We start from the raw sequence: 141,648 nt of genomic DNA on the forward strand, positions 1-141,648 counted from the left end.
GTCTTCCCGAGAATCCCGGTTGCACGTCAATTTGTTGGAGCTGCGTGCCATCCGTCTTGCTCTGTCTTCATTCACAGGGCACCTGGACAGATAGCACATTCAGATCGCCACAGACAGCTCTACCGCCCAGTTCTATATAAACAAGCAGGGCGGCACAGGGTCCGTTTCGCTCTCCAAGGAAACCAGCGACATCTGGGAATGGGCCATAGCTCACCGTGCTACTCTCGTAGTGATTCACATTGCAGGGAAGAACAATACACTAGCGGATGCTCTGAGTCGCCTTCCCAATCAAGCGCACGAGCTCACCCTGAACAGCGATTGTCTCCACCAAATATTCCGCCTGTGGGGTTATCCGCAAATAGACCTTTTTGCCTCACACCTCAACTCAGTGTGTCCCAAGTTCTATTCGAGGGCGGGAGCCAGCCCGGGCTCAATGGGAGATGCCTTTCAGGCAGTTTGGAACGGGGCTCTGTTTTATCTCTTTCCCCCATTCCCTCTACTTCACAAGGCCCTAGCCAAGGTGAACCACGACAAGACAGATGCCATCATTGTCACTCCATTTTGGCCCAGGAGGTCGTGGTTCGCAGTGCTCATGTCGCTTGCACAAGGGAATTACATTCTTCTTCCGAAGAATCCCTCCCACTCCCCCCCGGATCTGCAACTTGCGGCTTGGAGGGTGAAACCCCAGGGCAGTGGTCTGACAGGGTAGCTAAGGTTCTGCTGCATTCGTTAAAGTCTTCCACACGGTGGTCCTACGACGCTAAATGGAGACGTTTTTCTGATTGGGCTAAGGTTATAAATATTTCACCAATCAATTGCCCACTGTCTGTTGTGTTTGATTACCTTCTATCTCTCAAAGGTGATGGGTTATCTAATTCTTCCATTAAAGTTTATTTAGCCGCAATATCTGCTTTTCACCTGGATATTGACTCCTTCTCAGTTTTTTCTCACACCCTTTCCAAAAAGTTTTTGAAGGGTCTCAATAACTTGTACCCTCCTGTCACTCCACCAGTTCCCCAGTGGAGTCTCTCCTTAGTCCTTTCACAGCTCATGAGACTTCTGTTTGAGCCGTTAGCTACTTGTGAATTGGCCCTACTATCCTTCAAGGTGGCCTTTTTAGTTGCCATTACCTCGGCAAGGAGGGTGAGCGACATCTCAGCACTGTCACATTCCCCTCCTTATACTAAGTTCCACTCGGATAGAATAGTATTGAAGCCTAAGATTTCCTTTTTACCTAAGGTCGTTTCAGCCTTCCACCTTACACAGGACATTGTCCTTCCCGTTTTTTCCCCTCACCCATCCTCAGATGCTGAAAGGGCATTACATTCCCTAGATGTCCGCAGAGCCCTTCTTTTTTACATTAAAAGGTCTCAGTGCTTCCGTAGATGACAACCTTTTCATTTGCTTCGGCGGGCATCGCAAGGGTCGTCGTGCTTCTCCTCAGACCCTCTCGAGGTGGATCACGTCAACCATCAAGATGGCTTATGAGCTTGCTCACCAGGAGTGCCCTCCTATGATCAAAGCGCATTCTACCAGAGCGTATGCGGCTTCCATCGCCTTCTCCTCTAAGATAGATATCCGGGACATCTGTAAGGCTGCTACCTGTTCCACGCCCTCTACGTTTATGAAACACTACGCTATGGATGTGGACTCGGCAAGAGATGCCGCCGTGGGACGTGCCGTGCTGCAGTCTTTATTTTGGTGACTGTCCCACACCCACCGTCCTGGTAAGCGAGCTCGCTACTCTCCCAATGTGGGACTGCATAGAAGACACGCAGATGAAAAGCAGAGTTTCACTTACCTGTAACTGTTGTTCATCTGGTGGATCTTCTATGCAGGCACACATCCCTCCCTCCTTCCCCGCTGTGGGACCTCTCCGCTAGACCCGTGGTTGGTTCCGTGGCGGCAGGTTGGGGAACTGGAGGGAAGAGTGTTCCCTCCCCCTTGGGTCATGTGACCATGGGCGGGAAGATTGCATGCCCCTAAGGGAGGGGGAGCACTCTCTTTTAGATTTTGCTAGAAGCTGACAAATCTTATCCGTGGCTGGCCTGCGCCTGCACAGTCCCCAATGTGTGCCTGCATAGAAGATCCACCAGATGAACAACACAGGTAAGTGAAACTCTGCTTTTCTAGCCCCTTTTGTTGCAAAGATATAAAGGGAAAGGCATGTCTACACAACGGAAGGGGACAGAGCCTTTTTGTTTTTTTGCTGTCAAGTCACAGCTGACTTATGGCGACCCCTGGTAGGCTTGGAGGTCTCCCATCCAAATACTTACCAGGGTCGATCCTGCTTAGCTTCAGAGAGCTGACAGGATCAGGCTAGCCAGGTGTCCCCTGGCTATCTACACAAGTAAAGCTGGGAATTTCAAGACTCTTATGCATATTGTTGTATTGTTATATCAATACAATGATATTCAGTTACTGATTTTTAATAAAAATTGAAAAAGCCTCAGTGGCCCAGGGGAGGAGGGGACATCTGCTGCCAAGGGAGTGGGGCAGGGAAACCTGCCATGCGCACGCCCCACTGTTGCTTCGTTGTACTGGCAGCCGCACCAACAACGGGGAAATCACCACACAAGCCTGTCCCCAAGGGGAAACCGCCATAGCCAGGTGTGTGTCAACTGGCCATGCTGAAAGCCAGCGTGGTGTAGTGCTTAAGAGCGGAGGTTTGGAGCGGTGGACTCTATCTGCTTCTTTAAATTATGCAGTCTTTGGACATTTTCTGAATTCTTTTATACATTCAAAATGTGTGTATATGTTGCGTATTTATGGTGCAGGTGTTGAGCTGACAGTATGCTGGGCTGGGGGTCAACCCTTGCATTTTCTGGGAAAGCTGCAGCGGCTCCTGCCGTGGCAGGCCGAGGGATTCTGTGCTCCAACTGTGAGGAGCAGCAAATGGTTTGGTGAAGACCCCTCCCCTTTTTTGCTTTGTTTTGTGGAGTCTCCACGTCCCCCCCCCCACACAAATACAAACAAAAGACCTACATTTGTTACCTCCAATAGCTTCTCTTGGATAATAGGATTTATCTGGATGTTTTTTGTATCTAATGGACAGCCTTTCCCCTTATGATCCCATGCACCCACATATGATCCCATCAGTCGCCTCTTTTCAGCAGGTCTGCTAATCCACAGCCTGCGCACCCTCATTTTCAGTGGCTGGAATACCCTGCCAGACATGGGACAGAGTCTCCCACGTGCACTGTCTCTTCCACAAAAGTTGCAAAGCGGAATTATTTCAATGCACTTTTGGCAGAAGTAACTAATGAATGTCTCCAACAGTGATGTTTGTTGCAGGAGTCATAGCATTAACTTGGATGTATGTTAATTTATGTGTGTTAACTATGTCTTGAATTGTGTGTGTATATATTTTGTAAGCCTCATTGAGCATCGTGGAAAGGTGGGATAGACATACTACAGATAAATGCATCTGCCCAGATTCTGTCTTCTGCAGGCTGCCCTCCTGGAGAACAGGTTTCGAGCATCAAAGGTCACAGGTTTGTTCTCCCCCACTGAAAAAAACAAGCTGTTCACCTCTGCCTGAGGCCCTGGAGAGCTGCTGCCAGCCAGTGCAGGCAATGCTGACCTTGATAGACCGAAGGCAGCTTGGTGTGCATTCTTATTTTGGGTTGGGTGGCTTTGACTTTTGGTTTTTTAATGCTGCAGCCCGTTCAGAGTACCTGAGGCCAAGCACAGGACCTCTTGTGTTTTTCCACTTTTGGGAGGACAAGGCAGGGTTTCCGGTGTCGAACTGGAAAGACGTGCTCTCGGTTGTTGACACCTTGACTATCTGTTATGCTTAAAATGTTCAGTTAATTAGTGATTAACTTGGCAAGTATTTGTAAGCCAATTTTGAGAGCTTCCCTGTGCCCTCCCATTGCAAACTCAAGGAATAGGCTTGGGGACTTGGGTGTGGCTTTGTCCCATCGCCTGCTCTGCACAAGCTGCTTCCAGCTGCCCACCCGAACTTGTTGGTGGAGCATCCAACTCCCCTCCCCGCGCCCGCCCACCCCAGCAGTTTAATGGAGGAGGTGGACAGGAACGGGCCTGAAGAACTGCTGGCACAGCTGCTTTACCAGCACGGAGTCAGAGGTGAGCGGGGCCTCCTTTTGCAAAAGCGTCAGTTCCATCACTTGATTGTTGTGTTGGGGAGAACTTCTTCAAGCCTCCGGGCACCCCCTTTCCTGGGATGGCGGGGGGAGGGGGAAGAGAAGGCAGGATAAAAACATTCAGATAAATTTGACAAAGGGAGCTTTCACTCTTGAAAGCTCATACCCTGAAAATTTTCTTGTGGTCTCTAAGGTGCTCCTGGGTTCAAATGCCGCTGTTCTACTGCAGACCAACATGGCTCTACCCTCTGAAAGATCAATGCAATGAGTCGCATTTGCTCTGTGCTCAGCTGGCATTTCTTTCCCCTCAGGTCCGAAGTTCTGGATTTTATGGAGCTGGCCCAGCGCAGGGTCCCTGCTGCGGAGGCGAGAGGGAATTCTGGCAGGTGCCGTTTTGTCAGACTTCAGTACCTCGTTGCATCTCAGTAATAGTAAACTTCACTCCAGACGTTGCTGAGAGTTTAAAGTTTTATTAAGAAAGCAAACGGGTCAGTAGGTCTATACAAACTTAAGGTCAGAATACCGAATGGGAAAATACAGGCTATCTTTATAGGGGACACACACTAGAATTGATTACACGTAATCTTTGAAATGCAAAACATCAGCGTTCTTTCAAACTTCTAGAGGTGCCCGGTTTCTGGCAGAATTGACACCTTGAGAAGAGATAGTTGATTTACAATAGGAAGGCTTTGAAGTGGAAGTGTTACAGCCTCCAGCCTTAGCTCCTTCCTCTCAAACTGAAGAGACTTTTCCCACGAGACCGGGGGGGGAGAACATGGAGCTTGCTTATCCGGGGCCCGACTGGATGCCCTCGCTGACACTCCGCCTCCCCAAAGACCCCTCCCCGGGTTTTCTTGGTTTGGAGGGGTAGTGCCGATGAAATTCCGCTACCAGGGTGGGGGCCTTTACGTGCATAGCGGACACCCATTCATCGTGCCTGGAGTTCAGGTGTCTCCAATGTACGAGATACTCCAGCTGGCCCCTTCACGCCCAAGAATCTAACACCTTGGAGATCTCAAAGTGCTGTTTCCCTTGCACCATAATTGGGGTCGCAGCTGCGGGTTCAGGGTGCCATTCAGGTGCCGGTATAAAGGGTTTTAACAGACTGACATGGAATACCGGGTGCACCCCCTGTAAGGTTTTCAGAAGTTCCAACTCCACAGTAACCTCATTGATAACCCGGGAGATTGGGAACGGCCCCACAAATTTTTGACTCAGTTTCTTGCACGGACATAAAGACCTCTCTTGGTGGAGAGGTAAACCTTCCCTCCGACCTTTAATTCCCATTGGGGCGCCATGTGTTTGTCTGCCTGCGCCTTGTATCTCTCCTTTGCCTGCTCCAAATATTTTATAAGCCTGGGCCAAGTGTTCCTCACTGTGTTGGCCCACACTGACACCTCGGGGGGGGGGGGGTCGCCGCCTGGTGGGAGGGGTACTGCCCCCAAGGGTCCAAATTCCATTCCGTAGACCGCTTTGAAAGGGCTTATACCAGTAGCAGAGTGTACCGAGTTATTATAGGCGTATTCCGCCAAAGGCAGCAGGTCGACCCAATTGTCCTGGTAGTAATTCACAAAACAGCGCATGTAACATTCAACTACAGCATTAACCCTTTCGGTCTGCCCATCTGTCTGTGGGTGATAGGCCGAAGACAAACCCTGTTGTACACCCACAAGTCCTAAAAACGCTTTCCAAAACTTTGACACGAAAATGGACCCTCTGTCACTCACGACCTTCCATGGGAAGCTGTGTTATCTGAAGACCTGGTGCACAAACAAGCAAGCCAGTTTGTGTGCAGAGGGCATTCCCTCGCACGGAACGAGATGAATCTGTTTCGAGAAGAGATCTGTGATCACCCACAGAACCGTCTTTCCCTGGCTAGTTGGGAGGTCGGTTATGAAATCCATCCCAATTACCCGCCAGGGTGCCTCCGGAGTCTCTAGCGGCTTTAACAAACCAGGAGATTTCCCCATCAAGCGCTTGCTCGTTGCACACACGGGACAAGATTTAATGAACGTATCGATGTCCTGGTGCATTCCCTGCCACCAGAACTGCCTTCTTACTAGGTGCAAGGTCTTTACAAACCCGAAATGTCCCCCTGTTTTGGAACTGTGGCTCCATTCCAACACCTCCCGCCGCAGCTCCAGAGGGACGTAGTGTTTATCCTTGTGGGCACCATTCTCATCCATTACTTTGGGATGGGAGAGACTTATGCCCCCGCTCCCGCTGAAGAGCCTCCCCCCACCTTCGTTTGACAGCCTCCGGGAGGTCCTCCAGGACTGCCAAGGATCGGGGGGTAGAGGCAGCCGACTCCCAAGGGGAGACTGGGACCGGCTCCTCCGCCCTGTCTCCCCGCTCTCGCTGGGAGGACTCCCCCTCTTCCCCTGTGACTGTGCCCGGACGATCCCCGGGGACTGCCGGGGATGGAGGGGCAGGGGTAGCCCCCACTTGAGAGGAGTCTGGGACTGACTCTCTCGCCGCTGTGCAGGTTTGGGCTCTGGTTAGAACTCTTGCGCTACTCCCCTCCGGAGGCAAGCCCAGGTGTTCTCGGGTAAAGAGGGATCCCACCAGCCGTTCGACTCTACATTCATATTGCGGCATCCGGGACAGCCTGTCGGCCAGGCAGTTTTCCTTCCCGGGCATGTGTTTAATAGTGAAACGGAACTTGGAAAAAAAGTCTGCCCAGCGCACCTGTTTAGCCGATAGCTTCCTCTGACCCAATATAGCCTTGAGATTCCGATGGTCGGTCCAGACCTCAAAAGGTTCAGCCGCCCCCTCCTCTCCTGCTTGCTGAAATCCTTTCCTCCGGCTGGCAGGGGCTACTGGGCCTTGTTGGGAGCCTGGGTGTGAGTTTGCGCCTGCTGCCTCGCCGTTCAGAGGAGGCCTGATCCGCAGCAGGGCTGCTTCCCAAGCTTTGCTCCCTTCCCTGCCCTGAGAAGGCGCAGGAGCCCGTCAGCTTCGCAGCCGTGCAGCTCCTCTTTCCTGTTGTATTTAGCTGCCGTCCAGAGGGGGTTGCAGGAACCATGGCCAGTTTTTGTTACATGGAACTGCCTGATGAAAACGTCCCTCCTATTTGAGCAAGGAGGGGTGGGGAGGGGCAGGTGGGGGTGAAGCCAGCCTGGAGGAGGGGCAGCAGCTTTGCAAGAGGGAGATTGCAGGAGAGCAAAAAAGACCCCCACCGAGAGAGTGCAGCGCCCCCTCCCCCCCACTCAACTCAGGTGCAGTATCGCTCTCTCCCCTTACTCCCTGAATGGCACAGCTTGGATTCAAGGGGAGGGGGGAGTGGAAAACCCTACAGGTTCCTGGGATAGACCTTTTATTTCTAATGTTTTGAATGGTAAACATAAATATTCTTTAATACAATGCAAAGGGCATTCCGCCTAAGTCTCAGTGAGAGAGGCGGACTGTAAATAAATATGTTTAAGTGGGTGTTACAATCGCACTCCTTGCAAACGAAAAAGGAGTTTGGTGGCACCTTAAATGCTAACAGGTTTATGGCAGTGTGGTGTACTAGTAGTTAAGGTGTTGGACTAGGACAGTTCAAATCAAATCCCCACTCACACAATGGAAGCTTGCTGGGTGACCGTGGGCCAGACACACTTTCTCAGCCCTAACCCTGGCTAGCATTTGGTTGGGAGACCCCCCAGGAACTCCAGGGTCCTGACGCAGAGGCAGGCAATAGCAAACCACCTCTGAACGTCTCTTTCCCCGAAAACCCTACGGGATTGTTTTAAATGAGCTATGAGTTGACCCCCCTCCCAAACAAAAGATGTGCTGTCTAGGGTTGCAGTGTAGATAATGCAGAGAGCCGGGCATGGTGTAGTGGTTGAGGTGTCGGACTGGGATGGTTCATATCCCCGCTCGTGCCATGGAAGCTTGCTGGGTGAACTTGGGCCAGTCACACTCTCTCAGCCCCGACCCTGGCAAGTATTTGGATGGAAGACCTCCAAGGAATACCAGGGGCATGACGCGGAGGCAGGCAACGGCAAAACACTTCCAAACGTTTCTTGCCTTGAAAACCCTACAGGATTGCCATAAGTCAGCTGTGATTTGATGGCAAAAAAAATAAAAGGTAATCGCTGAGCTGGAATTCAACAACTTATTTAATTGTATTAGGCTGAACTGCCACACTATTTCCCCTCCCCAAGGATGTTAAATTAGCTAAACACAATTAAGGACACTGTGTTCTCATGTGTTTTGCTGTTGTGAAGGCTCACTGTGCGTGTCTTGTACACTTTTGTGTTTTGCCTCTTACGCTTGCCTTTTCCTCTCTGTTGTTCATCCTCACCCAGGCCACACTGACAAGGGTGTAGCTGTGCCTGCTGGCTGAGGACTCACTTCATGCTTCTGATGAAGGAAGCTTAGGCGACAATAAATCTGTTAGCCTTTAAGATGACACAGATGGTGGAATTAATCCAGTGCCTAGCCAGGAGTTTCTTGTCAACATTTTCCTGGAAGAAAAATACTTCTGAGCATGCGCAGATTGCATTGCCCTCACCCACAGAAGAATTCCTGCCTCCTTGCTCATTTAAGTATTCAGGAGTAGGCTGGCTCCCATCTTGGGTTTTAGGTAAGATTTTCAATAAGGCCTGAGCCCCCCAACCTCTTTCCTGCAGGAAAAAAGTCACTTCTGGTTTTCTCTTCCCCACCCTTTGCCAGCGTCATGTATTGTACACTGCTTGCCTGCCAAGCACCCCAATAACTTCTGCCTGCTTAAAAAAGAGATGTATTTTTAAAAAAAGAACTCACCTGACCAGTGAAGGAAAGCAATTTTGTCTTCTAGCAGACCCCCCCCCCCCAACCCTGGTTTAAAAGGGCTTAGGACAGGATTGCCAACTCTCGCTTGGGAAACATCTAGAGATTTGGGGGGTGGAGCCTGGGGAGGGTGGGGTTTAGGAAGGGGAGGGACCTCAGCAGGGTCTAACGCCATAGAGTCCACCTTCCGAATTTTCTCCAGAGGAACTGATCTCTGTCGTCTGGAGATCAGTTGTAATTCTGGAAGATAACCCGGCCCCACCTGAAGGTTGGCAACCCTAGCGTAGGAAGATGTCGAAGCTGCCACATCTCAGACTTTGGAGCATCTTGAAGATGCACCAGCATGAGCACTGTGCTGGCGAAGGTGCGGGCAGCATCAGGAGTGTGCTGTGGGTAGAGCAGGATTTAGTCGGCTTCCTAACCCCCAATTAGGGTTGCCAACCTCCAGGTAATAGCTGGAGATCTGCTATTACAACTGATCTCCAGCCGACAGAGATCAGTTCACCTGGAGAAAGTGGCCGCTTTGGCAATTGGACTCTATGGCATTGAGTCCCTCCCCAAACCCCATCCTGCTCAGGCTCCACCCCAAAAACCTCCTGCCTGTAGCGAAGAGGGACCTGGCAACCCTGCCCCCAAAGCCAGTGTGCTGTTACACTGCTAAAACCCTGCCGTAGCTCAGAGAGACCCCGGGAAACAAAGGGTCTCCAGCCACTCATGCAGCCTGAGAGGCCAGAGGTGATCGGCTGCGGTCCTCACCCTCCTCAGCACCCTGTTGGACCCCCACACAGCCCTCTTGGCACTGTAGAAACCCCAGAACAGGCCCAGCTGCCGGGGTGTGTGGCCTTGGTCTGCGTCCCTCTGGGCCACGCTGGGCCAGCTGAGAGGATGGGACCTTGCAGGAATGACCCCCGTGTTTTTGCTGCTGCCTCTGCCATGCCTTGAGCCAAGCCGGGCACACAGGAACCCAGGCACGCCCCAAGCCGCAGGGCTAGGGTTGCCAGCTCCGGGTTGGGAAATACCTGGAGATTTGGGGGTTGGAGTCCGAGGGGGGCAGGGTTTGGGGAGGGACGTCAGCAGGGTATAATGCCATAGAGTCCACCTTTGAAAATAGGGGAATGGATCTCTGTCATCTAGAGACCATTCAGAATGCAGGGAGATCTCCAGCCACCACCTGGAGGTTGGCAGCCCTATTCACCGAGGTGTCGGCGGCAAACTGCTTGATTGAGGGGGATGTTGTTGGTGTTGCCAGGGGCTCCGGTGCGCTCAGTACAGCACCTGAGCCTTGATATGGGGCCCGATATGGGAGATCTCTGTGGAATGGCTGTAGGATGCCGACCAGGGATGTCCCCAGGGTCCTCAGGATGAGTCTGCCCATGTTGATATGGAGCCTGTGAGCAAGAGTGGTGTTCTGGGTTCACACTGTTACTTAATATTTTTGAAGTGGCTTCGTTGGTTTTTATTTATTCCCTTGTAAGAACTAAACATGCCTTAATCTGCCTGGGGGTGGGGGGTTAGTTGAAAGGTGGTCTATAAAAATGCCAAGTTTGATAGAAGAGGATCCCCTTGCCCGCTTCCATTTCTGCCTTTGGCTGTTGACTCGATTTGGCCAGGAGGGAGAAGGAATGAGCCAACAGGAAATGCCTCCGGTTTCCTTTTAACATGGATGTTTTTGGGAGAAAAGTCCGGAGGGGGCAAATTTTGCCAGTTTTTCTGCCTTCCTCAGTACTGTAATTTCCATCACCCATAGTTACAGGGTTGGGGGGAATGTGGTGTTTTCCACATGGGGACAGGCTTGTGTGGTTTCCCTGTTGCTGTTGATACTGCGCATGCACATAGCAGTGGGGCTTCCCCATAGCAGGTCTCCCTGCCCCAACCTCCTGGCAGTGGTGACCCCCCCCCCCCGCAAATATCACCAGGGCTTTTCCAGTTTCATTGTTTTTCATTATATCATTATAACATAATAATGTGTGTATCAGGTTCTCTGAATTCATAGCATTCTCTCTTTTTTTAAAAGTAAGTGTTCAGCCCCTTTTGTTACAGTGATATATGGGAAAAGAATCTGCAACAAAACCAAAACAAGTCCCGTCCCCCCCCCCCCACCGCCCTGGTAGCGAGCAGGGAGAGTGGCTGCCAGGTGGGTGGGACTGGAAAACCCAAACGTTCCCATTCACCTGGCAAACCTCCCTACTTGGCTGCACCCTTCCCCAAAACTTCACAGCAAAGCAGATTTGGGAAAGGCTGGAGACAAGATGGGGAAAAGCCCCGGAGGTGCATAAATGCACGACAAGACTGTGGGAAAGTGGGCGGGGGAGGGAATCCTGCTTCCCAACACCATTGAACCCAGGACAAATAACCTCTGTGGGGAAGAACTGTGCCTCCGGGGGCCTGTATGGTTTCAAATTAGAGATGAAAAAATAGGGTTTCCAGCCCAAGGCTGCCAACGGGTGGGAGACTCGCCTGACCAGGGGAGGGCGAGCTTCCTGGCACCATCCTCATCACGTAGGGATGGTGCTCCAGCATTTGCCCCAAACTATGGTTTAACCCAGGCATTCCCAACATGGGGCCCCTGGGCGCCATGGTGCCCGCCAAGTGTGTTCAGAAACTCGACGGTGGTAGCTAGGGGCTCCCAGTTGGCCAGGGAAGATCTGATCAGTGGTGAAGATTGAAATCTTGCCGCTTCATCAGCTGCCACCACAAGGTTGCTTTTATTCTGTCCCTCGCTCCTCTTTCCCGGTGTACTGTTTTACATTAGCCCCAGACCCACAGAAGAGGGGGCTACTCGTCTGGGGAGAGGGGGCACGTGTGGAGCAGAGAGCACAAGGAACAGTGGGAAGTCTTTTGTCAGGGGGGGTCCTTTGCTCTTTCCCTCCAAGTATCCCAAAGCAAGCCTTGCCGCTGACCTTTGCCAGGCTTCCCTGGAAGCAAGGGCTGCTTCAGCCCATGGTTGTTCCTTCATGGTCCACAGCCTACCTCGTGGTGTGTATGAGTGTGTGTGGGGTGTGTGTGTGTGGATTTGGGTGCATCCAGCTCTCCGGGGCTCGTTTTGTGGTCGGCCAACCTCAAGTGAGTCCACTTTGGACTGCAAGCGCCGTTTTCGTTCCTTTGCGAGGGGTTTCCAGGTGAAGCGTCTCTCTTAGAATAAACTAAGGGCGATTGTTTTAACTGGGAACAAAGGTGAGGTTTTCGGCTGGGCCTGGGCTGTCTCTCCTGGTTTCATGATGTTTGATTTCATGCTTTTCCTGTCTTGCAACTTGCTAAAAGTTTGTAAAAAAACTAAGTCAGTTGGCGACGGTCCAGAGAGAGCAGCCCTCCGCCTGATCCAACGTGTGCCGTCAGTTTCGGTAGAGTCGGAAAGATGGACACCTTGGGAGCTCTGCACAGGGGGCAGTGAACGTCTCTGAGCAGCGATGTGGCCCCCACAGCCCTTCCTGGCATCCAGGGGGTCTGCTGGTGTCCCTTGAGGAGGGGGCGCGGAGAGAGACGTCTTTGTTTTATGCATCAGGATTCCAGTGCGGTTGGCTCTTGGGGGCTGTTCACAGGAGGCGAGGAGGGGCAAAGGAGCCCTGCAACGCTGAACCTGTTCCTGCCGGCCTTCTGAGGCACAGTTGGGATGAGCTCTGCCGAGGGAGGCCGGGGGGTGGGTGGTGGGTGGGGGTCCCTTCCGGAATCTCTGTGGTGCCGCCTTTGGCCTTCTAGGGAGGGGAAAGGTGGGGGTCAAATCATCTGAGAAGCGGAAAGCCATTTCTGAAGACAAAATGCTTGCAGCGTCCCAAAACCCTGTTGGCGTGGTCTTTGCTTTCCGCCCTCTTCAAGACAAACGAGGCTGGGAGCAATTTCAGGCCACCTCTCCTGGTGTACCCCTAGGGTTGCCAACTCCAGGTACTAGCTGGAGATCTCCTGCTATTACCACTGATCTGCAGCTGATAGAGATCTCTTGCCATGGAGAAAATGGGCACTTTGGCAATTGGACTCTATGGCATTCAAGTCCCTGCCCACCCCAAACCCCGCCCTCATAGAATCCTAGAGTTGGAAGGGACCACCAGGGTCATTTAGTCCAACCCCCTGCACAATGCAGGAAATTCCCAACTACCTCTCCCCCACACCCCAGGTGACTAGGGTTGCCAACCTCCAGGTAGTAACTGGAGATCTCCTGCTATTACAATTTATCTCCAGCCAATAGAGATCAGTTCACCTGGATAAAATGGCCGCTTTGGCCATTGGACTCTATGGCGTTGAAGTCCCTCCCCTCCCCAAACCCCACCCTCAGGCTCCGGCCCAAAAACCTCCCGCCGGTGGCAAAGAGGGACCTGGCAGCCTTGTGTACCCCCACCCCCGGAGGACATTACATTCTGCTAATAACAACTCTTTGGTGTTCCCCGGCCCCAGGAGTGTGGGGCTGTGCTCGACGAGAGCCAGGGCTTTCTCGGCCCTGGCCCCGGCCTGGCGGGATGCTCTGCCTGGTGACATCAGGGCCCCACGGGACCTTAAAGAGTTCCGGCAGGGCCTGCAAGACAGAGCTTTTCCGCCAGACCCACAGTTGAGGGCAGCCAAGGGTAGGGTTGCCAGGTCCCTCTTTTCCTCCGGCGGGAGGCTTTGGCGTTTAAGCATGTGCACATGCCGACGCACGCGCGGCACTTTCGGTTTAGAAGCGGAAGTTCCACCTTGCAAAGGGCCTTTACCTCTTAGTTTGAGTGGTAAAGCGGCCCTTTACCACTCAAACTAAAAGGTAAAGGCCCCTCGCAAGGAGGAACTTCCGGTTCTAAACCGAAAGTGCCGTGCGCGGTATGCATGCGGGCACGTTTGCCCACCAACCCTCAGGTGGTCGGCGGGGGCAATTGCCAGGGGTTTGCCCACCACCAGCGGGTACCTGGCAACCTTAGCCACGAGTGTGATCAGTGCTGGCTCCCTACTCCTCCCCCTCCCCAATTTCTACAACCGATGCCGCAGGGGGTGGGCTGCCAACTTGGTTCGATCTGGTTTCAGCACCTATTGTGTCACAGCGGGCTTGGTGTTCATTGGTGTTCATCGGTTTTAATAATCTAAGATTGTATTTATGGTTTGAGATGTTTTATTATATGGTTGTTTGTGGTTTTAATGTTGTTACCTGCCCTGAGTCTGGCCTCAGCCGGGGAGGGTGGGTTAGCAATTTAAGAAAATAAATACATAAATAAATAAGAGGAAGGGGGTTCAACCTGCAGCTGGTGCTCAACCTACTTGTCGTTGTCTTCTGGCAATGCACAGCACTAGCAGCTTTGCAACAATCAGAAATTCAACAGGTCAGGTTTCTGTTCACCACTGCCTGTTGGTGCAGGGAAAAGCTACACTGCCTGGGTTTCTGCCGCTCTGGAAATGTGCAGTTAAATGCACGGCATCCCTGCCAGAAAGGGCCAGGGCTGCGCTGACTTGTTCGAGTAAGCCCCACACAGGACTAAAGCCGCTCCCCACCCCAAGCTTCCTCTGCAAGGGAAGGCGTGATCCTGTTCCTTCCAACCTAAAAGTGTGGGAGGGCACATTTTACTGCGGGGCTCAAAGAAAACATTTCTGCAGGGTGCGGCCAAGTGCGGCCTCTCGGCCGTTGTTGACCTTGTGGAGCGACGGTTATGTAAGCCCTGCTGCTTAGTTGGGCAGAAGCCCTTCGAGTCCCTCTAGCCAAGGACGGTGAGCGTCCTGCTGTCCCGTTGCTGTGGACGGGGCCGCCGGCTGTGCCGCGGTTCTGCTTCTTGGGTTCCACTTTGCTTGGTTAGCAGGGGAGTAGCAAGCAAAGCGGTGCCTTTTCCTGGCTCCTTTGGCTATCTGGCAATAACCCCCAAGGAGGGAGATGGCTAAACATCCGGAGTTATGAAAAGAGTGGTTGGTTTCATTGTGTAATTTTGGCCAAAGGGTTTCCGCAATGCAAGCTGTGTAGAAACTTACGGTAATCCTTACAAGACAGAGAGAGGCAGGGTTGCCAGGTCCCTCTTTGCAACCGGCGGGAGATTTTTGGGGTGGAGCCTGAGGAGAGCGGGGTTTGGGGAGGGACTTCAATGCCATAGAGTCCAATTGCCAAAGCGGCCATTTTCTCAAGGGGAACCGATCTCTATCAGCTGGAGATCAATTGTAATAGCAGGAGATCTCCAGCTAGTACCTGGGGGTTGGCAACCGTAGAGAGAGGGCCTCTGGGTTAATAGAAAGGCAGGACGGGGATTTCAGACCTCTTCTGATTTTCCTGAGCAGCCTGCAACGGGCTGATGGCGGGAGTGCAAGTCGAGGGAAAACTCAAAGAAAATGCGGCGAAATGTGGACGAGAGCGCGTTATCATGCCTGCACGTGCTCAGGAGCATTTCGATCTTTTTTGCTCCTGGGGCAGAGTCATAGTACTCAAAACAGCTTCTTTGGGTTCTGGCCAAGGGGGGAGGGGAGGGGTTCTGTGCATGCAGCATTTTGTGGGGAAGGAAACCAGGAGTTATAAGTTTCAGGAGGGAAGTACAGGGAACTGCTGAATGTGGGCCTGAGGAACAGCCCCGGCCCCCTGCTGCCAATAGGTCACCAAAGGACAGGGACCAGATTCTTTGACCCCTGGCACTTCAACAAACGCAGTGTAGGTAGATGTCCGCAGGGGACAGTTCTACTGCGCTCAGTTGCCAGCTGGCCCGAGTATCTGCAGTCCAGCCAGAGCTTCACCCGGGTGTCTCCGTGCCAAAACAGAAGAATGAAAAGACAGCAAAAAGGTGACCGTCCAACTTCCCTTGAAGCAGCAAAAATTAGCCTCCTTCAGAGGGTCCACCTGCCCTCCATGGCAACATACGGCACGTGTTCAAAATGCTGCTTTTGTTATGTTCCCTACTGACCTACCTCAAAGGGTGGTTGTACCATTATTGTCCCCATATTGCAGAAGGGAAGCTAAGAGCGGGTGCTTGCCTGTGGCACTCCATCTGCAAGAAGGGGGCCGTCGCGGCGGATCTTCAGAAGTGCCCATCCTGACCTGCTGCTATTTTTGAAAGCCGGCAACTCAGTTCTCGGCCGAGCCCCGCAGAGAGAATAATGTGCACGCAGGATTGTTGGAACTCGGCAGCCTTTCCTCCATAGACGAGGTCGGTGAAATGAGTACCCAGCTTGCTGGGGGTAAAGGGAAGATGACTGGGGAAGGCACTGGCAAACCACCCCGCAAACAAAGTCTGCTTTGGAAACGTCAGGATGTGACGTCACCCCATGGGTCAGGAGTGACCCAGTGCTTGCACAGGGGACCTTTACCTTTATAAACTGCTCCTAGGTTTAAACATTAAAAGCCCTCTCGCTCACGGGGAGCCGTTGTCAACTCCTGGATGACTCTGCCACTGTTTGTCAAGTGCCGCCTGGCCCCTTGGATGCCTGCCATGGAAATTCTGACCTTGCTTCGTTCCCCGGGGCAACCTCTTGTTGTGTGCCTGCAAACCTCAGCCCTGGTTACTCACAGCCCAACTACCTTGGCTGGGCTTGTTTGTGCAATACCTCCTCCCCATCCCAAGGTGTATTCTGCAGCACCTTCAAGGCTTGGGGGGAGCCAGGGCTTGACATAACCATGAGTAGCCAGAGGTTGCCCCCATGTTCAGAGGCAGTCTACCTCTGGACACCGGATGCTGACAGATGAATGCCGGGGAAAGGCTTTCTGGTCTTCCTGGAAGCATCTGGCTGGCTACAGGTAGACGCAGGCTCTGCTCGACTCGATGGGCCCACCTTGGTCTGCCCCTGAGAAGTTCTCAAGGTGTTTTGCAGCGGTAACCACATCCCACAGCCAGCGAAGATGACCCTCCTCCCCTCTCTGCTGTCCGGCTTGCTTTAAAACCAGGGCCACAAGAGGCACAAAGCCCTACGGGGCTTCCTACATTCGTGATATGACTCCTCTTTCAAGAGTTCAGCCACTATAGGGCTGGCAACGGAAAACCAAAAACGGTGGCCAAACCTTTGTGAGAGGGAATCTCGCAAGAGTTCAGGAAGCCCCATCGGGCGTGTGCAGGATGAAGAGGCCTGGGGGAGTGAGTCTGTAGGCCCGAGGGGAGGTTGCGCCCCTCTCCGTCATCCCAGAGCCAGCCCCGGTTCTCCTGTGCAAGAGCCCCGCGTATTTTGTCCCCGTCACCTCTCATGCCCTGCAGGGCTCATTGCACACTGTGGCATGGCTCGGGCCCAGCCTTCCGTGCCGCCCAGCCTTCCGTGCCGTACGGGCAAATAGTAAAAAGTTATTCATTAAACAGCGGCAATATCTGCCCAGAGTTTGGAGTCTTTCTGCAGGTGCTGTATGTGAATTGCTCTGCCAGGGATGCCCGAGTGCCCACTTCCCCTCTGGAGGACAGGCGGGGCTCTCCTGCCTGGTGTCCTCAGCAGAAAGGTTCTCTTTAGAAAATAAGAACTTGTTGCTGCAGAGGCGGGTGTGGTCCCGGCGTGCTGTGGCTCCAGTACATTCCCACCCCTCTCGGCAAGGGCTCGCATGCACACTGGTGTCTGGAGATAAGCACCTGAGAAGCCAGCGCGAGGAGATTTGCAGAAGCAGGTCTGCCACGAAAGCCCAGAGAGAGAGAGAGATGCCCCACTGGGGGTCCTCTTGCTGACCGGGACGGGGCAGGTATGTGGCAACCCTGCCTGCATTCAGGGGACGAGGGGAGGGAGGCCAGAGAGGGGCTGATGCCAGGGACCACGGAGCATGATGCGGAAGGACGAGCAGCTGAGCATCTGGGCTGGGAGTTGGGAAAGTTCCAGCTTCAGCCTGGAAAGTGAGGCCGGCCACACTTCTCTCAGCTGCAGGCTGATGGGGGGAGATTAATTATGCCTGCCTTCTATGCGCTGCTGATGTGCCTTGACGGGAGCTACCTCAATGTTGAGTTTCAGCACGGCTGGCAGCCCTGGGAGCCAACCTCCCCGTCCCCCGGGGAAATAAGCCTTTGTTGCAAGGAGTGGTGGTGCAGGCCAGGATGACAGGCGAGAAGGGGGCTGTTTTGAAGAAGCGGGTGGAGGATAGTTGTGGGGTGAGGGAAGGTGGGGTGGTGCAGGTTCTCCCGTGGCGTAGGGATTCTTTCTGGGGTGAACTGATGCCTCCCTTCAAAGTCCGGGTTCTGCCAGATGCTTGGGGACTGCACGTGCCCAGCAGAATCCTGCTGAAGCTCGGGTGATCCACAGGGAAGAACCACCCAAAAAGGCATGAGAGTAGGTGGCCTGGGGAACAAAGGCGGCAGGGCTGGTTGACGGGACTCCGCAGTTCACTCAGTCCCAAGGAGCTGGAGTCGGTCAGAGGGCTGTGCAGGATTTTCAGCAATTTATTTTGGTTCTTGTAGGTTATCCGGGCTGTGTGACCGTGGTCTTGGTATTTTCTTTCCTGACGTTTCGCCAGCAGCTCTGGCTGGCATCTTCAGAGGAGTAAAAATCTTCAGAATTTATTTATTTATTTGTGGCATTTCTATCCCACCCTTCTTCCCGGCAAGCCGGGCTCAGAGCGGGTCACAACAAGACAAAACATAGGTTAAAACATACCGTATATTAAAACATACTGTAAAATCATTCTTCATTATACGCTAAAATAGAAGAAGATGGCATTCTCTTTCGTTTTCAGCCACTAGACACTAAAGAGGCCTGGAGAACAGTGGACCCCCAAATCTGGTTGGGGGAGGATGGGGAGGCCAGCAAATGATGAAAATGGAGAATATGGTGAATATGGATGAATAGGGTGCCCATGGGTGCCCTGACGTCTGCTGACACCTTTCCTGGTGCCCAGCAGGTGTGTTTAGAAAGAGGGTGGGGGAAGAAAGGAGGGGAGTTGGGGGACGGCATGCCAGGAGCCCCTCCTTGCTGAACCTGTCATCTATGTATTGCTGCTTTCCTGATGTGGACGTTTGGTGTCATGGACCCTCCCTGGCAGAAAGAAAAAGGATTCTTCCCAAAGGGATCCTGACCCTCGGGGACCTCAGAGTCCCTACAAGGCTGCTGTGTTTTTGCCAATGAAGCTGAGACGTTGCCTCGGTCCTAGGAAGCAGCAGCCAAGTAAACTCTCTCATTAACATTCAACAACTGCTTCATTCTCCAACTCCAGGCCAAACCAGTTCTTGTCAGTCCTGCCTGGGCTTCGCTGGGTCCGGGGCCCGGCTGTGGTGGCCGCCAATGCGCTTGTGCCGTGCAACTTGCCACACGGGAGGTTCACGGAGACAGGGCACGGGGGGCGCTTGGGGGGAGATGCAAAGGAGGAGGTGGTCCAATGGGAGAAATGCTTTCTCAAAATATTGTATTTATTCATGACGTTTTAAAATGCTCTCTAACAGAAGACTCAAGGTGGGTTACAGTGGGTTATAACAATACAATAAGAACACCAGCGGCAAACAGCGTAACTCAGATACCAACATCAGACCAGGCCGAGAATTCATGCGTGCCCTCTGGATCAAACCTTCTATGGCAGCCATCAGTAAAATGCACAGTGAAATAAATCAGCCTAAGTTGTTGACTAAAACTTGGAAATACCGTTGGATTTCTCATTGGCAATCTAAAATGTTTTTCTGCACGGGCTTTTTAGCAAATGAGCTGGGCTGCGAAGGATTTGAATCCTTGGGGGGGGGGGAAACCTGTCCCTTTTCCAGCCATCTTTTGGTATGCATAAAACGACAGAATCAAGCGGCACAGACCTGGCCAACTGGATTGCCCAGGTCCCCTCTCTACGCCACACGAGCCGTCACTTGTTTGCGTGTCCAGGAAAGTCTTAAAGCGCTCCCGTACGGGTTCAGTTCATTACAGGGAGGCTTTACACGAGAGAGCTTCCTGGTGGGTTGTGCTCCTTGCTGAGTGGTGTGTGGGTGAGGGAAGAGAGTTTCTGCCTCGAGCACCAAACCTTTGGCTAGACGTCTCCTGTGCCGAGCAGGAGTGAGCCTGTCTCTGGATGGTTTTCATTCCTGTCGCAACCTTGCTGACACGTGTTCCTTCATTGTCTTTCTCTCTCCCTCAGCAAACACCCTGGGGCCTCAGCAGTAAGAGATGAGGGAAGGCACCCCAAGGGGTACAGAAGGCCAAATCTAAGCTAAGGGACCGGGGGAGACTGACCCCAAGCCTGTCACCGGCAGCCACGACGGGCCCTGCTGAATTCCTGACCATGCTAAGCCTGAAGCTTCCCCGACTCCTCAGCATTAATCAAGTTCCCAAAGTAAGTAAGGGTGGGGTCTCTTGAATATGTGGCTTCTGCACGTAAAATACCACCTGGGTGTTCATTTTTTTATTTCCATCTATGCCGCTCCGATGGCAATTATTGCATCAGAGCCCCAAACGGAAGCTGGTTGCAATTGCGTTTTGCTGCCAGCTCTCAGGCAAGGAGGGACCTCTGCAAGAGATCCGCTCTGCAGCTGGGCCTCTAAGGAAGCAACTGGGTCACGCAGAGGAGAGTCTCCTCAGTCAAACACAAGCATTGCACATGGAAGTTGCAGCACAGAGGAAAAGAGTGGAGGAGCCTTCCAGTCTCCCATGACAATCTGGACCAAAGTCACCATGCTCCAAGAATAGGGTTGCCAACTGCCAGGTAGTAGCAGGAGATCTTCTGCTAATTCAACTGATCTCCAGCCGAGAAAAATGGCCGCTTTGGCAATTGACCTCTATGGCATTGAAGTCCCTCCCCTCCCCAAACCTCACCCTCTTCAGGCTCCGCCCCCAAAATTTCCCACCGGTTGAGAAGAGGGACCTGGCAACCCTATCCAAGAACAGCTTCAAAGGCAGACTTCAGCATGAAGCTGCTGAATGGGAATTCATTAGCACATCTGGAACTGGAGATTGGGCATGGCTGCTGGTTTTTCGGCGGACAGTAACAGTCTCTCCTCGGGTGTGAACAAGTGGAGCCCACCCAGGGCTGGCCCACTGACCCATCCAGGGGCAGGACTAGTGAGGCCAAGGGGTGGAGCTCATGTGCCAAGGACAGAGCTAAGAAGTCAAGAGGTTGAGCCAACAGAAAATACAAATCTGTTTAAAGTGCACAGAGTGCATGTTTTTTTCTGTCTGTAGCTAAGGAAATAAGAGGAAGGAAAGGAACACAGAAAAGGCAGCAGGCAAGGACAGCTACGCTGTTTACAGAAGTTGCTTTTGAGACACAGAATAACCTGGGCTGAAAATGAAAGTTGAATTGGTTGCAAGCCTAATGCTGTAAAGGCCTTAGAGGTACAGGTCAGCAAATTCCTTTGCCTTAAAAGGAACTAAATGGCTAAAAGCTTGTCCCACTTCTGGTCCCTCTATTATATTTTTAAAAAGTCACCTGGCAACATGCCAAACAGGGAGGAAAAGTCCTGCCACTGAGTGCATCTGGCAAAGTGAGTTCTGGGCCACAACAATGTCTTGTTACACTTTAAGATGCCAGAAAATTCTGTGTTGGATGTGCTGGACTGACCGAGTGGCGCTTGCGTAAGTGATCCACTTAGATTCACGGGGCCAAAGAGTAGCCTTAAGCGAGGGGGACTCCAGCCAAGAAAACAGAAAGGTTTTGTTACCTGCTTGCGTGACATTAAAGCCATCGTGTGCCATTGTCAGCTTGGTGTTTGAATTCAAAATGTGCCTTTCAGACGAGTGGGGATCTTCTCCATCCCAGGTGTCGTTTTGTTTTTGAATACTGAGCAGCACACCCAAGTGCCTTGTGATCACACTCTGCTGTTATCGGCTCTCTGGATTGGTGGGGTGGTGGAGACATCTGGTGGGTGGATGCTCAGAAAGCAAGGGGGCTTAGAGTCTTGGCACATCTGGCTGGCCATTTTTTTCTTGAAAACCTTTAACCAGCTCTAGAGGTGGCCTCTCCGTGATGTTCTGTTCCTCACCTCCCCAATCCCTGTTCAGCTCTCCTATCACAGCATCGTGAGAGAGATTTGGGTCAGTCTAAACTCATCAGGAATTCTTGGTTCTTCTCTTGCAGGTTTTCCGCGAGCGGGACATCCTGTTTGGGTATCGTCACCCGTGGAGTTCTGCAAGGGACTGCATCTTCAGTGTCTTCCAAATGACAAATGAAACTGTCAATATATGGACACACTTGCTCCCTTCTGGGTCTGTTTATAAGACATCTAACCCACCCCCAATCTTTCTTGCTATTGGCCTTGAGGCCTCCCTGGGCTTTGGACATGGGGCTGTGCCATCATTACGCAGGGCCTCTGGGTTGTAGCTGTGTGCGTTGCAGGCCGCAGAACCTCCATTGGGGCTTTACAGGGCCCTGGTCCTCCCCCGCCAATTATACTGTTAGCGCCACCCCAATCTCAGTGTTTGAGTCTGTCATTATAATGTGACGCCCAGAAGAGGTGCGAGTAACTTGGCTGCAGGAGAGAGAGAGAGGATAACTTTTCTGTTGCTTCCCCACTCCAAAAGTAAATCTTTGATGCCACTGAAGGTAGGTGAAATGGTGAGGTGTTGTTGCGGACAGAGAGGGCAGGTTTGCTGGCTCTTGACAGGACAGTGGTTGTGCTTTTCAGTCACATGAATACTCCTGTTTGTGTGTACAGGAGTGAGTTGTATGAGATGGGGAATTATTCAAACTCTGAAGAAGTTAATACTTCTTCTGAGGGCAACGGTACACACACGTTGTAAAGATCACCAACTGGAATGGGCATGGAGTTCAAGATGTCCTTTGTCAGAGCTGCGACACGCACACAAATGCCATCCACTGGCGCTCACAAGTGGGCTAAGGAAGCTCACAGGTCCGGATCCTCCCCCCACCAACCTTGAAGATGTCACTGATCCAAAGTCCTCTGGTGTAGTTATTCCTTGTATCGGGGCCATGTCAGTATAACTTCTCCAAATAGCCAGACTCACTGGGCACCCAGAGTGGCTTACATCAATCTTCACTCTTCCGTTTTACCCTCACAACAATCCTGTTAGGTAGGCTAGGCTGAGAGACTGGCCCAAGCTCACCCAGTGAGCTTCCATGGCAGAGCAGGAATTTGAACACAGGTCTCCCAGATCCTAGGCAGAGACTGTAGCCTCTACATCCCGCTGGCTGGCTGTCCCCTAAGAAACGTGCCCCCGTTCATTGGGAGAGAAGTTGTCCATGAACAAGGCTGACTTGGGCTGTTCTGCATTTCAGGTACTTCCTATGGAAGCTCTTCGTCTTGCTCTTTGCCTGGGATGTCTGGAACGACCCCTTCGCCTGGCCCTTTCTCACCTACATGCTCACGTGCTGCCTTTATCCGCTGGCATCCAGCTTCGCTCACACCTTCAGCACCATGTCCTGCCAAGCGAGGCACATCTGCTATTTCTTTGATTACGGCGCTCTCAGCTTATACAGCCTAGGTGAGGGGGCCGTGAACATGCTCAGGTGTCCTCAAGCCCATTTTCCTAACCCTAAAGTTGCAAAATGTAGGGAACGTGTTTTTCTCCACAACTGGGATGCTGCCTGAGATGGAGTGGCATGTAAGTCACAAACATATTTGGCATAATGTCCATGACAACATCCTCAGAAGAAGAATCGTTTCCTGTGCTGCTTCCTCCCTTGATGTTTTGTACTGAGCGAGCAAAATACAAAGTGGTGCGCAAACACCTCCTCAGCCTTGAAGGGTGTGTCGCCTTGGCCGTTTAAGTCCACAGCTCCCTTTTAATTTGAAGGGAAAGATGCTTCCCTGTAGGAACCGTTGTAACCTTTGGCATCTGGGTGTTTGCTCTTCCCCTTCCTTTGGCTGAGATGCCCCTTGGCATCTTTGGAAGCAGCCGGAGCATCGGAGGAGTTGGCGCTTCCCAGGAATGGCACCCGGCTGCTTTCATTGAGCAGGAATGCTGGCCTCCACCCCAAGTTTGGCCTCCTTTTCAAACAGCCACGCCGGCTGTTCAGTGTTTCTATGAGAGGAACGTTTGGTGTCAGTGGCCTCAAAAACCTAAATGAAAAGCATATTTGCCCAGAGCCGTTTGTTGATTGTGTTGGTTGGCTGCGAACCATAGACATGAAATTGGGGTGGAAGGCGGTGCCATCTGACCAGGGCTCGCCTTTTGTGTTTCTGCAGGCTCTGCGATCGCTTACTCCGCGTATGTTTTCCCAGAAGAGTGGGTCGGCAGCACCTTCCACCAGTGCTACATCTTCATTGCTGTGCTTAACACTGTTTTGAGCACGAGTCTTTCCTGCTATTCCAGGTTAGGGTTGCCAAGTCCCTCCTCGCCACTGGTGGGAGATTTTTGGGGCGGAGCCTGAGGAGGGTGGGGTTTGGGGAGGGGAGGGACTTCAATGCCATAGAGTCCAATTGCCAAAGCGGCTGTTTTCTCCAGGTGAACTGATCTTGATCGGCTGGAGATCAGTTGTAATAGCGGGAGATCTCCAGCTAGTACCTTGAGGTTGGCAGCTCTATTCCAGGTAGGGTTGCCAGGTCCCTCTTCACAACTGGTGGGAGGTTTTGGGGGCGGAGCCTGAGGAGGGAGGGGAGGGACTTCAATGCCATAGAGTCCAATGGCTAAAGCAGCTATTTTCTCCAGGTGAACTGATCTGGATCGGCTGGAGATCAGTTGTAATAGCAGGGGATCTCCAGCTAGTACCTGGAGGTTGGCAAAACTATTCCAGGTATTGTGGACTTTCTTGTTGACATGTGATGGGGACCTCTGGGACTTGTGGAAGCAGGTTGGGGGAAATAGTTCATCCAGAACTCAGCCAATCACAGTACAGCAGTGTCCCCAGCGTGGTACCCGTGGGGGCCATCGTGCCTGCTGACACCTTGTTGGGCACCTGCCAAGTCTTTTTAGAAACTGGGAGGGTCCAGACAGGGCTTTTGCCCAGCAGAGCTTTGATTGGCCACTGGAGATTGGATTGGCTGTGCAATTTTTTTTTTAATCTTGCTTTGGCAGCAGCTGCCACCACAGCTTCGCTTTAAAACAATATGCTTCTGCCTGAAATGTTGAAAAGTTACTGTTAAAGTTATGCATGACTTCCCTGACGTGTTGTGGTTGGCTCCACCACTTGCAGCATCCATTTTGTGACTTTGCCCACCAGTGTCAGGATTGCAAAGGTTCCCCCAGGCTCAAAAAGGTCGGGGACCCTGCGCTAGAGATAGTGATCCCCCCCCAAATGAAGTGCATGAAATAGTTCAACAGTTGTCGGATGCTGTTTGTTGTGTTGAAACACATCCAGGCATTTGGTGGTTTACAGAGTAGAATAATAGAATCATAGCATCGTAGAGTTGGAAGGGGCCATACAGGCCATCTAGTCCAACCCCTGCTTAATGCAGGACCAGCCTAGAGCAACCCTGACAAGTGCTTGTCCAACCTCTGCTTAAAGACTGCCAGTGAGGGGGAGCTCACCACCTCCCCAGGCAGTTGATTCCATTGTCGAACAACTCTTACTGTAAATCCCCCCCCAATATCCAGCCAGTACCTCTCCGCCTGCAATATAAACCTATTATTTCAAGTCCTATCCTCTGCTGTCAACAGAAACAGCCCTCCTCTAAATGACAGCCCTTCAAATACTTAAAGAGAGCAAGGGGAGAAAGAAAGCATTTTCTTTACGCCTAAAGTGAGGGAATGAATCTTGGTGTGTAACCATCATCAGGGGGTAAAGCTGATGTTATTACGGGAAAAGAATTGGGAATTTAGAAAAGAATCTGTGCATGCAGCAAAATTTCTGCAGCCTGATCATTGCTTTCAGAGCACTGAGTTAACCTTAGACAGCAAGGGGGAGAAAATGCACTTTAAAAAACACCAGGTCTTTAAAGAGATTTATGTATCTCTTTTGTATTAACTGGATGTCTGTAACCAACCAGCTCAGCCTGCCCTATGGCCATTATCACAGCATTATCCATGCGCCCTCTTCCAGCAGCGCATCCTGGCAGATGTGCATATTGCCGAGCAGGCTGCACCAACTAAACACTGAAGCAATGTTCCGATTTAATGTATGACTTTTGGTGGCCACAGTATGACTTGTTGGGAACAAATTTATCTTGCATTGTTGCCGTACTAAGAGATGTAATCACAGGAGCAGAGGGAAAAGCAGATCTGTAACGTTTTAATAGCTGCTTGAAAGCCTCCTTAAGGCAAGAGGAAAGGTTTCAGAGGGTGGGCATGTTGGTCTGTGTTAGAGCAGCTAGATTCGTGTCTGGGAGCAACTTAGAGGGCAACACGTTTTTTGGGATATGAGCTTTCCGGAGTTGTTGGTTCTTGTATGTTATCCGGGCTGTGTGACCGTGGTCACACAGCCCGGATAACCTACAAGAACCAATGAACTCTGACTTTGAAAGCCTTCGACTATATTTCCGGAGTTGTATCTGACGAAGGGAGCTTTGCCTCTCGAAAGCTCATTCCCTCAAAATCTCGTTGACTTCCAAGGTGCTGTTGGACTCGAAACTAGCTGTTTTAGTTGAAAAAGACTCCCGTTTTGTCCTAGGTTGAGTCTAGGTTGGGGTCTCTTCATGTTACAGTTCTTCACATTTTGGCTGGCCCCTGATTAATTTAACGACAGCTCAGGTGGGTTGTGCCTGCGCAGTGCGTGTGCTGGGCGGTTCCAAAGAGGGGCATCAAGAGCTAACACGGGACGCTCTTTGATTTGCAGTCAGTATGGAGAATCTTACAGTGCATGAGTTTTTTTGGACTGCCTTGAAGATGGTCCCAGCATATAACAAGTCATCTTATTTGTGGGCTTCCTAGAGGCACCTGATTGGCCACTGTGCGAACAGACACATGAAAGCTGCCTTCTACTGAGTCAGACCCTTGGTCCATCAAAGTCAGTATTGTCTACTCAGACCGGCAGCGGCTCTCCAGGGTCTCCGGCAGGGGTCTTTCACATCACCTACTTGCCTAGTCCCTTTAGCTGGAGATGCCAGGGATTGAACCTGGGACCTTCTGCATGCCTACGAGAGGTTTTACCACTGAGCCACGGCCCCTCCCAAAGACTGCTGGACTTGATGGGCCTTGGCCTGATCCAGCATGGTTTTTCTTATGTTCTAACCCATCTGGACAATTAATCTGTTGAGGAACTCCTTAATATATTGTGTGGTGGAAAAGTGGAGGAAGGGGGGGAAACGATGACAACAAACACCAACAGTTTTGGAATATTTATTCTCGTTCCAAATATTTTGATTGGCTACTGCTGCTCTTGTTCTCCGACTGTATAAACTCAGCTTGGATGTACAAAGATTTCAGAGCCGTCTCAGCAAAAAAGTGAAGCTTTGGTGGGTCCAAACAGGGACTGGGGCAAACCGAGGCAGTGTGGGTACATTGTTTCGTTTAAAGGACAGGGTGCCAAGGCCCACAGACAAGCTCTGGAGGGGCATCCTGGGCCCGCCTTAGCAGTGTGTTACTCTGAGCATGGACAATGGCTGTCACTCTTAATTTAGCTGTTCCCATCTGTTTTGCATGTTTCAGCTCAACCACAGGATAGGCTTGGTGTTCAAAATACAAACCGGTGGAACTGCTCCCCCTTCCGTAGTAGCCGGTTATTTTGCTAACGTGAGGCACGGCCAGTGACCCACAGAAGAACCACCAGGCGTTTTGCAAGCAAGTCTTGTTCTTTGTCAGTTCACTTGGATTTATTATGTTTTTTATTCAGGTTCACTGAAGCAGAGAGGCCTAAATTCACCAAAGTGATTCGCACTGTAGCCTTTGCATATCCCTACGTATTTGACAGCCTGCCACTCTTCTACAGGGTATGGATTTAGAGTGATTCCCACCCCACCCCCTGGACTGTTGTTTTACATATTGGTGTATGGGTTACTGTAATGCAAGTTTTGAAAGACTGGAACTTTGGGCATGGAATGGGCAAGACATGCAGATCTAAATATTTGCAAGACACACTTGAAGGGAGAAGTCACCTGTAGCTCACGGCTGCAGACTTGGTGGAGGTGGAAAGTGCCATCAAGTCGCAGCCAACTTATTGAGCCCCCATAGAGTTTTCAAGGCAAGAGGCACTGAGAGGTGGTTTGCCATTGCCTGCATCTGCATACTTGGTCTCCCATACAAGTACTCACCAGGGCCAACCCAGTTTAGCTTCTGAGATCCTGACGAGAAAGGGCTAGCCTGAGCCAGTATGGAGACCATGGGTGCAAACTTACTAAGGAGTAATTTCCACTGACCTTAAACATATGTAGAGCGATGCTGAAAATCTCTCCCTCAAAATATAGTATGTACTCCTATGTGCACAATGATCTTGTGCACATGGGTTTATTCCAATGGAAGAAGCTGAAGGATTGCTGGTGTGTCCTGCCCCAAGATTAGTTTTATGAATCTATTGGGACATCGTTATTCTGTTGTAGTTTCAAGGCAGCCCGGGTGTTTATCCCTTTTCCATTTTTTACCCTCACAACAAGCCTGTGGTGTATGTTGGGCTGAGAGAACGTGGCTGGCTCAAAATGATCTTACAAGCTTCATGGCATGTCGCATATCATAGTCGTCCACTCTAACCACTGCGCTGGCTCTCTGCACCCATCAGTTCCTGCTTCCATGTTCTTTTCCTTTCCACAGCTCTACCTGTGTGCAGCAAGGGGCTGCTCAGAGATTGTCATCCCATCCCACTATAGGCATGTGGCCTTTGCCTTCCTCACCTGCTTCATTTATGCTACGCACTTGCCAGAGCGGCTGGTCCCGGGACTCTTTGACTACATTGGTGAGAGCAAGAAAGAGGATACGGCTCCCCCTGCGAGTGCCGCTGAAGCCAGTGCAAGTTGTGCATTGTTTTGGTCTCTTTCATTGGGAGCTGTTTGGACAAGTGTTATGACCAGTGGGAATAATACAGTGACACTTGGGATAGGAAATTGTGCTGGATGTTGCATCTAAAGATTGCCTTTTACTAGGCTTTCATTGTAATTTGGAAATCTATGATTGTTTTTGTACTTCAAACTGTTTTATTTATTTATTTTCTGCATTTCTAACCCACCCTCCCCGGCCAAAGCCAGGCTCAGGGTGGGTAACATTAAAACACAAATATAACAATAAAACTTTAAAACATTTAAACCATAATACTATTCCTAGATATTAAAAGATTAAAGATGGTTGCCATATTAGCAAGAATGCCGAACCAGATGGGCTATCCCCCCCCCCAAAAAAATCAGTTGTATAGTAAAGAAGGGGGAACAGGGAGGCCAGCATTGATATCACCTGCGGCTGCACTGTAGGAATAGCTCTGTCTTACAGGCCCTGCGGAACTCTTTCAGGTCCCTTATGCCACCAGGCAGAGCATTCCCCCAGGCCGGAGCCAGGGCATTTTGTGAGCCACCTTGGCTAATGCTGGGTAGAAGGAAAGCAAATAAATGCTGTGATGCTGAAGTTGGTTAGCTTATTTTGGGATGAGAGACAGAATATCTTGAAATATTAAAAATGGCTTCGCTATGGGTAACCTATCATGTACTGATGCATGCAAATATGCAACAAAAGAGCTCAGATCAAGTAAATGAATATGCAAGCTTTTCCATCCTTTTTTTCTTTCAAAGTGTTCAGCAATTTTAACCATTGCATTTCCAAAATATCTCTGCATTCATAATGGCCAGAAACTCAGTTTTCATTTAAAAATAAAAATAAAAGCTATTTATGCTATAGTTTGCACCATACCCCTAAAAGGTTGTTGATCTCATCTTATGTCCCTGAGCACCGGCTACTCTCTGTACAAGCCAAGACCGCATATGCAAGAGCTATGGAACACCATGTTCTCGCACAGTTCAGTTCAAAATGGCTTGGATGGGAAATGTTCCTGGTGAATGTTTCCCAAGAGTCCAAAGACCTGCTGAATGTGGTAGTTTTTCTTTCTCTTCCAGGGCACAGCCACCAGCTTTTCCACATCTGTGCAGTCATGGGGACACACTTCCAAATGGAATCACTCCTTATAGACATGACAGACCGTCGTGACTGGCTACTGGCATCCTCACCGATTCCTTCCATCTCTCAGACCGTCGGACCAGTGGTGGCTTCCCTCACCATCAGTCTGCTTATCATTGCTGCTTTCTCAACAACGCTCTATTCAGTGCCAAAGTTCTCCAGGAGAGAAAAACACAGGGACTAATTTTTTTTAATAACTACACTTTTTGTTAATATGTATAGAAGTTATCAGGTGCTACTAATTACGCTGTGAATATGATGTTGAAACTATTCTTTGAGGAATTTCTGAATCAAAGGCTTCTTATTAGTGAGATTTTTTTATTGCAATTTTTCTATCACTTGAGCTTGAATTAAGAAACAATTTGGGAAGTGGCCTTTTAAATGCCTATATATGGTTTGGCAGTTCATAATGCCTTAAGAATTGCTAGCCGGAGAACTCCAAAGAAATCCAAGCACTGACATTTGCAACAGCCTTAAGTACTCTAGTAGTGGCCATTGATCAAGAGGAACCCGTTTCTATTGGCCAAGTATGAAGCCTAGTTCATATCAGGACCCAGGATCTTTTCAAGTATCTTCACTCCGTTTTATATGCTTGGGGAAAGCACAGTGCTACCAAGCACACCTGGATGTAATATTTCTATAGCATAATTAGTAATGGACATGTTTTTCTAATACACAACTACAAGGAAATGTTATCAAGCTTCTTGAAAACTGTTTGTATACATTCATATTTTTGTAAATAGCCTCTGATGAGGTATAGCACAGTACCTTTTCAGTAACAATGAAAAAATAAAGTCCATTTAGGGATAAATAGTACTTAGAAATATGCATTTTTTGCATCATTCAGTGTGCCATGTTAATACTTATGCTTTGCTTCAGTTCTGTTTTAGATTCCTGATTGGTTCAACACCCATAGTTCTATTGTTGTGCCTGAGTAATCATACCTGCTTCAGATATACACGCAAGCTACATGCATAAGCTGCTTACAAACAGAACCACAGAAGCCGCTTCCCAGTGGCCCCCTTTCCTTTAGCACCAAGCACGTAGGCACGTACACATTCCAAAGGCTGGAATCTTTCCTCTCACCTAAGGAAACGCTCCAACAGCCTCCCTCCCACCTATTCCTCCTTTTTGATACTTTTGCTTCAACCTGCAAGGGAACATTCTGAACTGCTCAATAAGATAGGCTCCATTCATTAATGCAGCGAGGCTCACGCAGGTGCTGTAGAAACTAATGACGTTGCATTGACCAGCTAACATTGGGTGCTGTAGAAACTAATGACGTTGCATTGACCAGCTAACATTGGATGTTAAGAAAATGTATCATTGTTGTATTGGAATGTCAAACGTCTATAAAACCTCTTGCATTAACCCTGCCTCGGTGTAACAGGATCGCGGAGCTGTTTGTCTGGATTCTGGCTCATCTGGTTATGACTCCTTGTCCAATAAAGCAAGCCGTAAGCTCAAACCAACCTCCTTGCCCTCATTGCTCATTGGACTCTACAACAATGGGGGGAGCACTTCACTATTCTATTGTTTACTGAATGTCTTATCCTGTCAACTGCATTGACTCACTCTGTGTAATCTGCTTTGAGTCCCAGTGAGAAAGGCACACTATAAATCACATTAATAAGTATCCACCCTAGTTTACCACAAATGAGTTAATATTGTGGTGAACTAGGGTGGATACTTACTTATTAATGTGATGTATAGTCTGCCTTTCTCACTGGGACTCAAGGTGGATTAAAGAACCACATCTTTATGTAAAACTGCTTGCCTGGCTGGTGTCTCTTTGGTTTCCTGGACCTATCCTCCAACTCACCCATCTGAGGGCTGGCAGCTGCTTCTCTTTCAACCTGTCAGCCCAAGACTTGCAGGGCTCCACAGAGGAGGCTGGCAGAGGGGGCAGAGACAGATGGGTGACACGGCTTCTGCTGGCACTGTGTTTAGAAGCCTACATCTGTAGCCAGAGAGAAAGATAGATTGTTCTTGTGTGGATTCAGGATCGGCACAGGAGGAGAGAGAAGAGAAAGTCTTTGGTCCTTCAACCAACCTGCTCTCGGTTGGTTGTGTCTCCTCCAGCACCCAGCTGCACATTGATGTAAGAAAGGTGCTGGATCAGACTGAAGTGCACCTTGTCCATCCCCTCATTTCCAATCAGGGCCACACAGGTGCCTCCGTGGAAGTCCACACATGGAGCCCAAGTCAGCTGTTTGGCTCCATCCCTGAGGCCTTGCCAGCAAGTTGGGAATGGACAGCATAAGGTTGGCAACTCCGGGTTGAGAGATTCCTGGAGAGGGACTTCAGCAGGGTATAATGCCAGAGACCACTCTCCAAAGCAGCCATTTTCTCTAGGAGACCGGAGCGCTGCAGTTTGAAATTCCTGGAGGCTGGCACCCCTACCACGTCTTCTAGAGCAGCAAGAGGGATAGAGGGTGCCTTCTAACCCCCTTTCATCCTGTCATTCCTCCACGTGACTCAAGGTGGTATTTATGGATCTCCACTCACAACCCTGTGAGGTAGGCTAGGCAAAGATAGGATTGCCAACATCGGGGGTGGGGTGGGGATCTCCTGGGGTTACAACTGATTGTCAGACTATAGAGATCAATTCCCCTGGAGGAAATGGCAGCTTTGAAGAGTGGACTGTATGTAGGGTTGCCAACACCAAATTTGGAAATGCCTGGAGGTCTGAGGGTGTGGCCCAGGAGGGTGGGGTTTAGGGAGGGGAGGGACCTTGGTGGGGTATAATGCCATGCAGCCCACCTTCCAAAGCACCCATTTGTTTCAGGAGAAGTGGAATGTATGTTTTAATTAATAAATAAGTGATTAATGCAGTCTAGAGATCAGTTGTAATTCCGGGCACCCCTAAATGTACGGCATTATACCCCCCCATTGAGGTCACTACTCAGGCTCCACCCCCAAACCCCCAGGATTTTCCCAACCCGGAGTTGGCAAGCCCTGGCGGAGAGCAAATGGCGGGGCGGAATTTGATCCCGGCGCCCACCTTGTCCCTCCTCCGGCTTTATCCCCTCCAGCCTGGCCCACCCGCTGCTCCTTTCCATTCCCTTAGCTCCCACTTTCCCCGCCTCGGGCCGGGGCCTCCTCCGCCTCAGCGCTAGCGGGTTGCCATGACAACGGCGCGACGCTTCCGCCCCCGGTTCCCCCCCTCCCGCGCGCTTTTATAACGTAACCGTGACGCCACAGACCTACCAGGCGAAGAGAAAAGGCGCGCCGGGCCCGCCCCTCCATCCTGATTGGTCGGATTTGAATAATAGCAGGCCGCGCGGTGGATGCCGGGAAGCAGGAGGGAACGTTCAAAAAACGACTGTCTCCGGCGTGAGGAGCCCAGCCGGACCCGCGGTGGCGGCATCAGCATGAAGGCGGCGGTGGCGTGAGTGGCGGGGTGGGGGCGGCGGTCGAGGGCAGGGTCCTGGGCAAGCGCCGGAGCTGCGGCCGCTTTCCCCTCCGTGAAGCCGTCGGCCGCGGGCTGTGGGCGGCCCGCGTCTTCATTCCAACGCGCCCCTCCCTCTCAGCGGGTCGGCCGGCCGGCAGATGGAGGCTTTGTGCTTTGGCTTGGGGCTGCCGGCCTCCAGGTGGGGCCTGGAGATCTCCCGGGATTCCGAGGGATCGCCGGACTGCAGAGAATACGGCTGCTTTCGAGGGAGGGGATCCATGACGTTATTCCCCGCTGTGGTCCCGCCCTCCACGAACCCCACCCCCGAGCCTCCAGGAATTTGCCAGCCTGGAGATGGCAACCACACTCTGGCTGGGTTTTAATGCTGGACTTACGTAACTTTTGAGGGTGTTTTTAAAATGATGTTTCATGTTGTGAGCGGCCTAGAGCGGTTCCCTAGAGAGGCTGCATTAAAAATAAATAAGTACATGTAGTGAAGCTTTGAAATTTTTTGGAAGGGAAGAGAGGCTTGTCAGCCATGGCTTTGTTTACCTGGGAGACCTGGGTTCAAATCTCTGCTCTGGCATGGAAGCTCTCTGGGTGGCCTTTCTCAGCCTAACCTACCTCACAGGTATGTTGTGAGGATTAAAATGGTGAACTATGTAAGCTACTTTGGATCCCCATTAGAGAGAAAGATAAAGTATAAATAATGTAAACAAATGTATTCATTAAAATGGTGCTATACCACCTTTCCTTCCTTCAAGCGAACCCAGGGTGGTATATACAATGAGATCAGACCACGCCATCAAAACTCTAGTTATCTAAAAACTGCTGCTCTAAAACCAAGGAAATCGTCACCCTGGATCCACAGCCGCTTGTGAATTTGAATTAAACCAGAATGCTCTGCGTATGAGGGGGGAGGACAGGAGAGGGTGTTGCTTCAGCTTCCACCAGAAGCTTGTTCCAGACCACTGAAAAAACTGAATGGGTGGCTGCAGTCTTGACTGTGCTTTGAGAAGGGCTGGTAAGGAGAAGCTGGCAGCTCAATGTGAGTGGCATATCCCCTTTGAGTAGGTGGGTTGCAGGCCGTATGAGGCTTTACAGGAGAAAGCCAGCACCGTACGTTGTGCCCTAAAAGAAAAAAGGAAGCCTGTGCAGCTGTTCTAAAACCCATGTAATGCTTGCAGTGCTGTGTTTTAGTCCAAAAGCCGGCAGTTCTGTTCTTCACCAACTGTAATCTGGGGAGTGTTTCAGGATGGCTCCGTTGATAGCACACTGCAGTAATCTAGCCTCATGGTTGCAGTACTAAATCCAAGTACGGAGGCAACAAGGACAGAGGGGAAGTTGTTTTCAGCAATAAAATGGATTCCTCAATGCAGCTGGTTCCATCAATACCCCCAAGTACTTTGTACAATATGTCAGGAATTAGAGTTATCCCAACCAGTGTGCCAGGAGCCGCTCTTCTTACATAATCAGTGATTCCCACCAGCATCCCCTCCTTATCTGGATTCAGTTTTGGTGGGTTCCACCAGTTCCCCCCTGCGTCCAGGGCAGAGGCAGCAGCTGCTGTTTGCCCGGTCAGTTAATGAATCCTCACTCCACCCAAAGGTCCAGCATAGATATTAAGCAACATAAGTGAGTGGATCACCCTGGGGCCTTCCACAGTCAGCTTCCAGGTAGCCAAGTCAGCATCTTTCGATGTACGATAAGAAAGGAGCGTTACCAACCTCAGCCCACTTTCATGCTCCAGACAGCTCAACAGAATTGAATAGCTGCTATAGCTGAAGTCTCTGTCCCAACGTTTAGTCTAAAGCTAGATTTAAATGGGTTACGAACAGATGTCACTTCAGAAATTTGGACTTGCTCTGCCACCCTTCTTCATTACTTTATCTCTTAGGTTAGACCATTCTTAGGTTTGGACCATTCTCAGGCAGAGGGCTTCCGCCCAACTGTCTGATGTTAGCGGCCTGTTTCAGTATGGTCAGAAAGGTGACCTTTGACAAAAGACCAATTTATTATTGCAACCAGTGGGGCCCTAACTGTCTCCCAAAAACTTTTGATATCTATGAGAGCCAACGTGACGTAGTGGTTAAGAGCAGTGGACTCTAATCAGGGTTCGATTCCCCACTCCTCCACATGAACCCTGCTGGGTGACCTTGGGCCAGTCACAGTTCTCTCCGAACTCTCTCCGCCCCACCGACCTCACAAGGTGCCTGTTGTGGGTTAGGGGAAGGGAAAGGGATTGTAAGCCGCTTGGAGACTCCTTAAAGGTGGAGAAAAAATGGGGTATAAAATCCAACTCTTCTTCAGGAAGAGCAAAGATCTAAATCAAAGCTTCTTAAACTGTGGGTCATGACCCCACATGGGGTTGCGTAACTGAATGGGGACACGAAAAAATTGGCAATATAAAATAGGTATTCAAGTCAAACATTTACTGATATAGATATACCTATAATACCCAGGGTCACATAAAAATTTCTCGGGTGAAAAGAGGTCTTGAGTGGAAAACGTTTAAGAAGCCCTGATCTAAAACACAGGTGGTGGGCCTTTGTAAGAACCTTCCAGCAGCTGTCTGCAAAACATATAGCAGCCTAACAAGACTAGCTGTTCACACCTCTGCTGTCCGAATTGCTTTTATGTCAGAGCGATTTTGTGTGTAAAGGATCTTGCCCATCTGTAGCTGACTGTCCTAGGAGTTGTTGAGCCGCATGCTACCTTAAATACATTACCTAGATGAGGTTTGGGAAATGTGGTTGTTTCTATCACTCCCACTTTATAGGCCCCGTGATGAGCTGTATGACATGTCCTGTCTGATTCAGCCCTTGTTTTACACCAGAACATGGTGGGCACATCTCTACCTTCATTAATTCTTTCAGCTCCTTGGTAAATCAGGGAAGGAGGGCCCAATTAGAAAGTGTGAGGGGAGCAGCTTTGTGTACTTTTTCCTGTTGTTCTGTGCCTGTATCAGGACCTCTGTGCGCTCAGTACTCAGGTTCTCAGAACACCAAGAATGTTTTGGATGGCAGTGGAACCTATTCGTTTTCCAAAGCAGCCCATCCTAATTTAGTCCCAGCCCTTGTGGAGTGGAGGGGGCACCACAAGCAGTACCTGTCTTAGGCAGTGATCTGACCATGATAATGGCCTTAATCTGAACCTCCCCACATCCACACAGTAGATCGCAGGAAGACTGCTCTTTAAAAAAAAAAAAAAAGATTCTGGATATGACAGTTTTCATGTACTGAGCCCATAACAAGCTGGGTTGGTTCCATAGTCTCCATGGCAACCAGGAAATTCTGAACTTGGCCTTTCAGTGGATGCTGAAATCCCCCAGGACAATCATCTTGGGGATCCTCAACACTAAGCCCAGATACCAAGTGTGCCAGGGCACATGCAGTTAAGCTCGGTAGGTGGGAAAGCAGCAGCAGCTCTAATCTGTTCCCGGTGCCCAATGCAAAGTACATGCCATTGTTGCCAGCCACCATTTGTGCTGGTAACTTGCTGAAAGAGACAGACTGGCAGAGGATAATTGGCAGATGGAATTTCCATGTTCAAAGGCCATGTACTTATTAGTAACAGTGATGGGAAGCAGCAATATGGGGAGGTTTTGACTTTTTTGCCCCAGTTGTGGGATATGTGATGGAGGAGATACTGGACTAGATGGACCCTTGGTCCGATCCAGCAGGGCTCCTCTTACATTCTTAACCTTGGGGGATAGCATGTGAGATGTTATTTATGTTTTAAAACTGACACTCCTAGTATATATCGGCATATATCGGGTAATGTCTGTCTGAGTCTTGATTCTTTATGCCCAGTAGAATTAAGACCCCCAGAAGGAACATGCTGAAGAAAGTATACGGCAGCAGTCTGAAGGACCCTGTTGGGGTAAGTGGGTTGTGAACTAACTTCCTTCACTTCTTGCACGTATCTCTCTCCCGGTTAATATTTGTCCACTGAACAGAAGGACAAACTTAATGTTTTACACAATTTCAATACCTTTATTGACATACCATCAAGCAGTCTATCAAATAAAACCAACCCTCTAAACATCATTTAACCTCTGCCTCTTAACAATTTCATCAAAAGATTTAGCCACAGATTCAATAGTCTCAGAATCTCGGGAGGATAACAACCATTTGATTAATGTTTTACACAACATGTCTTCCTGCATGCATGACAAGACTTCTCTGACAGCAACCACAAGCTGAGCTTGATAAAGCAAATAGTGCTCCCCAAGAAGACTTTCATCCTGCTTCTGTGAAAACAAAAGCTGGATTTCGGTAGGTCTTCCCAGCCTCTTAGGCCAACTTGGCTTTCTGAGCAGTTTGGATTTGTGTTTCTCCATATCCAATTAAAGGTCTGAACCACTAATTTTGTGAAAATTATTCTTACTAGTCAAGTAATTTCAGAGACTTCAGAAGGATCTATAAAGATAAGACCCCATAAGGGGTCAACTTTATCTACAGTAGTACAATATTTACAAGCAAATTCTAACCATGTGACAGCAAACTAGACAAACTTTCAGTGAGTTAATGATCTTTTATTGGAAAAAGAGAAATAACTTTTTATTAGGCAAGATGATAAAAAATAGAGACAACAACAAGTTTACCCTAAAAATACTGAAAGCCCCCATGCTAGGAAAAGTACTCTCCTAACATTTCTCAAAAATAGTTGAGCTTCAAAACGAATCAAATGTCAAATAACTATCTTAGAAAGCTTTGAAAGCCCAACATGCCAGCACTTCTGACAGGTCCCTTCACAGAAAACCTGAGTAACTCTGGCTGTTACCGCACTATGTATTCCCAGCGATGTATCAAGAGTTTGGAAATGTTATAAAAAACATCGCTTTAAAAGGGTTTTTGGATATTACGGCTAAAAAATGGTTGGAAAACGTCTTCACAGCTAAAGGGGCCAAACAAAGTGTGAACAGTATTTTTATAACAGTTTCAAGCTCTTAATACACCGGTGGGAATACATAGAAAGTGCAAACAGTATTTTTTATAACATTTTCAAACTCTTAATACATCACTGGGAATACCTAGTGCGGTAACAGCCTCTGTGTGATGTTTTTTATAGAGAAGTGACAGCCGCTACCTTAATCATTTTAACATTATCACGGGATGATTCTTTAGATAAGCAATTGGTTCTCAAAATAGTTTTAGGAGATCATAGGCAGATATATCTGATAATGCTTGTTAACTACTCAAGCAAGATTAAAAAGGCTGTATTTAGCACTTTACTGGTAATTAAAAAGCAGTAATTCTACTTTTTTCTTCAGTTTCATTAACTGGTTGTCAAAGATTTACAAAATCCTGTATGTTTTCTGACCGGCTGGTGAACTTTCTACAACAGCTATGAAGTACGTAAGAACGTTCAGGTTTAGCACACACATCATGACAGGTTTTTACCCCGCAGGTGTACTGTCGGGTGCGCCCAGTACCAGATGCAGAGTGCTGCATTGATGTGATCAGCCGCACCACTGTCCAGGTTCACCCGCCCGACGGATACCGCAGCATCCGCAACGGGGAGTATAAAGAGGTGAGGTATGCTGAGAAAACCTAGAGTGAGGCGTTAAGATCTGACTCTGCTGTTGGAAAAGGCAGGTGATATATCTTGGGCAGGTCCCCAGGCCCGCAGGCGAAGGGCCAGGTGTGTATGTTTTGCCAAAGCAATGGGAGAAGGCCCAGAGCTGGATGTTGCTGAAGCTGAGCTCACTGACCATGAGAAAGTGCCCTCCTGCAGGTAGTGATGGCCCGTGGCAGGGGTGGCAAGGGCTACATGGGAAGGGCGACGACTGTTTTCATGACCTGGCCTAGGAAGAGCAGCTGGACAGACAACTCTGCTGTAGAACAGCATCAGATTTGTGGCTCAGAGCGCCTGACTAGCTGAAGCAATGCCAGCCTCACTCAGGCTGAGGCCAGCGGCAGTCTGTAGCTGCACGCCTGTGCCCTCCTGCCTCCATAACAGCTTGTTGACTTTCTCCATAGGTGCAATATTCATTTAAAGAAGTGTTTGGCCCCAACATCTCTCAAAGATGGGTTTTTGATACAGTCGCTAAACCTCTCGTAGAGGACCTCATCCATGGAAAAAATGGTATGCCCAGATGAATGGAATTATTTGATGCTTTAAGTCGTGCTCAACTGCCACCCACCCTCTTTTTTTCCTGGCACGTGCTGCATTTTCTGCCACGCTGGCTGCCAGGACTGTGGAGGGTCTGTTTTGTTTGGTGGCAATTGCTGGAACGTTTGAATAGAAATGCTGTTGTGGCAGGCTGCGGTTTTTCTTTTTAAAAAATCAACATGTCTAGTTGGAATGAAATACGTTGTTGTGTGGTTGCTCATCTTGAAAGGAATGCACATAAGCTGTACTACTGAGTTGATTATTCCGTTTGTAACTTGGCTTTCCCCACCCAGCAAGGCAAAAGCATTCCAGTGAATTGATCAGCCCAGTTCAGTGGTCGGCAAACTGCGGCTCGTGAGCCGCATGCGGCTCTCTGGCCCCTTGAGTGCGGCTCTGGAAAGCACCCTCCTCCTCCTCCCCCCTTTCTCTCCCCTCACAGCGCGGCCGGGTTTTGCATGCAGCGCTCGAGGGCCGGCGGCGCCAAGGTGGCCGGCGGCAGCCAATCAGCGGGCTGGATTTTTTGCGCTGGTTTTGGCTGGCGGAGGCGGCCGAGGCGCTGAGGGCGGACGGCACGCCGGCCGGGGAGGGAAGGAAGGAGCCCAGGCGGCGAGGAGGAGGACGTCGGGGCCTGGGGGGCGAAGCCATGTTTGATTCATTTGTCCTCTCTTTTTGGGATTTGTATTCTACATGCACATTTTCCATCCAGATACTCAAAACTCTGCATGGGGGGTTATTGGCCATTTATGAATGGGAGGTTTTGCCTTGGATTTGCCACTCAGATGCACATTTTCCCCATCCAGATTCTCAAAACTCAACAATAAGCCCCCCTGAAGAGTTTTGAGAATGCAGATGGGGGAAATGTGCATCTAGAGAGCGGCAAATCCAAGGCAAAACCTCCCGTGCATGAATGGTTGTTAAAAGGCGTTTTGGTTCTCAAAAGAAATCTCAATCGTTGTACTGTTGATATTTGGCTCTGTTGACTAATGAGTTTGCCGACCACTGGCCCAGTTCAAAGCACAGCCCCAGATGCTGGGTGTCATCTTTCCTAAAGCACTGCTGTTTGGAATCTTCAGAATAAAGCACACTCCCTTTTTTCAGTTTGGCTGTTCCTCATGGGGGTGATCCATTGGGTTCACCTTCTCCCCCCAGTCTTATGGGCGTTCTTTATGATTTTCTAAGCCTGCTTCATGCCTGCACAGGTTTGCCCTGAGGTATTTTATTGTTGCATTTGTACCTTGCCAATCCACAGTATGGTCCTGTACCTGATGATACAGCCAGCAAGGGTGGTGGCAGTGGTGGAAAGTGCCCAAGTCACAGCTGACTTATGGGGAGATCCCATGTAGCGTTTTCAAGGAAAGAGATGTTCAGCGGTGGTTTTGCCATGTCCTGCCTCCCCATGGGCTGAGAGAGCTCTGAGAGAACTGTGACTGGCCCAAGGTCACCCAGCAGGCTTCATGTGAAGGAGTGGGGGAATCGAACCTGGTTCTCCAGTTTAGAGTCTGCTATACCACGCTGGCTCTCAAGTTAGAAGGTGCAGGTAGAAAATGCTTGCAGGGAAGGTAAAAGAGAACTCCTTTTTTTAACTGTAGTGTGCATGTGAAGTTCTCTTAAATACTGGCGTTGACTTTCTCTTTAACTCCTAGGTCTCCTTTTTACATATGGTGTTACGGGGAGCGGGAAAACGCACACAATGACAGGCTCCCCGGGCGACGGTGGGCTCCTTCCCCGGTGTTTAGACATGATCTTCAACAGCATAGGGCCACTCCAGGCCAAACGATATGTAAGTTTCTTGCTACCCAGACTTGATATTTGGCAGCTGGCCGTTGATCTGACTAGCAGGCTTGTGTTGTGCGAGGCATGTGCAATGCAGGCAGAAGAATGATTCTTAGAAACAGGCTTAGCACTCTGCAAGTCTTTTATATGGAGTCGGTCAGATCTTACCACAGACCGTTCTTCCTTAGGATGCTGCAATTTTGCCTTCAGATCTTCCCGTTCAGTCTTCCTTTGGTGCCATGCTGTGAGTCAAAGCTCTTGGGAACTCCTGCCCTTACTGTGTGATGTGGTTGCTTTCAGGTTTTTAAGCTTGATGAAAAGAATGGGGTTGAGGTTCAGTGTGAGGTTGATGCGTTGCTCGAACGGCAGAAGAGGGAAGCTCTGCCGGTTCCAAAAACTCCATCTGGCAAGTAAGTGGCTGTTCAAGTGGAGAAGGGGGCAATGTTGTAGATGCTTCATCTTGACGTGTGTGTTTTTTACAGGCGGCAAATAGACCCTGAAATTGCTGATATGATCAATGTTCAGGATAACTGCAAGCTGGAAGATGTCGATGAAGATAACGTTTACAGCATCTTTGTCTCTTACATTGAGATTTATAACAACTATATCTATGATCTACTGGATGAAGCTCCTTTTGATCCCATCAAACCAAAGTGAGTCAGCCTCCTTCAGCGGGACACTTTTGTTAATTCCATCAGAGTAGAGCTGCAAAAGTCTGGGATCTTAGCAGCAAGTCTGGCTTTAGTCTAGCCTTCCTCGGCACCCAGCTGACCCAGCTGTTTCAGAATGCTTGGGGATCTGTTTTCCCCAGGATCATGCAGAAAGATTGAATGCTACTTGCTGTAGAGGTTGGCATAGCTTAAGACAGTGGTCCGCAAACTCATTAGTCAACAAAGCCAAATATCAACAGAACAACGATTGAGATTTCTTTTGAGAGCCAAATTATTTAACTATATAGGTAGCGACGAGCACTGCCCCAATGGCTCAGCTGCAGAATGTCCCTGGACCGCAGGGGGAAGGCGGGGGGGGGGGGGGCGACATAACTTCCTTCCCACCCAATTCCCTGGACTCAATGGCGGGGGTGGGGAAGCCTGGCCTCTCATCTGCGCACAACCCTCGCAGCCTGATCCCCCCCTTACGCAAGAGTACTGTGGGGGGGGGAGAGGGAAGAAGCCCGGTACGAGCCGATGGAGGAGGATCCAGTCCCAAACAGGGGAGGGATGATAGGCTTCCCGGCTACTCAAGCCTCCTCCCCGGCTCAACCAGGCTTTTTCTTCTCCGTGCTGGCCCGTCTCCTCTTCCGTAGTCTCGAATAATGGTGGCGGTGGAGGAAGAGCTCGGGACGCCTCCTACTCCCGAGTAAAAAAGGGGAAGGCAGCCCGGAAGTAACACCACCCCCCGCATCCAGGCCTCTTTCTCTCCCCCACCCCCAATTCGGCCTGTCTAACTCCCCTCCCCCAACCCGGCCTCCCTTCCCGCGGCCTGAATGCGAGGAAAAGAAGTTGTCTTTCTCTCTCTCTCTCCGTCCCTCCCTCCGCCGCGGCCAGGGGAGGCCGGCGAGGCCTTCGCCTCGGTCTCTCTCAGGACTCACCTCAGCAAGGCCCAGGGAGGGGAGCAGGCGTGCAAGAAAAACAAGAGAGACAGAGCCTCTGCCGGGATAGTCTCGCGTGTCACCCTTCGAATCCCTAACCGCCGCCCGGCCGACTGTCGCTCTGGCTGACCGACTGACTGAGCGCCCACTTCGCTCCTGTCCGCCTCGCTCGGGTCTCTTCGGGCGACGCCCCGGCAGATCCCTTCCCGGCCTCCTCGCCGGGGCTTGAAGCGCCGCCGCCTCGTCCTCCGCCGCCGCTTCCTAGGTGCCGGGACGAGTGCGACTACTGTGGCTGCTCTGAGAACAGAGCCTTGGACCATCTCTCCGCCATTTGCCCCCCCGCACCTTCCGTCACTGCGCCTCATACGACTCGGCCTCCCCTCCGTGGCCAATCGCCGCCCGCCTTGCTCAGAGGACCAGGCCGGGCGGGTGCCACACATGTGCTGGCTCTGGTGTGGCGGTAGGGCGCATGCGCGGGGGAGAGGCTGTTAGGATTTGTAGTTGGCTTAAGCCCTTCGGGGAGCCCCTTTCGGAGCCTCTGGAGGGTTGGGGTTGCGCCGCGCTGACTCAGCACGCCAGCGGTTTTCTTGATTGCAACCTCGGGAGCCGCACTCAAGGGCCCAAAGAGCCGACCACTGGCTTAAGAGAACCAAATCTTCTCCACCTGGTAGTTTGCTGGCTGACAGTACATAGGGAAGTAGTTCCTAAATAGGGGGGATGAATAAGCTCGACCAAAAATTATTTAGCAAAATGCAGTAACAGCTTCTCAAAGGGCAATCATGGTCATTGGGTTTGGGGTGTTCTTCAGAAAATTGTCTCCCATTTGGAATGCTAAGTCGGAGGGGAAAAGGGGCCAGTGTAACGCTTTAATTGTGTTCCTTTAGTAGGTGGAACAGCTGTGGCACTCCGGTGCGAAACGTTGACTTTATGTATGTGCACCAAGTCTTTCCCTCTTACTAGCAGTAGAGATAATTAGTGGAGCTGCTATTTTTCTGTTGTGAATGTTGCTGTCTGCTTCTCTCATGCTGAGGCCTGCTATTGACCGTTTGTGCATGGCAGAGTGAATGCCCCCCTCCTGTATGTGAAACGTGACTTGCGGCTAACCTTCCTCGAGCTCTTGCAGTTTGCCTGAATGTTACTGCTGTCTGGTAGCTTGCACTGTATAGCTGTCTCAAAATAAAGTGTGGTGCTGGCCACAGCGTACATGGAGCTCCTCCCCGTTGCAGGCCTCCACAGTCCAGAATACTCCGGGAGGATCAGAACCACAACATGTATGTTGCGGGATGCACCGAAGTAGAAGTGAAATCCACAGAGGAAGCTTTTGAAGTCTTCTGGAGAGGTAAGAACTCTCCTGCCGTGCATTTAGCAGACTGAAGTGGTGACTTCAGGAGAGCAGTGTGAAGATGCTCTCATTCCTGGTAGATGAAAGCCCTTGTAGCTCACCATTTGTGCTTTCACAAAGCCATACTTGGATCTGTTAATAGCTCGGTGCCACTAAAGGACCATACATTTCTCTTTTAAAGCTGTCTAGGCCCGTGGGTTTCTGCACATTTTGTGTTAGCCCATTCTGTCAGTTACGCTTTGTCTTGAGGGAATCAGTGTGTTGCAGTAATTAGTGTTGGGCTGGGGAGGTGGGTTCAAATGCTCACCCTGGGCCAATCAGTTTTCTCAGCCGAGCAGATCTCACAGGATTGATGGGACGGTGTGATGGAGGAAGGGCAGAATAATTAAGTGACGCGTCTGCCTTGAATCTCCTGCTGATCAGTTTCTCTGGGTGACCCTGAGTTCTAGTACTGGTTGAGAAGGTGAAAATAATCAATTTCTTTACTCCGTTGATTCTAACCTCCACTTAGCTGGCGTTTTGAAACATCAGTCACAAATTCTTCAGCCTTTGTGTGCCACCTTCTGGATCCTTTTGGTTGCTCTGTTCTGTGGTTTTTCCGCTCTGGACTATGCACTGCTCCATGGGTGACCATACCATAGATGTGTGTGGGGCACAAAGACACTGGGTGGCTCTGTCTTCAGGCTCTTCATGGCCACTTTAAACTTCTTTGTTAACAGGCCAAAAGAAGCGACGCATTGCCAACACTCAGCTGAATCGTGAATCCAGCCGTTCGCACAGCGTGTTTCTAATTAAATTAGCCCAGGCTCCACTGGATGCAGGCGGAGACAATGTTTTGCAGGTGAACTGAAGAAGGAATCATGAGCACTCATGCTCGTTCCCTGCATGCATACCCCTTGACCTCTCCCCGTCCCCCACCCCGTGTGGCAGACTTTGACATCGGCTGGGGTGCCAGATGCAGCCCAGTGTGTCCGCTCACCCATCATTGGACAAGTTGCTAATATTTCCAACTTGTGGATAGAGATCTGTTGTAGTGCAGAGGGTTGAAGAGTGGTGATTAGTCAAAAACATGAATTTGACCTCTTTCGTCTCACAGGAGAGGGACCTGATAACCTTGAGCCAGCTTTCTTTGGTCGACCTGGCAGGCAGCGAAAGGACAAACAGAACCAAAGCAGAAGGCAGCCGATTACGTGAAGCAGGTAGGTGCTGTGCATGGCTGACTGGTTGCTTCCAGTTCCACCACTCTTGCCTGGAGCAAAAGCCAAGGGGCAGCCATCTGACTGGGGTGGCCCAGGCGAGCCCAGTCTCATCAGATCTCGGAAACTAAGCAAGGTTGTCACTGGTTAGTCCTTGGATGGGAGACCACCAAGGAAGTCTAGGGTCGCTATGCAGAGGAAGGCACTGGCTAACCACCCCTGCTTATCTCTGGCCTTGAAAATCCCTTGGGGAGTCGGTATAAGTTGGCCGCAACTTGCCAGCCCTTTCCCTGACCATCCGGCCCCAGAGTCAGAGTGCTCTGCTGTGGAGTCCCTGAAGTGCACAAGTGGAAAGCAGTGCCCTCGGGGCGTGTTTGCGGGGGTCAAGGCACGGTCCTTGATTCTGAGAGTAACTTTCTTGCAGGGAATATTAATCAGTCATTAATGACGCTAAGAACCTGTATAGAAGCTCTGCGAGAGAACCAAACCTACGGGACCAACAAGGTGTGTGACGTGGCTTTTCTTTGGCTTTTCTGTGGCCCTTTAGTCTCACAGGTTTGGCACTTACTAAAAAAAATGTTTTTTAGATGGTCCCCTATCGAGACTCCAAACTGACCCACCTTTTCAAGAACTACTTTGATGGAGAAGGAAAAGTGCGGATGATTGTCTGTGTGAACCCGAAGGCCGAAGACTATGATGAGAGTTTGGTAATTGAGTTCTAACTGTAACCTGGAGAGTTAAAATTCCTATGATTGGCAGTGGGTTGGTGCTTTCGATATCGAAGAACACTTCAAAGTTGTGCTACATGCGGGGTTAGTGTGGTTTTTGTGTGAAGATTGTAACCAGTACAGGGTCCTGAAGTCTTGCATGTAAAACTCTGTATGCGTCAGTGTTGTTGTGTAAGCTTGGCAGCAAATGCTCAGTTGCGCTGGAAGAAAGCCTCCCTCTTCAGGACCCAGAATTTTTGATGTGGCTCGACGAGGGTCTGCCCCATTAGCAGAGCCTTTTGCCAGCTCCCTGTAACCTTTTAAACCTGGACAATTCTTTTGCAGCAAGTGATGAGGTTTGCGGAGATCACCCAAGAAGTGGAGGTGGCAAGGCCTTTTGACAAGCCGCTGTGTGGGTTAACCCCTGGGCGCCGGTTTAAGAATCAGGCCTTCAGGGAGGAGCTTTCACGGCAGCTGGAAATCCGAGGTGGCCCAATCTATGGGGGTAAGTCCCAGCCAGCTTTCTGTGCCTTGAATGCTGACTGAGGCCCTTCTCAGTTGGTTGTCAGGCTGTCCTGGGACACGGCGGCAGCACAATCTGCAGTTTAGCCCAGGGCAATGTCAGCAATGTAGCTTGGTAGCTGTTGCCTCCTTGTAGATGTGCGGTCAGACAGGAGTGACATATTCTATCGAGAGCCATCCCAAGTTCAGAAGTTGAGCGGCTCTACACAGACCCTGCTTCTTCCTGCCCCGTATTATTCTCAGAGCGGTGCAGTGTCACTTCTGCATGGGCGGGTGTTTGGGACAAAATGTGTGTGGCCGGCAGGGGCAGCAAGCACATGAGTGGCACTGGCAGCTCTGCTTTGTGGCCAGGGCAGGAAGGAAACCCACGCAGCCACCTGCTTTTCCTCTTGCAGATCAAGAGCAGTCTCTCACAGAGAGGCTCTTGCAGAGCTTTCCTGCGATGCCTTCCTGTGAGCTTCTAGACATCAATGATGACCAGACCCTTCCTCGGCTTATTGAAGTGCTCGAGAAGCGCCACAGCATCCGGCAGAGGCTAACAGAAGAGTTCACCAAAAATGGTAAGCCTTCGCAGGCTGTGTTCAAGCGATGGCCTGGCTGCTCTCCTAGGAGGGGCACAGCTGGTGTGCTTTTCAGAGAATCTGTACTGTACTGCGGGGACCGGATTCTCCTCTTGCTGGTGGCCATTGGGGCAGGGATCTCTTGCCTTCTGGCCAGAAGGCACAATCTCTGTTTTGTTTCACAGCTTGGATCTAGCATTTGGAGGGAATTTCTCCAACCGGTACTCTCCGTATGTTTCTGGTAGTTCCCTAACTGGCCAAGAATTGTACATTTCAGTTCCCCATGACCTTTGGGGAAAGCATGAAGCATGTCCCAGTGATGAAGCTGATGACACTGAAGCTCTCTAGACGCGGATTGGATTGTGGTCACTCGTCCCTGCCAACAGAAGCTCTTTGACATTTTTATCTGGCTTGTAAAATCCACGTTAGGTTTCCACACTGACCCCATTTTACAGGTGTGGGTACAGGCCAGAGGGCTGCAGCTGGCCCGAGCTGGGGTACTTCTGGCTAAACTGGCCCCTCCAGCCCCCTTGGTGGCCAGGCTGCCACTGTCTCCTTGTGTTGCAGTGCGTTTTGTGAAGGGCCTGCTGCAGGACCTGGACGCCAGCCTCCTCTCCAAGGAGAACCATGCCCAGGCAAAAATGGCTGAAAAAGACAAAACGATCGGAGGGCAAAAAACCGAGATCGAGCGGCTGGAGAAGAAAGCGAAAACTCTGGAATATAAGGTTTGCCTTCAGTGGCTGTTGAAGCTGCACGTGCGTGTGACACCGACCCCCCCCCCCCCGTCCTCCTTGCCTAGGCCCCCTCTGTGGCCTGAATGCTCCACTTTCCATCCTAGAAACTGGGCTCGCTTGAATCGCTTCTCTGTCTTATACTTAAGTGGCGATGGCTGCTGCCCATAGAGGGCGGTCTGGTGCTTCGTCCACTGGTTGCTCCCTCAAAGCCCCTTGTTGCTCGTTGTGTCGGGTAAGGGCATGTCAAAGCAGCTGCCGTTTGCTCTGGCAGATCAACATCTTGGAGAAAACGACGGCCATTTATGAAGAGGAGAAGCGCAACCTGCAGCAGGAGCTGGATGCCAAGGGCCAGAAGCTGCAGCGCCAGGCTTCCGAGAAGCGGCGGCTGGAAACGCGGCTGCAGGGCATGGTGACGGAGACCACGATGAAATGGGAGAAGGAATGCGTAAGTGTGTATATGTGTGTGTGTGCATGTGCAGGCTGGGAGTCCAGCTTTTCGAAGCCTGGTGGAAATGAACCCATGAAGTAGCTTTTCTAATGGGTGAGGGAGCCCCCCCACTATAAGGCTTTATTTAATAGGGAGTTCCTATGCTGCTTTTCTCCACAAAGGGACCCAAAACAACTTACAGAAACCTTCAAAATACAACACAGTCCATCTAAATATGAGTGTTGATAACTGCTTGGCGAGAGTGTCATCTGCATTCTGGTGGCACTTTGCTCCAGACCCTAGACAGTCCCAGTCTTCAGCATGGTTGGCCTGCCTTTTTGAGTAAGAGGAATTAACTCTGTAGACGGGACCTTCACTGTAAGCCTGACTTGCCCATTCTGCCATGGCAGCTCTTTTGCCTTCGGCGCGCTTGAGCAATTCTTCGTTTTCTGCATGGCACTCGTGGCTGGCAGACGTTCATCTCTCTCAAAGGCTAGCTGATCATCGTCCATTGTCCTTCGCAGGAGCGGCGGGTGGCAGCCAAGCAGCTCGAGATGCAGAACAAGCTCTGGGTGAAAGACGAGAAGCTGAAGCAGCTGAAGGCGATCGTCACTGAGCCCAAGAGTGGCAAGCCAGAGAGGCCTTCTCGGGAGAAGGACCGGGAGAAATTCCTGCCGCGTTCGTTGTCGCCTCCGCCGGTCCCTGTAAGGAGCCTTTAACCCCCCTGGGCAAAATGAGCCTGAGGTGCTCTTTCATTGTGCGAGGGTGTGTGTGTGTGCTGAGGCTGGGCATTGTCCTTGGCCATGCGTCTGCAGAGAACCTGTCCTGCGTGTGGGTCTCCGTCTTGCCAGCCTGCTCCCCATCCCTATGTGCCTGGGAGCAGGGTCCCGTACTCCCCTCCCTCCCATGTGCCTTCTGTGTCCAGGTTGGAAGAACGGGGGATCTGCAGCCCGCTTCTGCCTCCCAAGAGTCCTGTGCTGTGCTGGCTTTGTGTGGCTGGTTGGCTGGCTGGCTGCCTGCCTGCCTCTATGTCGTGTTCACTAACTTCGCCTCTCTTCAGTTTTCTAGTAACTGTGTCGTCACTCAGCTCCCTGCCCACCCGCCTGCCACAAGTGAGCCACAGCTGCACAGGCGCTCTAACTCGTGCAGCAGCATTTCCGTGGCCTCCTGCATCTCGGAATGGGAGCAGAAACGGCCTGCCCATGGCAGCAAGTACCCCAGTGGCGGCGGCATGCCCACGGCCAGGAGTAGGCTGCAGGAGCAAGAGCCAGCTAGGCCCTGTGCCATGGCAGAGAGGAGGCGGGGCATGCACTGGACCGGAGCCCTTGAGGTCCCCAGCGGTAGAGAGGTGCTAGAGGTAGGGTCAGAGCTACTCCCAGCCGTGAGTGGGGGGCAGAGTTTGGCCACGGTGCCTCTGAGGCTGAATGGTCTTCTCATCGCTTGAGAACGGCTGTTCTGCAGAGGCTTTAGGAGTTCCAGAGAGATCCTTCACTCCAGCACCCAGGCAGGCATTTGAAGCTGAGGTGCGGGTGAGGGTTTCTTGGGCCATGGTTGGTTGAGCTGCCTCCAGATTTGGCCTGTGTGTTCATCAGAAGTCAAGCCCTTCACTTACACGCTCAATCAGTCTGTCTCTAGTCCTGGCTGTTCTCTGGCAGCTGACCTCTCTCCAGGCTTCAAGGACCCCTCCTTTTGCTCTTGTTTTGTCGCCTGGCAACCAGCAAGTTGTGGCTGGTCCCCTTTGGACAGGTGCCGTGGGTCTGAGAACAGGGTCTGAGAAGCATAGCTGTGAATTTTGCAGTAGGAAAAACAGGCTTTCCCATATGCCATCTTTGTCTAGCTGTTGCCACAATGAGCCGGTCATTGGGCTCAGTGACAAAGAAGCTCAGTGGCCCTTTGTGTGGCTGCCTAGTTGAGGACAGCTCTGATAGCACGGTAGTCTTTTTCTTCCTTTCTCTCGCCACCATCCTTGTGCTAGTCACACACACACACATCACTCCTCCACAGCACAGTCCCCCAGACTGGCACTTTACCTGGATTCTGGGTCCTTTGACCTTAGAGGGTTTTTATAGCCGGGGCGAAGGGTGGAGCAGGTAAGATCTGTGAAGTCTGATTTCAGCCCTCTTAAGGAAGCTGTCTTCCTTGCTGCCCTGAGAGGGTAGGTCGTGGGGGGTTGCGTGCCTGCTGAGTCTTAAGGGGTGGCCTGTCCCAGTGGTGCCCTGGCTGTGGCTTTCATGATTGGCTCGTCAGAGCTTAAAATCGAAGCAGTTGTTTGCCCAAATCCAGACAAGTCTTTAAAAGAACAATCTGTCTTGCTATGTCTTAGCAGCTGTGTAAGGAATCCAGGGACTAGAGAGATCAGGCAGCGAGAGACTGGGGGCATTTTGATCTCCTGGGACCAACTATTGTGAAGAGTACTAACAGCCATGGCGCTTGTGACCTTAAACAAGGAATGAATTGCAAAAAGAAAATGTCATGCCAAAAAGGAGGCAGTGGTGGGGTCAAAAGGCTTTGGCACGTGAGCTGGATGGTTCTGCATGAAGCTCTGTTGCACAGCAGGTGAGCCCAGAGATGAGCACCAGCCTTACCTGTTACTGCTCTTCCTTGTGCTCACCTGGTATACAGCAGCGCTTTGCTCAGAAATGTCAGGTGGGACCTCTTGCATGTCATGGCACACCTATTTCCAATTTTTTCCCTTTTCCTTTTCCTGTGTCTGCCTGCCAGTGGAGGGGCATATACCCTGCCTCTGGTTCAGTCCATGGAAACGGCTGCCTTGAGAAATCTGTTAGGTTTAGTGGCCCTCTAAAGACAATTCTGCGTTGGTTGATTAGACTTCTTTGGAATAAGAGTCCATGTAACCCAAAATTTTGCCCATGGAAGCTGCCACATCCTCCCTCCCCAGGACCTGGTATGAGGCACTCTCTGCAAACCCAGTTTTGTTTTTATGTCTTTCTCCCCCTCCCCATGCCAGAAATACCACCTGTGTTAGAAAGACTGGCCCTGATTTGACTTCCAAGTTTGTGCTGCGAATTAAAGGGCAGTTATTACCTTTATTACCCATGAATTTTAGTAACTTGGTGATGTGAGTTAGGGAGGCCCCAAAAGACACGTCTTTGAGCTTGGGAGACCCCTGCAGCTGCTCACTCGTGGCTCTGCCGATTCTTTTTGTGATCCGATCTAGAACGCTCCGCCAGTCCATCTCCGGCACCGGCGCTCTCGCTCGGCTGGGGAGAGGTGGGTGGACCACAAGCCATCCTCCAACATCCAGACAGAAACGGTCATGCAGCCCCATGTGCCCCACGCCATCACCGTGGCGGCTGCCAACGAGAAAGCCCTGGCAAAGTGTGACAAGTACATGCTGACCCACCAGGAGCTGGCTTCCGACGGGGAGATTGAGACGAGGTTGATCAAGGTAAAAAAAAAAGGGGGAGTCGAGCAGGGTTCCAAGGGTCAAAAGGCTTTGGGGGGTGGGAAGGCATGAGCTCTGTCGGATGGGGAAATGAAAGAATGCAAATGTTTGTCCTGTATGTAGAAGTGCAGTCTCTCGCAAGCAGACTTTGATGGTGGTGATGGGTTAATCTGACCCCAAAGCAGCAGACGTTCTTGTCCAATTAATCTTTTGTCGAAAAGTTGTCTTTGGAGAAGGGGATGGTGGTAGCTGTGTTAGAGCTGTACTAAACAGTATTGTGTGTCGTCTCCCTGCGGGCGAGAGATGAAGGAAACAGGCCGTGGTGAGAGTCTGCAGACTTGCCTTTTGGCTTAACTCCCTTCTCCAAGGCCCATCACAACTTAGCAGGGTGTCGGGAGAAGATAACATTTCCCTCAGGCCTGGCCTGCAAGAGCAAAGCAGGGCTAGTTAAAGCCAGACTCCAAGCACTGAAACTACGTCCTGCTTAAAGACTCACTGCAGTGAGAAGCTGAACTTTGTTTTGCTTCCAGGGTGACGTTTTTAAGACCAGAGGCGGTGGCCAGGCAGTCCAGTTCACAGAGATTGAGACCCTGAAACAGGAATCGCCAACTGGGTGAGTCTGGCCCTAGCATTAGGGAGACCCAGAGACTACTGTAGCTACTTTCAAAGGCCAGGGTGGCCATCTCCCAATGGTGTGCAGCCTGTTCATTCGGGGATAAGTATTTTTCTTTTCCAAATAAGGAATAAAAAATCTCATAAAGGGATCAGAGACATGGTGAGAAACAGCCAAATTCGGTCCTAAACAGCTGGCTGTGTTGATGGGCCTTCTGTTTGCCCCTTGTCAGCTGGCTGCTTTTAGGCAGAAGGCTGGCACGGGAGTCCTCACCCTGGAGTCTTTGGACCATTTAAGCCCCAGATAGAGGCTCGTCCATCAGACACAGATTCTAACTGTTCTCTGCTGGTTTCAGTCGAAAGCGGCGATCATCTCCCTCAAATCCTGCTCCACCAAATGATGCTACCGAGTCAGGATGGACGGATATAGAAACACGAGTAAGTTTGAGGAAAGGGGAGCTCAAGCTTCTTCAGGGAGTTCAGAGTTGGCTCTTTACTCCAGGGTGTGTGTGTGTGTGTGTGTGTGTCTATCTGTCCCTACAGTGTTCTGTTGCAGTGGAGATGAAAGCCGGCTCAACCCTCGGACCCGGGTACCAACATCATGCTCAGCCCAAGTAAGTCTCTTCTTCAGACAAGGCAAAATGTCCTGGCTCGTTGTCCCTTGTTTGTGAGAAGGCACGTTGCAGGTTTCCCACAGCTCAGTCTGGGCCTCAGCAGTTGATCCAGGCCAATCTCCTGCCGGGGCCCAGGGCACTCCCAAGTTCTGTGGACTCATTTTCCGTTGGTGAGGCCTGATGAAGTGGTCAGGCTGCTGGCCACCTTAAAGGGGCAGCTGTGAGGCCTCTCCTTAAGATGGCATCCCTGGACTCCACAACCTCAATAATTACCGTCCAGTGGCCGGCCTTCCATTCCTAGAGAAGGTGCTGGAGCTTGTGGTCGCTGCGTGTTCAGGAGATCTTGGAGGAGATGGGCATCTAGACTGAGTTCTGTCCAAGATCAGGCTTGGGTTTGGGGTGGGATTTATTGCCTTCATTTATTTCCTTTTCTTGCTGGGACTCAAGGCGGATTGTGGGAAGATAGCCAATGCAATAGGACTTAGAATTACAGAATTAGAGAGCAATGTAAACAGCAAGCAATAAAAGTTGATGGTTCCCGGCCTTTTAGAGTATGAGGACCTCTTTTTAATATAAAAAAGTTTTCGAAGTCTGCGAAAACTTTTTAGTATTAAAAATTGAGAAAATACACAATAACAAAAGCATCAAAATGACCATGCTTAGGGCATATGTATGGTTTGGCAGACCCCCCTCCCCGCAGGTTGGGGAACTACTGATCTAAGGCCAAGAGGAATTGCAAGGCAAGGACGGTGCAGTCAAAGCAGGTGATTCCTTCCGTGGTCATTGCTGCGGGGCGGCCTTCCAGCTCCCTCCTGGGCTGCTGCTTTCAGCTGCAGCTCTAATAACTTAACCAGAGTGCCCTCCTGAACATTTCTGTTTTGCACATTCTGTGAAATGCCAGGCCTCCGGGAGCCCACCAGGCCTTCTCAGGCAGGCTGTCCCCCCAAGCTGGGAGTCCTCACTGAGAGTGCACATGACCAGGCGGCTGCTGATCTTTGCCCCCCCCCCCCCCTTGGCAGGGTGGCACCTTTAGAAGGCTGCACTTGGCCTTCCAAGGCCACGAAGGGCCTTGGAGTGTGTCTGCAGAACGGGCACGACTCGTGTGCCCTGCCTGGTGCCCAGTAGTAACTGGGCCACAGTGTTCTGCCCTTTGAAGTTTCCAAGTTGTCTTTAAGGGGCGGACCCATGTGGAGTGCATTACAGTAGCCTAGGCGCAACGTGCCCATAGCATGGATCTACATGGCCAGGGAGGCTGGCTGTGCTGGGCTCAGGTGGTTTTCCTCCTGCTTAGCCGGCTGCTTTCAGAAGGTGGTGCTGGCGGGCTGCGGCATTTGTGCCAGGGATCTCATTGAACCCGTGGGTAGTTTGAGAATTTGCAGAATGGGTACTGGGTGCCAAAACACAAAATAGCAGTTGTGTGGGTGGGACCAGTTACTAAACGCCTGTGACGGGGGCTCTCTTCAATTGCAATAAAGTTGGGCATTTCCACAAACTGTTAGGCCCCCCTAACTGGCATGACGGAGGCAGGGTCTCCAAAAGGGTGCTCCCTGTACGCACAAAGATGACGCCTCCTGGGTTCTTCCTATTTATAATTACATTATTTCATTGTTTTCTTAATAAGACATGCCCCCACCTTTCCTCTTGGCTCAAGGCAACTTGAAGCACTTAATCACTGAGGCAGAGGAGAGCCCTCGTCTGGGTCTTTGCTTTGGGGAAGAAGCAGGTGGGCACCAAGTGACACAGCAGTGGGCACATGTTGCCCACCGTCATAGTGTTAGGGAACACTGCCCCATGTTCGTTAATGTCACTGTGTGACACAGTTTGGAGCGATTGTGGGTTTGGAGCCAGGCTCAGTTCAGGGTGCTGGTCCTGGTTCCAAATAGGCAGAGAGAGTTTCAGGGCTCCTTGCAGAACAGCCGCCTCCTGTCCAGCTCACTAGTTCAGACCCTCCTCCCAAGCCTGCTTTCTGTCTCCATACCTGCAGAGGTGAGGCAAGGGGCAAGTAGAGACAGGGCTTCCTTGGTGATGGCACCCTGTCTTTGGAATGCCCTCCATCTTGAGGTCCAGATGGCACCCACATTACCGGCTTGTGCCTGCCAAGGCAAAACATTTTTGCTCACACCAGCTTTTAACTTGAGTTTTATCTCCTTGCCCTGTTTTCTCTCGTAATCGTGCCGGTTCTATGGATTTGGGGGGTTAAATAATTTGAGTGGTTTTTAATTGTTATGTTTTTATTCTTAAAATGTGCTTTAATACCTCTTGGGCAGATTTTGGCGAATGCAGGATAGAAATCTTCTAAAGATAGATAAGTGAATATCAAGGTTTGGCCTCTTGCAGATAGGTGCCGGCCACACTGTGGAAGCAATCTGGAAAACTGGCAGTTTTACAAGGCATGTTTAACAGGCAGGAAGGGGCATCTGAGGTAAAAAGAAAAAAGTTACTGAAAGGTATATCTGGTTGTTGTTGTTGTTGTTGCTTAAGGCAGGAGTATGGCTCTGCAATCTAGGGGAGGGGCCGTAAAGCCTCTGCTTGGCATGCAGAAGGTCTCAGGTTCAATCCCTGGCATCTCCACTTAAAGGATCTGGCAGTAGGTGATGGAAAAAGACCTCTGCCCGAGACCCTGGAGAGCCACTACCAGTCTGAGCAGACAAGACTGATTTTGATGGACTAAGGCCCCTTTCAGATTACCATTCCAAACCAGATGTCACCCATTGTTGGCCTGTATCCAAGTGAAGCGACATTTCATACAGTGGTTTTCATTCCTTTTATGAGCATCTCTAAATCGCTCTGAAGCTCTCTGGCCATTTCAAGCAGTGCTGCTCTCCCCCCCCCCCCCCCCCCGAGCAAATTAGCAGTCCTGTGCTGCAGTGGCCCCATGGAAAGGCTTGTGGCTGTCGGCTACCCTTAGGTGGAAACAGGAGAAGAAAAGCAGATCATGGGGTGGCACAGAGGACCTGCGTAACACAGTGCAGCGATCGTTGAATGGGGGTGGGGTGTGTGGAGTTTACTGAACTTTTGAAACTCCCTTCTTTCATGAAACCCAGCAGACTCAAGTGAGTGTGTGTGCGCGCATGCTCCCCCAGTGGCCCCTATGTATAAACAAGTGAATAAATAAAGAAGCAATCCTAAATGGGCCTACTCATAAATCAGGCCCATATTACTCAGAGACCTTACTCCCTGGAAAATGTCCTTAATGTCTACCCCATCCATCGATTGGTGCTTCCATTCCCCCTCTAACATACTTTTGGGGTGCACAATCGGATCTGGCTTAAATAATGTTTGGTACATTTTCTTTCATGCTTGTTGCTGTTATACAAATCCTGAGATGCTTGCCATCATATACAAGGTGTGAGCTGTGGGCCATGTTTTAATGCACATGGAATAAACATTCCAACATAAAGCCACTCATAATAAAAGGGTTTTACATATTTTTCCCCTTGTATTATGTTAATAGAGATGTCAGGATGTGTATTATATTATAATTTTATGCATGACCACTGAGGGAGGCCTGGATAAGGCCAAAACGCGTTTGGTCATTGTGTAGATATACATCAACTGTGAATGTGTTGAATGTAAATGTTGTTTTTAGTTAGCCTACATTGTAGGCCCTGGGTTTTTAACATAATTGTTCGCCATAATAATAAAACAGATACCGTATATACTCGCGTATAAGCCGAGTTTTTCAGCCAAAAAAAAGGGCTGAAAAAGCCGAACTCGGCTTATACGCGGGTCAATACGGTGGAGGAGGGAGGGGGGAACTTACCTCCATCACTGCCGCCGCCGGGCCCAGGCGCCTTCCTCTGGCCGGGAGGGGCCTGCCTGCGCAGGCAGGAGGCCCCCGCCGGCCGCGCGCCTGGCCGCCTCCCTCTGGCCGGGAGGGGCCTTGCGAAGGCCCCCGCCGGCCGCGCGCCTGGCCGCCTTCCTCTGGCCGGGAGGGGCCTGCCTACGCAGGCAGGAGGACCCCGCCGGCCGCGCCGCCGCCAACCACGCGCCTGGGCGCCTTCCTCCGGCCGGCAGGGGCCTCCTGCCAGCCCAGGAAGGCCGCACCACTGCCGCCGATTCGCCGCCTCTTCAGGTAAGTAGGGGGTTCAGGGGCTCTTCCCCCTCCCCCCCTTGGATGGCACTGGGGTCGGGGTGGGTTGGGGTGGGTTGGGAGGGCCTGGAGGCCGGCGGGAGGGCGACCTGGGGCAGGGGCCCTGCGCTCTAAAATGGCGGCCGCCATTTTAGAGCGCAGCATTGCCGGTAAAGGGAATTTCTTATTGACCCTCGGCTTATACGCGGGTCAATAAGAAATTTCCTTTTCTGGCCTCAAATTTGGGGGGTCGGCTTATACTCGGGTCGGCTTATACCCGAGTATATACGGTATATTTGTTAATATTTTAATAGTATTTCGCTCACCCCTTTGGTTTCATGGTACATAAGGGTCCAATGAGGGTGTGCATGCGTGCGCGCACACACTTTATTCTGCAGGGTTTGATGAAAGACATGCAGGAGTTTCATAAGTTTAGCAACCTCCCCCCACCCCATTCATCAGTTGCTGCTTCCATTCCTCCTCTTAGAGGCATCCTTTTTGGGGTGTACGATCAGATCTGGCTGATTGTTTTGGTGTTTGGTACACAGGATAAAAGAACAGTGTGAAAACATTCAGTAGAAATACAAGATAAATCTATTCTTGTACAAAAAACACACACACAAAACAAGTGAAGCTGTATGCCATGAAAACTGTACAAGGACAGCCGATAGCTTCAGGCATTTTGATGGTGCCAGGACTCCATATGCCCCAGTGCCATAACACAAATTTTAGAATGTTCCCCCTCCCCCTCCAAACAAGAACTCTCCATGAAAAAAGGCACATGGGGGGAGGGAAGAGTGGTCCTTCCAGAAGCTCTCCAGGCATTTTAAACAGCACACTGCAGTGATTCAGAAGTGCAAGGAAAAGCTGAAAGCAGTTTTCATAAGAACCAGCTGAGCCCCAAGATGCCAACCAGACACAAGCGGCACAAGAGAGCCAGTGTGGTGTGGTGGTTGGAAGTGGTAGACTAATCTGGAGAACCGGGTTTGGTTCCCCACTCCTCCACGAGTGGTGGAAGCTAATCTGGATTTGTTTCCTCTCTCCACATGAAGCCAGCTGGGTGACCTTGGGCTAGTCACAGTCTCTCAGCCTCACCTACCTCACAGGATGTCTGTTGTGGGGAGGGGAAGGTGATTGTAAGCCGGTTTGATTCTCCCTGAAGTGGTAGAGAAAGTCGGCATACAAAAACCAACTCTTTCTTTGTATGAAAAGGCAAAAAAAAAAAAAAAACCATTAGCAGCCAGGAGCCAAAGCAGCAGTGTCTGAAATGACACAAAGATCCCATTAGCAACAGGCTGTTCAAACGGATTAGAAGGGCAGTTTGAAAGGCGCTGAAGAGTCTGACCCAGCATGAGGCAGCGTCATGTGTGTGTGTTCGTGTGAATCTGCTGGCCGTGTGGGAGGACAAGAGGTTGTGGGGGTGGCCACTGAAGACTTCCCCTTCCTCTGTGCTCTGAGTATTTCTCCCCCCGGGCAAGTATAGAAAACCAGTGCGGTCTAATAGAGTGTTGGACTAGTATCTGAGAAACCCTGGTTGGAATCCCCACTCTGCCATAGAATCTTGCTGGGGGCCTAACCTACCTCACAGGGTTGTTGTGAGGATAAAATGGAGGAGGGGAGAATGATGTAAGCTGCTTTTGGTCCCCATTAGGGAGAAAGATGGGATATAACTGAAGTACGTAAATAAATGTAGATCTGCAGCTATAAAAGCGAGGATTTTGCTTGCTTTCTCCCCCTATTCTCAGCATGCTGGCTCCTGCCAGGCCTGTCCACAGACATCTTGCCCATGCAGATGCAAAGAACTAGCTGCTCCCTGTGTCTGCCCTTTCTGGCCAGCCACTGGCTTACCTTCTGTGATGTCATCAAATGAACTGCTGGGGGTGGGGCTGAACAACAGAATGTCTCCTGCAGGGGAAGAGTGCTCTGCCTTTGGGCACCAATTCTCCCCTGATCCCAGGCAGAAGTGGTTTCACGCTCTTGGCAAGAAGAGAACAGGCAGGCAAGAGAGCTCAGGTGGAGGAGAAGTGTGTGGGTTTTGCTTGTTTCTTGTGTGGGATGAGCATCCCAACGGTGACCTTTCTCTGTCTTTGCAGGCGCAGGAAGCCGTGAGAAGTGTGTCGGAGCCGCTTCTTGGTCCGGGGGATCTTTTCAGACTGCACAGCTGGCTCTGCTGGGCAGTGGCTAAAGGGAAAGACATAAATAAAGAGCATTTTTTTAGCCTCGCTGCACATCGAGGCCTGGACGAAGAGGGCCTGCTTCTGCTGCTACCTCTTGACCCCCCCACACCTTGTAAAACTGCCTCTCACCCCGACTTCCCAGTCGTGATCCTCTAGATAGTGCAACCTTCTTTTCCCTCTTGCCTGCCCATGTCTTTTTAAGAGACTTTATATCAAAATATGCTGTTATTTATTTAGCTGTCGTGAAGTGTTTTAGGATGTCTGGGTGCTAGGTTAGAATGGCAGTCTCGATTAGCTCCTGCCTGAACTTCTTATGGGATGAAGTGAGAGCGTGGCCTTTCCTGCTGGGGGGGGGGGCTGGTCTGTGGGGGATGTTGGACCACCAGACGTTGGTCTTCCTTCACCTGTTTGTGTGATACGACACACACTGCAGGGTGTGGGGGGGGGTCAGGAAAGGAACCTTCACTTTTTAAGTCTTGAATGGCAAATAAAAACTTGATGCATACCAGGGCAGGATCAGAGCCAGTCTTGTGCGGTCCTCTGCTGAGGTTGTGTTGCCCAAAGGCAGTTGAGAAAGCCAATCTTCCGGATAGAGCTGAAGCAGAGGATGCCCCTGGGACCATCCACAGCTAGCTGGGAAAGGGAGTTCTCCCCAAATGGCCCTAGGCCACAGGAATTATGTGCTTCCCCAGACACACACGCTTAGCACGGCCTCCTGTCTATGTACACTTTGGACTGTGCATGCAAATTTATACTTGCATGCATTTGTCTTCTGGAACAAGCTCCTTTCTGCCCTTGGTTAGAATTGTTCTTCCTCATGCAAACAGTGGGCTGTGTTGTACCATGCCACTCAGCTAATAATAGCATGTCCCTCTAGCTCAGGGGTCCTTAACATGGTGCCCACCAAGTGTCTTTAGGACGTGGCCAGGACTAGGTGGGGCTTTTGCCCATCAAGGCTTCTAATTGGCTACTGGAGATTTTAAAAAATGTTGCTCTGGCAGCAGCTGCCACCACAGCACCACACTATTCGCCATGTGACAGAAGGAAAGCCGCAGCAGCCGTTTTGGGGCTGGCTCTGCCTCCTGGGGCAGCCATTTGGGGGCTGTGCCCACCACCATTCTGTGTCAGAATCCCAAAGGTGCCCGCAAGCTCGGAAAGGCTGGGGGCCTCTGCTCTAGCTCAAGAAGCTGCCTTCTCACACAAGAGGCTTTTCTCCTGGCAAGATTTTTTTAAAAAACCTTTCAGACATGTTTTAGTCGAGGGACATCCTTTGCACTTTTAGAAGAAGCTTTTGAAGTTGCTGCTCAGCTGGTTCAGGGGGGTGTTTTGTCTGCCCGGGGCTATTTCTACCCCCTCAAGCAGAATCACACGCCCAGACTAAGGCCCCGCCTGGCAGGCCAAGCCCAGAGTCTTCTGTCAGCACAACACAGGGCGGCTGTCAACTTGGCTGCTGCTTGGAGCTCTGGGCCGGAGCAGAAGTGTTTGCCCTGTAGTGATGCTTGTAAGGCACAGCGAAACTAAACACACAACTGACTGCTAACAAGGCGGGTTGTTATCTCTTGCTGACTGGTCTGTTCCTGCTGTTGACACAGAGGGAGAAGTATTATGGCGGGTGGGGGTGCCAAAGAAGAGAGGCAGCGCGTGGGCATGCCCCCGCCTCCAGGGCTGAATCATGAGGTCTCTGTTCACTATCCCCCCCACCCTAAATTACGAGGTGGGTTCCCAGTGGTGTGTGTTAGTGGCCAGGGCCAGGACTTGAATCACTGAAGCCTGTACCACAACATGGTGTCTGTTGTGGGGAGGGGAAGGGAAGGTGATTGTAAGCCAGTTTGATTCTTAAGTGGTAGAGAAAGTCGGCATATAAAAGCCAACTCTTCTGCTTGTACATTGTGCTTTCTCCTTGAAAGCAGAATGCCCCACTGCTGGCAAGCAGCTTTTGGGCTCTGTTGGCTTCCAATCATCAGACAGTTTCTCAAAACTATAAGCTGAGTTGGTGCTGTTTCAGTTGATCTGTGATAGTGAAAGGCGAGGGAAATGTGGGCAACCTAGCAGGGTCGTTGGGAGTGTTCAGAAGGGCCCACAGTTTCTATGCATTTTGGTTTTTATGGCTCGGTTGGGCTCCTTCAAAACCAGCTGCAGTCTGTGTCCCACTGGTGCTGAGAAGCCCCGGCTGGCAGCTGGTCCCTCATCCTCACAAGTGAGCCGCATCCACTCCCGGAGGAGTACCCCTGCCGCCCCCCTTTTGACTTCTCGCCCTGCCCGGGATCTGGAGGGGCTCGCTCTTCCAGTGCTCCCAAACTCCAGCATGATGACGAACGAGGCGATCTCTGCTTATTAATCATTTCCATCTCCAAAGCAAGCAACACTCCAAATGTAATTAACTTTTATCGTGTTGACACGACGGGTTATAACAATGTCAACATGGAGAAGTTGCTGTTGAGATGTAGGGCGCAGCAGGGACAACAAAAAGAGCACCTGGAGCGGTGTTGCGCAGCTCACTTGCACTGAAGAGCTCCGTGCTGAGGGCCGGCTGGACTGAGGTGCTCCTGGGCTGAAGGACGCCATACTACTCGCCTGTTGGCTCACAAGGCAGAGCTGAGATGAGGAAATCCGCGGAGTGAAATGAGCCCGTGGCTTCCTGGGTGTGAAAAGTCAGAGCCGCTCATGTTGGTTTGCCAGGCCTGGTCTCATCCTGACCTTTCACTCCCTGCTCTGAATTCAGATCTTCTAACCCTTGCCTGTGTGTTTTGGCTGTTTTTGATTTTGCTGAATGTTCTTCCCTATTAACAGACTGCAAGCGGAAGCAGACATGGCAAATCAAAGCCAGCGTCAATGAACATGAATTGCCAAAGCAGCTCCATTTTCAAGCAATGGATATAACAAAGAAAACCAGTCTTCATATTCAAATATTCTCCTAACCCCACCTGAGTGGCAGCAGTTGTGGGGGCACTCTGCTCGTGCACACAGCCCTTCATGACTGCTTTCTGTGTTTTGGGGTGGTGCCCTGCAATTGTGTGTGCGGAGGGGACAAGCCGCCTCGTCAATCGTCTGCAGAAAATAGCTCGATGTGGTTTCACACCAGCATTCGTTTCTGACGCGGGCGCTGAGTTCTGCCCATTTGGCCCCTCTCCAAAAACGTTTTGGAGATTCAAGCTAAACGTAAGCATAAAGGGGGGGTATCTGCTGGCCACCCCCCCCGTGGAGGATGACTCTTGGCCCTGAGTGGTGCGGAGCCGTCCCGCTCGTCTGCTGTGGCGCTCCGGCCCTTTGCTCTGCTGCCAGTTTGTAAAAATATTGACTTTGGAACACCTGCGTTTTGTTCTCTGTGGTAACACGACATGCTTGAGCAACCGAGATTGCGTGTTCCAGCCAGCTTGGCAGGGCCTGTGCTCAAACATGCTCCAGAGAGCGCTTCCTTTGTCCTGCCTGTTTGCCTGGCTATCTGTCTGGCTGTCACAGAGTGGAAGCAGCTGCCCTGCCCCCCGGCCTTAAAGGGCAGCGTACTCCTGCAGAGATAGTGTGCAGCAAAAGGCAGGTACAGAGGGAGGGGTCAGTCGAGTGGGGGAGAGTTGGAGGGCAGAGAGGCAGTGGGCAGTGACATCAAGGGGGATCCTTTCCACGCTCCTCTGCCCTACTAGCTCTCTGCAAAGCTGCGGTAGTTCTGGATTCTGCCTAACGCTTCCCTAAGTCTCTGTCCCGAGGCAACAGGAAACCAGGTGTAGCATTACTAAGGGTTATAATCTTGCAATTAGATCCTTAATATCTCTACTCCGAGAGGAGTCTTATTTGGTTCAGTGGACTTCCCTCAAAGAAAGCGTGTTGGGAATTGCAAAGTTTCTGCTGCAGGGTTACTTGCCCCCCCCCCCCCGTAATTGTGCACATAGACATCAACAGCAATAAAGAAAACGATGCTGTTCTGCTAAACGCCAGGTGCCCATCACGGCTCTCCAGGGCTGCCTCCCGTACCCTCCGGGGAGTGGGTGAAAAGCACGGACAAGCTGGCAGCAGCAGAGGTGGTTGCGAAGCCCACCCATGCCTGCATTGTGGCCCTGTCTCCAGTCAGGGCACCTGTGTGTCTGCAGTGGCTTAATTCTGCCTTACCTGCCCCACCTTGGGGGGAGCAGGGCTCTCCCTGCACCAGTGCTTCCACCAGGAGTCCAACCGAGGTGCTTCAGACCGGTAGAAGTGGGGGTTTGGGGAGGCAGGGGTCCTCAGAGATCAGTGGGAATCCCCCTCCCCTGAGTTTGGTTTGCTGCCACTGAGTTCAGTGTGTGAGGCAAACAGCCCCCTCCCAGGCTACACTGGGCAGGCTGGCACTGTAATTGTCCTGAGTCTGAAAAATCAGCACAAACCAAGTATTGAAAAAAGGTGGGAGGACAACAAGGAACACAGCAGAATGCCAATGTTTGGCAACTGCATCAATGGCATCCTTTGCAGTAACTGGACAGTCAGTCCAAGGCCAAAGGGAAGCAGCTAGGGTTGCCAGCCTCCAGGTACTAGCTGGAGATCTGCTATGACAACTGATCTCCAGCCGACAGAGATCAGTTCACCTGGAGAAAATGGCCACTTTGGCAATTGGATTCTGTGGCATTGAAGTCCCTCCCCAAACCCCGCCATCCTCAGGCTCTGCCCCCAAAAACTCCCACCGGTGGCAAGGAGGGACCTGGCAACCCTAGAAGCAGCATCACAATCAGGGCCAGGGAATGGACAAGACAGAGGCAGGCTGCTTTGAGCAGGGCTGGAGAACAGAGGCTCCCGGTGGCAGGGGGGAAACCCAAAGCTAGTAGGAGCAGATCTGTTTGGGGCAATGATGCCCTGCCCCCACCGACTCTGTTCCCAGGCCCTTTCCTACCCACTCCTTAGCAGACAGTCTAGAGAAGAGCTGCTTTTTGTATGCCGACTTTCTCTACCACTTAAGGGAGACTCAAACCAGCTTACAATCACTTTCCCTTCTCCTCCCCACAACAGACACCCTGTGAGTAGGTGGGGCTGAGAGAGTGTGACTAGCCCAAGGTCACCCAGCTGGCTTCGTGTGTTGGGTTGCCAGGTACCTCTTCGCCACTGGGGGGAGGTTTTTGGGGTGGAGCCTGAGGGCGGGGTTTGGGGACTTCAATGCCACAGAGTCCAATGGCCGAAGTGGCCATTTTCTCCAGGGGAACTGATCTCTATTGACTGGAGATCAGTTGTAATATCAAGGGAGATCTCCAGTTAGTACCTGGAGGTTGGCAACCCTATTCATGTGGAGGAGTGGGGAAACCAACCCAGTTCACCAGGTTAGCGTCCACCGCTCACGTGGAGTGGGGAATCAAACCCAATTCTCCAGATCAGACTCCACCGCTCCAAACCACCGCTCTTAACCACTACACCACGCTGGCTCTCTAGAGGGTCTCAAGCTGCTCACTAAGCCAGACTTTTTGCTTAACTCAGCACTGCAAGCAACCTCTCCCCCTCCTACTACGCAGAGGACTCCCTGCCCCTTTAAACCAGGCCTACCCACACCAGGACTGCTGTGATAGAACTTATACTTTCAAGATCTGAAATAATCAAATATTAGTCTTATATTAGTCTGGTGTGTTAATTTGAAGACCTTCCCTAAGGCCACACGTTCAAGTAGGCTGTTCAGTTAGTTGAGAGTGCTTGCAGGAACCAGTTGGAGCTGCTCCTTAGAGTACAGCTGTTTGAACTACTCTTCATGCATTTGGTCTCTGTTTTGAAACCCAGACACATTCCCTGGTGTCAGAAGCAGGGAATGAGGTGCGTGCTGCCTTCCGTCAGTTTCTTTGGTGCCTTGGGAGCAATGCAAGCCCCACCTGCAGCAGGGGAGATGACCTCTGTGAGTAGCCCTTGTTCAGCATGGATCTGCTGCAACCACCATCAGGCCTGCAGGCAGCTGGGAAAAATTTAGAGAGTGGTTTGAACTTTATCTGGCAGCTGTCAGAGCTGATGAGAAACCTGGTAAGATCCAATCTCTATTTTTCTACATGTTATAAGCGAGGAGGCGGCTTTGGACATTTGTAATACTTTTAGCTTTGCAGAAGGTGAACGTAGGAGGCTTCAGGTGATACTAGATAAGTTTGAAGAATATTGCTTGCCTAAAAAGAATGAATCTTTTGAACGGAACAAGTTTTTTACGTGCAGGAAACAAGCAGAGCAAACTGGACCAGGATGTAACACAGTGACGGGAGCTCAGTCAGAACTGGCTTTGGTGACTTGCAAGAAACTTTGATATGAGACAGGATTATTTGTGGTGTCCAGGAGAATGCAGTGAGAGAGAAGCTCTGAGAAGGACCTGCCCTTGGATAAGGGCTCTTCAGATCAGCAGAGCTTCAGAAACTGGCCAAAGATCTGAATTCAGAGGGTTGTGTTGCCTATGCAATGCTCTTGCGGAAGAAGGGTGCAGGCAGCAACTCAAAAACAGCAATTCCTTCCTCACAAGTGATTTCTAGGACACAGATGCAAAAGAGGCAAGCATGTAAAAACTGTGAATTTCCCCATAGTGATACACAGGGCAGTGCATTTGGTAAATGCTGTTTTCAGTGTGGAAACCGAAATCATTTTGCAAGATGCTGTCAGGCCAGCGCCAGGACAAATGAAGTGTGCACAGTTGATGGCACACTCTGGAGCATGAATTTTGTGTTGACACAGTTGATGCAAGAAGGAGTAGAGAGAATGTTGGATGTAAATTCACTCTGTTCCCTCTTTCCAATATGCTAAAATTAAATTAATTAAAATCTTACACACCCCACAAGAAGGACTGAGTTTTGTCACTGCACGTGAATGGGACGGTTATTCCCTGTAAATTGGACACTGGTGCTCAAGTTAACATTTTATTGGGACAAATTTGAGAGCTACGAAATTGAGAGCTACAAAAATCAAAGTTGCTGGTTATTCCGGAACTAATATTCCAGTAATAGGCAGCTGCATTTTACATGTGAAATAGCTCTGTGGATAAGTTCTATCACAACAGTTGCTCCTTAAAGCTGTTTGATGAGATAGTGCACGTGCCTATTTCCTCCAGAGGAGGTAGCCGCCATTCCCTGTTAGTAAAAGGGGGGGATAGTCTGCAGGGGAGCTTTTGCACATCAGCTCTGTGTCTCAGAAGAAAACCTGGGGGGTGGAGCCTGGGGAGGGACCTCACAGGGTATAATGCTGTGGAACCCACCCTCCAAAGCAGCCCTTTTCTCCAGGGGAACTGATCTCTGTGGTCTGGAGATCAATTGTAATTCCAATAGATCTCCAGGCCCCACCTGGAGGTTGCTAACCCTATACCTTTGGTCAAAAGAGAAGGAGGAGAACTCCCTTCCCTGGGAATGTATATAAAAGACTTATGGCCTTGTAGTGCCCACATATAAGGGCTGGTATAGAACCCTATGTTCTCATATGCACACACATAGAAGCTTTGGGGAAGTTGGGGTCCAGGGGCTTTGAGCCAACAAATCCTACTCTGCCTGGTACTGCCTCTCACCAGTAGAGAGAAAGCTGTCTTTTAATTACTTCTAACCTTAGGAATGTAGTTTCTGTTTCCTAGCTCACAAGATCAAGCACTTTTCCTAAGTTTACACCTTTGGGCTACACTAATAGGCTATGCTAATTAACTACTAGTAGATACCTAATGTGTATTGGTTCTTTTGTAATACGAAATGTTTCCTTGTAAGGCAATGTACCTTCCCCCGATCCTAAGGTATAAAGGATCTATCCCATGCTTTGTTCCTTTGTGAGTAACCCTGTGCCTTACCTGTGCTTCTCACCCAGCTCTGTGTTTAGCTAAATAAAGAACTGTTTGCTTTTGAACCTAACCTCCTCCTTGCTGTCTGTTCATTGGACTCTATGAGACAGCCAGGCACTTCGGCCTGGGGATCTATGGAGCCTTGTGATCTACGAGCAGAGCTGGTAGTGGATATCTGCATGCCCCCCCCCCCCAGTCAGATCCTAGGCTGTGCATATTTTGCATGTGCATCACTGTGGGCCCATAAGTACCTTTTGAAAGGAAAATGATGTCAGACTTCCCAGTTAGGGAAAAGAGAGTGCTTCCTCTGCTCGCTTCCTGCTCCTTCAGCTGTGTAGTGGTGGCTTTCTACCAGAAGATGTCAGTGTGTTGCCAGGTTTTTAAAAATATGTGTTGTGCGAGAGAAGGATTCACACAAATCAAAGCAGGCACGCTCACACCTGCACGCCCAGACGCCTTTTGGTGGTGGTGGTGCTGCTGAATATGTGGGCTGGGGCATGGTTGCCTCATTGGTGCCATCAAGTGAGCGCTGCAAAGTGGCTTTTAATGCACAAAAGCTTCTTCTTGCAATGTTTGTTTTTGACTTTTTTGGTGTATCTGTTGGAGCCCTACGGAACACGGAGATGGTCGAATGGACACTTGCTACATGGGGTTGCCAACCTCCAGGTGGAGCCTGGCGATCTTCTGGAATTACAACTGATCTCCAGACAACAGAGCTCCGTTTCCCTGGAGAAAACAGCCTCTTTGGAGGGTGGGCTGTCCGGCATTTCACCCTGCTGAGCTCCCTCCCTTTCCCAACCCCCCCCTTCTTCAGGCTCCACCCCCAAATCTCCCAGCATTTTCTAACCCAGGGTTGGCAACTCTACTTGCTAGAGGCGGCGGGGGGGGGGGCTGCTGGTAGCTTCTAACTGCGAGGCCTTTTCAGTGCCCCTGTTCTTGTGACGGGGAGGGGTGGGTGGTCTACCTGCAGGGAAGGTCCTAAGCTGACCTGAACTTTCCGAGGAGCGACCCAGTAGCTCTTATGTCCTGGCAGGATCCTGAGAGGCTGAGACTGCCACCTGGTACGGCAGGTGGTGGAGAGAATGTGGGGCATTCACGTGTTGCGCTTCGAGATCCATGCAAAACCCCTTTGGAAATATCATAAATATGCCAAGGCTAAATGATTTGGGAGCGCTTCAATAGTTCTCCTGGTGCCTCGCTATCTGGCTTAAGTTTCCCAGCATACCGGGGGGTGGGTGGGGGGATGGCAGCATACTGGAATAGTTGTTTTCAGCAGCATGGGCGTCTTCAATAGGCGGTGCTGGAAAATCTTGGGGAATTTTCCTTGTTAGGTGTGGGAATGTATCCTGGGGCTTTCTGTCAGTGCACTAACAGGCAGAGGATGGACTGGACGTGGTCACATGCTAACCGGGTTCTGTGAGAAGCGAGGCCTGTCTTCTCGGATGCCCAGCTGCTCACAGTTGAAAAAAATGGGCCCTTTTATATACGAAGCTGCCTTATACTGAATTAGATCCTCTGTCCATCCAGGTGAGCATTGTCTACTCAGATGGACAGTAGCTCTCCCAGGTCTCAGGCAGAGGTCTTTCACGTCACATACTACCTGATCCTTTTCACTAGAGATCCGGGGGGATTGAACCTGGGACCTTCTGCATGCCAAGCTGATGCTCTACCACAGAGCCACAGCTGTAGCTCCTATGAATGACTGCTTTGTGCACACGGCCCACCGTCCGTTCCATCCATGACAGACAGGGTCAGAATTAAACCTCCTTTTGCATCATTGGGGAAATGGGGCAAATATTTCGGAAACAAGCTTCTTTTCTGGGTGGGAAGAGCCTTGCTGGCTCTGAATGGGATGATGACGCTGTTACCCAAATTGCTATACGTGAGAAGGTCCTGTAACATGCAAAAGAGTCCCCTTGCTGGCAAATACGTGCATTTCGGGGTATTAAATATACATATTTGAGATCGTAATCTATGTACACCAAAGTGCAGGTTAAGACCAACACTCAAAAGAACGATGGGGAATACGCTGCCTGGGTTCAGGCAGGCACCGGGGGCAAGAGGCAGCAGCAAGCGTAGACCGGGGTCAGCACAGATAGTTAGAAGTTCTAGCACCTAAACAGGAGGGCAAATCCAGAAAGCCCCAGCCATGTCACAGTCCAAGGTTAGGGGTAAATCCAAGAAACCAAGCCCAAATCCAGTCTGAGGTCGAAGATGCAGAGCGCCAGCAGGTACACAAGGGCTGTGGACAAGTTGCTTCCACGCTGGTTGGCTCAGCTCTGGCTGCTTTTATCAGATGCAGCTCCTCAATTTGCGGAGCCATCCACAGACAGGTGTCACTCAACACTGGCAGAGCAGCCTTTGTGGCCGTCATTTCTCAACCTGGAGCTGGCAACCCTGGTTGGAGACCTGAATGATTTGCTAAGATCAAATGATCAGGGAGGAGGCTCCAAGGCCCTTGGGCAAAGCGGCCCTCGGATCGACTCTTTCTTCGGGTGGGCTTTGTGTGATTGAAGCACAGCTGCCCTCCGTTCCTTACCCCCTCCGCATGACTCACTGCCACCCAATATTAGTTTGAGACAGACTCCATCTATCATTTCTAGGACCATGCTGAGATGTCTACGTGTACAGGTGGGGATTAAACCTTACAAAACTGAGGGTCCCCCTTGGGTGAGGTCCGGGGGCCTCAAACCCTTCTTGCTTTCAGCATCGAAGTGATTTTGAGTGTGTGTGGGGTGGCAATCAGTCCCTCCGCTGGGTTTCTTTTCATGCAAACCTTTCTCCTCAGCCTGCTCCAGTGTTACTCATTAACCACTCAATCTAGTGAAAAGCCATTTTCTCCTAATTAAGCAAATGCGTCTCACACTGAGGTCACGGATTCCCATGAAGCGGCTCTCAGTCTTCCAAGGTTTGCTGACAGCAGAGGTTTGTCTTTGATCATGGGAGGACTGAGCGTGGACTGCCATGTGCGACTGGCCGGATGCCGCTAACAGATTCATGGCGAGGAGCCGGGGGGGGGGGCGGCGGGAGTCCACAATTGACTGTGCAGGGCAAATATTAATTATGTTTCATTTCTTATGCAGATGAAGTGATCGGATGCATGACGCTGGAAATAATGGTGGGGTCTGGACTTATTTTTTGACCTTGAGAAAGCTGCACTTGGCTTAGAAATCAGAATTCATATCTTAATTACACTGCGTGACCAGAGTTAACGTTAGCATACATAAGATAATGGGGTTTGGCGGTTCTGCACATACATCGCCTTAAACTGTTCTTTTCCACAAAGTACTCTGCAATCCATGCTGGCCAAACAACGTTGATGTTTTCTTATTCTTAATGTTTGGAATAGGAGGGGGAGGGGGGAGTTGTCCAGACGGGTGTAATTCAACACCTGCCCATCAGGGGGCTCCCTCGAGCCTTTCCCTCATGTCACAGGTGCTGCCGGTTTGTCCATCTGATCTCAGGATTCAGCTATGGAAGCAGGAACCACCTGGTAGCAGATGTTGCGCTGCAGGTGGCAACTGTTGAAGCAATCTGGGAAATTCCCATTTCGAGACACTGGAAAAACAACCGTGAAACGTTTCCAGATCCAGAGAATATGAAGAGAAACAGTTCCTTCAGGGTTGCAGAAACCTTTCCTCAGGCATTACCTGGCCCCGTTGTGTGGGGTTTTCGGTCTGCAGGCTGGGGGCCAGGTTCGGAACTAGATATAAAACAAGATATGTTTGGCTGAGTCATTCTCATGCAGTCTGTTTGCTTCCCGTGATTAAAATCACACGGTTGGTTTTACGTACAGTTTTCCTGTGGAGGTTTTGATGTTTTGTTCTTTGTCTTAAGTGATTCTGTGTAACTCAAAGATATATCCATGATCTTGTACTACAATAAGAAAGGTCTGTTCTGCCTTCCCATGGGTCATTTTGGAAGGAACAGCCATTTTGGAGGCTTCTCTGTTCTCTTCTTGGCCCTTGAGAACCCTTGAGTAGTGGTTAGAGCTCGAGCTAGGATCTGGGAGACACGTGCTTGAATCCCCACTCTACCATGGAAGCTTACTGGGTGACCTTGGGCCAGTCACACGCTCTCAGTCTAATCTACCTCGCAGGGTTGTTGTGACGATAAAATGGGTGAGAGGAGAATGATGTGGCCCGCTTTGGGTCTCCCCTGGGAAGAAAGGCTAGATATAAAGGAAATACATAAACGGAGAGCTAATGTGCCGTTCTGTCACTAGGTGTCACTATTTGCAGTCTTCTTGATGCATCAAGGTCAATTTATTTCGTTCATTTATCGCCCACCTTTTCTCTCTGAGGTTCAAGGCGAGGTCTGGGCTGCCTGGAATTGTTGTTGTCGTTTGCCCAACAGAGATCAAGTTGTGCTCTGTAATTCTGTGAATTGACACACCTGCCCAGATTAACTTGCCCAACTTTTCCCATCCAAGGAAGCGCCAACTTAAAAACAGAATCCACTTAGGCAGCCAACTACAGAAAGTAAATTCACTGACTTTCGGCATTAAAAACATGCATAAAGGGGTAGATTTGGCCCCAGGTTCAACCTGATGGCGAAGCTGAGGAGCACAGCTTGTTGTTGAATGCTACGCCATACGCAGGGCGCTGCGTCAGGGTCCCCAACGTTTCTGGGCCTGTGGGCACCTTTGGAATTCTGGACCAGGGTGTTGGGCACGACCCCCAAATGGCTGCTGGAGGAGGAGGCGCCAACCACAAAAATGTCAGGGAGTGAACTCCAAGCGCTGATTAATAGGATGCCTTTTAAAATGTACATATTAAAACTTTTTTGGGGCGTATACAAAGCTTACCTCTTCACTACATAGCCTCAAGAAGAGCCTGTTGAAGTAGACCAAGGGGGATCCATTTTGTCAGGCATCCCTTTTCCACAGCAGCCAGAGAGACGCCCCTGAGAAGCCCACAAGCAAGACAGGAAGGCAATGGCCCTCCCCTGGGTTTGCCCGCCTTCTGTACCTGGTCGTCTCAAGCACGCTTTCCTTTGAACATGCAGCTTTTGTGTAAGCAAATAAGCATCAACAGATTTCCCCTACATTAGTACGGAACCTCCCTCCTTTTTAAGCCCATCCCCAGCGGAGACCCAATGCTGGCCACATAATCCCTGATTTGGTCCAAAATCCAGGCTGTATTAACCACCAGCGTCTTTGTATTTAAAGATATTTGGTGCTCTTCTTGACCCTCAATTTCATACACTGAAGAGTTCTCCCTCCCCCCATGGCTCAATAAGACAAGAGATCTTCAGATCTATTAACTAGGGTGGAGGAAGGAAATTGGCCTTAATCCTCCTCCAATAATGCAGTGTCAGCAGGTAACATTCCACGGTCTTTGCCCAGCAGGTCACAGGGAAACCTGTAATTTGGAGAAACAATCAAGCCTTTAATTACCACAGCGGAAAGGGCTTGATCTGTGCACAATTAAATATTCATTATGGAGAACTGGATGGTTTCATCCAATGCAGATCCATATTAAATTTAGCTGGCACTCTGCCGCACCACCCAACGCATCTCATAAATTCTTTGCAATGCATTCTGGCTTGCACCCAATCTCCTCCGGGCACACACGTCCCCAGCCTGCCTCCCCCATCTCCTTTAATTTTGATAGATTTGCCCCCTGCGTGCGTCTCCTTCACCTGCATGTTTGAACATTCAGGGCACATATGGAGTTTTTTATGCAGGGGAAATGACGGGATCTGGGCTAGGCCTGGGAAAAATAAACAGACCGCTCAGCGAGGAATCTATCCTACAGGAAAATGTGATTTCTCTCTCTTATTTTCACAAGCTTTGCCAGCTAACTACTTTGGCAACACACACACAAGAAATAACAATAATCAGCCCCTTTTTAAAGCCAAGGCAGAATTGATGTAAATATTTGTACAATATTTTATTATGCTCTGAATTTGCTCCTAGATTGAAAACATTTCCTATGGACAGTCCTGCTGAAAAATCAAACTAATGTGTAATTGGACTTTTGGGGACTCAGGTGTGTTTTTAAAGAGGCCTTCCAGGGCAGATTGGTCCTTTCACTTACCAGGAAAGTTTCTGATGGGCACCTGCCCCAGAGAGCTGCTAGTGGTCAGGGGCAAGCCAAGTCCCTTCAACAATGTTTGCAGTACCTGAGTTTCAGAGCCTGAGGTGTGGGTTCTAGTTCTGCATCTGCCTTCTAGCTTGCTGTCGATCAGTTGTATTTTTGTGGTGGGGGCAGAGGTAAGCTTAGCCTTTCCCCTCATTTTTCCTTTAGCCCCCTCACTCCTCTTTGTTTCCCCCCATTAAGCTTCTGAGGGGGTACCAGGAATGCCTTCTGGGGCTGGTCTCTGAAGCTGCTCCTCTGTTAGGGTAGCCAACCTCCAGGTTTTGGGTGGAAATCTCCTGGAATTACAACTGATCTCCAGGCAACAGAGACCAGTTCACCTGGAGAAAATGGCTTTGTTGGAAGGTGGACTCTATAGCATCACACCCCATTGAAGTCTCTCCCCTCTGCAAATCCCGCCCTCCTCAGGCTCCACCTCCAAAATCTCCAGGTATTTTGCAACCCGGAGCGGGCAACCCTATCCTCCGGGCATTCTTCCCACACCGGGAGATGGGAACTGCACGCTCCTGTGAGGGAGGGGAGTTTTTGAGGAGGTGTCCTGTGAATGAACCACAGAGGTATCTGGATGACATAGTTGGAGTGACGGTGCTTGTAATCCTTGAGGATTAAGATGCTGATCTCTCAGTTTTATGTGTATTACATACAATATACTTTAGTGTATGACTGTATCTGTCCAGGATCTCTAACCTACTTCTTTGTAGCCCTGTTTAGCTCCTTCCGAAATGTAGATATGCTGGTCAGTATTGTCTGTGCAAACCCCTTGGGCCGCTGCAGACACACCTGGACTGCCAACTAATGGCCAAATGACATTTCAGTGTTCTGCCCCCAGAAGGAGCTTCTAATCTGCCCCAAACGGCCAGCAAGCGGCAGCGCCTTTGCCTTCCGTCTGCGACAGTGAGACGGGCCTTGGCCTTCCCTTTCCGAGTGCTAAATGCTGGGGGTCCCGGCTGGGTGACCTGCATCTCTGCTTGTATTTGGCTCCGTAGCGTGTGAGGAGGGGCACTGGCAAGAGTGTCTTCTTAACACGGGCATTCTAGTGTTTGGCACAGTCGTTGCTTAATATTCTGGCAGCTGTTTCAGTGGGTGAGCCAGTCCCTTCAATAGTTCCAGAGAGTAGCTATGTTGATCTGCAGTAGAAGAACTGGGTTCGAGTCCAGCAGCACCTTATGGACCAGCAAGATTTTGGGGGTATGAGCTTTCAGGAGTGAGAACTCCCTTAGTCAGATTCTCGATGAAGAGTCTCAAAGGCTCATACCCCCAAAAATCTTGCTGGTCTCTACTGGACTCAAACCTAGCTGTCCTTCAGCAATGCTGCCTCTGATTTTACCATCTTCCATTTCTCAGTGTTTAGGAATAAGCAACCCGTAGTTCCAGTGATGCGCATATTCCTCTCAAACCGAGGGTAGAACCTCAGCCAGCAGCCCCTTTTGGCACAGGAGAGACAGCCAGAGGAAGGCAGGGTTCTTCCTTACGTGCAGGCTTCCCCGCAGAGAATTTGGAACAGATTGGAAGGTGTGCAGCCTTGCTCATTCGGGTGTGTGTCTTCCCGACTGCCCATGGATGGGAATGGCTGTCTCCCAATGGGGACTGCCACAACTGAATCAGCGGCTTCACCTTTGGCTCCTGTTTCTAAGCAGATGTTGTGTGGAGAGAACTTTTGGGTGCATGTAGCTGCATGGTGGGAAGCAGGAGGTGTTCAGCACATGACGCTACCTTCTACTGAATCAGGCCATCAAGGTCCATCGAAGTCAGTATTGCCTACTCAGACCGGCAGCGGCTCTCCAGGGTCTCAGGGAGAGGTCTTTCCCATCACCTACCTGCCTAGTCTCTTTAACTGGAGATGCCGGGGATTGAACCGAGGACCTTTTGCATGCCACGCAGACGTTCTACAAACTGAGCCACAGCCACTCCCCTACCACAAGTACCGGTAGTTCCCCTCCCTAGCATTTTGGACGCGATCAGCCTTGCGGTGCAGAGAGAGCAGAGCCAATTTTTGAGAATTTTTATTCTATAGCCAAGAAGCAACTGCATATGAAATTCAAGACGAATGACTGAAGAAGCTGCTATCGCAGAAGCGAAAACGCGAGGGTCATCCGGGCCGCGTTCTCGTCTTGCGCTCACTCTCGAGATAATTTATGTATTGGTTCAAGTCAATTTTGATTGATTACAACACTTCTGTGATAATTCTTGTAGAACATTGAGCAGCCTTTTGGAGCTGTATTGTATGTGGTGTTGTTCCGTTTGTAAGAGTTTGCACTTTCACTTATTGCACAGTTTTGTATAATAGATGTTTGTTTGCATTGCAAGAGCCTAGTACTATTTATTTCCTCAGCTTAGCATTTGGTACTTGTGCCTATTTCTCCTAATTCCTGTGCCGTGACAGGCCTTGTCTCTAGTTGGGTTCCCCACAGTAATGAGCGAGTCGCTCCAGATCACCCCCTCCCTCCATTATCTTTGCAGTGAGTTCTTGCATATTTCTTTAAAACTAAATTAATACTTAGAAGTTTCCAGTGAGAATGAAAAGCTGTTTCACCCAGCAGAGAGCGGCTGGCAACGGGGGCTTAGAAAGCATCGCAGCCTTTGGAAGTGAAACGGCTTCCACCTGAAGCAAAGAAGCGTCCTTTTGAATTTGCTTATGTGCAAATCAAGGCGCTCTTAATGAGCCGGCAGCCCTTGTAGGAAGAAGCAGAAAGCCAATTAACTGCCTTTAAAATGATGTGTTCATTAGCATGAAAATAAAGCAAAACTTTTAGAAGATAATTGCATTTTTTTGGATGAGAGGAAAGGTATTCCTGATCTGCGACTGCCTCATAAATATGCATTAGTGTAGAAATCATTTTAAAGGCATGTTTCCCTTAATGAGATATATATACCCCCAAGTATGCTAAATATCTTAGAGAGTGACAAGAACCCCAAAGCAGCCGTCTTCCTTGGGTAGCCTTTTCCCCACAACAAATGCTCCGCAGAACGGTCCTTGCCCCAGCAATGCCCAAATTCCCATGCGCTGCGGGAAGGCAGAAATGGAAGAAAGTGTATGGGGGGGGGGGGTCATTGCTGAAAGGGACGGCGGCTTCTAGAGAATCGTTTGCTGCCCTGGGGCTCTGATGGTGAGCCATTGTGCCAGTCCAAGGGCTGCTGCAAAGTAAAATGCTTCCTTTGAAGAGCCCCACATTTATTTATTTACTTAGAAAGGTAAAGGTAGTCTCCTGTGCAAGCACCGGGTCACTCCTGACCCATGGGGTGACGTCACATCCCGACTTTTCCTAGGCAGATTTCGTTTACGGAGTGGTTTGCCAGTGCCTTCCCCAGTCGTCCACACTTTACCCCCAGCAAGCTGGGTACTCGTTTTACTGACCTTGGAAGGATGGAAGGCTGAGTCGACCTTGAGCCGGCTACTTACTTCGTTTATACCCCAGCTTTCTCCCCAGTGGAGACCGAGAATGGCTTACATCATTCTCCTCTTCTCCATTTTATCCTCTCAACAACCCTGTGAGGTAGGCTAGGCTGAGAGAGACTGGCCCCAAATTCACCTGGCGAGCTTCCAGAGTGGGAATTTGAACCTGGGTCTTCCAGATCTTAGTCTGACATTCTAACTACGACACCACACTGGCTCTCAGGTGACGGCCCCCTCCTCTGCCTCCCTCTGCTTTCTCCCGCCATAGCTGAGGCTCAGGGCCCAACTAGAAGTTTTCAGGCAGTTAGGATGCATCTGCAAGCCTACCTTGCAGGGATGGGTGGGGTAAAATGGGGTCACCTATGCTGCCTTCAGCTCCTTGGAACTCCTTTGAAGAAAGACTTTTTAGTTTAGAAACAAAATGACTACAGTGTAGGGGGGAGCCAGCGTGGTGCAGTGGTTAAGAGCGACGGACTCTAATCTGGAGACCCGGGTTCGATTTCCTGCTCCTCCACATGAAGCCAGCTGGGTGACCTTGGGCCAGTCACAGTTCTCTCCGAACTCTCTCAGCCCAAGCAGAGGCAGGCAATGGCAAACCCCCTCCGAACATCTCTTGCCTTGAAAACCCTACGGGGTCACCATAAGTCGGCTGTGACTGGACAGCAAACCCACACAAAATAAGGGGGCATGTTAGAGGTTTATAAAATGATGCACGGGGTAGAGAAAATGAAGGTCCCATTCATAATAGAGCTCAGGAGCATCCAATGATGTTGATTGGCAATAGATCGGGGTGAGCCATACTTCAAACTCAATACTTCAAACTCAATTAGTAATTAAATGGTGGGATTCGCTGCCAGTGGACAGAAGGGCGGCCGTGAGCTTGGATGGCTCAGATCTCAAAAGCTAAACGGAGCCGGCCCTGGTAAGTCCGTGGGTGGGAGGCCACCAGGGAAGTCCAGGGTCGCTACGCAGAGGCAGGCAAATGGCAAACCACCTCTGAATGTCTCTCGCCTTGGAAACCCCATGAGGGGCCACTGTAAATTGGCTGTGACTTGATGGGACATAATTATTAGGCCCTGGCCGGGATGGCCCAGGCTCTCCTGGTCTCGAAAGCTAAGCAGGGTCAGCCCTGGTCAGCCCTTGGATGGGAGCCCACCAAGAAACACCAGGGTTGGTACGCAGAGGCGGGCAAGGGCAAACCACCTCTCGGTTGCTCAGAAGTACAAGCGGGTAATGAGTCAACCCAGATGAGATCTTCCAAGGCCCGAGGGAGGGAGGGAGAGGGCAGGGAAGGCTGAGTCAGGCCTCGCTGGGCAGGGACGGCTGCCACCCTGGAAGGCGATGAAAGGGGTTGTCAGCGTGTCACTTGGCAGTCCTGCTCTACAGCCTCCCCAAAGCAGTCAGGGACTGGAAAGAGCTACTGACTGACAGGGACGCGCACTTTCCTGTCCTAACCCTTCCACAGCTTATGCCCAAGCCGTTCTACAGCTCTTTTCCCTTGTCCTTGTAGCTTGGATCAGAGAGAAAAGTTCTTAGGAGGTTCTTGTTTGCTGCCTTTGCTCCCAGGAGCTGGCGGGTGCCAATCTGTCCGTCTCCTGCTCCCAGAGTAAATGCCATCCTCTCTGGGAGGGAAGGAGGTAGGGAGGCAACTTCTGCAGCCCCAGGACTGTCATAGAGATTGAGAAGATGCCAATGGCCTCCCTGGATCAGGCCCTCTAACCTCTTTGCAGAAATGGCTTCCAGAAGCCTCTGAGAATCCGGGCCAGCCACACCCCTCTATGCTTGGTGGGGCTGCAGAATCCCCAGGGGGGCTTTAAAGAAGGGGAGGGGCCGTGGCTCAGTGGCAGAGCATCTGCTTGGCATACAGAAGGTCCCAGGATCAATTCCTGGCATCTCCATTTACAAAAAGGACCTGGTGGTAGGTGATGTGAAAGACCTCTGCCCGAGACCCCAGACAGCCACTGCCAGTCTGAGCAGACAATACTGACCTTGATGGACCGAGGGTCTGATTCATTATAAATCAGCATCATATGTTCAAAGAAATTTCTAGAACTCAGGTGACCATGTACTGTTTAGTGCATATGAACTGTTATGTATTACCTATTTATTTACAGAATTTATACCCCACCCTTCTGCATTTATCAGGACCAGGCCAGCAATGAGGCTAAGAGTTCAAAAACATACATAATAAAAACATATCTTAAAAGCCAAAGGAAGGACATGTCATTAAAACACTTAAGACCAAGCTAAAATACACAGACACGAAAACAACCATTAGCTGTTAGCTGAAGAAGCACAAGGTTTTCTGAGCTCTGGACCTTTTGCCTGGGTGGAAGGATCAGTCACGTTCTAGTCATTGGCCAAGGGCAGAGCGGGGCTCCCAGACAGGGCAGCATCATATTGCGAGGAGGATAATCAGCATTTCTTCGTGCTGCCTTTTGTAAAGTGGGCTTTGTGTGGGGGAAATGGTACATGGGTGTGGCTGGTTTGGGTGAAAAAGAAAATTGTGCGCCAGCGTTGGGATTTTGGCTGCTTGAAGACATCTTTTCCTCAGCGACCGGTGATTGGAAGTGATGCTCCCACTTTTGGTTAGATGTACATCCAGAGCTGTTGCTGGGTGGCTTTTTGGTTCCTCGCTCCCTGGTTCTGCATCACCCCACGGGGGCTTTCCTCTTTCAGCGTATGTTACCTGCCCTGCTGTGTGTCATTTCGTTCTGATATTTATTTCCACACCCAATGATGTCGTCAATACTTGCAAGGCCCCATGACTTTTCCACCAGGGAGGTCCCCTGGTTGGGTGGAGAGGTGTGTTCTGAATTCTGTGCTTCCCAGGTTTGTGCAAGCCTCATGTGGATCAGGACCGTGGCATGCATGAAGAGGGGGCTGAGAGCTCCCCCCTTGTGCGGTTTCCCCCAACAAATCTGAATCAGCCTGGGCGTGGCTGCTGTGCACCCGTTGGAGCTGTTGGTGTTCCAATGAGCTACATCTTCAGTTCCCACAAGACAGCAAATCGCAGTCCCTTTCAGGTTGAGAAAATGGTGCAGGGGGGAGACGTAAGCCCCTTTGTGTGCGCACCGTGGTCCCAGTGCAAAGCAGGCCCACGTGTTGCAGAACTTCAGCATACATCTCATCCCAGGTACATCCCAGGAGAAGCCGAAATCTGTAATTTGGCCCACAGGCTTCATTCTTGTTGTTTGCTTTTGCTCCATGGCGGGTAATGCTCGCTAGTTTTCTAGGCCGGCAGCCGTTGGTTGCTTCTCTCTGTTCCTCTGCATCTCCCTCCACTTTCCTTTTCCTTTTTAGTTTTTCTTTTTGCTAGGGCCCTCGTTTAAAAAAACACACACCTGATGTTTTATGATAAAGGCATTGCTGATCTAAATTTAATTTAGTAAGAATTCATTCCAGACTTTGTGCTGTCTTCGGGTTGGAAATAATTCTGAGAATGTTGAAAATGATGCCAAATTACACATGAATAGTTAGATTTTTGCCCAAAGGGGTTGGAAAAATTGGCTCGTCACTCTTGGAGTGGAGGCCGGCTTCAGTCCAATTCCAGTTACCATAAATACCTGGACATTTGGGATTTCCTCTTGTCTTTGGTTTTCAGCCTTCAGTAGAAACCGAGCCCACAGGAAGTTGGGTAAGGGTTAACAACCCCTTCAACTTCTTGTCACTGCAAGGAACTCTGCGCATGCTCTGAGGAACCTGCTACAGCCTAGGTAATGTGTGTTTAGCTTAGCTAGTTCAACAGTACTGCTTTGCATTTGAACATCTCTGTGCCATTGTTGCTGTGTACCTTTCCCTGCATTGTGTTTTTCACCCTTTCCCCACCACCTTTTGAATCCAACCACCCTTTTCTCCGGTGGTGGCGGGGGACCAGGGGACCCCTTGGTCTAAAGGAGTTCCCCCTGGGTCTAAGGAAAGACACCATTTCCCCCTTCCCACCATAACATGGAGAAATTCTGGCTCTTGCTGAGAGAATCCTTCAAGCTCCTGTTTTCACAAGGACTCCACTAAAGGGGTGGTTCTTGGAGGCTGGCCACAAAGGGCTTGAGTGTATGAATGGAGTGCCTCTGAGTAGACCCATTGTTTCCTTTACAGTCAAGACAATAGCCAGTTGGAAAGGTTGGTGAGACCTTTAATGTATGCACAAGTCACTTATTAATCCACAGGTACAATACCGAATCCTGCCGTTCCCCGCGTTCTTGGGGGCGGGTGTGTTATCAGGGCTCCCTTTCCAATGACTTCTCTTTTTCTTTCTTTCATGGTTTGCTCCATAAACTGGTATCACTGACTGATCAAACGAGTTGGATTTGAACGCCACTTGGACGAGGCTTTGCCCTTAAGTAAGCAGCGTTAATCCTTCCAAAGAAACGGTCAATTTAATCAGGACTCTGGGGCAATGCGAGACACCGTCGTCCAGTTGTAACTAGCTAGGAATGTGCGGCAATGCAATGGTTGCGTTTTCTGGGTGGGAGAGCTTCAAAGGGGGTCTCCAAATGCTTTGGGGGCTCTGAACAGCAGAAGTGATGTCACAAGATGTTTCTCAGACTTTACCTTTGGGGGTCTCTGTTGAGGGTTGGAAGGAGGAAAACTGGAAATAAAAGAAGAATTCTTCATTTGACTTTTCCACCCTGGACCAGTTTGTGATGTGCAGTGACTTGCTTGCTAGCTCTGTTCTGTATGGTATGATTTTTATCACTGGTAACTCCTGAAAAGACAAGATGTCTCCAAATTGTTTTCGAATCAAGGACAGCCCTGACACTTGAGGCAGTGGGTGTGTGTGTGTCACTCATGGGCATCAGAATGCTCCTTGCCCTGCCAATTCTTATTGCCACCCCCCCCCATTCTGAACCATCTAATTGATGGTTAACTCACCTATCAACAAGGGTAGTTTAATCTCTCCTTTTATAAATCATTATAATTTGCAAGCCCGACCTAATCAGCAGCAAAGGATGAGGCATCCCTACACAACCCATCTTTAATAGAAGGGAAGAAGTTATGCCGTTGGTGCAAGGGAAGCCACACGGCCTCCCTGTCCCTTCCCGCACTGGCCACCCCGGAAAGTCCTCTCCATGCAGTGGAGGGAGGGTGGCCAGGTACCCCCTGGCAAGGTGGGGGGCTAGAGTTGCCAGCTCCAAGTTGGGGCACTCCTGGGGGTAGATTCTGGGGAGGGCAGGGACCTCAGTGGGGTACAATGCCACAGAGTCCACCCTCCAAAGCAGCCATTTTTTCCAGGGGAACTGATCTCTGCAGTCTGAAGATGAGCCGTAATCCCGGGGGATCCCCTGACCCTACCTGGAGGCTGGTCTCCCTAAGTGGAGGGCCACTTGCAGGTGAGCAGGTATTCCCAGTTCTCTCTGGGTGTGCTTGTCCCACCAAACCATGGTGCATGTAGGAAAATCTGTCTTGCAGGGATTCTTGTTCTTTGACCTTTTATGCCTGGTCTGTTTCTGCTGGATCTGCTGCTCTCGTATTTGCAGTCGAATTCTCAAAACACTATGCACAGGGGCTTTCCAGGCTACCTTATGATCAATTATGCAGCCCCAGCGAAAATGCGGAAATTCTGAACCATGCATGAGTCCCGCCCCCTGAAAACGCTGCTTTGTAATTGGCTGTGGTGTGTTTTTTAAAAAATACCTCACCAGCCCAGCAGCAGGATTCTTTCATTTGATCTGAACCCAGTGGCCATTTTACAGCCACCGCCAGGCTGCCAGAGATCGGATTCCCTCTCCCTGAGATCCCATCGGCTAACCTCTTCCCCAAAGCCCAAAACATGCGTCCTTGAAACCAGGGCAATCTCAGCTGGTCTCCAGCTTAACGAGATCTGGTAGATCCATGGAGAGTGTGAAAAGACTTCCCAGCAAGGTCCCTCAGTCACCTCTGACCCTCACAAGTTTAACCAGATATTTTCCGTAAGTCAGAGAAATTAAAATTCATGGAGAGTGTCGCGAGAATTTTTTTTGTATTGAACATTAATTTATACTAAATATTATATTTTATTATATTAAATGAGTTTGGGTTAAGAAAAACCATTATTATAAATCTGTAGCTTACATTAACCTATAGCTTAGAAGTCATATAAAGACCTAACTTTTAGTTGACCCTAGTTCCAATTAGGACTCTGACCTAAAGGGTCATAGGAAATTGCATTGCTTAGAGCTAGTCACCCACAGCACATTAAGTGCTCCAAATCATGTTCAGAGGATCAAGGCCATTTAGGGGGAGCTTGTTTTGGTACATTGACTGATGGACAGGACAATCAGTTATCAGACCCGAACACTGAAAGAATTATTATGGAACAAGATATGTCTAAACAATTCAGCCTCATGATTTGTGAAAACTCATATCCTGAAGAATTTGGAAGGAGGGGGCCCTCTTGAGACCATCTCCTCACGGTCCAGCCTATAAAAAGGCGGTCCAAATGTCCAGTCCTTTGTCCTTCCACGCAGAGATCACAGACCTATTGAATGGTTGCCATCGCTGTCTCTCTCTCTGGAAGTGACCCAGGGGCCTCTGTAACTGTTTGTCTGTCAGTATGTATACGTTTGTTAAGTGCTGTCATATATATTCAGTTAAATATTGCTTTCTCCTTTGCTTCATATTCTTTTTGCAAGTTCAATAAAACGGTCTGGTTTACTGTTCATATGGTTTGGATGCTGTTTAAGAGTGACTGTGTAAGAGTGCTTCTCTGTATGCAAGGTCTTTTCTATCCAGATCTCTCTGGGTTGCTTTGGTAAGTGAAGCAGGCAGAGAAAACCATGCACAACGAACTACAAGGGGGGGACAAAAAAAATTTCTGTCATCAGAGAGCAACGCATGGCTGCAAGGAGGCTTCCGATGGAGAGGGACCCCTGCCCTCGAACCAGCCCACTGACACCATTCTGGGATGGGAATCTGGGTGCCTAAAGGCCCTCTTGTGTGCTTCTCTGCAGCATGAGTGTGCCTCCGTTGGCCAGGGTGGGGGGGTTGAGGTTCTAGCCCCCTCCTTCCTCTGCAGGTCCCGGGAGAGAGAAGCGAGAATGGGCATGGGGAGAAGAAACCCAAACTGACACGTATGCACAGGAGCAGCTTTCAATTTGGGATTGAGGCAAATTTTTAATTGGGGGTTAAATTGCATCCTGAAAACACGGGGGAAACGGGAGGGGAGAGCGGGGCGATTTCTGAAGGTCGGAAAATACATGCATAATTAAAATGAAGCCCCAGAATAGTTGGGGGGGGGGTGACACCAACAGAAACAACCCATGCGTAAATGACCTTTGTCTGTTGCGCTGTCAAGGCTTGGATTTTCTTCCTGAGCCAGATTGCTTGAGCAGCAGGCCCTGTTGTCTTAGGGTACGGCCATTTCAAAAGGAACAGAGAATTGCAGGCGCAAAGCTGTTGAACTCCAAACAAAGGAGAAAATGGAGTGCAAACAGCAGCCCCTCCCAAGCCCAGCTTTTGAAGCCCGTGGCTCTGGGACGAGGGCTGGCCCTTGGGCGGGGGGCTCTGGAGCGCAGCAGCATCACCTGTTGCCTCAGGAGCCACTGGTGCCAGTAGCTTGCATTTGGGAGGTGGCAGGCAGGAAGGAGTGCTGAGTGGTTACCTCTTCCCTGTGCAGTGCATGGAATTATGAGAAGTAACCTTTGGTGTTGGTTCTTTGGGGACCATTTCAACTGGCCCATATTTGATGGACAGAATTTCTTGCTCAGCTGTCTTTCTCTGGCAGAGCTCCTCTAGCCTTGATCCAGAAACTTGCATTTTAGGAAATAAGAGGTTGGTCCCCCTGGAGAAACGCCCCTCCTCAATTCCCTGCCCCACCCTGGCCTCAGCCTGCTCAGCAGGGACCTGGAGATCTCCTGGAATTACAACTGGTCTCCAGACATCAGAGATTGGTTCTTTTATTTATTATTATTTTATTTATTATTTGTCAAGCTGCCTTCCTTACGGAGCTCAAGGCAGCTTGCAATAATTAATAAAATAGATTACATTAAAAACTTGAAACCACAATTTGCATTCACGGTTTAAAATTGCTTTGACCAAATGTAGTCCTAAATAAATCCCTGGGACAAAATGTCAGCTTTGGAGAATGGCATGAGACGCTGCTGAGTTCCCCGTACCCCCTCCCAGGCTCCACCACCAAATCTCCAGGAATTGCCCAACCCGCTGCTGGCAACCATACGTCCCCAGATGGGTTACTTCAAGCTTTGGCTTAGGAGCGTTCAGAGAGCCCAGCCTGTTTCAGGGAGGGGGAAACGCAGGGGGCCACCTTCCCCAAAAGCTGCAGTTAATTTTTATTGCCTCAGGGCTTTGGGGCTTTGGAGGAAGATAAATTCCAAAGAGCCCTCCACGGCCAGCTCACCTCTGGATGGATAACATTTGCATTCTCCGGGTGTTTGCATGTATCTGATCCCTCTCAAAGTCCACTCCCTGTTCAAACTCTTTCTTTTCTTTTCTTTTTGCCACCTTCTTAAGGATCAGTGGCTACATCAAAGGTTAGGCGAAGGTTGGCCACATTCTTCCTGAGCTGTTTGCACAGCCCTTCCGTTTACTCTGCTCACACAAGCCGGTACTTCGTGCAATCCCTCTGTTTGCCCAGCATTAGACCTGTTTGCCGAAACACCTCGGAGAATCCAATAGAGGCACTGCCTGTCTAAACACTGTGTCCCATCTGTCAATCAATAACACCAATCAGTTTCCTGATACAAACAGCAAACTCTGCCAAAGCCAATATTTGCCCAAACTTTTACTGACTCTTGGCGTTTTTTTTTTTTTTTTAAAAAGGCATTTGAACAGACATTTTGTGCCGAGAATGCTCTTTGCTTAATGGTTAACTCTGAGTAAACAGAATGTATAATTCTAGCTGATGGAAGGAACAGAAAACAAACAGCATCTTCATTGCACCACCTTTGAAAAGAAAATTGGGGGGGGGGATTTGCATAAACAGAGCCCGCTCTTATGTGTTAACATAGATCATTGTTATTTTTTTTAAAGGCAAAATCTCCTTGCCATGAAGACAGCACCCCCCCCATCCCTGCTTGACCTTGGGGTTTGAGGTTGTGTTTGTACAGATGCAGGTGACCTTGGAGGGCTCTGATGTCACCTGCCAATGAAGGGAAGAGCCTGACACTAAAAGACACCCACGCAGGTAGGCACACACCCATCTTGCTTCCCCGTGGAGTCATCAGGCGGGAGAGTATCGTGATTATTTATTTAATTAGCTCTGCGTCTCAAGGCGGACATAAAGGGGGCTTGTTGGACTAGGATCTCAGAGGCCCAGGCTCAAATCCCCATGCTGTTATGAAGCTTGCTGAATGACTTTGGGTCTGCCTCTCTCTCAGCCTAACCTACCTTACAAGGAGCCTGAGGAGGGCGTAGTTTAGGGAGGGGAGGGACTTCAATGGGGTATAATGCAATAGCGTCTACCTTTCAAAGCAGCCGTTTTCTCCAGGTGAACTGATCTCTGTCACCTGGAGATCAGCTGTAATAGTGGGATATCTCCAGTCACCACCTGGAGGTTGGCCATCATAGGAATTAAGGAGGAGAGGCACCTATACCACTGTGAGCTCCTCAGAGGAAGGATGGGGTTAAAATGAGGGAAATGATTCCCCACTCCTCCACATGAAGCCAGCTAGGTGACCTTGGGCTAGTCACAGCTCTCTCAGCTCCACCTACCTCACAGGGTATCTGTTATGGGGAGGAGAAAGGAAAGTGATTGTAAGCTGGTTTGATTCTTGGTAGAGAAAGTCAGCATATAAAAACCAACTCTTCTTCTTGAGTGCTTTGGAGCGCCCCTTCCAAAACCTGGCTTGCATTGAAGCAACTCGATCTCCTCCTGGCTTGTGGTACTGTGCAGGTGGATCTTTATGTCATCATCTTGGGGGTGGGGTGGGGGTGGCACTTTGTTTAGAGGCAGCTTGTAGTAGCTCAGTTTATGTTTAATTCATCCCATGCTGTAAAGAAGAAAGAGGGGGAGGAATCCCCCCAAGTAACTGGAATTTGCCCAGGGACATTTTTTTGCATCATGTTTTGGTAACCAGATCGCTCTCTTTTGAGAGAAATGTCAGAATCGTGAAAACTTTCCTTCACAGGGAAGAGGAGTTTTCATTCAAGGAATGTATCAAACAATCACAAGGAAAAGAGAGTGTAATTAGGTCTGATACATACACACACACAAAGAGAGAAGGACTCTTTTGCACCTTTTCTCTGTGGCAGTGGGCATAATCCATCGGCACGTTCTCTTTGACGAGATGTATATGTTGCTCTTGGGTAGCCCATTTAATGTCTTAATGGAGCAGATGGGGCTCTGAACCCCTTTCTCCTCTACACCATTTAGCGAATATTAATAATTAGTATATCTTGAGTCAAGCATTCAAAGTGGTTCACAATGATCTCAATAACCCTTACGCCGGCCCTATAAAGTAGGTCGGTACAGTCAGCATCGCTGAGGCCGAGAGAAGTGAGAGGCTTGGACTGCCACAGGGAAGGGCGGCCGTGGAAACGTGGCTTGGCCTGGCCAAGGCAGGTACCAGAGAAGGGAGGAGCTGAGCCCAGCAGCCGAAGCCTCCTCCTGGTTCCTGGGTGGGGGCGGGGTCTGGGCCTCCAGCTCCCTCATTTATTTATGTATTTTATTGCATTTTAATTGCAATTTGCTGCATTTTATTCTTTTCATTCAATTCATTTGTACCCTACCTTTATCCCAAATGAAGATCCAAAGCGTCTTACAACACTCTCCTCTCCTCCATTTTATCCTCACAACAACCCTGTGAGGTAGGTTAGGCTGAAGGAGTGTGACTGGCCCAAGGTTACCCAATGAGCTTCCATGGCACGAGTAGGGATTTGAACCGGAGTCTCCCAGATACTAGTCTGACACTCTTAACCACTGCACCACAATGGCTCTCCATACTACACTGGCTCTGCAGTCACCTGGCCAAGCATGTGCATCCCCCCCTCCAGTACATTTTAGGATAAGGACAACCTCTTGAGGGGGCCGAAGCACTCCGCTCCCACAACAGGGTTCTGATCTGGATGGGTCCCTGCGGCACTTGGGAAAGAGGTTCCTGGCAGCTGCCGCCTGGATGCAGGAAAAGCGAATTGGGCAAGGGAATCCCCAGCCTGCCTTGCGCCCAAACACGTTGCATAGTTTGGACCTTACTCATGGTGGACTCTGCTGTTCAGTAGCCATCCGTGCAAAGAATGCCGCCTGGTGCAGGAAATAATCCTGACTGTTTCTGCCCTGCTGGTCTTGAAAGGGGAGTTGATCAGGTCTTGCAGGAAAATGACTCACTCTGCAGCGAGAACTTGTAGGTGGGAGAGGAATGAGAGGGGCCGATCCGCCTCGCCAGAGGCTCAAGGACGAGAGAACTGTTCCTTCTACCTCTGGGAGCCCTGCCCAGGCTGGCTCTGCTCTTTCTCCTGACACACCTGGCCAGGCTGGCAAGGCTCTCCTGAAGCTGGTGCATCATTTATCTCCCCCCCCACACACACACACCGCAAGAATTGGACAGGGCTGGTCCTAAGGAGAGTCACACCCTTGGCTTCAATGGGGGCTGACTCTGTCTAGGATTGTCCTGTGAGTCTCCAACAGTTCTCTGCAGCCAAGCATTGGGCAGAGCTTCAAACAGGAGCTGCCAGACGTCCAGTGATGGCACACCGGGGGTAACTGGGGCAGTCCTCTGCTCTTGATTTCTCTGTGGACCGTTTGCTGAGTTTGCAATTCAGATGTTCGAACAGAGGATGGCACTAGAGGAAAGCAGATGGCTTTGGGTCCTTGTTTTGCCCCCTTTTCCCAGAGCAGGCGTTCTTGGTTCAAAGGCTCTCTTCCGTAGAGCAGATTTCTGCATGGCCCAGTTACAAGTCTGCGTGTGTGTGGACCTGCGACCTCAGAAAGAAGGGTGTTACTGGAGTCAAAAGACATATTGACTTAGAGAGGGCAGGCTTAATTTCCTCCCCATCCTCTGCCACCTGATACTGCCAAACAATTTATTAGCATCCCCAGCTGTTCCAATTTTTCCAAATTCTGACAGTCAAAACTAGGCAAAGGCAAGAAGCTGTTTGTACTGGAGGCTCTGAAAAGCCTGATCTGAGCTTATTACAGGCCCACCCTGCTGGTATTTGCTGAGAAGTAAGTCCTGCTGGATCCAGGCTTTGTCCCTGATAGCAGTTTATTTGTGGCTTAAAATATTTCTATCCCACCTTTCCATTTCTCCCAAAGGAAGCTTGCAAGCAGAGCAGATGCAGGAAAGACCCACAGGGTTGCAGGGCCCTGAAAGTGCAGCCGCCCCATAGAATGGAAAAGGACGTCCCGTGGACACCTCCCAGAGAATAGGGTGCCGGGTGGCCGGCCTGATTGTTTTGAGAAAAATACCCCATGGTTGGAGGAGGCCAGGAGCCCTGGAAGAGAGAAGAAACAAATCATGATTTTTTACTTTTACTTTTTATTTATTAGTTTGTTTCTTTATTTGGGGATTCGATGAGAAAGTGGCTGGTGTGCGACTGATGTAAAACACACACAAGTGGAAAATGTGGAAGGCTGGCTAGCGTGCCGGGAACAAAGCACAACCCACCTCATACTTCTTATTAGGACCAACCAAAATGACACAAAACAGTGTGCGAGTTTTTGAACTCACCAGAACTCTTCATCAGGCTGCACGTTACAGAATAAAGGGGGGGGGGGAGGCAGAGAAGACGTCTCAGGCCGTCATTTTAAGGCCAGCCCTTGCCAGCATTCCTGTGCTTGACGCTGTTGAGCGAGCAAGAGAGGCTGTTGGCATCCGGGGGCACCCTGGCTTCTGTGAGCGAAAAACCCAAATGGTGTCTCTCTGCTGAATTTACAAAGGCCAGCAATGGTTCTTGAAATTATGGGCAGTATAAAAAGCTACAGATTAATTAGAGAATTAAGCGGGTCGGCCCCGCTTAGCACTTGGATGGGAGGCCACCAAAGAAGCCCAGGATCCCTATGCGGAAGAAGGCAATGACAAACCGCCTTTGTTGTCTCTTGCCTTGAAATCTCTATGGGTTCACCATAAATCAGCTGCGACTTGATGGCACGTTAGGCACACATCAAGTGGGGTGCCCCCCAGGGCGCTCTCTGCCTTCAGCTAGGGCCCCTCCGACATTTTTATCAGTAATGATTGGGCAGAGGAATTTATAGATGATAAAAAAGGGATGGCTCATACTTGAGAAGAATGAAATGAAATTCAAATTGGCCGTAGACTCAGCATTGCTAACAGATGGCCATCTAGCCTCTGCTTAAAAACCTCCAGGGAAGGAGAGCTGAATACCTCTCGAGGAAGCCTGTTCCACTGAGGAACCGCTCTAACTGTTAGAAACCTGTTGGTTCTGGTCCGACCTTCCGGAACAACTTGGCACCCTCCTCTATATGACAGCCCTTCAAGTACTTGAAGATGGTTATCATGTTCAGGCTAAACATACCCAGCTCCTTCAACCGTTCCTCATGGGACTTGGTCTCCAGACCCCTCACCATCCAGGCCCCTCACCATTCTCTGGCACGTTCCAGCTTGTCTACATCCTTCTTAAATTGTGGTGCCCAAAACTGAACACAGTACTCTAGCTGAGGTCAAACCAGAGCAGAGTAAAGCGATATCATCCCTTTGCGTGATCTGGACACTATACGTCTGTTGATACAGCTCAAGATCGCATTTGCCTTTTTAGCTACTGCATCACACTGCTGACTCATGTTCAGTTTTTGGTCTACTAAGATCCCAAGATCCTTTTCACACACACTCCTGCTGAGACGTCTCCCCCATCCTATAATGGGGGAGGCCTGAGCAGAGCAAAGCGATACCGTCACTTTGCATGATATGGGAGGCTGCAGTGGGACCGGAGCCTCCGGCCCATTCTCCCAGTCCTGATCTGAGGGAGGTGGGCGAGGGCAGAGCAGCAGCTCTCTGTGGTTCTCTCAGCAACCCCAGAGACTGAGGCAAGGGGTGTGCGTGTGTGTAAGAGAGAGGAGCAGGGGTAGGACATGTGGCCTTGGCAGCGTGCTTAAAGGCAGCTTGCCCGCAGCCCCACAAAACCTGACACCAGCCTTGCCTAGACGCAAAGCCCTCTTGCCAACCAATCAACAACGTCCCCTGCCTTTGCCGGCTCCATTGCTGACTGTTTACGTTGCACGGGCGCAGGAGAACCTTGGCTTGTTTGAATTAGCGGGCAGAGTCAGCGCCGACGTTAAGCTCAACAGCTGCACTTGACCCCCGCCCGCCCCACTCTTTCCTGCCCAAGTTCCATTGTGGCCTTGGCCTGCATCTGGCTGATGGATGGTTCTTCCTGTTGGGCTCAGTGCGATCGCAGCGCTGTTCTAATGCTAGTCAAACATCATCGTGAACAGCCCAGCTCTGCGGTAGTCGTGTCAGGCAGGAGAGTCAATATTAGCCGAGCAAACAAGGCAGACAAGGGGTTGCTATTTGCGTAGCTACGCGTGTTGGTGTGTTCTGCCGCCTCCAAATGGGGCACTTGGAAATGTTTTAAAAAGGAAAACACAAGGCGATGGCAGAGTTTCTCCACCCACAAAACTGGGCATTTTTGTAGGGTACGTTTTTAAGCTCCAGATCAGTCGCCACCCTTTTATAGATATTGTTTTGTACCTGCGGCCTGGACAATTTGGCACAAAGGTGGGGTTTGAAAAGATCCTTTTCTTTCCACCGCTGGCATGCACCGCGCCACCATGCCTCATGAGCAGCTACCATGCGCCCACCCCCAGGGGCCCACATTAAACACTCCTCTTGCACCCCCAACTTCTCAGACAATTTTTATGTCAGTGCACTTGAACAAATATAAAAATGTTTTGCAAACAAAGAATCTACATGTGTTCTACCAGAAACCTGAATTCCGCTTCTCTTGAGCTCAGAGTAAGGGATGCTTGTCTACAGAGACAGGCTTAGGCCAGAAATGTGGCTCCCCGCGGCTTTATGGGTGTGTCCTTCTCACTAGGCAGGTGCCTTTTAAGGCGGCGGGGGGGGGGGAGGAGAACTTTGGGTTTTGTTGTTTTATTTTGGTTTAAACTGGAAATGTTTTTTTTTACTATTATTATAGGCCTCATTGAACAATGAGGGGCCGTGGTGCAGTGGTAGAGCCTCTGCTTGGCATGCAGAAGATCCCAAGTTCAATCCCTGGTGCCTCCAGTTTAAAAAGGCCAGGCAGCAGGTGATGGGGAAGGACCCCTGCCTGAGACCCTGGAGAGCTGCTGCCAGTCTGAGTACTGACCTGACACACCTGATTCAGTATAAGGCAGTTTCATGTGCTGATGAGGAAAGGTGGGGTATAAATGGTGAACACATGAAGCTGCCTTCTACTGAATGAGACCCTTGGTCCATCAAAGTCAGTATTGTGTGCTCAGACAGGCAGCGTCTCTCCAGGGTCTCAGGCAGAGGTCTTTCGCATCAGCTATTTGCCTAGTCCCTTTAACTGGAGATGCTGGGGATTGAACCTGGGACCTTCTCCATGCCAAGCAGATGCTCTACCACTGAGCCACGGCCCCTCCCCATGTGTACATGTGTAACTTATATGTTTTAATAAATCAATCAGTAGGACTCGCTATTGCTCAGCCTGTGTTCCTAAGCTGGTTTTCGACCTTTGTGCCCTAGGAGGTCGTGAGCAAGAGGGTTTGGTGTCTGCTCACGCTTTTCTCCCGGTACGTTTTGGCATCCCTGACTCCACTCGTGCGATTTCACGCCACTGCACTGCTCTTCTGTCCTGCTGTGGCTTTTGGATGGAGCTGTTGCGATTCACGCTGGTGCAAGGGACTGCATCTCCCTCTCCGGGGCCACTGATGAAGCTCATTTGCGGCGCCGTTAGTGCGGGAGGTGATCACCGTTTGGGATAATGAAGCTCGCGTGACAAATGTCAGCATGTTCACTTTATCTGGAGTGGGCGAGTGGAAAGCAGCGGTGGGGGAAAATAATTATTTTGCTTCTAGGTCAGTGGGATTGCTTCTCTGAAGGCATTTCTGAGATGCTTTCCCTTGGCACCGGAGGAAAGCAGAATGGGGAATGCAGGAGCTGGTGCATAAATACGAACATAATTTCTGAAAAATGGAATTAATGAGGCAGTGAGGCTGTTTTAATGAGTCTGAGGCCTGCCGTAAATGTCACTGCTCCAACATCTTCATTGTAAATTACTGTGTGAGTTTTTGGAAACCTTGTCAAGAGAAAGGAGGGGGTGCAAAGTTACACGCAGGTGCAGCCCTTCCACGTGGCGAAGAGTATGTTCAGTTTGGCCATGTGGTGCAGGCGAGCCTGCCCAGGGTGTCAGGCGGGCAACGGGCCTGCAGTTGTTGCCCGCCCTGCCGCTGGCTGGCTCATGTGATGCATCAGGAGCAAATGATCTGCCCCGCCCTGCTTAGCCCTCCCGCTTCATCCCACGTGGTTGGAGGCGGCTACGGTGACCTGGGCTGAGCAGCAAGGGCAGCCCTTCTCAGTGCGTCAACCAGCAAGGAAGTCTGCCATGGAAATTTTTCTGCAGAGGCCTGGGAGCAGCTCCTGGCTTGCTCTGGGTCAAGAGCCTTTGTTGCGGATGGGAGGGACTGTGGCTCAGTGGTAGAGCCTCTGCTTGGCATGCAGAAGGTCCCAGGTTCAATCTCCAGCACCTCCAGTTAAAGGGACCAGGCAGTAGGCATGACCTCTGCCTGAGCACCCGGAGAGCCGCTGCCAGTCTGAGTAGACAATACTGACCTAGCTCTCAAAGGCAGTCCCATAGAGAGCACATCACAGTAGTCCAGCCTGGAGCATGATCAGCAGAGTCTAAATAATTACAAGCTACATGTAACTGAAAGAAGGCGCCCCTAGCATCAGCGGTTGACCTGGTTATCCATTAAGGAGGCTGGATCGAGGAGGAGGAGGAGAAGAGGAAGGGTTTTTATACCCTGCTTTTCTCTACCTTTAAGGAGTCTCAAAGTGGCTTACAATCACCTTTCCCTTCCCCCCGCCCCCACAACAGGCACCTTGTGAGGTTGGTGGGGCAGAGAGAATTCGGAGAGGACTGTGACTAGCCCAAGGTCACCCAGCAGGCTTCATGTGGAGGAGTGGGGAAACCAATCCAGTTCACCAGATTAGTGTCCTCCGCTCTTGTGGAGGAGTGGGGAATCAAATCCAGATCAGAGTCCACTGCTCTGATCTGCGTCATCAACCACTCCAAAGCAACCGGTGATCTCGTCCAAAGGTCTCACGCAGAAATTAAAGGGCATTGGGGATAAAATGGCTGTGTGGCATACCCTTGGCATCAGACCCCCACTAGCGGGCTCTGCCTCTCCTGCCAAGAAAAGAAGAAGGAAGCCAGTGGAGGATTTTCCTTTCACAGACACTGATTGTAATTTTGATCCTGCAGGAACCAAGCTGTACCTCTTGTGGAATTTTAAAGGATTTGTCCTGGTGCAAACGAAAGCCCTGCAATCCTCTATTATCACAGCGTTGGGTTTCTTTCTGGCTGTGAAGTTTTTCAGGTGCTCCAACATTCAGCCTCTTCTCAGCATCTTGCCTTCTTCGTGCCCTGCTCCTCCCTGCGAGATCTTTCGTGTGTCCCGCTGTTCTGTGGCTATACAGGGACATGGCTCACACCAGGGTTTTCTGGGTTGAGGCTGCTGCTGAGTCAGAGGTGGGGTGATTTTTTCACCTGACTCATCATCATAAAAAGAAACGGTGATTGCGCAGTCTGGGTGGCAGGCAGCTGGCTCCGTGTGTACGCAGGTAGAGCTTTCTGTAATTCCATCTCTGGCAGTCGGAGGCTCCGTCATTATACGGGATAAAATCTTCCTTCTGGCAAATGTCACAGCCAACAGTCAGCAGCCGTCAAGGTGATGGGCTCCCTAGGAGGGATTGGAAGAAGCTCCTGCAAACACCTGCTGCTGCCCCCAAATGCTCCTTTCCCTGCATGAAGAAGGGTGGCAGCCCCCCCACAGCGCTGTTCCAGGGTCGGAGTGATTTTTGAGGCGGCCTCCTTTTCGTATAGGCCCTGTGGGCACCTTTGGAGTTCTGACGCAGTGGGGTGGGCACAGCCCCAACATGGATGCCACAGGAGGCGGAGCCAGCCCCAACATGCCTGCCACATCTTACCTTCAGTCGCACAGTACAGATCATGGTGCTGTGGTGTAGTGGTTAAGAGCAGTGGTTTGAGCAGTGGAGTCTGATCTGGAGAACTGGATTTGGTTCTCCACTCCTTTATCTAGATTTCAGTAAGGCTTTTGATAAGGTTCCCCATAATATTCTTGTTGACAAATTGGGAAAATGTGATCTAGATCCTATTACTATTAGATGGATCTGTAACTGGTTGACAGATCGCACCCAAAGAGTGCTTGTTAATGGTTCCTCATCCACTTGGAGAGGAGTGACTAGTGGAGTGCCTCAGGGATCTGTCCTGGGACCTGTGTTGTTCAACATGTTTATAAATTATTTGGATGAAGGAATAGAGGGGATGCTTATTAAATTTGCAGATGATACTAAATTGGAGGGGTGGCAAATACGGTAGAAGACAGAGCCAGGATACAGGATGAACTTGGCAGGCTGGAGAATGGGCTAAAACCAATAAAAGGCCTGGTCAGTACTTGGATGGGAGACCACCGAGGAAGTCCAGGGTCACTACGCAGAGGCATGCAATGGCAAACCACCTCTGAACATCTCTTGCCTTGAAAACCTTGCTGGCTGCGACTTGACGGCACTTTACACACACACACAAGAACTTCCAACACAAATTAACTATACTGAAGGTTAATTCACAAGGTTGTAACTGCTGTTTAGAACAAGACTGCTCCCATAGATGGGACAGGACTATTGCTGAAGATGCTGTTTTACAAGAAGCCGCAGCAAACATCTCTTGCTTGCAAACCAAGGTTGGGCCAAACTGCAGACCGATGTCTCTCTGGCGCTGCATTCTCTTAAGCCCATAAGAATGTGTCTGTTTGCGTTCTGACAAAGGAAGTGGGGGGAGGGATTGACAAAGGGCCCTTCCCCCTCAAGGAGAGACCATCCTTTGTGGCACTAAGCTTACACGCCAACAACTCTTATTTGGTCTGGTCTGGCGGAGGAAAAGTCAAACCACTGAGATTCCTGGATCTCAAGATGGCCACGCTGCTGCTCTCCTGCAGAGGGGAGCTCACAGCGTCCGAGAAGACTCTTTGTGCAGTTGCACGCTTGCCTCTTTGGCCTTGGATCTGTTCCGAGAGAGCTGTGGCCGGGTCACGGGGGCCAGCGTTTGCACTGGGGTCACGGGGCTTTGCACGCACGAACCTGCTGCCGGGCATTTCTTGCCAAAGGATGCGCTCCAGGAACAGCCGCAAGACGTCCAGTTCATCCTGGCAGCACAAACGCTTTATAAGCAGGGAGGAAACCCAGGAAAATGTCCTCCACTTAAGAATCCATTCAGTGCCACTTTCCCCTCCGGTGAGGGGCTGGGCTTGTCTCAGCTGAGCTGCTTTGGGTGGCTTGCTGTTGACCCAGTTTCTGAATATCAGGTATCCTCCCCTGGCCCGAAAGATCTGGCTTCATAATACTGCTTACTCCGCAGCTGCCAAGTTAGGGCTTGAATGGCAGCTCCGGGAGAGAAGGAACTTGGCACCCGAGAGCCATTCTGAGAGGCGTCTCTGGAGCGCACTTGGCTCGTCCGCCTGAGAAAGTGGAGAAGCCCAACTCTGCCAACGTACGATTCCCCCTTGAGCTATTTATACACGGGTGCCATGAGAGACCGGCATGTTTTGTAGTGGGAGAAAAAGCAGGCCACGCTGGCCGTGTGCCAGGGATGCAGGTCCAGTCCACACCCCTCTCTGGTGAGGTTGTCAAGGAGAGCCAACATCTGGCCCTTGGGACGAGCGTTCTTCTGAGGTCAGGCTGGAGGAGTTCTGCCTTTCCAGGGGGAAAGAGAGCCACAAGACCATAGACCGTAAACTGCGAAGCAGGTCCCCCAGAGAGAGCCATGTGCAGCCAGGGAGACCAGCCTGGCACTTGGCATGTGGGGTGGAGACATGCCTTTTTAGGCTGCCTTAGGAAGCAGCCGGTCTTGTCTCTTGGGCTTCCTGGGCATGTTTGGCAGAGCTTGCAGGAGGCCGGGGGCTGAGGCAGGTCCGGGCTTGCTCAGAAACAAGGCTGCTGCAAATTAGAGACGAGAGAGGCTGTGGAGAGGGAGGGAGTGGACAGCATTCGAGTCCCAACTAACCTCCACCATGTGGGGATGCCAGCTGGGAAAGGGACGTCTTCCCCTTGGGAGTGAATTGGACGACAGTTCTCAAAAAATCAAGAGGTTATGGTTTAATAGCGGCTCTTCCAGGATGCCACTGGAGCTTCAACCTTCGTTGTCCCCAACTCACAGTCCTGGTAGCAACTGTGGATTTTCAGCTCAGAGGATAGTTGACCCATGAGACCACGGGCTGGGTGCGCGTGGTGGGAACAGACAGTCCCAGGTCCTAGTTGCCACCTAGTGTTCCTTGTGGGGGAGGCACAGGCGGGCCATGGGAAAGCGATGGATCTTATGGGCAATTTGAACACTCTCTCATTAACTGGCAATAAATCGAACCAACTTAATAATTAGGTCGCTTTTCTTCCTTTGAACTCTCCTCTCAAGAGCCATTAGTTAATTCAACTGAGGAGATTTACAACCTGGTAGAAATACCAGGTTTGTCAGAAAATTGACTTCTGCTTGAAAGAGCATTTCTGTTCGGTTGGGACTCCTGCCCTGCCCCCAAGGGCCAGCACAGGAATTTGGGGGGGGGGGGCTCAGGCAAGACACCCCCTCTGGAAGAGATGAGTCACGTAAACCAACATTTCTGCCCTTTTGGTTCTGACCTTCTTGGGTGCAGCAATGCCACTTCTGGGGCCGTGGATCCCCCCCCCCCTTCATCCTCGCGCGCCATTCTCAGGGTCCCAGCAAATGCCTGATTTGTCTGGACATCGCTCTCAGTTCAGTGATACAAGCCACACAGTGTTCTTCATGGAGAGGGATCGCATTCAGTGACTTTTTTGTGTTGGCACCAAGGCCATTTAACAACTAAAACCAAAACCCTAGACCTAACCCTTGCCAGGCTACTCTAAGCTTCACATACTGCTGCCGCCTCGCATTAATCCAGGTGATTATTTTTCTTGCTTCAACGCCATCAATAATAAACCTCCGTCTCCCTCAGCAACTTTCTAGGAGCTCGGTTGTCTGTTAAGCTCTCTTGAAACCTTCCTTTTCCCTCCTGGCTGCCGCCTGTCAGGTCCCTGAGAAAAACGTGAATGAGACAAGCAACGCCAGTCCAGTCGACACAGAGAGCCTTTGGAGTCCCCGGCTGCCGAGAGGACTTTCCCATCGCCTCTGCTGCCAGACGGGTTCTTCTTCAACTGTGTGCCAATTACTTGTGAGTGAGTGGGATACATTAGGTTGCTGGTTCCCACCCCGGCCCTGGAGGTGTTTTTAATTTGTAGGTTTAGGTTCAAAAGTCTCCATGAGGAGCGCCGTGTTCCTATTTGTTTCTCTCGGGGCTGTTTGTCACGTCGGGTTTCGGTAACTGTTACGGCCGGGGGCTTGAATTGCCGCTCACAAGGTTATCTTTCAAAGCTAACTTGCATTTCTGTTTCTGTCGACAACGCGGAGCGGCTCCCTGACAGCCTGTCTTTCTGCTACGCGGCGTGGGTTTTTTGACTCCTCTAATTACCCTTTGAATTTAAGCTGATTATGCTGCCTTTGGAGGCGGCGTGTGTGTTTAATTTCTCCATCGCAGCAGCTCTGTGAGTAAACACCAGCCCGATTACGCACCTCGAAAGGCTTCGCCCTCTGGCTGGGTTCCCAAAGAGACGCTCAGACAAACAAGATGAGCTGCGCCAGAGGTCGCTGGCACACCTGCTCTCCTGCAAAGCGCCATCGAAGAAGACCCTTTTCTTGCATCACCCCAGCTTTGAAACCCAATAATGGTCTAGCCTGAGCACTGGCTGAGCCAGCATGTTCGCGGACTGCTCCAAAGAGAAAGGGGAAGGCAAGGCAAATGCTGGCACGCGTTCTGGAGGGTGGAGGGCCCAGGAATACGAGGAGGAGAAAGACGAGAGCTAAAGCGGCAGGAAGGGACCGAAATGGGTACCGGGCCGCAAAATGAGGAAGCAAAAAAACTCAGAGCCGTGTGGCGCATCCACTCCTTTTTATGAGATTGGTCTTGACGCAGTGAGGTTGGAAGTTGTCCTCTTGGGTCTGTTGAATCCCTGTACCGGAACAGGATGAGGCCAACTGAGGACTGGAGTCACCTGGGACAGGAAGGAGGCTAGTAGGCAGCCTAGCTCGGCCTCTGGGTCCTCAACAATTGGCAAGGGGGGCCTCCAGGGTCTTTGGTGGTCTGCACTGGTGCCCCCTCAGCCTTAGAATGCCCCTTCCGCACTGCCCTGCTCCTTCCCTGGCTGAACTGCAGGGCTGCGCAGGGCTTTGCTTTCTGCATCTTCCAGGTTGGCGTTGAGCTCTCAGGAGCAAGACAGATATTATAGTCCTCCCCCCATATGCATGGGGCCCTGACAGAAGGGCAGCATGCCACCTGATTGGCACCGATATAGGCCCTTTGCAAGCCACCCAGATGCGTGGTGGAGAGGGCAGCTTGATGGACTGCACCCAGACAGCAGCAGCAGAAAGACACTCTGATCTGCGAGGGAAGTGCTTTCCAAGAATGGGAATGCCTTGGTTGTGATCCGACTCCACTGCCCGTCTGATGGCCCCTTAATGTATTTCCAAAAATATGTCATTACCAAGAGAGAAAGTGCTTAAATTGTACAAGGCCTGCCTAGGACAGAGAAGGCACTGGATGTGTCCACATACATAAAACATCATGGGCCGTCATGACCTGCCTCTTGGGACGCTCATGTTCATTACTCTGAGGCTTGCACAAGAGAAGTTTCTGGTGGATTGGGCCCCATGGCTCAGATTTGTCTACTGTCTTGAAGGCACCTAAACTCTGCCACTTGCAGCCTGCTTTGCCTAATGGTAAGACCATCGCCATGTGGCATTCTGGCTGCTCCACCTCTGCCAGAGACCTTCTAGCAGAGGCAAAATGGCCAGACTTCCACATGCAAAATCTGCTCTGGATTTCATCCAAATTCCTGGTCTGTGTTGTGGAGTCCACTGTGGATTCCATAGTAGACATCCCATCCCGGAATGCTTGCCAGGTCCCGCATCGACACATGTCTTTCTCATGGCGGGCTAATGCCACTGCTGAAGCGCTTCCCCAAAACCACCGAGCGGAGTCCTCTGCACGTGGGGCCAGGATCGCTCTCAGTGAGCCCACATCGCCCTCAGGCTCTGCCACGGCAGAATTTCCATCACTGAAATCAAAGTGGACGACAGCGACATTCCTCGGTCCAAGACCCCAAGGTGGGCGAAGTGGGTGTCTGGGCCAGCGGCTTCCCCCAGACCCTCTTCGTTAAGCTTATGCTGGGTTTTCTCCTGACAGATTCTGAAACCGAGAGAAATGGAGGCTGCCAGAAAGAATCCATCTCCAAAGCGGCGCTGGGGGAATGATACTAATACTTTGGGAAATTGAAAAGCTGCCCATGAAATTACATCCCATTTATCATCGCCAGCCTTCTTATGGAGAAAAATGGTTATTGCTTTTTAAACACTTGTGATTGCGGAGAAATGTGATCTAATCTCTCCTCTTTAATATGCATCTTATGAAAATGTCCACAAGAGTGAGAACATGGGAACAGGCCCCCCCAATGCAAATACTTCTTTTATTCATTTTATTCCAAGGGTATCTTGGGGTGATCCAGTGTTATAACTAAATCTGAGCTCTGTTCTTCCCAGATTGAATTTTGCTGCTCTTTTCCTTCACATTCGTATTAAGAACAGCAAAAGAGCCCTGCTGGACCAGACTCAAGGCCCATCCGGTCCAGCATTCTGCCACACAGTGGCCAACCAGCAGCCTCTAGGAAGCTCATGAGCAGGATTCCTGCAGCCTCCTCCTGCCCTGCTCCCCAGCGACTGATCTAAGAAGGCACACTGCCTCTGGTACTGGAGGGAGCAGACATCCATCATGATTAGTAGCCATCGATAGCCCTGTCCTCCATGAATTTGCCCATTTAAAGTCTTCCAAGTTGGCAGCCATCACCACATCCTGTGGCAGGGAGTTCCAGTGTGGTGTAGTAGTTAAGATGGTGGTTTGGAGCAGTGGACTCTGATCTGGAGAACGGTTTGATTTCCTACTTCTCCACATGAGCGGCGGAGGCTAATCTAGTGAACTGGATTTGTTTCCCCGCTCCTACGCATGAAGCCAGCTGGGTGACCTTGGGCGAGTCACACTCTCTCAGCCCCACCTACCTCACAGGGTGTCTGTTGTGGGGAGGGGAAGGGAAGGTGATTGTAAGCCGGTTTGATTCTCCCTTAAGTGGTAGAGAAAGTCGGCATATAAAACCTAACTCTTCTTCTTCTACAATTTAACTATGCACTATGAGATCTAGTTACTTCCTTGTTCAGTCCTGAATCTCCCCCTCCACGCGCACACACTGGTTATCCACAAGGAACACTCACACATCTGGGGTTAAGGTGAAGGATGAGATTTCTGGGTTTGCTATTTGGCAAGTTTTCGATTTCACTTGCTCCCCTGTTGAGGCTGGAGCCCATTTAGGATGCTTCTGGCAGGCAAGGGATTGCAGACATCTAATTTAACAAAAACACAGGATTAGTACAGCCAAATCTGCTGCAACAATTTACTCTTCACCAAATGCTCTCTGGAATAAATGCCTCATGTGTCTTTCTAAATGGGGCGAGCGAAGGCACCTCCCGTGCCCGCTCTGCTAGGCTGTGCCGGAGGAAAAAGCTGTAGCTGAACGGCTGGATGTGTGGCTGGCCTCCTTTAAAGAGAAGGCCATCTGCAGAGCGTAGCTGGCACAGGGTTGCCCACAGGGTGATGCTGGGCGATCGTCTTCCTGACATCCCATCAAGATCCCTCCAAGCTGCAGAGCATCACACTTCCTTGTGGATTCCCAGCCTGTGCTAAGGACATGCCTCACAGCTGTGGAACTCTGTCCCCATGGAAAAAAGCCAAGTCCTAAGGATTGTCCCATTCTTTTCAATAAGGCTTGTGCAGGGTAAATTCTCCATAGATTATATTGTCGAAGGCTTTCACGGTCAGAGTTCATTGGTTCTTGTAGGTTATCTGGGCTGTGTGTGACCGTGGTCTTGGTATTTTCTTTCCTGACGTTTCGCCAGCAGCTGTGGCAGGCATCTTCAGAGGAGTAACACTGAAGGACAGTGTCTCTCAGTGTCAAGTGTGTAGGAAGAGTAATATATAGTCAGAAGGGGGTTGGGTTTGAGCTGAATCATTGTCCTGCAAAAAGTATCCAAGGTAATGTGCTAACCATTGTCCTGTAAGTATCAAGAGAATGTGCTAATGAGGATGTGGTATGCTAATACCATAGATTACACTCCATTCAATTTGCGTGAGAATTGCAATTTTGGAGTTTCCACCTCAAATGCAGAATTTCCTGGGCCAGCTTTAGCTGCTGTTCTCTTGTATGCCAAAAGTTACTTGTTTACTTTATTTATAGTCTGCCTTTCTTACTGAGAGTTAAGATGGATCACACAGCATAATTCATTTTTAAAAGACCTGGCTTATTGCCCACTGTTGATTAGCATGTAGGGATGCCGGCACTGCCTTGGCAAATGCTGGGAGATTTTTGAGGGCAGTGCCTGGGGAGGATGTGACATCACTTCCAGTTGACACTCTAGGAATTGCCCAATATTTATGGTAGAGACATGGGGAAATTCCTAGACTGGCACTGTGGAGGCCATTTTCTGGCCATTTTTTTTTCTCCTGCTGCTCTCTTTTTTGAGGGTGGGAGGTTGGGGCCAAGGATGGGGGTTTACCTGCCACAGGTGGGCAAATTGCAAGCCCAATGAACAAGGATGCCCTCCATTCCCACAAGCAAAATGCTGGAGGGTCAACCATTCATCGGAAGCCTTGCATCTGAAAGAAAATGTCTAATTTTTTTAACCTATTAATGATTAGCCACAATTTGGCAAAAAGAAAACCCATCCCTGAAGGTGTCAGAAACATGCATTCTTTTCAAAATGACAAGAATCAAAAAGCCCCTTGATTGGATGGATAGCTAAGGTGAGGGGTTGGTCTAACCACCCCACCTGTCCCACTGTGCCTGACCAATCGTGGGCCAAATGCTGGCTTTGCAGGCCTGAAGAAACAACTAAATCTGGTGCGTGGGTGCACACGCACCCCCCCCCATTTTCTCTGACACATCCAGCAATGTGACAATGAATATATATTGACCTTATTACCGTAGCTGGCTGCTTTTGCCAGAAGCAACCAGGCATCCTCTGCGCAAATTAAAGCTGTCAGCCTGTAATTTATGGTTCATTGCAGAAGAGGAGCTGGGCTCTAAGGGGAGCCCGCTCGCTGGGGAGAAGGCAGGTAGGCGGGTGAACTGGCGGAGAAAAGATCGCGCTAATGATGTGAGGTTTGAGCTCGAGTCTCGTTGGGGGGTCTGCTTTGCACGTTTTGAAAAAGGTGTTCCTCGCCTGCAGTGAGATCCCTCCCCCCTTCTCATTTCCTGGGCATTATCTCTCACCCAAAGTGAAATTACTACTTGTACCTGGAAAAGATGAAGTTGGTGTGCTAATATACGGCTAGACAGCGTTTGTCTGAAGACACAAGGGCGGGGGAGACTTTGTGCCATGGAAACCTGTTGTATGGTATCACTTTACTAACTGCTTGTTGGCTCAAGGGGCGTGTTCGTGTGTGTGTGTGTGTGTGTGTGTGTGAGTGAGTGTGAGTGAGTGTGACTACCCCCTGAGGAATATTCAGAAACACAGCAGAGAGCCAGGATGTCTCTCTCTCACACACAAGGTGCCTCCTGGCCAGGACCCACCAGGATCAAGCAAGACCAGAGCCTTCCCTTGTAGGAAAAGGGGAGAAGCAGGATTGCTCCCACCAGGGTCTTATGCACTTGTTAAATCAAAGGGGAGAGGGCTTTGAATGCAGAGGTTAATGCACAGTCTATAAAATGAAAATCGAAACCGTTCAGAAAGCCAACCCCTTCAAGATCTGAGGAAGGGTGTTTTGTCTGTCAGAAATTCATACCCCCAAAAATCTTGTTGGTCCCTCAGGTGCTACCGGAGATGTGGGTCTGCCTGCCGAGGCCTCCTCAGATGAGGAAGAGACGGAGGAAGCTGGCCCCCGCCCTTGGAGGCCTCAGGAAGACCCACTTGACAAGGCGGAGACTCTGTCCAGTGCAGAGGAGGCTCTCAGGCCGAAGTCAGCTCGCCACACCCTCTGGCTTGTGGCCCGGGATCCAAAGCTGAAGTAGAAGCACTGCAGCTGTTAGCCTCACCTCTGTGGTTGCCGGATGGAGGCACAGGAGCAGCGCTGTAGCACGCAGTTGGCAGCCCAGCACTGACCAACCTCTGCCTGTCAGCTGGAGTCCCCACAGGATCAGGGATGAGAGCCACAGAGGCTGCTTGACCATTGGAGAGTTGCCCGTGTCCTGGATGACTCCGCAGGGTTTCCCTGATAAAAGTAACCAGGAAAGGGTGAGCCAGCGTGGAAGCAACGTGTCCACAACCCTCTTGTGCCTGCTGTTGTTCTAGACCTCAGTGTGTTTGACCTTCTGCACCATGACCTGGCTTCTACTCTTCAGATTTTCCTTCTGCTTTGATGTTGGGACTTCTGAATATCTGAGTTTTGACCCCGGACTGTGTTTTGGATGACACTTGTTGCCTCTTGCCCCAGATGCCTGCCTGAAGCCAGACAACTGGACTCAAATGTCACTGTCCTGCAAGATGGTGTCTGTTTGCAGGTCTTAAATGCTGCTCTAGCTCACCAAACCTTCTGTATTAGTCTCTTGAAGGAGCCAGAGGACGGCTGTCTTGGTTGCAGCGCACTAACATGGTTACCCTAGGGTTGCCAAATGCCCAATTATGGCAGGCAATTGCATGCCAATTAATGGGGCTGCCCACTGCCCCTCAGTTGGCTGGTAGGCAGAAGCAGGCCAGCTGAAGGGGGGCAATCTGTGCATGTGGCGCAATGACATAACCTCTGGTTTACCCTGGAAGAGCTGGCATCACGATGGGTACGTTCTAGCATTCTCCCCCTAAAATTCCATGGTGTCCATAGAGTTTTTGGAGGAATGTGCTATAGCGTCCTGCACGGTGCTGGCACTTCCAGGCGTACATGGAACACCCCTCACCCCTGCCCCCACGAAGCTCCCGCCAGTGGCGAGGGGGGACCTGGCAACCCTTGGCTACTCCACAGAAGGTTCAGGTTGCCACGTGGCTCTCTGGCTTGGAATGTTTGATTCTGTGGCTCAGTTTAGGGTTTATCCTAAGCTTTGTTAAGGAAGACAGAGGGCTAAATTTGCACACGTTGGTTTGCAAACCAAAAACATGGTTTGAAGTGGGTTTGTGATCTCAAAAGATCAAACTCTGGAAAACCTGTTGATTTTAAAGGTGCTACCAAACTCAAATCGCAATCAAGTTAGCAGCTTCATAATCAAAGGAAATAGTACCTTGAGGCCAAGTCAAGAAGAGCAGAAGTAGCATTCCAATCCCTCCCCTATTCCTTTAGCTCACAGTGGTCATTTATGCAGGGAAAATTTGTGTTTGCTGCACAGTTTTCTGCTCCGAATTCTCAACATCATATGCATGAAGGTTCCCCCCACCGCCCGCAATTTCAGGAGTACCTTGTGATTAATTAGGCATCCCCAGGGAATCACGGAGCTTCTGAGTCCCTCCACCTGAGAATGCAGCCTTGCTGCACTTAACTTGGAGGGGGCAGGTAAGCTCTTAAAGGGACTGCCTGTGCTTTTGCTGGGTATTCCTCCCCACCTTTCTTCAACAGCTCCCTGCCAGGAGCTGCCTTTCAACCTTTGCAGCCTCTCTCCAGCGTCTTCCTGCATATTTCATGACGGTTTAACTCCTTCTTTTGTGCTTTGCTTTGAGGGAAGGGGTTGGATGGGAGGGAGAAGCCAAAATGGGCATGGGGAGAGAAACCTGAAGTTAAGAGCTATGCATGGAAATGGGGGGAATTTGCGTTCCTCTTGCCTCGAAGCAGTATTTAAATTAGTTCTTAAACAGGACTGTGGGTAAAATCATGACTTATGCAAAGAATAATGCAAAGTTCAGCAGGGACTGCGAAGTAAATGCCCCTGCATAAATGGCCAGCAAGTCCTGAAAGTCTTAATTTCCATTCTTCCCAGTGCGTGTGAGAGGAACTAGCTATGTGTGAGCCTAATGCTGCCCTCTTTTGTACCAACTTGGGGGATCACAATCCTCAACGGATGTTCCATCTCACCCAGGTAGGAAGGGAGCTCCCCGCCATCCACTTGGTCGTCTGCAGATGAGAGCCCAGTACGTCCCTAATAGCCCATCTGATTATGCCCTCCGAGAGTATAAAAACCACAGATGGCAACATAAGGAGGATCTGCTGAAGGAGAGCTACTCCACAAAGGCTGTTAGCCAGGGAAGCATAAGCCAGTCTTCAGGCAAGCAGCCTCAGAGAGCCTTCACCTGGGTCTTCACGCGTGGGGGAGCGGGTGAAATTCACTGCACTGAACATTGCTGGGAGTGGGAAACTGCCAAGTCTGAGCTGCAAACCTCCCCTCCAGAGGAGAAAGAAACAGGAATCCAGGAGGAGCGCAAAGGGCAGGATGCTTAATAATAATACTTTTCCGAAAAGCATTGCAGCCCTGGAGAACACATGAAGCTGATTATACTGAATAAGATCATCAAGGTCTATCAAAGTCAGTATTGTCTACCTTGACCAGCAATGGCTCTCTGGGGTCTCAGGCAGGGGTCTTTCACATCACCTGCTTGCCTAGTCCCTTTAACTGGAGTTGCCAAGGATTGAACCTGGGACCTTCTGCATGCCAAGCAGATGCTCTACCATTGAGCTACAGCCCTTCCCCATTCAGGTTGTGTCCTCCTGACTGCCAGAAACTCCAAACCGGAGGGATTATCAAAGGTCTCTGGCTGTCTGGCTGAAGACAGAGAGGAAGAAAAGTGGACCAGTCACGGCCTTTCCTTGTTTCACTTTCGCAGTTCCTTTTCATAGGGAGAAACCAAGGATTGACCCTGGTTCCTTCAGCAAGATTCAGGGATTCCCAGTCTCGGTCTTAGGCCTTCAGGGAGGTTGGGAGGCTCCATCTCATTCCCCAGGCAAACTTGAAGGAGAGGACGCAGCTCTCATGAAGGGGAAGCCGGTATTTGTCAGGCTTGGTGTGGTGCAGAACCTCCACGCTGCTGCTCTCCATGCCCATGGCAAGCCACTCCCCGGCTGGGCAGTACCCCAGCAAGAAGACCTGCGGGAAGGAGGGATCGGATCGCGAAACAGAGCAATTCCAGAGGGCAGCCAGGGAAGCCCCCCAACTCCATGTTTGGGAACAAAAACAAAAGAACCTGAAAAGCATTCAAGAGCAGCTCAATAAATAAGAGAAATAGGATGAGTTTGGCTTTCACGGGCATTACCAGGTCCGTAAGGAAGCTTTCAGTGGCTTGCAGACTTCTACGTCAGCTCGCTCTGGCTGTCTTCCTCTTCTGCTCTCTTGGAGAAGATACTGTCACCCATGGAGTTCCTGTGCTCCTTGCTCACAAATTCTGGAGAGGGAGGGAGAGGCATTAGCCTGTCACTGCAAAATAAAAAAGAGCCTCAGGCACCCTAAAGATGCATATGCATTTCTAGTCCAGGGAAGCATAAGCCATCCTTAATCTGGTAGCTTTTTAAGGTGCCACAAGGTTCTCTTTTGTTTGTTTTGCATTTCTTATGCAGCAGCCGAAAATGAAGGGGAGGTCGTCAGATGAATGCTCTGTTGGCAAAGCAGCAATACAAATCAGAATTGGAAAAAGCCCCCCAAATCTAAAAGGCGTACATTTAAACGATAGCTTGGGGGGGAAATAAGAAGACAGGTCAAAATCCTATGATGCAAGGTTCCGAAAAGGAAGGCGACCCATGGGAAAGAACTTTGAAAGGCAACAGAACATTCTGTTTTCAGTGGGGCTGTTCCCCCCACAGCTCAAGAGCCGGACTGAAGAAGAGCAAAGGGAATTATTAATGAGGAATCTGAGTGATTGCCTGACAGCAAAAGCGCGATGGAGGACAGCAACGTTTTGCGAGGGGTGGTGGCGGCACCTTTTCTGCTCAAATTCTGTGCAGAGATAGCATCTGATTACAAACTTTCAGCAGGATTTTTTTAAAGCAAAATCTGTTTGGAGCCGTTAGCATTAAGCTAAACAGCCACCTTGGCACCTTGCCCATTAAACAATTTATCTTACATATAAATAGCATCATTAACCTAAGCAGCAGACGTGGCGTACCAGCTGGATGGCTTTTAGCAGGAATGCAAATAAATCTTCGGAGGGAAAAGTTTAAAACCTATTATGGAATTGCTACCTTATAAATCATGCAGCGCATGGAAGCTACCCTATTCAGGCCTTACTGGATGCATGCACGTCAGAGGAAACCATCCGGGATGAGAAAGATGACACAACTGCAGTCTGGGCCACGGGTAATGTAAAAAGATGGCATGCCTCTCATCTGTGGCAGTGGAAGGCCTTTGGCACACACTGTCCCATTGTTTTTCCACTTGCCTGGTGGATCACAGGCCTGGGTGTGTCTGATGTCCACAGCAGGGGAGAAATGGGCTTGCTTGATTTGGTGCCAAGACCCAGACGATTTTGGGCTCGAGAAAGAAGAACTAGCTCATAGCTGTCCTGTTGCATTGCTATTGCATTGCTATTGCGTGTGCACACACAAGGACCAAAGCAGGTCCTGCCGCGTGTGAATGAGCTTCTCACTGAACCACCAAGGATGTATTAATTCAAGTGCAGCTTCAGACCAAGGGATGTCTTTGAAAAGGCTTTGAGACCTGCATTTCATCCCAGAAATGCTACCAGCTTCATTGGATTCATGCACATCTGGCCCTAAATAGGAGTCAAAGTCTCTTTATTCTAATCCCAGTTGGTCTACATCAAATCCAGCCTGAAGTTAAAATGACTAGAAGTTAAAATGACTAAACTGAGGCTATTGTATTTTGGTCAGATTATGAGAAGATAAGACTCACTGGGAAAAACAATCGTGCTATAAAAGTTGAAGGCAGCAGGAAAAGAGGAAGACCCAACATGAGATGGATTGACTCACTAAAGGAAGTTACGGCCCTCAGTTGGCAAGTCCTAAGCAAGGCTGTTAATGACTGGACATTTTAGAGGTCATTCATTCATAGGGTTGCCATAAGTCAGAAGCGACTTGACGACACTTAACACACACACAAACAAAACCACAGCTGGAGTGGATGGAACAAACAAGTTCCCCCCCACCCCATCCTCATGGAGTGGGGCAAGGTTGTCTGAACAGGTCTTATGAGCAGTGGAGCCACGATTCACTGAGGAATGGAGCTTCTCCAACAAGCTGTTAACTGTGACGCCCATTTGGATACTGTTATATCCTATGTAGCCAGATGTGACTCTCTTATAAGAACATAAGAATATAAGAAAGGCCCTGCTGGATCAGACCAAGGCCCATCAAGTCCAGCAGTCTGTTCACACAGTGGCCAACCAGGGGCCTCTACGAAGCCACTAACAAGACGAGTGCTGCAGCACCATCCTGCCTGTGTTCCACCGCACCCAAAATAATAGGCATGCTCCTCTGATACTAGAGAGAATAGGTAAGCAGACTAGTATCCATTGTAACTAACAGCCATGAATACCCCTCTCCTCCATGAATATGTCCACTCCCCTCTTAAAGCCCTCCAAGCTGGGAGCCATCACCACATCCTGGGGCAGGGAGTTCCACAATTTAACTATGCGTTGTGTGAAAAAATACTTCCTTTTATCTGTTTTGAATCTCTCACCCTCCAGCTTTAGCAGATGACCCCGTGTTCTAGTATTATTGGAGAAGGAGAAAAACTTCTCCCTGTCCACTCTCTCCAAACAATGCATAATTTTATAGACCTCTATCATGTCTCCCTTTAGCCGCCTTCTTTCCAAGCTAAACAGCCCTAAGTGTCTTAACCGCTCCCCATAGGACAGTTGCTCTAGTCCCCTAATCATTTTGGTTGCTCTTTTCTGCACCTTCTCAAGCTCTGTAATATCCTTTTTTAGGTGTGGTGACCAGAATTGTATACAGTATTCCAAGTGTAGTCTCACCATAGATTTGTACAAGGGCAAATCTACGGTATATATTTACCGTTTATTCAAAGGAAAAAAACTCTCTGTATGGAACTGAAAGACGCCATGGGAAATGACGTTCTGAGGACATAGATGGGGCCCCCTGCATATCTCCCCCGCATCCTCCCAACACAAGCCCTTGATGGTGCTTGACATTGGCCACTGGAGTGCCAACCATGTGAAACGCAACACCAGATGGGCTGCCTTGGGACTTGGAGTCACCCAGGTTTCCACAGGAGTGGCTGACAGTCATATGCCCCACATCCAAAGAAATGGCTTCCTGGAGGGGGCATGTGGGTCTGCAGCAAGGGGAGAAGATCAGCAGTCACCTCCATGCACAAGGAGAAGCATCTTTGGATCAAGGACACTGAGAACTTTAATGTGAACGTGATGACCAGCTATATTTACCTAGATCGAACTCCACATTAACATGTGAGTCAGGCCCAGGCTAGCCCGATCTCTTCAGATCGTGGAAGCTCAGCAGGTTCAGTCTTCATTAATACTTGGATGGAAGACACCCAGGGAAGTGCAGGATCGCTATGCAAAGGAAGGCAATGGCAAACTGCCTCTCTCCGTCTTGCCCTAACCTGGATGGCCCAGGCTAGACTGATCTCTTCAGATCATGGAAGCTCAGCAGGTTCGGCCCCAGTTAGTACTTATGTGGGAGGTGGCCACGGAAGTCCAGGGTGGCAGCACAGAGGCAGGCGGTGACCTCTGAACATCTCTTGCCTTGAAAACCCCATGAGGGGTCACCATGAGACAGCTGTGACTTGGCGGCACCTGCCACCACGTTTCCATTGTATAAATGAAGTATTAGGAAATAACAAAGGTGGTTTACTACTGCCTGCCTCTGCATAGCGACCCTGGACTTCCTTGCTGATCTCCCATCCAAGTACTAACCAGGGCCAACCCTTGCTAGCTTCCCAGATCTGATGAGATCAGGCTTGCCTGGGCCATCCAAGTCAGGCCAAAATATAAGCAGAGGTGGTTTGCCATTGCCTGCTTCTACGTAGCAACCCTGGACTTCCTTGCTGGTCTCCCATCCAAGTGCTAACCAGAGCTGATCCTGCTTAGCAGTTCAAATCTGACAAAATCAGGCTAGCCTGGGCCATCCAGGGGGAGGACTATTAGGTTTAGTGATAACTAAAGAGAGCCATAATCGGGATGGCCCAGGCTAGCCCGGTTTCATCAGATCTTGGAAACTAAGGGCAGCGCTGGCCCTGGTTAATACTTGGGTGGGAGGCCACCAAGGAAGTCCAGGGTGGCTATGCAAAGGCAGGCAGTGGCAAATACCACCTTTGTTTGCCTCTTGCCTTGAAAACTCTATGGGGTTGCCATAAGTCAGCTGTGACTTGACGGCACTTCCCAACACCAAAGAGAACCTTCATATACCTTGGCAGTATATAGCTGAATACTGGATGCTGTGGAGGAACAAGAGAAGGGGGGCTCTCACCATTGTGCCCCACTTGCTTGTCTCCCAAGGGTGCCCCTGGCTGGCCTTTCTCGACAGCTGATCCCCTGGAAATCTGGTTGGTCTCTAAGGTGCTCCTGGGCTTGCTCTTCTACTGTAGACCCCCACATGGCTATCCTCCTGAAACTTCGTTGGGATTGTGTTCTTGTTGTGAAAGTGACTGTGTGTTGATCTTGGGAGATTTGGTGTGTAGATATCAAACCATCATTCCCATCAGAAAGCAGCACGCATCATCGATGTTCCAAGGTACAGGTTTTCCCTGAAGACTAAAACAAATGAACATTCCAGAGATGATCACCCCGAAGAAAGAAAAAGGGTTCCCTTCTCAGGCCTTATTTGATGGCTGCTCAAAAAGCAATCCGTCTCAGACTGGAAAGCTTGAGAAGAAGTATTTAGGGAGCTGGGAGGAGGTCCGCTTCAGGAGCTCATAGATGGGGAACACAAGAGTATGTTGGGTAGCAGTTTGGAGGAGAGAGAGAGAGAGAGAGCCTCCGTTGCAGACGCCATTCCTGGGCCATATTGTGGAGGGCCTGCTGCTCTTCGGTGTTTAATGGCAGGACAGAGGGTAGAAAAGCTTTCACTGAAATGAATCAGAAGAGACAGCTTTTAACTAAAGTGGCTCCCTTATGATTGATTATTTCGGCCTTGATTGGTACTATTTCAGCAGCAGCGGCCCACCCACATTCATGGGAGGGAGGTGGAATTCATGGGGACAGTTTGGAATTTTCGGAGTCAGTTTCCTGTCATGCCCTGGCCCTAGGAGTGGCGCCTCAGGAACAGCAGACTTTGCAAAGTGGGCTCTGCAGGGGGAGGCGGAAGCGGGGCAGAACCCCCCCCCTTCTGCCAAGGGAAACGTTGCCCATTGGGGGGACTGCATGCTTGGACACATGCTGTTAGGGCCTCCCTTTGGAAGTGTTTCTGTGGGGGATTGTATCTCCACTTCCGGCCCAAGAAAGCATCTCTCTTGCACAGTCACTTTACCGGAGGTAGAATGTTGGCAGAGTATGTTAAGTATGCAGAGAAGGGTCAGACTCACTGATTAAAGATAAAGTTGCCTTTATTGAGGGAACTACATTTTGGGATAGGAAAGCTGAGAGACCAGAGCCTCTAGTTGTCTATCTAGCTAAGGAGGGAGAGAGAAGGTAGAATGACTTCGGAGAAGAAGGAGGAAATTGTCCCTAAGAATATATTCTAAGGACAGACAAGAGGTGTTTAAAAAGGGTGGAACGGTCTCTACCCTTACAGTTCTAACTAGCTGACCACCTGCCCACCCCCTGCTGGGTCTTCTTCTTAGTTCCTTTGCACGCTAGACATTGCAACTCTTCCAACAAAGAATCCTGCCTCCTGATGAAGTGCACTCTGAATGTATCGGGCAGGCAGTGCAATTCCCTTCAAAACCCTCTTGTCCTGTTTCTATCTCAGTATGATATCTCATGATATTATTTGCCTCAAAGAGACCAGGACTTCCACAATTATCTTTATCTCATGATTGTTGGAATTATCAATGTCTAGCTTGCAAAGAAATGAGAAGAAGACCCAGCAGGGGGTAGGCAAGTGGTCAGCTAGAGAGGACTGTAAGGTTAGAGACCTTCCCACTCTTTTATGGCACCTGTTGTCTGTCCTTAGACTGATATTCTCAGGTCTAATTTCCTCCCTTTTCTTGTAAATTCTCCTCCTCCTTTAGCCTGTAAGACAGGTAGAGGCGATCCTTGTATCTTAGCTTTCCTATCTATAATGTAGTTCTCTAATAAACATTTAACTTTACCTTTAATCAGTGAGTCTGCCGCTTCCCTGCGCAACAAGCACTCTGCCAGCAATGATTATAGTATACAAGTGGTAGATGATTTGTTGGGTTTTAGTTGATCCAGATCAACTTTTTTCTGTCACAGTGGCATTCTAGTGACAATCAGTTGTATTTAGTGAGTAAACGACTCTTACTGAATAAGTCTGGTTTTATGTTTCTCAGCTAAAGGTGGACTTCATCTATGCTTCATCTGCTGCATTTGATCTCTTTACTAACTGAAAAGTTGCCACTTTTCATGGATGTACTGTGACCATTAATCCATTGGTTTCTATATAAGAGAGGGGTCCAGTAGCACCCAAAATGGCTGCCCCAGGAGACAGAGACAGACCCCAAATGCCAGCCTCTAGAGGTGGAGTAAATGGAATACCTCTCTCCTCACACCTCCTGGGGAGAAGGAAATCCTGACGGGGGAGTGGAACCACATGCTGACTGAGGAAAGCCCAGGCGCTGACTGGTCCTTCTCAGTCTCCAGTGAAAACCCTTTCAGTTGAATGAGGGGAGCCAATAATGAGTCTTGCCTTACAATGGCCCCACCCACTGGTTGGCACCATGGTGCCCATGGGCATCACGTTGGGTAACCCTGCATTAGAATATTTCCTGATGGCAACTGGCAGCTTAGGCCCAAACTACATTTACGATTTGTAATGTGTAAGGTTGGTGTTCTCATTTAGAAGAGCAGGGGGACTTGTCTTTCAAGCATCTGGTCCCCTGATTTGGATCGGGACTTCACTGGGGGTGGAGGAAGCTTCCATTGGCATTTTCCCAACCCAAAATAGCCCAAAGAGCATTATGTGCCCAGTTAGGGGCTGCACATGTAGCCCACTTCTGGCTTTTGACCCTTGACCCTGCTCCATGCTCCGGATTTATTTATTTATTGTTTCAGTTAAATACCCCGCTGTCCCCGGCTGAGACTTTGGGCATCAGGCTCTGCCTAGCTAGTGCCCATAATCTGTGGCCCTGGTAAGCCATGAAAATTTGGAAAGGTTTCCTGGTTCTTGATGTTGAGACTCTGGTGGCTGAAGAAAAGAGGCTGTTGAGGAAGTGGATGGTGAAGAGGAGAAGGCACTGAGGTGCCGTACAGGAAGATGGGGGCTACTGTTAGCCAAGCTAGACCAAGGCAGTGTGGAGCTCAGAGGCCTGCCAAGTGGGAGAAGATGCTGGGGTTTAACTTTCAGATCTTGCCCATCATCCCATTCCTGGCAGCCTCTGGACACTTTCTTCTTCTCCAGTTTGACAATTTGGATAGTGTGTGAATGTCCTGTTATCTCCCCGTTCTGATGTCCGAGTTCCAGACTTGCATCCCTGGTTGCATCAGCAAGTCTAGCCTTCCACGCTGCGAGGGCTGTTGATGTCCTGTAGAATTCCCTGAATGGGCTGGAATCCTGTCCTGAAACTAGCGGCTTTCTTGTCTTTCTCACAAAGCTGCGTTTCATTAGGTCTGCAAAGAAAAGAGGCATTTCAGGCCCGTGAGGAAGTGGGTTTGTGTGTATACATTCCAGAGGCCTTGCTCTTCCCAAGTTGTGGGTTTTCGGTTTACACCAAAAAGCCGGCTATGCCAGCTCTCAGCTTGGACCACAGAAATCAAAATCTGGGTGTTGTGTTAACACAAAATTCAATTTTGTACTAATTGAGCCAAGCTGAAAATATTATCTTAAGGGTTAGCAGTGTACAAAACTTGTAAGCTGGAAACACTCATCAGTGATCCGGCCCCTATCTCCCTTCCTTGGGTTTTTGGTAGTCAAGATAAAACTTCTCTGTGCAGTTGCAAAGATGGATTGGTGAGTCATGAGGATGGGCATTTGAAAACCAAATGCTTTTGCTAAAAAAAAAAAAACGTAGAGTGTTTCTTTGAAAACTTTTGCCAATTCCTTTCAGGCATTCTGAATATTTTCCTCTTGTAAACCTATCAAAGTTGCCTGCTCTTCTGGGGCAAACTTTTCAAGATGTTTTGAAGCTGGGTTGTGTTTTTTTTTTTTAATGAAACTTGCAAAAACATAATGTTTCCAGTTTACAAGGAAGTGCGTCTAACCATCTGTTTGCTGTCAACCAATGTTTGGAAAGGGGTTTTATTATATTTTTTTCCATCTAACACTCCAATTCTTACAAGTAGTTTACTGAACTTCATAAAAAGTCAGCTTTCACCGTAATGCTGAGAGGAAATTCTGATTTAAGATTTAATCAGCAGCTTTTAAACAACTGGAAATTGAGACCAACCAACAAACAAGTAAACTAAGATAGAAAAGGAGCTTTTTGTATCTAGCAAGAATTAGAAAGTGACTTTTCCCTAACAGTTATTCTCTTGAGCTATCAAAATCTGTTTAGCCCCAGTTCAATTTAAACAGAGTTTAATTAGAAAAAGTTGGATTAAGCTGTTTATCCACGATGGAAATAAGTGTTGCAAATTCAAGGTGTCCCCAAGTCCTTTTTGAAGCCAGCGCTGGATAAACATTCCAGTTTCCCCAATTCCCTTACACTTTCTTTGAACTCACTTTATTGCTCTGCTCTGATTGTGAATGCGATGCGAACACAGGGTTCTGATCTCATCAGATCTCAGAAGCAAAGCAGGGTCAGCCCCGGTTAGTATTTGGATGGGAGACCACCAAGAAACACATGAACACATGAAGCCGCCTTATACTGAATCATACCCTCGGTCCATCAAAGTCAGCATTGTCTATTCAGACCAGCAGCGGCTCTCCAGGGTCTCAGGCAGAGGTCTTTCACATCACCTACCTGCCCAGTCCCTTTAAAGGGAGATGCCGAGGATTGAACCAGGGACCTTCTGCATGCCAGTCAGATGCTCTACCACTGAGCAAATGTTGTCCCCATCTTCAAGAAAGGGAAAAAGGAGGATCCAGGTAACTACCGACCCATCAACTTGACTTCTATATCAGGAAAAGTGTTCGAACAAATCATCAAACAGTCCGTCCTTGAGCATTTAGAAAGGATGGATCTGATCACTAAGAGCCAGCATGGGTTTCTCAAGAATAAGTCATGTCAGACTAATCTTATCAACTTTTTTGAGAAAGTTACTACCTTGCTGGATCAGGGGAATGCTGTAGACATAGTTTATCTAGATTTCAGTAAGGCTTTTGACAAGGTTCCACATAGTTTTCTAGTTGACAAATTGGGAAAATGTGGGTTAGATCCTATTATTGTTAGATGGATCTGCAACTGGTTGACAGATCGTACCCAAAGAGTGCTAGTTAATGGTTCCTCGTCCACTTGGAGAGAAGTGGCTAGTGGAGTTCCTCAGGGATCCGTGCTGGGCCCTGTGTTGTTCAACATCTTTATAAATGATTTGGATGAAGGAATAGAGGGGATGCTTATTAAATTTGCAGATGATACTAAATTGGGAGGGGTAGCAAATACGGTAGAAGACAGAGCCAAGATGCAGGATGATCTTGACAGGCTGGAGAAATGGGCTAGAACTAATAAAATGCACTTCAACAAAGACAAATGTAAAGTTCTGCATTTAGGTAGGAAAAATCAAATGCATCATTATAGGATGGGGGAGACTTGTTTGAGCAGTAGTGTGTGTGAAAAGGATCTTGGGGTCTTAGTAGACCAAACACTGAACATGAGTCAGCAGTGTGATGCTGTAACTAAAAAGGCAAACGCAGTCTTGGGCTGCATCAACAGAAGTATAGTGTCCAGATCACGCAAAGTGATGGTATCGCTTTACTCTGCTCCGGTTAGACCTCAAAGAGAGTACTGTGTTCAGTTTTGGCCACCACAATTTAAGAAAGATGTAGACAAGCTGGAACGTGTCCAGAGAAGGGCAACAAAGATGGTGAGGGGTCTGAAGACCAAGTCCTATGAGGAAAGGTTGAAGGAGCTGGGTGTGTTTACCCTGAAGAGGAGAAGACTGAGAGGGGATGTGATAACCATCTTCAAGTACTTGAAGGGGTGTCATTAGAGGAGGGTGCCGAGTTGTTTTCTGTTGCTCAAGAAGGTTGGACCAGAACCAACGGGTTGAAATTAAATCAAAAGAGTTTCCGTCTAGACATTAGGAAGAATTTTCTAACAGTTAGAGCGGTTCCTCCGTGGAACAGGCTTCCTCGGGAGGTGGTAAGCTCTCCTTCCCTGGAGGTTTTTAAGAAGAGGTTAGATGGCCATCGGTCAGCAATGCTGATTCTGTGACCTTAGGCAGATGATGAGAGGGAGGGCATCTTGGCCATCTTCTGGTCACTAGGGGTGTGGAGCGGGGAGGTAGTTGTGAATTTCCTGCATTATGCAGGGGGTTGGACTTGATGACCCTGGTGGTCCCTTCCAACTCTATGATTCTATGAGCCACAGCCACAGGGTTGCTACGCAGAGGCAGGCAATGACAAACCACCTCTGAATGTCTCTTGTCTTGAAAACCCTACAGGTCACCAGAAGTCAGCTGTGACGTGATGGCACTTTCGCCACCAGAAGCAAGGTCATTGGCCGCAAGGCTTCCAAATTCCCAGGATCCACCTTTAGACTTTATTGACTCATATTGAGGAGGCTGAGCATGCCAAGCCACGCCTTTAAGACTAATTTTTTTAGCATTTCATGTCTGGAAGACTCAAGCTCTGTGGAAAAAGCAAGTCATCCTGGTGGAAATGTAAGGATCTCAGGATCTGTTTCACTTTGGCAAGCCTCGGCAACAGTGAACGCAATTGGAGAAGAGTGTTAATGATACAGACCGCACAGCAAAGCTGATATGGGTCATGAAAAGCAAATTAATCAGGGTTACAGCTGGAGCAATACCCTGCTGAATAATTAAGAAGTCAAACAAAACTTGGAGAGAGTTGGGCAGCCGTGCGTGCACGCCTAATTCCACTCTGGAGTGTGCTTGCCTGCCACCTTTACAGATAGTAAATGGCATTGGTGAGAAAGAGAGAGGATAAATGTGTGTTCAAACATTTAATAAAGCCAAAGAGAGGGCAGGGACTCAAACAGTGCTGGCCCAGTAGCCCAGCAGTGGGTAAAAGTATAACTGGGTGTCCTTGTGAACTACTGCCCAGTTTCTAGTGGACCACCAACAAACGTTTGCTGGGATCCTTGTGAAGAATAGTCAGTGAGGGGGACCTCGAATTCGTGTAACAAGGCCCTTCTGATGTTTGTAAGCAAGAGTCAGGCTACAAACCATCACTCTTGATTCTTGCTCTTCCTGGCATCTGGAAGGGTGCAGCGGAGGGGGTGATTCCTCTGGCACTTCAGGAAGAGCTGCTTCGGGGCTGGTGGAGGGGAATCCCTTCCCTTGCTTCTTCTGATGATTTGAATGACTTTGAGCCAATCTCCAGTATTCCATCGTTGGGCAAGACAGTCGAGATCTCCCCCAACTCCTGGTTTTCTTTGGTGAGAAGGATCCAGATAATCCACATCAATCTGGTTTAAGCAGTGAAAGAGCCCGGTGGTCACTTCAGCAGATGATTTCCATCAGGAAACTGACAGAGAGGGTGGGTCCCTGTTTCCGTACCACCAGCCATGGTTCCCCTCTGGGCTTCCTCGCTGGGGCAGGGCTGGGGTGGTGGTGATATTTTGCTTTCTTCTGGCCAGGTTCCTAAATGTGGTTCTATTCTTCTTCTCCCAAGCTTTTGGCCCATGGCATTCTGCATGGTACCTTTTGTTTCCAATGCTATGTCTAATATCTACAAGAAACAAATTGGTAAGGTCATTTATTATTATTTACTATTTATTATTTATTAAGACATTTATATCCCACCTTTCTTCATGGTTCAAGGCTGCTTACAACAACACTTACAAACATTTTCAATTAAAAGAAAAAATAATATAGCAAACTCCCACTCTCTCCCCACTCCCCCCTTTAAAAGATGTCTGCCATCCAGAGGTTTGGGGCATGGTATCATCATCAGCCTGACAGCCAACTTCATCTGTTTTCAGTGGAAATTAAAGAGGACAAGTGGGGACCCACGAGAAACTTGCATGAGCAGCTATCCCGTTCCCCCCACATTTGCTTCCTCCCCTCGCCCCCTCCTTCTCTCAGTCGTTCACTCTTCCTCCCTCCTCCCACCCCTTTTCTTTCTCTCTCTCTCTTCCATGCCTGTCGCTTTCTCTCTCTTTCTGCCCCATCACCCTCCCAGCCACCCACCTGCATCCTCGCCCCCTCCCAGCCACCCACCTGCTCCCCCACCCATGGCACCAGTGGCAGCAGCAGCAGCAGCTCTCCCAGAATCACAAAGAACTCCCAACTACAGAGATCAGTTCCCCTTAGGGTTGCCAACTCCAGGTTGGGAAATTCCTGGAGATTTAGGGGTAGAACCTTGGGAGGGCAAGGCTTCGGGAGGGAAGCAACCTTAGCGGGGTATAATGCCAGAGAGTCCACCCTTCAAAGCAGTCATTTTCCCCAGGGGAACTGATCTCTGGTCATTGGGAGAACCATTGTACTTCCGGGGGACCTCCAGCCCTCACCTGGAGATTGGCAGCCCAAGTTCCCCTTGAGGAAATGGCTGCTTTGGAGGGTGCAGACTGCGGCAATATACCCTTCCTCAACCCCCACCCTCCCCAGGCTCCACCCCCAAATCTCCAGGAGTTGGCAAATCTCCTTTCCACTCAATAGCCAACCTATCTTTATTAGCCCCTCTGTCTTAAGCTTTCTGTCGTTCCCCCCCATGCCCCAGGCAGCTTCTACCTTGGAAAACCAGTCTTTCTCCACAATGGGGACCACAGCAACTTCCATTAGTCTCCTCTCCTTTTTTATCCACACAATAACCCTGAGAGGTAGGTTAGGCTGAAAGTATGCGACTGGTCCGAAATCTTGCTTCCACAGCAAGATGGTGATTCGAGCCTGGGTCTCCAAGACCCTGCTTTGAAGCTCTAACCACCACACCACACTGACTTCCATAGGGTGGCTGCTGTTGAACAGTAGCAGGCAGCCAGGGCTAGTTGAGTCATACAAGTTGGGCAGTATCAAGTCACCTAGCAGCCGTTTTCTCCCGCGAGACAGATCTTTGTTGTCTAGAGTTCAATTGTAATTCTAGGGGATCTCCAGGTCCCACCTTGAGGTTGGCAACCCTAGGCCTGGCAGCAATGCAATTGAACTCCAGACAACAAAGATCAGTCTTGCTGGAGAAAATGGCTGCTTTGGAGGATGGACTGTATGGCAGATTACCCTGATGAGGCCCCTTCCCTCCTCAAACCCTGCCCTCCTCAGACTCCACTATAAAATCTCTAGGAACTGTCCAACCTGAAGCTGACAACCCTAGCCAGGCAAGGCCCTAGTAAGTCCTCCCTCAAAGGCCAAAATAGGCCCCGATCATATTGCAAATTTACACTATTTGCTGGAGCATCCGAGAGAATTTCAGAAGAAAATCCACTTATGTTTCATAGATTACAGCAAAACCTTCGCTGCGTGGATCATTGAAAGCTGGGGCTGATTTTAAAGGAAATGGGTGTGCCACAGCATCTGGTTGTTTTGTTGCGCAGCCTGTACTCTGGACAAGAGGCTACTGTTAGGACAGAATATGGAGAAACAGAATGGTTTCCAATTGGAAATGTTAAAGGTGCAAGCACCGAGTCATTACTGATGTCACATCACAATGTTTACTAGGCAGACTAGTATGTTTACAAGGTGGTTTTCCATTGCCTTCCCCAGCCATCTGCACTTTACCCCCAGCAAGCTGGGTACTCAAAGGTGTTATACAAAGATGTGCTTTATCTCCCTCTCTCTTCAATCTGTATGCAGAACATATCATAAGGAAAACTGAATTAGATTTAGATGAAGGTGGAGTGAAAATTGGTGAAAGGAACATAAATTTATTGAGACATACAGATAATAATGAAGGCTTGAAACAAATACCGGTGAAGGTTAAAGCTAAAAGTGCCAAAGCAGGATTACAGCTGAACATCAAGCAGACGAAAGTAATTACTGGGGAATTGGGTATATAAAGTTGATGATGAAGAAATTGAAATTGTTCAAGATTTTTTGTTCCTTGGCTCCATCATCAACGAAAAGTAAGACTCCAACCAAGAAATATGAAGGAGACTGGGAAGGGCAGCCATGAAGGAGACAGAAAAGATTCTTAAGTGTAAGGATATGTTGCTGGTGACCAAGATCAAGTTCTTTGCTGTGTGCGGAGAAGATGGGTGCCGTGCCTCAAGGGGCCAGAAGGAAGACATTTAATATAACAAAAATTCCTGGTGCCCTGGGAGAATCTGGAAAACTGGCAGGAGGCTCAGGTTCCAAAGCTCCCACCAAGAAGGCATCTATGTCTAATCTCCCAAGGGTATTAATAAGAACCCAAATTATCTGTTAACTGCTGGAAAGGCAGCCAAGGAATGGCCAAATGAACTTTGAGGTCCTATGTATGTGCCTCTTGTAAAGGCAAGCTCTGAAAGGGGCTGTGGCTCAGTGGTAGAGCATTTGCTTGGCATACGAAAGGTCCCAGGTTCAATCCCCGGCATCTCCAGTTAATAGTATGTGGCCACTGGTGATGAGAAAGACCTCTGCCTGAGACCCTGGAGAGCTGCTGCCAGTCTGATTGGGCAATACTGACCTCGTTGGGCCCATGGGTTGATTCAGTATAAGGCAGCTTCATGTGTTCATGTTCTAACTGTGGTGGTTGTGAACTTTGGAAGCCCAGCTTGTGTGGCCCCAGGCCCCGAAGAGCATTGAGATCTTGGCCTCAGAGACATGAGCCAGGGAGGGTGATCCATTTGACTCTGCAGTGGGAAAATACATGAATTGTTCAATTTCCACTGGATTCCCAGCATGCCCATGATAAATACAGCGTATGGTCTGGTTTATAAGTGCCCATTATATAGTTACTCCATTGAAGTCCAACCCTGTTTACAATTAAAGGCCTTGGAATCTGTTCCAGTGAGTCTTCGCCTACTGGCAGACATTACCCATTTCAGGAAACCAGGGTCTCTATTCTGCCCCGGAGCCCAGGGTTGATTTGCAACAAACATCTTATGTTATGCTCGCTGTACTCTGTAAAATTAGTTCTGAGTCTAAGGAAATTGATTTCTTTCTTTTTAAAAAAGAAAGAAAGAAAGAGCCTCGAGGGCCCGTGTGCATTCTCACCAGGTTTCCTTCTTCCTTCGCCCCTGCCTCATAATCCATTCTACTTACGATGGCTTGGTGTTGCGAGGAGAACATCTGGGTCCCATCACACCTTGTGTTGACTCTTGATCAACAAAAGATGTTGAAGGTTGCCTGTGTTCCCTCCTTGGTCTGGTCTGTGGGAAGGAAGGCGGGGGCTGGGTTTCCAGAACCAGGGGGCTTTGCAGGGGTTGCGTGCTTTTGGTTGGGCCCCCCTGATGGTCTCCTTGTGCGTTTGTACAGTGCCGTCAAGTGGCAGCCAACCTATGGTGACCCCAGCAAGCATCTTTCAAAGCATGTGAGAAGCAGAGGTGATTTGCCATTGCCTTCCTCTGCAGAGTCTTCCTTGGTGGTCTTCCTTCCAAGTTCTGACCCTGCTTAGCTTCCGAGAGCTGATGTGATCTGGCTATACCATGCTGCCTTCCCTCCCTGATGGTCTCCTTGGGGACTTATAAAAATTCATTCTGGGTAACGGTGACCACTGTGGCCATGTTTTCCTCTCTGGCATAGGACAAATGGGCTGATTTGGGGGGTTAATGATGAATAGCACTAACTTCTTTATAAGCTGCACATGTCTGCATGGTGCATCTCCAGATAATTGTAGCAAATGCTCCTCTGATTTAAAATCAATACCTGCAGTCCATTAAATAAGTGCTCAGACACCAAAGGGCTGGGGAGTGGGCGGCCTCCCAAAGATTGGGGTCTTTCTAAGCCATTGAAAAATGATAGTTTTGCTTCAGTCTGCAAAGAGGCTTTTTGGGATAATGAAAGGTCGTGTGGCAAAGCCCCCGGCTGGCTGCTGTTGCCCTTGCTAAGAGGAACAAGCGTCGTCCATTTTTCTGGTGCTTCAAAACCCTGCAAAGCCTGAGGGCAGCTGGGCGATGCCCTCTCTGCCCATCCACACTAAGCGGGTGCCTCTCACGTCTCACCTGCCTCTGACCAACAGCTCTGTGAGCCCTGAATTGTCAACAATCATTTCTGGCATTGTCAACAATCATCCTGCAGGCATTTGAGCCTTTCCTTCTGCTCTCGATGCCGTTTCCAGGTGCCCCTGGGGTCACGAGCATTCTGGCTCTGCCCAGCTGCCAAGGAGCCCTACAGGAGTCCTCTCGTGACTTCGATGTTCTCAATGCAGCCTGAAATTATCTTTTCCTTTTTTGTGGCTGCCTCCAGGAGTGGGCTTAGTACATTTGGGACCCCGGGCAAAAGTCAAAGAGGGCCCCCCCACCCCGCACCCCCCACCCCCTTCTCCTGCCCAACCCACTGAGCAATAATACCTGGAATGGCTTAGCTAGGGTCAGGGTGGGGCAGGGGGCGGGGGGAACAGCCCCCCAGCACAGCTCCTCTCGCCTGCTCCTTTGGCCTACCTGAGAAAGGGGGGAGGAAGAGGCTGATGGGGGAGGGGGTCTGTCCCAGCGCCCCTTCCTCTCTCGTGCTTGGCCCTGGCCCGTGTGAGGATGGTCAGGGCTGCTGCATCCCTTGTGCAGCTGTCTTGCTTAGCTCCCTAAGGCAGGGCTGGCTGAGCCAACGGGGATGTGGGCACAATGCCTCTCCCTCCCTTGTGCTTGCCACGCAGATCTGCAAGTGCCAGCGAGCAACAAGAGGGCAAGGGCTGCTCTTGCCCAGGACAGAGGGAGACGAGTCCTCGAGTGAGCATCGCTCCCTCCCTCCCTTATACTTGGCTCTGGCTATATGGCTTTGCACCACAGCCTGGCTGAATGGCCACTCACCTCTCTGGGGCTCCCCCACGCTTTGTCCCTTGCCACCTCCTCTTGAGTCACAGCTGCGGTGCTGGGAGACAGCACAGTGGTAGCCATCAAGCACAGGGCCTGGGGCTGCTGCACAGTTGCCTTCCAGCTAAGACCACCAGCAGCCACATCGCTCTGCCAATTCGCGTTCAGTTGATTATGAGCTGCAGATCTTTGTCACACGTCCCACTGCCGAGCCAAGCATGCCCCACCCTGTGCATTGGATTCTTTTTGCTTAAATGCAGAACTTTGCTGTTTAATTTCATTTTGCTAGTTTCAGCCCAGCTTTTCAACCCATCAGGGTCCTGTGGAGTTTTATTTCTGTCTCTTAAGGTGTTTGCCACCCCTCCTGGTTTTGTGTCTTCTGCAAATCTGATACGAATTCCCTCCACCCCTTCATCCCAGACAATGATGAAAAGAGAGAGAGAGAGAGAGAGAGAGAGAGAGAGAGAGAGAGAGAGAGAGAGAGAGATCACCCAACTGTTATCTGCCTATATATATTTTAGACCAAACGGCTCTGATGCTTGAGGGCATTTCAGCCCGTGGTGAACATACACACAGAGACAGGAAAATATCAAAGTGCGGAGACCCTCTCTGTCTTCATCTGGATTTTTCCTTTGATGTGTCGAGATGGGAATGGCCGCAGGTCTTCTTTTCATACCCCGTCAGCGGAGTTGCATCTCTTTCTCTTCGCGGGGTCTTTCAAACACACACGCTGGAGAGATCTTGATAAGAGTGTACAAGGGCTTCTGCATCACACACACACACCGCAAAGGCCTGCAAGCTCAAAAAACATGAACAAGAGCTTGAGAAAGGAAAGTCATTTCTGGGAAGATGATTTCAGAAATGTACTCTGTCAGGTAATCTGCATAATGCCTTGCGGCAATGGGAAGAATAGGAGAGGCACAGGTCTTGCGGAGAGACAGCGGACTGCCAAAATCTACCCTCCTCCTCATGAAGCACTGGAGCAGCTGTAGGGTTGCCAGGTCCCCCCCTGGCCAGTGGCAGGGGAGCCATCTGGATTTTGTGACGGTTTTTATATATTTGCTTGTTTTTTATTAAAGCATTTATTAGCCACCTTTCTTCCATATGGAGCTCAAGACAGCTTACAATATAGGTAAAATTCATAAAATAAAATACATAAAAATCACAGTTGCAGACTGTTTTAATCAGATGCCTGCCTCCTAAGGATCGAAAGTGAGGGGGCAGGCGCACCCCCCTTGGGAGGTAGTTCCATGATTGTGGGGCTGCTGCTGAAAAGGCCCTCTCTCGTATACCCACCAGGCGAACTTCTTTGATCGGTGGGACAGTCAGAAGGGCCTTTCCCTGTGATCTTAATTAAGACTGGCAGCTAATTCAGAATGGCAGCATAGGTGGATATCCCTGGCACGGTCCCCAGGAGCAAAGTGGGACTCAGCCCACGTCACTTGGCAAAAACAGAAGATTGTTGAGTCTAACATTGCCTGGCTCTGGACGTGTGAGGATCCACTCGCCCTCATAATCCCCACTGCAAAGCAAGAGTCATTAGCGTGTGGGGTTCATTGTCACAAGTTGCGATCCTGGAGCCTGGGGAGGGTAGGGTTTGGGAAGGGGGGGGGACATCTGAGGGGCTGTGATGCCCCAGAGTCCAACCTCCAAAGCAGCCATTTCCTCCAGGGTGACTGATCTCTGTATTCTTGAGATCAGTTGTAATTTTGGGAGCTCTCCAAGCCTCACCTGGAGGTTGGTAACCCTAGATACAGGGGTTTGGTGATTGCCTCCTCTCTGGAGTGGTGTGTTGGGGGACGACTTTGTCCAACTAGTGCTAATAGTAGCTGGGGGTGGTGGTGATATCGGGGGTAGTTTGGACATGAAAGCTGTTGAGCAGTTTCGTATCCTGAATCAGCAGTTTTATCTTCCCTCAAGATGATCTTACCCTCCCTCATCGTGGCCTTGTCTGGTTTTGGGGAGTCTGCGTGAACCTTTCACCATTGCCTCTGTTCCTCGCCCCCACCTCCGCAAGTGGCCAATTGTGTGGAAGGCGGGGGGGAGGCGTTGGATTGTCTCTATCCATCGCCCCACGTGCTTAGATAGAATCACAATCTACCGGGCTATTGCAGGGATTAAGGGACCCAAGAGGTAAGGAATCAACACGAAATCATGGGCTAATATTGATACAAGTGATTTTGTGAGTAATATATAATAAATTTAATGTAGACACAAAATTAATGTAAATATAAACAACTTGTACGTAGCCCTGTTCTAGCCTCTGTATCTGTGCTGAACATGCCAAATAATCATAAAAACATGCCAACGGAAGTTGGTTTCAGGTAGCCGGCTCAAGGTCGACTCAGCCTTCCATCCTTCCGAGGTCGGTAAAACGAGTACCCAGCTTGCTGGGGGTAAAGGGAAGATGACCGGGGAAGGCACTGGCAAACCACCCCGTAAACACAGTCTGCCTAGGAAACGTCTGGATGTGACGTCACCCCAAGTGCCAGTAATGACCCGGTGCTTGCACAGGGGACCTTTACCTTTATGCCATTTTTGAAAGTGCGTGAATGTATAAGAAAACTGCAATCCTTAGACTGAGTAAGCTGACATTTGTAAGTTGTAAAGTCTAAAATTTGTTCATGTATATTTCATCCAGAGTCGCCTTTGTAATCTTAGGCTCCTATAGAAGTATTCCTTTCACAGTACACAGTCATCAAGACATATTGAAAAAGTTGTTTATATTTACATTAATTTTGTCTTTGTATTAAATGTATTAAGAGCCCCGTGGCGCAGAGTGCTAAGCTGCAGTACTGCAGTCCAAGCTCTGCTCACGACCTGAGTTCGATCCCAACGGAAGCTGGTTTCAGGTAGCCGGCTCAAGATTGACTCAGGCTTCCATCCTTCCGAGGTCGGTAAAATGAGTATCCAGCTTGCTGGGGGTAAAGGGAAGATGGCTGGGGAAGGCACTGGTAAACACAGTCTGCCTAGTAAACGTCGGGATGTGACGTCACCCCATGGGTCAGGAATGACCCGGTGCTTGCACAGGGGACCTTTACCTTTTTATTAAATGTATTATATATTATTCACAAAATCACTTGTATCAATATTAGCCCATGATTTCATGTTGATTCCTTACCTTTTGGGTACCTTGTTCTAGTTTTTTTTAGGGTTAAGGGTCCCCCCCCCCCTTTTGTTGTTGCTATTGCAGATTGGAAAGCGAAAACCTGTTGGCCCTGTGTCCTTCTGGGAAGCTGACCGCGCCCCCCACCCCCCCAGTCCAGGCACCTCACCGGCAGCCGGAGAAGCCAAGAGGACAATGAAGCACCCCAAACCGTCTCATCTGAGTATTTCCAATCATCATGGCCAAGTGTCATAAATGGTCACAGTTGGATTGACTCTATTAAAGCAGAGGGATGATTCAGGCCCGGTCTTGATTTGTTATTCTCCCACGGCCCATCCGTCACAGTTTCTGGGGCCGGGCACTTAAGCGCTTAGTGAGGTTTGAGAATTAATGGTCTGTCGAGGCATTGTGGTGAACCAGCAACATCTGAGTAAAAAGCGAAATTATTGGCCTATCAGTTTATTTAGTTTGGGGGGGGGGAAGCTGAAGGCAAGCCAGCCTAGGGGGGGCCTCATGCTTGGCACTGGGGGGGGCAGCTGCCTTTCCCCCAGTGCAGAATATCTGGGGCTTTGCTGCATCCCATCAGCTTTTAAAAAAACAACAACCCCTTTTGTGGCTGCCTCATAAAAACCCTTTAGATCTTGGAGGCAGGCCGTGCCCATTTGCATATGTATATCTTTTAATTTCCACAGAACAAGCTGGCTACCAGATGGGGGAAGCAAACCAGCCTCCGACCTTTGTCTGAAACCTCAACATTTTCTTGGGTTGTTAACCTCAAAGGAAATGTGGTGGTTTCTAACCCAGTGGAGTCCTTGCCAGATCCTAACCTTCAAAAATTTTCACAAACAGTTGTAAAGAGAGTGGGAATTAAGAGGGGGGGTGTTGGGGGGGAGGAAAGAGGAAGGGTTTCTCTCCCTTTCCTTCAAACCAGATGGCCTAACGGAGTCGCTCTCAGCTAGTTGCCCAGTTTGTTGACTTGAGGACAGGGAACGTAAGAGGCTTCTGTGGTTTTCTCCCTCCGCCTTTCTCTTTCCATCTCACACACACACACACACACACAGGGATCTCTTGACCAAGTTGATGCACGCTAGGAACGGGAAGCCTCTGCACTGGCTCTACAGGCTTCCCTTGTGTCATTCTCTTTTTTGGGGGGGGGGTCCCTTCCCCCTTGCCTTTTCCTTGCCCCCAGAAGGGGGCTTTCCTCTGATGACATATCCGAAACAGGGTGCTCCGGGAGATCTGGGATCAGATTCTCCCAGTGCTTTTTAATGTCACCAGATTGGGGGGAGGGGGGAGCATGCACCCACCCCACCGTGGGGGGGGGGGTTATTTCCTTTCCAGAGATAGTAATTGTGTGTGAGAGGGAAATCTAGTTAGCAAGACTGTGGAGGGGTGGAAGGGTTAAACCCCTCGGAAGGTTAATTCCTGTTTTATTCAGTAGGGTTTACTCCCTGGATAGGTTTTTTTTGGTACTGCGGCCTCATTCATGGGCCTCCCAGCCATTCTCTGCTTCATCCCTAAAAGTGAGCTTCTAGCAGTTTCACCCAAGAACCGCACGTTGTTAAGGTACATAAAGGAATGGTGTCTGTGCACACACACAGGTTAGCTTTCTCTGCTGTGTTCTTCACAGACTAAGGAAATAGTCTATCATAGATGATTTCTATGGGAAAAGCAAGAAAAGTTACTGATCCACTGTGACCCACGCACGCGTACCCCAAGCCCGCTTCCACTGTGTCCCATCTTGCAATTAAATTTTTGTTCCCAGTGAAGGTTGTTGCTCTCGGGTGTTTTGCTCGGTTGAAGGTCTAACGTTCTGTGTGTGAACACTGCCACAAGAATCAAACCGGTTTTATCTTAAGCCAGCCTTTTTGTGAGCGGCCCCCCAACTGCATAAGGGGATGTCTCCCCCTTTCTTTTTCTTTAAATCTTACAACCAACCAACCACAGAGGAGTTTCTCCCGTTGGGTTTTGTGTGCGTGGGCAGAATCAGTGTAGGGTGTTGACCTGAGTCCTTCATTTCACTCACAAGCCAACCTGCTGCCTCTGGAGTAAGTGAGCACAGCCCGTCCCCTCCTTGCCCCCCACCCACCCACCCTGCTCTCTTCAGATCACAAGCTCTCACTCCCCCCCTCCCCCCCCAAAAAATCTGTCCTCCATTAATTCATTAGAAGCTGACAAAAGGCGCTTTGATCCGGCCCGTTTAAAAGGCTTCTTGATGACACGTAGCAGTAAACTTCACTTCTCGGGCAGGAAATGTCACCATAAGTCTTCCTGCTAAATTTGACGATAGCAGCCCCCAGCCCTCCCCACCGGGGATATTAAAGGAGGCCCGGGTGCTCACACGTGTCCCCCAGGCCTGCTTTCGAGCTGCTCTTTGAACTATGGAGCTTGTGGAAGAAGAGGAAATCTTGGGCTTGTTCTGGGAGGGATGGAGACAAGGTCGTATTGCCCCGTCACGAGGATCAAAGGGTTGTAGTGCCTGGTGGGGCCAGTGAAGACGGATTGAGAGCTGCCACCAGTGGCCCGGCTCAGGAACCAGGATTGCCCGCTCTGGGCTGGGATGTTCCTGGAGATCCTGGAGGGGAGGGACCACCACAGAGCCCACTCTCCAGAGCAACCATTTTCTCCAGCAGAACTAATCTCTGGACTGTGGAGGACAGCTATAATTTGGGGGACTTCCTAGGCCCTGCCTGGAGGTTGGTAACCCTTAGACTGGCCCAGATGCCCAAATGGGGTGTGTGGAAATAGGGATACCCCATTGCCATGCTCCTCCAGCGTGGTATAGTAGTTAAGAGCCAGTGTTGTAGTGGTTAAGAGCGGTGGTTTGGAGCGGCGGACTCTGATCTGGAGAACCGGGTTTGATTCCCCACTCCTCCACATGAGCAGCGGACACTAATCTGGTGAACTGGGTTGGTTTCCCCACTCCTCCATGTGAAGCCAGCTGGGTGACCTTGGGCTAGTCACAGCTCTCTTAGAGCTCTCTCAGCCCCACCTACCTCACATTCCTTAAGTGGTAGAGAAAGTCAGCATATAAAAACCAACTCTTCTTCCTTCGATCAGCAAGCCACCCCCTTCTCAAAACATTCACTCATTGCTTTTTTTTTACCTTGACCCCAGCAGATTGGAATAGCCTCAAAATAATTATAAATATAAATACAGTAAAATAACGAATACTAGGAAACACCACCTTAGAAAAGGCGCGCTTTCCAGCCCCCATGGCTTGCAGGGCCTGCTTTCCAGCCATGCCCTGGAAACAGCTGCTGGGAAGAGGATGCTCCCGCACCCAAGAATCTCTGCTTGCCCCTTTCCGTAGGTAGTAGGAGCCGAAGATGCCTGCCGGATCAGACCAGTGGTCCATCCATCCAGTCCAGCGCCCTGCTTCCCGCAGCAACCAACCAGCTGCCCTGGGGGTCGGGTTGCCAGCTCTGGGTTGGGAAATACCTGGAGATTTGGGGGGGTGGGGCCTGAGGAGAGCAGGGTTTGGGGAGGGGAGGGACTGCAATGCCATTTGAAGAGTCCAATGGCCAAAGTGGTCATTTTATCCAGGGGAACTGATCTCTGTCATCTGGAGATCAATTGTAATCCCAGGAGATCTCCAGCTACCACCTGGCAGTTGGCAACCCTACCTGGAGGGCCCGCAAACAGGGCAGAGGGGCCAAGGCCTTCCCCAGTACCAGCCTGGCAGGGGACAGGCCTTGGCTCCTGGGCCTGAACTGCCCCTGGCTGGGCGCAAAATGTGCAGCGCTGCAGTGGCTCAGCTTGGGCCTGGCTGGGAGCAGTGTGGGAGAAGGCAGGGAGTGTGCCCTCCCTCCGGGTGACCTTGGGCACCCAGCCCATGCCCTGTCCCCACTGTGCAGCTACACTGCAGCCTGACGCCTTCGTTGCCGCCATACCCCCCCCCCCAAGCAGGCCGCATTCCATTGCCACCAGCCCCCAGTCTGCCAAACTTCACAAAGAGCCATTATGAGCACAGAATCCCTCCACTGTAGCGGGGGGGGCGGGGAGGGCTTCTTTTTCTTCCTTTCCCACTTTGCCTGTCTCGGTCAAGCTCCCCTTGCCTGCTACAGAGATCCCCCTACCCAGTGACGGAGCACGAGTCCCCTTGCCACCCCCTCCCAACACATCTTGAGTGACAGAGTTGCAGTTGAAAGGGCTGGGAAAGACCCTTCGCAGAGCCCGAGAGCCTCGGGCAGCCTTGGGCTCTGCAGGCCGGGCAGCTCCCTGCTCCTTCAGAGCCTGGGAGAGACGGCTCCGGAGGGCAGAGAGCCAGGCGGGGGGTGCCCCCCCCCGCCTTTGGATGTGAACTTCAAAGGCCCCATTGAATCCCTGGCTGCTTGCCTGCCTCCAGACACTGCGCACTCTCTGAATGCTAATGAATGCCTCACCCCCCCAACCTCTGCTTGATGGGGGGGGGTGCTTCAGAGAGTGCGCTGAGAGCAAAGCTTGGCCAACTCCTGGGGTGAGGCAGGAAACAGGGAAGGCCATATGCCAGCCCTGGGTCCACCGAGGGGTCTTCTCTTCCAGCCTTGGCTTTGCATCCCAAGCCCACTGAATAGAGATGGATGGGGGGAACAATAAAGGAGGGAGAGAAGAGTAGCCAGTGGCTATTTGTGCCCTGACCTGGATGGCCCAGGCGAGCCTGATCTCGTCAGATCTCAAAAGCTAAGCAGAGTTGATCCTGGTTAGTAGTTGGATGGGAGACCACCACAGAAGCCCAGGGTAGCGACGCAGAGGCAGGCAATGGCAAAAACCACCTCTGTCTGTCTCTTACCTTGAAAACCCCAAGGAGTCACCATAAGTCAGCTGCAACTTGACAGCACTTTCTACCACCACTTATGAACACATGAAGCTGCCTTATACTGAATCAGACCCTTGAGCCATCAAAGTCAGTATTGTCTACTCAGGCTGGCAGCAGCTCTCCAGGGCCTCAGGTAGAGGTGTCTACTTGCCTAGTCCCTTTAACCGGAGATGCCGGGGATTGAACCTGGGACCTTCTGCATGCCAAGCAGAAGCTCTACCACTGAGCCATGGCCCCTCCGCAACACATGAAGCTGACTTCTACTGAATCAGATCCTTGGTCCATCAAAGTCAGTATTGTCTACTCAGACTGGCAGCGGCTCTCCGGGATCTCAAGCAGAGGTCTTTCACATCACCTACTTGCCTGGTCCCTTTAACTGGAGATGCCGGGGATTGAACCTGGGACCTTCTGCATGCCAAGCAGATGCTGTACCGCTGTGCAAAGCCCCCCCCCCTTCCCAGATGAGAGAGAAAAATGAAGGTTACATCTGTAGCTGATGCTTAGTAGCCAGGACTTTTGCGTTTGGGACCTGCAGGTTCAGAAGCAGCCAGCTGGACCCTGAGCAGGCAATCTTGCCCCCGTCCAGGTTTCCCAGGGGCCTTCTGCTGGTTCCTGTTGCAGACAGATTGCCCTGTGGTCACCCCTTCCTCTCCCAAAGATCCACTTGGCACTGCGGGGCATTCTACCTTTTTGTGCCGGGAGGACATCGGGCTGCCAACTATCACAGTAAGTCACCACCAGCGTATTTATCAACAAACATCTCAAAACTGACTGGAAGCCCTTGATGCAGTTGCTAGGCAACCACAAACACCTTTCCTCCAGGAATGTTGTTCTGGATGTCTGCCCTTGTCTTGGAGGTTCAGGGGGTGGGAGAGACTTCTCAAACTTCTGAAAGAACTCTTTCTCTTGCTGTTCAGCTCCATTTCCCCCTGGTACTGCTGCGGTTTCAGGGCTGGTTTCCATAGCCTCTTCTTCCTGAGGAAAGATGTAGACAAGCTGGAACGTGTCCAGAGGAGGCAACAAACATGGTGAGGGGTCTGAAGACCAAGTCCTATGAGGAAAGGTTGCAGGAGCTGGCTGTGTTTACCCTGAAGAGGAGAAGACGGAGAGGGGATGTGATAACCATCTTCAAGTACTTGAAGGGGTGTCATAGAGAGGAGGGTGCCGAGTTGTTTTCTGTTGCTCAAGAAGGTCGGACCAGAACCAACGGGTTGAAATTAAATCAAAAGAGCTTCCGTCTAGACATTAGGAAGAATTTTCTAACAGTTGGAGCGGTTCCTCCGTGGAACAGGCTTCCTCGGGAGGTGGTAGGCTCTCCTTCCCTGGAGGTTTTTAAGAAGAGGTTAGATGGCCATCTGTCAGCTGTGCTGATTCTATGACCTTAGGCAGATGATGAGAGGGAGGCCATCTTGGGCATCTTCTGGGCATGGAGTGGGGGTCACTGGGGGTGTGGGGGGGAGGTAGTTGTGAGTTTCCTGCATTGTGCAGGGGGTTGGACTAGATGACCCTGGTGGTCCCTTCCAACTCTAAGATTCTAGGTGGTTTCAGCCAATCAGCGACCACATGGTGAGAGTGGAGATGTCACTGAGGGGCAACATAGCTGAGGCAAGCCCCAGGAGTCCATCCCATGCGATTTTCGCAGGCTTCCTACATTGCAATCCTAAGCAGAGTCGCACCCTTCAAGGCCCATGGACTTGGAAGGGTGTAACTCTGCTGAGGATGGCACTGGAAATCGCTCCAGGAAAATCCTGTGCAAGTAAGAGCTCATGCATGCGCATCAGCTGAACATGCGTCTGTGGAGGGGTGGGCCTTGCCACTGAGATCTCCCTCCCCACCACTGCCACTGAATGGGTACGTAGGACTCTAAAGGGGGGTGGCCTGGTCGCATGGGTGATCGAAGCCAGTCAGGGGCACACACGCCGCAGGAGGGCCTGTGCCTGGTGTGCAGTCGGTCTGTGAGCACTTTGCCGTCCAGCATAAAGGACCCAACCTGCAACAGGAGCCCGAGCGCAGACCCCCACCCACCCCAACAACCCAAAAGAAAGAAAGTGTAATGCCTATAATCTTCATTATTATTGGAAATGTATGCTTTTATACTCAGTCCGCATACTCACACTTATAAAGATGCTAAGCCCGGGGCATAAGGGTTAGCATCTAGCACAATACCATATTCTGCACACATATATATAATGGCAATACCCCATGTATAAGGGGTCAAGGGTTATTCTTTGGTTCCTATTCACTCCTGTGTGATCACTGAGTTAGCATAAACTAGCAGCCATTATGAATCAGGTGCCAGTGAGATCATCCTTGCAGGCCTGGTACAGCTAGCCGCCCTAATGACGCCCAAGGCAGTGATTTAGGGGTGTCAGATAAGAATGTTAAGTTTCATTTCTCCATTACAGATCATGTAGCCACTTAGATCCACGCCTCAAAACCACACTGATAGGTTATGCTAATCCAAATGTGTCCATTATTGGGTCTTTGTGTCTCTACGCACTATATTACGTATGTGTAACACCCCTGACCAGAAGTTATAAACGTTGTTGCAATCCTTTGTTCTGGTGTGTGAATTGTCCTGCGCATTTGGGGCAGTTCTCACCCGGTGTATATATTGGGCCTAATAAACTGCTTTGAACTCTCAACCTCCTACTGTGTTATTGTCATTGGGAATTAATACAATAATACAGGCAGAAAGAAAGAAAGAAAGAAAGAAAGAAAGAAAGAAAGAAAGAAAGAAAGAAAGAAAGAAAGAAAGAAAGAAAGAAAGAAAGAAAGAAAGAAAGAAAGAAAGATCCTGAGGGATCATGCTGCCCACCATGCAGCAGAGGATCTCCTTTCAAGAAGAAGAAGAGTTGGTTTTTATATGCTGACTTTTTCTACCACTTAAGGAAGAATCAAACTGGCTTACAATCACCTTCCCCTCCCTACAAAAGACACCCTGTGAGGTAGGTGGAGCTGAGAGAGCTGTAAGAGAGCTGTGACTAGCCCAGGGTCACCCAGCTGGCTTCAAGTGTAGGATTGGGGAAACAAATCCAGTTCTCCAGATTAGAGTCCACTGCGCTTAACCACTACACCACACTCACTCTCTTTCAAGTGGCAAAAGGTTTGCTGTGCAACGGCATCTTTTCATTCAGGAGTGGCAGGGATGCAGCTGCAGTCCCATGGGAATAATAGGGCAGCCTAGGGCCACATTTCCCAACCAGACCGAGGCTCTGGGAGAACAAAGGCTTCCTCGCAAGCTTCCCTGGTCGCCAACATGCAGGGCTTCACTAGAAGCCAGGCAGAATCTCCCAGGCAGCCCTGCTAACATGCACAATCCCTGGAGAAAACCCTCCATGGCTGATCTGAAGTCAAGGTCAAGAAGCAATCTGCTCTGGGAAAAACGTTCTTCAGTGAACGTTGCCCTCCCATCTTGCTGTTTATCAAAGCCCCAAGGGAAGGGGGGCTCGTGTCTAAACCTTCCATGACCCTGAATGCTGGCAAAGAACCTCTTTCCGCTGAAGGATGCTGACAGTGGAGGGAAATACGTTCCCAGTACTTGCGACTTGAGTGCAGGGAAGGAAGTCTAACAGATTTGCTAATGAGTTAATCTTCTTCTGCTTCTGCAACCTAAGAAGAGGCAGTACGTTGGCTCTCTGCCCGGGATCGTATTTTCTAGAGATTGCAAAAGAAGTGTTCAATTGCCTGCAGACACCACACCACTGGAAAATGTTGTGAGAAGTTAAGTGGAGGAGGGTGTGTTTTTTTCCATAGCAAAGTTCTGATGACACGCCAGGCTCTGAAAGAAAAAGTTACCCACACAAAGGAGGAAACCGGGCCATTGTTTCAAATGCTTTTTTTGGAATTTGCAAGTGATTTTAGTGCTTGGAACAGGATAACTGTTTCATGGGAAGAATTTTAAGCACCTGGACCTGGTATGTTGCCATGCAAATATGTGTGGCAAATTTGCACTGCATACTTTGTAGTTTTGATAACACACTTCTCAGTCTTACTGCTGGGTTAATTCAGTGATGCGCCCCTCGTAAACAAATTAGTCTTTCTCCTCTTGGCCTGCCCCTCTGCCTGTGAGCCATTGGATTAGCTGCAGTGAGGTCACGGAATGTTTAAAAGCAGTCCAAATTGCTCAGAAGGAGACCACCACCAGCAGAAGTACAGTCGTGGAAGTGGTTGACACCTTGGCTGCGGAGGAGCCATGCACTTATCCACACAGGTGGGTCGAGTGAAGGTATGGGAAGGTGTGGGGAGTCAGCTGCTAGGAGTCTCTTCACTTTTTAAGGGGCCTTGCTCTCCACTCCCTGTGCTCCCAATTTCAGGGGGAGCCACCTTTTCATGGCTGGGTGGCCCCAGGACTCCTGTGTGCACACCTGAGTTGGTCATCCCTGGCTCTCTTCCATTTTAAGCCATGCATGCTCACCTCATGGGGCATCAGCATCCTTCTCATGGTGCTCTGTGTTCCCATCATTGGGAAGCTGAGCTGCAGAGCTCCAATCCTGCTGCCTTCTCTCCCCACCCCCCACCCCCAGGCCATTTCTAATAGCAGGGTGTCAGGTGAAGCATCTTCAGGGGCTTTGCCTTTCTCTAGCAGATGCAGAGCGGGGAAAAGCGCAGAAGAGCACAACCAATGTGTTTAAGGGTTTGGAGTACCTTCCCAATGAGGAAAGGAAAGAGGGTCTGGGACTTTTCAGTTTAGAAAGAAAACAACTAAGGGGGAGGACGACAGAGAAATCATAGAATCATAGAGCTGGAGGGGACCACCAGGGTCATCTAGTCCAACCCCCTGCACAATGCAGGAAATTCACAACTACCTTCCCCCCCTCCACACACACACACCCCAGTGATCCCAGAAGATGGCCTAATTGTTGATTGAAGGAACTGGGTGGGGGATATTGAAATTCCACTTGGAGTAAGGATGGAGCTCTCTCTTCCAGAGTCGGCCATCTTTGCAATGCCCAGCAGATGCTTCCTGATACGTACTGTTATGTCACTTCTGATTTATGGCAAACCTATGAATTAATGTCCTCTAAAATGTCCTGTTATTAACAGCTCTCCTCAGGTCTTGCAAACTGAAGGCCCTGGCTGCCTTTACTGTGTCAACCTATCTCATGTCAATCCATCTCAGACTCTTTTCCTACGGCCTTCAATTTTTCAATCCTTATCGTCTTCTCCCGGGAGTCCCGTCCTCCTCTCGTGATCTGCTTCCTCTACACACCCTGCTTTGTTCCACCATCTGAATGCCGTCCCAGTGGAGCAGCAATTTCCGAACAAGATTATCTGGCCCCTCACTCAACATGGGTATTCTCAGAATATGTTCAATCTTCTGCTGAAGAGTTTCTGTTTAATGTGACTGATTCATCAATTACTTGGCTGGGATTGCTTTGCATTAAGATAGGAAAAGGAAGAGCCGAGTGACAGGCAAACAAGGGTTTTGGAGAAGAACCAAGACAGACTTACTGGAAACAGGAGGTGTTTATTGATTTGCACTAGTAGCAATTTGGAAGTAGTAAAAAGATGTTCCTAATTAAAAAGCTATTAGAGAACAGAGATTGAGAATCTCCATGGAGCCAAAGAGGTGTAATTCCAGGACTGGACTCAAGAGGCAGTGTGAATTAATGTATTGGGGAGGACTAGTTGGGCTCCTGTTGGGCCACCGGTCTTCCCTGTGAGTGTGGTGGTCACAGTCCACGTTTTGTGGCCGTGCGAATTGCAGCGGCATTCTGTTCCCTGTCCCTGCCCTCCCTCCCCAATGACACTTGCCGGAGTCAGTCTCTTGCCCCCGGCACCTTGAGTTTTCAAGCCTGGATTAATACCACTGAACAGGATTCTCTGGGTGAACTGCAAACTGGCAGGAGGCAGAAGCTCCCCAGGGATGCTGACTCCAGGGATGGGCGTATTGCCTGAGCTGCTCCTGATAGAGAGAAGCCACAACAGGCGCTCACGTGGCTCCACAGTGCCGTGTTTTTCCGGCCTCTGCAAAGCAGCGGGGCTGCCCAAGGTTGCCAGCTCTGGGTAGGGAAATTCATGGAGATTTTCATAGAATAGAATCATAGAATCATAGAGTTGGAAAGGACCACCAGGGTCATCTAGTCCAACCCCCTGCACAATGCAGGAAATTCCAAACTACCCCCATACTCCAGTCCCAGAAGATGGCCAAGATGCCCTCCCTCTCATGATCTGCCCAAGGTCATAGAATCATTTTCTCCAGGGGCACTGATCTCTGTCACCTGGAGACCAGGTGTAATTCCAGGAGATCTCCAGCCACCACCTGGAGACTGCAGCAAGGTGCAATCACATGTAAGAAGATACAGCTTGTATATAAAATACAATTATATGCAAAATACAAAAGTATAAAAATACAAAATGTCCAAGAAATAGCCTATTAGTTCACAATGTGAACCTGATAAAGGTGCCTGTAAGGCTATCCACTTTGTTTGCTATGTAGCATGAATTTTTGGACATAAAGAGCTGCTGTAGAGTTCCCTTGACCTGTATCAAGTGTAGGAATACAGGGATCCAGTAATCTTCCTGTTTTGATGATTAATCTTCCTCAGAATAGGCTATATATTAAGGGAACATAACATAAGAACTACTATGTAACATGTAAAGGTAAAGGTAAAGGTCCCCTGTGCAAAGGTCCTGACCCATGGGGGGACGTCACATCCCGACGTTTACTAGGCAGACTTTGTTTGCGGGGTGGTTTGCCAGTGCCTTCCCCAGTCATCTTCCCTTTACCCCCAGCAAGCTGGGTACTCATTTCACCAACCTCGGAAGGATGGAAGGCTGAGTCAACCTTGAGCCGGCTACCTGAAACCGACTTCTGTCGGGATCGAACTCAGGTCATGAGCAGAGCTTTTGACTGCAGTACTGCAGCTTAACACTCTGCGCCATGGGGCTCCTATGTAACATGTAGTCTGCCCAAAAAAATTTTTTTAGCAGAAAGTTTTAACAGCAGATTATTTTAACATTTTAAGTATATTGTAAACATTATTAATATAAAAATACCATTTAACAACAGTGTTATTGTGTATATATATGTATATGTGTGTGTGTGTGTGTGTGTGTGTATACACACACACACACACACATATATATGATAATACTCACACGTGGACTGCTCAGTGGCTAGTTCACACATCAGACAAGCATATAACTTGTTGTTTGGCTATTCCGTTGTTCTTTTTCTACTACCTACACAACAACAGGCTAACTTTATATTGAAACCCCCTGGAGACCGGCAACCCTGGGGCTGCCTGAGTGTCTTGAAGCTCTTGATCGCCCCTCATCGTAAAGCACTGGCCTGGCCCAGGGCCAATCACGTAGATTGCAGGTGGCCTCCCTTGCGGTGCTGAGACGGGCAGGGCTCCAGAGGCGTGTCAGAGACACTGACGCCAGCCGGGCACCCGGTGTGCCGCTGTGGCTGGCTGAAGCCAGGTTAGCTGCAGGACCTTCCTGAACGGAGGGAGCGAGCAAAGGCAGATGTTTGTCCCATCTCGCTGTCTGTCAGCAGGAGGCAGCTGGCTCCTCTTTCCTGCCAGAGGAAGGAGGAAAACAGGCACACTTTTAGGCCGCAGCACGCACCGCCAGAGATTTATGGCTCCGTCTGTTGCCTGGAATGCCTCTGGTTCCAGATTTACTGATAGGGATATCAGGCTTCCCCCCCACCCCCACCCAAGGCCTTGAGCCATCTGACCTCCTGCTTTCCTCCCTGCTTGGGAGGAGGGGCAGGGAGAGAAATAACCGAGGTTGGTTGGAAAAATCCTGGGGCCCTTCCAGTCCTGGGAGGCTCTTGAGAAATGTATTTCGAGAACCACCTAAACCCACACACCCATTTTGCACCAGCGGCTTTCCAGGATTGCACAGCGACAGCATTTGTGCAAATCGGGTTCTTTGACGTAGAGCCACGTTATTTGTTTGTGCTCTCCTTTGAATCCAGTTGTGTTTGGCTGGCCAGATGTTGTATTCTGCTTTTACAAAGAGTCTCGAGGTTCTGCACATGGGAGGGAAGGGTGCATGGGGGTGTACGGAGAGAGGCTGTCAGAAGCTCCCCTTTCCTGAAATGGGGAGGGGGCAGAAATTATATTGTGTGTGCGAAGTGCTGTCAAGTCTCAGCCGACTGATGGGGACCCCTCATGTGGTTTTGAAGGCAAGAAACGAACAGAGGTGGTGTGCCACCGCCTGCCTCTACAAAGGGGGCTGCTGAGCATGCATGGGGGGGCACAGGTTGCGCAGGGTTGGGGTAGAATAATGTGCTCGTGTAACTTTTCCCTGTATGTTTCCCTACTCCCTTCTTCCTCCAAGTTTCTTGCTTCCTGTATACATTTGTGTACTATAAACATAAGCAAAAAAGAACAAAACACCCTTCTCAGTGTGGGCAAATGGCATGTTCCCCTTAAAAGACCCTTTGTCTATAAGTGCTCCTGCAGAATTCTTTGCTTAGCCCTAGCAAATGTGGGGATAGTTTAACAAGTGGGTGGGGAAGCTGGTTGCAGAGTACTGGGGGCTCCCAGCATGGTCCCCCCCCCCATGCAGGGCCCAAGGCAGCTGCCCTGTGGCTAAGAACAGCCCTCAACACAAGGTTGTGCCATCAAGGCACAATCACGTAGGTGCCATCAAGGCACAACCGGGTTTTCAAGGCAATTGGTTCAGCAGAGGTGGTTTGCCATTGCCTTCCTTGGCAAAGTCATGTTTGGTGGTCTCCTATCTAAGTACTCACCCAGCTTAGCTTCCAAGATTTGATGAGATCGGGCTATACGATACCATTCCACATTCCGAAAACAAGGTTACTATCCTGCTATGTTTCAGAAGGTACCCATGTTGGTCTGCAGTAGAACAGTGAGATTTGAATCTAGGGACACTTAAGAGACCAACAAGATTTGGGGAGGGGGTGGAATGAGCCTTTGAAAATCAAATCTCCCTTTGTCAGATAAAAGCAGATACTGCTTATATCTGATGAAGGGAGCTTAGGCTCTCAAAAGCTTATATCCCAAAAATCTCATTAGAATTATAGAGTTGGGACCACCAGGGTCATCTAGTCCAACACAATGCAGGAAATTCACAACTACCTCCCCCCCCACACCCCCAGTGACCCCTACTCCATGCCCAGAAGGTGGGGAAAAACCTCCAGGATCCCAGGGCCAATCTGGCCTGGAGGAAAATTGCTTCCTGACCCCAAAGTGGTGATTGTCAATTCCTTGGGTGTGTAAGAAAGGGCCATGAGAGCCAAACACTGACGCAACCCTTCCTGCTCTCATGATCTGCCTAAGGAATCAGCATTGCTGACAGATGGCCATCTAGCCTCTGCTTAAAAATCTTCAAAGAAGGAGAGCCCACCACCTCCCGAGGAAGGCTGCTCCACTGTGGAATTGCTCTATCAGGATGTTCTTCCTAATGTTTAGCTGAAAACTCTTTTGATTCAATGTCAGCCTGTTGGTTCTGGTCCGCCCTTCTGGGGTAACAGAAAATAACTCAGGACCATCCTCTCTATGACAGCCCTTCAAGTACTTGAAGATGGTTATCATATCCCCTCTCAGTCTTCTCCTCTTCAGGCTAAACATACCCAGCTCCTTCAACCTTTACTAATAGGACTTGGTCTCCAGACCCCTCACCATCTTTGTTGCCCTCCTCTGCACACGTCCAGCCTTCTTGAATTGTGGTGCCCAAACTGAACACAATACTCTAGGTGAGGTCAAATCAGAACAGAGTAAAGTGATACCATCACTTTACATGATCTGGACACTGTGCTTCTGTTGATGCAGCCCAAGATTGCATTTGCCTTTTTAGCTGCCACATCACACTGCTGACTCATGTTCCGTGTATGTTGTTAGTCTTGAAGGTGCTCCTGGGCTCGAATCTAGCTGTTTCCTGCTAAGGAGGCCAGCAGGTCTGAGGTTTGTTCTTATCAGCCTCAAAGAACCTTGTTTATTGGCTACAGAAGTTCTGAACCTGACCAGGCTCTCTGAAGCAGGCAGGAGGGGAAGAGTGACCGTTATGTAGCGTGAGCGATACACAAAGAACGGAGACGGCATTCCAACAGCAACACTTTATTAAGAACAGGCAGAACAGAACTAACTACTGTGATCGGACCCCTGCTTTTATGCCCGCTTGGCCGCCTGCGGCTACTCCCCCCCCCCCCAAGTCCATGATCGGGGAGGATAACCCCAGTAGCCAATAGGAACATGCAGTTCAGGAGCCCGGGAATTGTTTCCCTTTTAGCCAATCAGTAGGAATTGTTTCCCTTGAACCCATACAGTACATTTGTGCATACACAACAATCACATTCTTAGGGGGTGAAACTAGAGGCCTCGCATGGCTCCTGGATGCCCGGCTTGGTTGGCAATTTCCAGCATTCTGGAACGTGCCATTTTGCACCTTAATCCTGGCGCAAGCTTGCAGATGGGCAGACTTAGATGACAGGAGGGAGGGGGCAAAGGCTGCCAGTGGGATCATTTGTTTGAGCCAGTTCCAGACCAGGGATCCAAGTGGGCACTTCCATTCCCCCTCTCCCCACCAGCTGCCTGCATCGGTTCAAGGCCTGAGAGGAGAGTTGTGTGTCGGCTGTGGGGAAAGCCCTT

At 50.1% G+C, this 141,648-nt stretch overlaps 2 protein-coding genes across 2 annotated transcripts; both read left to right on the top strand.

The window, feature by feature from the left end:
* The first annotated feature begins 19,930 nt into the window (after positions 1-19,930).
* PAQR5 (progestin and adipoQ receptor family member 5) lies at positions 19,931-29,763 on the top strand. The gene is made up of 7 exons (XM_056865883.1): positions 19,931-19,986; positions 21,727-21,854; positions 22,885-23,090; positions 23,795-23,921; positions 27,316-27,412; positions 28,227-28,368; positions 29,513-29,763. Exons 1-7 carry the CDS (start codon positions 19,936-19,938, stop codon positions 29,755-29,757), a joined length of 996 nt encoding a protein of 331 aa, XP_056721861.1. The 5' UTR covers positions 19,931-19,935; the 3' UTR covers positions 29,758-29,763.
* A 7,020-nt stretch (positions 29,764-36,783) lies between these two features.
* KIF23 (kinesin family member 23) lies at positions 36,784-103,286 on the top strand. The gene is made up of 25 exons (XM_056865760.1): positions 36,784-36,849; positions 38,380-38,502; positions 38,952-39,057; positions 40,728-40,864; positions 41,158-41,267; positions 41,340-41,510; positions 43,336-43,377; positions 43,675-43,787; positions 44,510-44,631; positions 44,887-44,989; positions 45,411-45,490; positions 45,574-45,693; positions 46,039-46,198; positions 46,611-46,775; positions 47,343-47,500; positions 47,781-47,954; positions 48,461-48,640; positions 48,997-49,317; positions 51,115-51,345; positions 51,873-51,955; positions 52,311-52,392; positions 52,498-52,568; positions 53,588-53,682; positions 93,979-94,095; positions 103,087-103,286. Exons 1-25 carry the CDS (start codon positions 36,805-36,807, stop codon positions 103,284-103,286), a joined length of 3,309 nt encoding a protein of 1,102 aa, XP_056721738.1. The 5' UTR covers positions 36,784-36,804.
* Positions 103,287-141,648: the final 38,362 nt, after the last annotated feature.

Source organism: Euleptes europaea, chromosome 20 (genome assembly GCF_029931775.1).
Source record: "Euleptes europaea isolate rEulEur1 chromosome 20, rEulEur1.hap1, whole genome shotgun sequence".
Taxonomy (NCBI): domain Eukaryota; kingdom Metazoa; phylum Chordata; class Lepidosauria; order Squamata; family Sphaerodactylidae; genus Euleptes; species Euleptes europaea.

What these genes read in the sequence shown, in the direction of transcription:
- KIF23 (XM_056865760.1), top strand. Translation starts at nt 36,805, where the DNA reads ATGCTGAAGAAAGTATACGGCAGCAGTCTGAAGGACCCTGTTGGG. An exon ending in GCGGAGACAATGTTTTGCAG is followed by an intron (nt 44,632 to 44,886) that starts GTGAACTGAAGA and finishes TTCGTCTCACAG; the next exon opens with GAGAGGGACCTGATAACCTT. An exon ending in CGACTCGTGTGCCCTGCCTG is followed by an intron (nt 53,683 to 93,978) that starts GTGCCCAGTAGT and finishes CTTTTCGTATAG; the next exon opens with GCCCTGTGGGCACCTTTGGA.
- PAQR5 (XM_056865883.1), top strand. Translation starts at nt 19,936, where the DNA reads ATGCTAAGCCTGAAGCTTCCCCGACTCCTCAGCATTAATCAAGTTCCC. An exon ending in TCTCAGCTTATACAGCCTAG is followed by an intron (nt 23,091 to 23,794) that starts GTGAGGGGGCCG and finishes GTGTTTCTGCAG; the next exon opens with GCTCTGCGATCGCTTACTCC. An exon ending in AGTCTTTCCTGCTATTCCAG is followed by an intron (nt 23,922 to 27,315) that starts GTTAGGGTTGCC and finishes TTTTTTATTCAG; the next exon opens with GTTCACTGAAGCAGAGAGGC.